Source organism: Macaca fascicularis, chromosome 4, assembly GCF_037993035.2.
Source record: "Macaca fascicularis isolate 582-1 chromosome 4, T2T-MFA8v1.1".
Classification (NCBI taxonomy): Eukaryota; Metazoa; Chordata; class Mammalia; order Primates; family Cercopithecidae; genus Macaca; species Macaca fascicularis.
Window position 1 is genome coordinate 92,935,274 of NC_088378.1, and position 144,179 is coordinate 93,079,452.

Genomic DNA, 144,179 nt, shown 5'->3' on the forward strand with positions numbered 1-144,179 from the left:
AGCAGGAGAATCTCTTGAACCCAGGAGGCGGAGGTTGCAGTGAGACAAGACAGCACCATTGCACTCCAGCCTGGGCAACAAGAGCAAAACTCCATCTAAAAAAAAAAATAATATATATATATATATATATATATATATATATATATATGGAATCACATGATCCATACCAGTGGGGAAGTGGAGGGAGTGAGACAGAAAAGGGAAGGTTCTAAGTAAGACTTTTGCAGACGGCTGAGTCTGAGTCGGGCAAGCATTACCTTCTCAGCACTTGCAGAAAGCCACAGGGGCAGGCAAACAAGACTTCAGGAGGCAAAGTCTTCAGGCAAAGAAATGCAGTTGTTGGCTGCTAAATTCAGGGTAGCATGCCCTGAAGTGGTAGGGTGACGGACTGTGGAGCTCAGGACCAACAGCTTCTCTTACACAGGCTTAAAAACAATAAACAGGCTGGGCGCAGTGGCTCACACCTGTAATCCCAGTACTTTGGGAGGCCAAGGTGGGTGGATCATGTGAGGTCAGGAGTTTGGGACCACCTTGGCAAACATGGTGAAAACCCATGTCTACTAAAAATACAAAAAATTAGCCGGGTATGGTGGTGTGTGCCTGTAATCCCAGCTACTTGGGAGGCTGAGACAGGAGAATTGCTTGAACCCAGGAGGCAGAGGTTGCAGTGAGCTGTGATGGCACTATTCCACTCCAACCTGGGCAACAGAGCAAGACTCCGTCTAAAAAAATAAAATAAAATAAAAACAATAAACAAGTAACAAGCCAGTGTTCAAATTTTCCTTAGTATGTCATACTATTTGTTTTACAGCTTCTCTGTCCAAATCATGATTCAAATAAGGTCCATCTATTGTAACTGATTTACCATCACATACTGTAAAACAACACTTTGGTCAAAGACAGCACATAATACAACAGTGGTCCCAGAATATTATAATCCAATTTTTACTGTACTTTTTCTATGTTTAGATATGTTTCCTCACACAAATACTTACCATTGGGTTACAATTGCTGACATTATCCAGTATAGTAACACACTGTACAAGTTTGTAGTCAAGGAACAATAGGCTATCCCACATGGCCTAGGTGTGTAGTAGGCTATACCATCTAGGTTTGTGTAAGGATACTCTATTATGTGGGCACAATGACAAAGTTGCCTAACAACACATTTCTCAGAATGTGTCTCCATTGTTAAGTGACGCATGTCTGTACATGTTTTTTAAGTCTCTTAAGTCTCTTTTTCTTTCCATTTTTTATGTAGAAATTTTGAAGCATAGAACAAACTTAGAAGAATATTATTGTGAACACCTATATGTCCACCGAGATTAAACCATTAACATTTTAAATATATTTGCCTTATCACATATCTACCCATTTGTTCAAGCCTTTATGCATTTTAGATTTCTTGATGCATTTCAGAGTAAATTGCAGATATTGATCATTTATCCCTAAATACTTTTACCCTGAAACACTTCAGTATAAAAATCATTACTAAGGTTTATATATATATATTTTTATTTTTTTATGTTTTTTTTTTTTTTTTTTTTTTTTTTTTTTTTTGAGATGGAGTCTCATTCTCTCACCCAGGCTGGAGTGCAGTGGCGTGATCTTGGCTCACTGCAACCTCCACCTCCTGGGTTCAAGTGATTCTCCTGCCTCAGCCTCCCGAGCAGCTGGGACTACAGGCATGTGCCACCACCCTGGCTAATTTTTTGTCCTTTTTTTGGTCTTTTCTTTTTTTTTTTTAAATTTTTTGTATTTTTAGTAGAGACAGGGTTTTACCGTGTTAGCCAGGATGGTCTCCATCTTCTGATCTCGTAATCTGCCTGCCTCGGCCTTCCAAAGTGTTGGGATTACAGGCATGAGCCACTGCGCCTGGTCCATTTTTTTCTTTTAAGGTAAAATTTGCAACAATGAAATGCACAAATTTTAAGTGTATATTTGTGGAGTTATGATAAATGCATGTACCCTATGTAACCTACCCCTCCATCACGATATGGAATATTTCTACAACCTCAGAAAATTTCCTCATTCTCCTTTTCAGTCAATCCCTATCCTCAACTTCTCAAAAGCAACTTTTTTTAACCTAATGTTGTTCACAATGTTCTCTTACTTTATTTTATTTTATTTTTTTGTTCTAATGTCTGTGGTATCTGTGGTGATAACTACTTTTTCATTCCTGATATTGGTAATTGGTACTCTTCCTGGGAACAAATTTCCTGTGGGTTCCTTCATGTTTCTGCACATTCTGTGAGTACAGGCACTGACAGCCATTGTTCTGGGTTATCTTTTAAAGATGTTTGTATTGCAAATAGCTTGGTAAATGGCCACAGTGGAGCCCTCTAGTGCAGGGGACAGGTATTTTTTTTTTGTTTTTTTGTTTGTTTGTTTTTTTACTTTCTGGTACAATAAAGATAATTTCTGCCTCAGGGGTAAAAGTCAGGCAGGTTTGCGTGCAGTCTACTGTAAAGGAATAAGTTCCTAAGCCTGGGTTTCCTTAACTGAGGTGCCAACCCACTACATTTATAACACCTACCTGGGCCACTCTGTGTCTTTCTCATAGGACTTGAGGGTCTAAAAGAACTAATGCAAATGTGAAGCTCATGCTGCTTGCTGGCTGTGAGTGGTAAAGTGCTAGTCTCTAATTTAGGAATCTCATTTAGCAGGCCAGATTCCATTAAACTCTGGCAGATTAACTCGTTAGCTTTAACAGGAGGGTACAATCTCAGACTCCTCTTGAAATTCTTGATGGTTGTCAATCTTTCTTTCTTTTCTTTTTCTTTTTTTGAGATGAAGTTTCACCCTTGTTGCCTAGTGCAATAGTGTGGTCTCGGCTCACTGCAACCTTCGCCTCCCAGGTATGAGCAATTCTCCTGCCTTAGCCTCCCGAATAGCTGGGATTACAGGCACTTCCCACCACGCCCGGCTAATTTGTTTGTATTTTTAGTAGAGACAGGGTTTCACCATGTTGGCCAGGCTAGTCTCAAACTCCTGACCTCAGGTGATCTGCCCACCTCGGCCTCTTTGTAATCCCCTGCTGGGATTACAGGCATAAGCCACCACGCCTGGCCTCTTTTTTTTTTTTTTTTTTTTAAGTAACTAATTCTAGCAAGGAGTTTATCAATTTTGCTGATCCTTTCAAGGGGCAATTTTCAGCTTTGCTAATTTTTTCTATTACTTTGCTACATTTTAGTTAATTGATTTCTGTTGTTATCTTTATTTCCTCCCACTTACTTTGGGATTTACTTTGCTCTTTTTTCCCTAGTTTATTTATGTGGAACTTTTGGTCATTGATTTTTAGACATCTCTTCTTCACTAACATAAGCATTTAAAGCTATGTATTTCTGAATAGGCATTGCTTTGGATGCATCATACAAATTTTGATATGTTGTATTTTTATTCATTCAGTGTGAAATACTATCTAACTTCCTATGTGATTTCTTCTTTAACCAATGGATTATTTTAAATATCTTGTTTATTTATACATATTTGAAGTTTTCCCAATCTTACTTTTATTGATTTCTAATGTAGTTCCATTGTGATCAGAGAACATGCTCTGTATGATTCCAATTTTAAAAAATTTATTAAGACATTTTAAGATCCACTGTATGGTCTATCTTGCTGAACATACCACATGCACTTGAAAATAAAATATATTCTGGAGTTGTTGGATGTAGTGCTCTATAAACATCAATGAGGTTGTATTAGTCAGAGATCACCAGAGAAAAAGAACCAGTAGGATGTGTAGATAAGAGAGAGGGAGGGAGAGAGAGAGAAAAAGAAAGAGAAAGGGAGAGAGGTTTATTATAAATAATTGGCTCATGTCATTGTGGAGGATGATAAGTCTGAGATCTGCAGTCAGCAGGCTGGAGATCTAGGAGAGCAAATGGCATAGTTCCAGTCCTGGTCCAAAGGCCCAAGAAGTAGAGAGCTGATGTTGTAGTATCAGAATGAAAGCCAGCAGGCTCAAGACCCAGGAAGAGCCCATGGTTAATTCTGAGCCTAAAAGCAAGAAAAAAACCTGATGTCCCAGCTCTAAAGCAGTCAAGTAGGAGGAGTTCCCTTTTGTTCTATTCAGGCCTTTCACTGATTGGATGGGGCTTATTCACCTTAAAGAAGGCAGTCTGTTTTACTCGGCCTACCAATGCAAATGTTACTTGAACCCAGAAATACCTTCACAGACACACACAGAATAATGTTTGACCAAATGTCTGGACACCTTGTGGCCTAGTCAAGTTGACACATAACATTAACCATCATAGAAGTCAAAGTGGTTTATAGTATTGTTCAAATCACCTATGAATTTCTTGATTTTTTTTTTTGTTTAACTATTCTATCTATTGCTGAGAGCAGAATGTTAAAATCTCCTGCTGTGATCATGAAATTGTCTATTTCTCCTTTTAGTTCAGTTGATTTTCACTTCATGTATTTGGAAGTTCTGTTATCAGGAATGTAAATCTTTATGATTAGGCATATACAAAGTATTTTTTTTCTTTTACTACATCTATAACAAAACTGCATACACATTACTTCTTCTGAAGAACTGAGCCGCCGCCTTCTTTTTTTTTTTTTTTCCCGAGACAGAGTCTGGCTCTGTTGCCCAGACTGGAGTGCAGTGACACAATCTCGGTTCACTGCAACCTCTGTTTCCTGGGTTCAAGCAATTCTCCTGCCTCAGCCTCCCGAGTATCTGAGACTACTGGCACATGCCACCAGGCCCAGCTCATTTTTGTGTTTTTAGTAGAGACAAGGTTTCACCATGTTGGCCAGGATGGTCTCAATCTCCTGACCTCGTGATCCACCTGCCTCAGCCTCCCAAAGTGCTGGGATTATAGGCATGAGCCACCACGCCTGGCCAAGAACTGACGCTTTTATTATTATCATCAAATAACCCTCTATCTGCGGCAACATTTTTTTTTTTTTTTTTTTTTTTTGAGATGGAGTTTTGCTCTTGTTGCCCAGGCTGGAGTGCAATGGCGTGATTTCGGCTCACCACAACCTCTGCCTCCAGCTTCAAGCAATTCTCCTGCCTCAGCCTCCTGAGAAGCTGGGATTACAGGCATGCACCACCATGCCTAGCTAATTTTGTATTTTTAGTAGAGATGGGGTTTCTCCATGTTCGTCAGGCTGGTCTCGAACTCTTGACCTCAGGTGATCCACCCGCCTTGGCCTCCCAAAGTGCTGGGATTACAGGCGTGAGCCACCGCGCCTGGCTAGTGGCAACAATTTTTGTCTCAAATCTGCTTTTCTGCTATTTTAATAGTCACTCCAGCTTTATTGTGCTTAAATCTTTTTCCATGCATTTCTTTTCTTTTATTTTTTTGAGATGGTCTTGCTCTCTTGTCTAGGCTAGAGTGCGATCTTGGCTCACTGCAACCTCCACCTACCAGGCTCAAGAAATTCTCATGCCTCAGCCTCCTAAGTAGCTGGGATTACAGGAGTGTGCCACCACACCCAGCTATTTTTTTTTGTATTTTATTTTATTATTATTATTATTTTTGAGATGGAGTGCAAAGGCTCAATCTTGGCTCACTACAACCTCTGTGGGCCTCTGCCTCCTGTGTAGCTGGAATTACAGGCACCTGCCACCATGCCAGGCTAATTTTTTGTATTGTTAGTAGCAATGGGGTTTCACCATGTTAGCTGGGCTGGTCTTGACCTCCTGACTTCAGGTGATCTACCTGGAATTACAGGCGTGAGCCACTGTGCCCTAGCTCTGCATCCTATTTTATCAGCAGGTTCTTCCTGTATCTTGTGCCAGTCTCCTATCTCATCCTGAGGCTATTCTTGCCTAACCTTCTGAGGATGCAGCCCAACAGATCTCAGCCTCATTTTACCCAGTCCCTGTTCAAGATGGAGTCACTATGGTTCAAATGCCTCTGATATCCCCCTACATCAGTCAGAAGTTCAGATCTCTGGAACTCCTGACTGATCGGCTTCAAGTTGGGGTTCCCATGACTCCCTCTTTGAGTCCTATTAATTTGCTGGAGTGGCTCACAGAACTCAGGAAATACTTATATTTACTGGTATATTATAAAGGATATTGCAAAGGATATAGATGAAGAGATGCATAGGGTGAGATATGAAAGAAGGGGCATGGAGCTTCCATGTCCTCCCTGTGTGTGCCACCCTCCAGGAATTTCCACATGTTCACCTATCTGGAAGCTCATGAACTCTGTCCTCTTGGATTTTTATGACATCAGTATTCCTTCCCGCAGGGTATAGGGTGGGACTCTCTCATGGGAGGGTCTTAAGACCCAGAGTCAGAAAGGTGGGGAAACATTAGAGTGGAAGAAGGGCAGGAGAAGGTCAGAGGCCTGTTCCTGAGGTCTAACACACCCAACTTTATAACAAATGACTGTAACAAGGGCTATGGGAATTATAAGCCAGGAGCTGTGGATGACAACCAATATGTATCATGACACCACAGGCTGTTACTTCTTCCAATCCAGCCTGTTATTCATTTTTCAAGAACTCTTCATAAGTTCTGGACCTTCAATGGCCAAGGTTCTTTTTTTACAATGCACTGATTATTTTAATTATGTTAAGTCTGTTTTCTTTTCTTTTTTTTTTTTTCTTTTTGAGACAGAGTTTCGCTCTTATGATCTTGGCTCACTGCAACTTCCATCTCCTGGGTTGAGGTGATTCTCCCACCTCAGTCTCCCGAGTAGCTGGGATTACACGTGCCTGCCACCATGCCCGGCTAATTTTTATATTTTTAGTAGAGACGGGGTTGTACCATGTTGGCCAGGCTGGTCTCAAACTCCTGACCTCAGGTGATCTGCCTGCCTTGGCCTCCCAAAATGTTAGGATTACAGGTGTGAGCCACCACGCCCAGCCTAAGTGTGTCTTTTCTATCAGTCCTAGGGATTTATGGCATGAAGAGAAGGCTCCAATCACTATGTATCAAACTCACTCTTTTTCTTTCTTCTCTCTCTCTCCGGGTCAGCGGGACTCCTTCAGGAGACCAGTCCCCTGTCCTCACTCTCACTCCATGAAGAGATTCACCTATGACCTCGGGTCCTCAGACCAACCAGCCCAAGGAACATCTCACCAATTTCAGATCGGATAAGCATTCTTTTCACTCTCTTCTCCAGCCTCTCTTGTTACCCTTCAATCTCCCTGCCCTTCCAATTTCAGTTCTTTTTGCTCTCTAGTAGAGACAAAGGAGACACATTTTACCTGTGGACCCAGAATTCCGGTGCCAGTCATGGCCTCGGGAAGACAGCCTTCCCTTGATGTTTAATTATTGCGGGGACACCTGCCTGATTATCCACCCACACTCCATTGGTTTCTGATCACCGCGGGGATGCCTGCCTTGGTCATTCACCCACATTCCCTTGGTGGCAAGTGAATCGCGGGGACACCTGCTTTGGCTGGTCACCCACATTGCAGCCCAGGGCTGCTCCCCACCCCACTTCTCTATGTCTCTACCCTTCTCTTTAAACTTGCCTCCTTCACTATGGGCAAACTCCTTCCACCCTCCATTCCTCCTTCTTCTCCTTTAGCCTGTGTTCTCAAGAACTTAAAACCTCTTCAACTCTCACCTGACCTAAAATCTAAGCGTCTTATTTTCTTCTGCAACACCGCTTGGCCCCAGTAGAAACTCAACAATGTTTCTAAATGGCCAGAAAATGGCACTTATGATTTCTCCATCCTATGAAACCTAGACAATTTTTGTCGAAAAAATGGGCAAATGGTTTGAGGTGACAGACGTCCTGGCATTCTTTTACACATTGGTCCCTCCCTAGTCTCTCTGCTCCCAATGCAACTCGTCCCACATCTTTCTTCTCTCCTGTCTGTTCCTTCAGTCTCCACCCCAAGCTCTGAGTCCTTTGGATCCTTCTTTTCTACAGACTCATCTGACTTCTCCACTTCTCCTCAGGCTACTCCTCGCCAGGCGGAGCCAGGTCTCAATTCTTCCTCAGCCTCTGCTCCCCCACCCTATAATCTTTCTATCACCTCCCCTCCTCACACCCGGTCTGGCTTACAGTTTCATTCCGCGACTAGCCCTCCCCCACCTTCCCAACAATTTCCTCTTAGAGAGGTGGCTGGAGCTGAAGGCATAGTCAGGGTACATGTGCCTTTTTCTCTATCAGACCTTTCCCATATCAGCCAGTGTTCAGGCTCTTTCTCATCAGACCCTACTAAATATATACAGGAATTCCGATATCTAACTTTGTCCTACAATTTAACCTGGAGTGACTTAAATGTCATCCTAACTTCTACCCTCTCCCCAGATGAATAGGAAAAGTTTTTCTCTAGCGCGGTCTCACGCTGATAACCACCAGCTTCATGAGCCAGACCTCCAGGAAGGCATTAGAGCAGTTCCCCGAGAGGATCCCCAATGGAACCATCAGGCAGATTCCCCAGGTATAGCTAGGCGAGATTACATGGCTTCCTGCCTAGTTGAAGGGCTTAAAAACGCAACTCACAAAGCTGTTAATTATGACAAACTTAAAGAAACTACCCAAGGTAAAGACGAAAACCCAGCCCAGTTCATGGCCCGCTTAGCAGCAACCTTTGGACACTTTACTGCCCTAGACCCAGAGGGGCCAGAAGGCCGCCTTATTCTTAATATGCATTTTATCACCCAGTCAGCTCCTGACATTAGAAAAAAGCTTCAAAAATTGGAATCCAGCCCTCAAACCCCACAACAGGACTTAACCAAGCTCATCTTCAAGGTGTACAATAATAGAGAGGAAGTAGCCAGACAGTAATGCATTTCTTAGTTATAGCTACTTGCCTCTACTGTAAGACAACCCACAACCATGTCTCCAGCATACAAAAACTTCAGAACACCCAAGCCACAGCTCCCAGGGGCTCCTTTAAAACATCCTCGTGGACCTTGCTTCAAATGCCAAAAGCCTTGCCACTGGGCCTCAGAATGCCTGCAGCCCGGCATTCCTCCTAAGCCGTGCAGGCCCCCACTGGAGGTCGGACTGTCCAACTCACATTGCTGCCGCTCCTAAAGTCCCTGGACCCCAAACCCAACGTTCCTCGGCTGACTTCTTCCCAGATCTCCTCGGCTTAGCAGCTGAAGACTGACGCTGCCCGATTGCCTTGGAGGCCCCCTGGACCATCACGGACACTGAGCTTCGGGTAACTCTTACAGTGGAGGGTAAGTCTGTCCCCTGTTTAATCAATATGGGGGCTACCCACTCCGCATTATCTTCTTTTCAAGGGCCTGTTTCCCTTGCCCCCATAACTTTTGTGGGTATTGACAGCCAAGCTTCAAAACCCCTTAAAACTCCCCAACTCTGGTGCCAATTTGGACAACATTCTTTTATGCACTCCTTTTTAGTTATCCCCACCTGCCCAGCTCCCTTATTAGGTCGAGACATTTTAACTAAATTATCTGCTTCCCTGACTATTCCTGGCCTACAGCCACACCTCACTGCCGCCCTTTCTGCCAGTTCAAAGCCTCCTTCGCATCTTCTGCTTGTATCCCCTCACCTTAATCCACAAGTATAGGGCACCTCTACTCCCTCCTTGGCGATGGATGATGTACCCCTTATCATCCCATTAAAACTTAATCACCCTTACTCCGCTCAATGCCAATATCCCAACCCACAGCAGACTTTAAAAGGATTAAAGCCTGTTATCACTCACCTGCTACAGCATGGGCTTCTAAAACCTATAAACTCTCATTACATTTCTCCCATTTTACCCGTTCAAAAACTAGACAAGTCTTACAGGTTAGTTCAGGATCTGCACCTTATCGACCAAATTGTTTTGCCTATCCACCCTGTGGTGCCCAACCTCTACACTCTTTTGTTCTCAATACCTTCCTCCACAACCCACTATTCCATTCTTGATCTTAAAGATGTTTTTTCACTATTCCCCTGCACCCCTCATCCCAGCCTCTCTTTGCTTTTACCTGAACTGACCCTGACACCCATCAGTCCCAGCAGCTTACCTGGGCTGTGCTGCTGCAAGGCTTCAGGGACAGCCCTTATTACTTCAGCCAAGCTCTTTCTCATGATTTACTTTCTTTCCATCCCTCCACTTCTCACCTTATTCAATATATTGATGACCTTCTACTTTGTAGCCCCTCCTTTGAATCTTCTCAACTAGACACCCTCCTGCTCCTTCAACATTTATTCTCCAAGGGATATTGGGTATCCCCCTCCAAAGCTCAAATTTCTTCTCCATCCGTTACCTACCTTGGCATAATTCTTTATAAAAACACACATGCTCTCCCTGCTGATTGTGTCTGACTGATCTCTAAAACCCCAACCCCTTCTACAAAACAACAACTCCTTTCCTTGCTTGGCATGGTTGGATACTTTTGCCTTTGGATACCTGGTTTTGCCATCCTAACAAAACCATTATATAAACTCACAAAAGGAAACCTAGCTGACCCCATAGATCCTAAATCCTTTCCCCACTCCTCTTTCCATTCCTTGAAGACAGCTTTAGAGACTACTCCCACACTAGCTCTCCCTGACTCATCCCAACCCTTGTCATTACACACAGCTGAAGTGCAGGACTATGTAGTCGGAATTCTTATACAAGGAACGGGACCACACCCTATAGCCTTTTTGTCCAAACAACTTGACCTTACTGTTTTAGGCTGGCCATCATGTCTGTGTGGCGGCAGCTGCCACCCTAATAATTTTAGAGACCCTCAAAATCACAAACTATGCTCAACTCACTCTCTACAGTTCTCATAACTTCCAAAATCTATTTTGTTCCTCACACTTGACACATTTACTTTCTGCTCCCAGGCTCCTTCAGCTGTACTCATTCTTTGTTGAGTCTCACAGTTATCATTGTTCTTGGCCCGGACTTCAATCCGGCCTCCGACATTATTCCTGATACCACACCTGACCCTCATGACTGTATCTCTCTGATACACCTGACATTCCCTCCATTTCACCATATTTCCTTCTTTCCTGTTCCTCACCCTGATCACACTTGGTTTATTGATGGCAGTTCCACCAGGCTTAATCGCCACACACCAGCAAAGGCAGGCTATGCTATAGTATCTTCCACATCTATCATTGAGGCTACCTCTCTGCCTTCCTCCACTACCTCTCAGCAAGCCAAACTCATTGCCTTAACTCGAGCCCTCACTCTTGCAAAGGAATTTTGTGTCAATATTTACACTGACTCTAAATATGCCTTCCATATCCTGTACCACCATGCTGTTATATGGGCTGAAGGAGGTTTCCTTACTATGCAAGGGTTCTCCATCATTAATGCCTCTTTAATAAAAGCTCTTCTCAAGGCTGCTTTACTTCCAAATGAAGCTGGACTCATATACTTCAAAGGCCACCAAAAGGCATCAGATTCCATCGTTCAGGGCAATGCTTATGCTTATAAGGTAGTTAAAGAAGCAGCTAGCATTTGTCCCTCACGGCCAGTTTTTCTCCTTCTCATTGGTCACTCCTGCCTACTCTTCCACTGAAACTTCCACCTATCAAGCTCTTCCCACACAAGGCAAATGGTTCTTAGACCAAGGAAAATATTTTCTTCCAGCCTCATAGGCCAATTCTATTCCATCGTAATTTCATAACTTCTTCTGTGTAGGTTACAAGCTGCCAGTCCGCCTCTTAGAACCTCTCATTTCCTTTCCATCATGGAAATCTATTCTTAAGGGAATCAGTTCTCAGTGTTCCATCTGCTATTCTACTACTCCTCAGGGCTTGTTCAGGCCCCCTCCCTTCCCTACACATCAAGCTGCAGGATTTGCCCCTTCCCAGGACTGACAAATTGACTTTACTCACATGCCCTGAGTCAGGAAACTAAAATACCTCTTGATCTGGGTAGACACTTTCACTGGGTGGGTAGAGGCCTTTCCCACAGGGTCTGAGAAGGCCACCTTTTGTCAGACATAATTCCTTGGTTTGGCCTTCCCACCTCTATACAGTCTGATAACGGACCGGCCTTTTTTAGTCAAATCATCCAAGCAGTTTCCCAGGCTCTTGGTATACAGTGGAACCTTCATACCTCTTACCGTCCTCAATCTTCAGGAAAGGTAGAATGGATTAATGGTCTTTTAAAGACACATCTCACTAAGCTCAGGCTCCAACTTAAAAAGGACTGGACAGTACTTTTACCTCTTGCCCTTCTCAGAATTAGAGCCTGCCCTCAAGATGCTACAGGGTACAGTCCATTTGAACTTTTATATGGATGCACTTTCTTACTCGGCAGCAACCTCATCCCAGACACCAGCCCTCTAGGCGACTATCTTCCAGTCCTCCAGCAGGCTAGACAGGAAGTTTGCCAGGCTGCTAATCTTCTCTTGCCTAGTCCAGATTCCCAGCCATATGAAGACACCCTAGCTGGACGATCAATTCTTGTTAAGAATCTGACAAATGCTCCTTCTAACAATCCCACAATATCACCCCTTACCCCAAAAATCTTTCTTCATTTGAAGCTCTCCCACTGTAGGTTCCCACGCTGCCCCTAATCCCGCTCGAAGCAGCCCTGAGAAACATTGCCCATTATCTCTCCATACCACCCCCAAAATTTTTCGACGCTCCAACACTTCACTATTTTGTTTTGCTTTTTTTATTAATATAAGAAGACAGGAATGTCAGGCCTCTGAGCCTATGCTAAGCCATCATATCCCCTGTGACCTGCACCTATACATCCAGACAGCCTGAAGCAAGTGAAGATCCACAAAAGAAGTGAAAATAGCCTTAACTGATGACATTCCACCATTGTGATTTGTTTCTTCCCTACCCTAACTGATCAAGGGTACTTTGTAATCTCCCCCACCCTTAAGAAGACTTTATAATCTCTCCCACCCTTAAGAAGGTTCTTTGTAATTCTCCCCACCCTCGAGAATGCACTTTGTGAGATCCACACCCTGCCCCAAAAACATTGCTACTAACTCCACCGCCTATCCCCAAACTTATGAGAACTAATGTTAATCCCACCACGCTTGCTGACTCTCTTTTCAGACTCAGCCTGCCTGCACCCAGGTGAAATAAACAGCCTTGTTGCTCACACAAAGCCTGTTTGGTTTTGTGTGACAACACAGATTTAATTATTATTTAGCTAAGTAGAGAAGGAATAGGAGCAATTCTCAGTAAGATAGGCTGAGAAAGGAAAATGATACATTTTTCAGTCATAGTAAAGGAAAGAGTTTTGGGAGTTCAGTGTTCTGATTATAACAGAATGCTAAACCTGCTAAGTTTATAAGTTTGATTTATCTCAAAGTTCTGCTTATTTCATTCAGGCTTTGAATTTGCCTTGAATTTCTCCAGTATTTGCCTTGAATTTCAGAGATTTTTTTGGTGGACTATGCTTTTAAACATAAGATTCTAAAGTTATATTCAAATACTGCCACCTTGTGGGTTATTCTGTTTCCCCATTCCACCCTTTAATTTGGTGGAAACAGATTCATCCAGAAGTTCATTTCAGGTTATGTCAATTAAGTTGCTAAGAGTTGTACTAAGAGCTTCATATCTATAATATATATATTGTATCTACATAATCTCATTTAAACTTCTTAGGAACTTTATGAAAGCAATACTATTAACCCTATTTCAGAGATGAGGAAACTAGGCTTAAAGGGTTTATGTAACTTGTCTGACATCTCACAGCTAGTAAGCATAGCAGTAAAATTTCATATCCGGGCAGCTTGCCTCTAGAACCCTTGTCTCCATTAGTAAAACTAACAAATCTAAAAATAAAACAGTATGATACATTATATGACTAAGTGATAGAAGCAGTATAAAGGGAATAATTGTTAGGAAAGGCCATCTGGAAAGGCTTCATAGATATGTGGGGAGGTGGCCCTCTGTAAGTAAGGATTGGAAAGATAATGATTCTATAGGAAGAATGCAGCTGGGATCATACACCTGAATCCAGAAGAACACAAACACCCTATGTGGCCTATTGTTTTGTCTGCCGCACCCTGCTTTCTTTTGGAGAATTATTCTTCACTCTGCTTTAACCGTGACTCTAATAGAGGCTGTCAATCATGGTATCCTTGATTCCTCACCTAATCCAAGCCGACATGGTGCCTAGAACTTTTGTGCTTGAGATAATAGGCTCAGTGCTATCTTCCCTAGTGGCAAACCTGAGGGGAGATATGTGATTTATGTAAGGTACTTAATTTATGTGCCAGAAAGTTGTAGTCAACCAGTGATGTCCTGTGGAAGATGGTGTGGAGTAGAAGAGAATGAGGCCAAACAATAAGGTTCCAGTCATCTCTAGGCCAGCTGCACTACTGATCATCCTCTAATAATCATTCTTGCAGACCGTAATCAGGTTTGAGTTTCTAATCAAATTCTAGTATTTTCTCTTCCGCCACCAGCACTGTCATTTCCCACTCCTATACAACTTGAAAGACAGCAAAATACACATAATGATGTTAGTACTTTTAATTATAAAGGATAGTACTACCAATTTATTTTGGAAAAATGGTATATGGGGAGTTTATTATAGATGCCATGTGGCTTAGAAACATTTCTGCAGTGCTCCACTCTTGAGGCCTGTGCTATTCTTTTTCTACTCCCTCCCCCCATCACTGCAATCTTTTAAAGCCATCTCTGGTTTTTTATTTTTTACTTTAAAAAATAAAACGACTTTAGAAACTCTAGTCAATTATTTTTCCAAACTTTGATTTTTTTAATCATTCAAGTAATATTTAAATTATTGCAATAAAAATTACAAAAGTCAAAATGATAGAAATTAAGAATCACCCATAATTCCACCACAGAAAAATCATTGTAGATATATTTTGACCTATTCTTTAATGTGTAAACACAAAATTTTTTAAAAAATCAAACAAAATAGCTCATTTTGATTTCTTCCTCCCTTAACCACATCTACAATATATTTTTCACTTAATTGTATTTCATTTTTAATATTTTCTACTTATTTTAATATTTTGTCTTGCAAATAACCAGTCAGTACTTTTGAAAGCATCTAACTTTCCTGGGAAAAGGGGAGCAATTCTATATCCCTTCGCTTGGAAGGTTATTTCTTTCCTGCTTCATCTACTTATCTCCTTGTTATCTAGTTATCTGAGTTATCTTCTACTCATTCTTTACTTCATGTGTCACATCTCTTGGAAGTCAGATTAAATCTATCACAGTATTCTTTGTAATACTTATAAATGTTGCAATTTATTATGCTTGGGAATATCTGGATATCTGGATCTACATGTATTTTTGTCCACTGTTGGATCCCAAATGCTTACCACAAATTGTCCGAGACCTGGTAAGTTTTACTTTTATTTATTATTATTTTTTGAGACAGGGTCTCACCCCAGTTGCCTAGGCTTATGCAGTGGCCTGATCTTGACTCACTGCAGCCTTGATCTCCCAGGGCTCAGGGTATTCTTCCACTTCAGCTTCCTGAGTAGCTGGGATCACAGGTGTGCACCACCATGCCTGGCTAATTTTTTTTTAATTTTAGTAAAGGCAGGGTTTCACCATGTTGTCCAGGCTGGTCTTGAACTCCTGGGCTCAAGTGATCCACCGGCCTCTGCCTCCCAAAGTGGTGGTATTACAGGTGTGACTCACTTTGCTTGGCTGTCATTTTTAAATTAATGAATGCCTGCTTGGAATAATTCAGCCACTAAGGTAATACTTCATTTATTAGCACTATTTATGAAGTATTATTGTGCGCTACTAAGGCCCTCTGCTAAGTGCTATATATTATCATTACATTTTCACAACCCCAAAATAGATTATTTCTCCCATTTTGCAAATGAGGAAACTGAGGCTTCAGAAAAGTGAATTAACTTGCCCAGATACAAGAAAGAGAGAGAAAAGTTATGAACCCAGGTCAATGCGTTTATTTACACTAGCAGCTTTATTTGCTTTTATTGGCTTCTTTGTTCATGAACATGAAAGTCATTATACGTAGCTTCTTTTTTAAAAAATATCTGGAGATACAACTTAAGCTTATTTTCAAAATCACTCAATTTTTACATTACTAACTGGTTTTTGTTTTGTAGGAAGTAGGGTATTCAGAATAAAGAGCAAAGAAACAATTATGTGCTGGGAAGGGCAGCAGGAGGGCTGGGTCCTAGTCTCCCTTTCTCTTTCGCTAAGCAGCTGTGTGGCTTTGGGCTAGTAATCTACTCTTCCACAAAAAAAGCTTCAAAACGGAGCAAGCAGAGCTCAGTGGGCATTAAGACGTGCACAACTCCTTTCTTTTAGAGATGAGATGAGGCCAACTCAATGGCTTGTAAAATTCACAACGTGGCAGAGCTGTACAGCCAACTTGTGATTCCTAGTGTCGTTTGTTCTGAGTCACACTACCCCTCCTTGAACAATCATTTACTGAGTGCTTACCATATTAGGCATTCAGCAGCAGTATGTTTCCCATTCAGTACCCTAGTATTGATTATTGGCTACTGTCCCTCCTAGTTTTTTCACTCGACCACTTTCTAAATGGCCTTTAGATTCAGAGTTCAAGTGGAAAAAGCCTAGTGTAAGCCTGGTGTCAGGCACTGAGTGGCGTGACCCGGGTCGGCAGCTAGTCCCACTGTGGTGATCTAAGAGGGCAGTGACGCCTTCTGACCAAAGGAGTGACTGCCAGATAATCCGGGTGTATAGCGATCCAGAGAGGGGTGAGGCTGGGTTTACGTAGACTACACCTTCGGCTTTGCAGTAACCCCACTGCTAAGGCCACGGGAGGAAACTCTTTTGTGCAAGACGCCTATGCACCTGGCTTCTGCTGCGTAGTGACCGGGTGTCCAAGGCATCCGGCCAGGTCTCCTTCTCCACTCGGGTTTAGCCTCCCCTCCGAGTCTCCAGCTGCCTGGAGAGACGTTTCTAACTAGGAGATGGCTGGCCTGGAAAGCGACACTCCCATCACCGCTATTGGCCTAGAGTCCCCGGCTGCGGCCTTTCTCCCTTCCCCGCCCCTGGCCTGAGTCAGCCGCCCCAAGGCCGGCGAGGTCAAGCTCCTTTGGGGCGTCAGGGAAAAAGACCATGGCAGAGGTGCTGCCACGCGAAACCTTCTGGGCAAGCACCAGCCAATCATCAAGAGACATACAGGAGCCCTAGCCAATCAGCGCCCGCCTTATTACTGAGTAACGCCCGCTCGGGCCCTTCCTCCACATCCCCCTTCCCGATTCTTGTAGTCGCGGCTGTGTTGCAGCCGCCTGCCGAACTGACCCGGCTCTGGGGACCGGCCCCTCTGGCGCCGTTCGGTTTCTCTTATTGCCTTCACTGAGGATGAGTCCCTGTGTGGCTCTGTGTGGACCCTGCGGAATCCACCGGCGCAGTTTCATCTAGCGACTGGTGAGGGAGGGCTTGGCGCTGCCCGACTGTGCGGAGCGGCTTCCCTTCAGTCCGGGGGCAGGGGGAGAGTATTCGCCTTCCGGAGGGTGCGGGTGGCTGCGGACGGCTGCGCGGGGGGACCGTAGGGAGGGGACTCTGCGGCCCTGAGGCTGCCGGGCTTCGCGCGAGGCCGCGCGGAGAGGGCCGAGTGGCCAGGGTCCCTACCGCCCCCCTTAGCTAATGAATGGCCTGTCCCGGCGATGCGCTAAGCTCCCGTCCTGCGGGACACGCCCTCCAGCGACATTGCCTTCCTAGTTGTGATAGTTGTGTAGTGTCACTTTCCTTCGAGTCTTGGATTTGAAGCCATTCCTAGGGGCGCTCATGTTCTTTATCCCCTTCCTGGAGTCACAAGTTTGAGTCCACTCCGCGGATACCGACTCTGTCGGGAAGCAGGTGGTGAACTCTGATATGTGGACATTCACTGTTATGTAAAAAGGAACTGATTCTTTTTGGAGGGTGGTGGGGGGTGGTGAGAGAGACAGAGAAGACATGCCTTTTGTTTTTGTAACAGGCAGAGCTGTCTGGCTCAAAGAGTTTTAGTTCAGCTGCGAATTAGGTAACACAGGCCGTCCTTGACTCCTATTTTCCAACGTGGTTCATAAAACTTGGCTGTGTTAGCCAGAGATTCATGTAGCACCTTTTAACTTATGCTCGAAGTAGGCCATTTGAAATTTATCAGAAATACTGAAAGGATGTGACTTTTATGAGTAGTAGTGTTTCAATGCCCATAAAGTGGTGTAAATTCACAGACTTGCCAGCCCCCTCTTGATCATTTCTCTTTTTGTATTTTGAATTCCTTAACTTTTATTTGTTTTGGAAATTGAAGGAAGGTAGATGAGGACAGAACTGATTTCTAAAAATAATTACATTTGCAAATATTTGCAGAAACTTTTAGTCAAACCGGAGTTTACTTCAAGAAATTTTTTAGGCCGGGTGCGGTGGCTCATGCCTGTAATCCCAGCTACTCGGGAGGCTGAAGCGAGAATTGCTTGAACCCGGGAGGTGGAGGTTGCAGTGAGTGGAGATCGTGCCACTGCACTCCATCCTGGGCGACAGAATGTGGCTCCGCCCCCCCTCCCCCCCAAAAAAGATACCTGTAATGCCAGCAGTCTGGGAGGCCAAGGCGGGCGGATCACTTGAGGTCAGGAGTTCGAGGCCAACATGGTGAAACCCCGTCTCCACCAAAAATACAAAAAAATTAGCCGGGCATGGTAGTGTGTACCTGTAATCCCAGCTACTTGCGAGGCTGAGGCAGAATCGCTTGAATCTTAAGCTTCGGAGTCTCCAGCTGCCCTACCAAACTGCTTTTGAATTCAATTATTTTGAATTGAATTCCATGGTACTTTTTTCTACTACATTATACTACTATCATTAAAAGTTTTCTAACTGCCTTTTGGGAGAGTAGTTTGGTAGCCTAGGATAGGTAGGATCAAGAGCACTTTTCTGTTGATATTATTTTAGGTAGGCTTTTAAAATTTTCAGGTGAATTTCCTCATCAGAAAATGAAAGTGATCACATTTACAGGGGCAATAATAAGGCTGAAATAAGGATTATATTTATGTAGAGCACTATCTATAATGTATAAAACAAAATTTCACCTATAATTTTTGTGTTTGTTCTGTTGTTTAGTTTTGTTTTGCTTTACTGACTTCCAAAGTATTGACCCCTTACTCTTCTTTCTAGTTTCTCTATCTGTTATCCAAGCAAGAAACCTGGGAATTACTACCACATCTTGTCTTTGGATTGCCTGCCTTTTTTTTTTTTTTTTTTTTTTTTTAATCTCTAAGGAAGGGCACATAAGGCTGTCCAAAATCTGGTCTATCCTTGTGTGTTGTTAGGCCTCACTTCTGTCTTCTGAATTATTTAGAAATTTTGGAATGGACCAAGGTGATTCTAGTTCTTTTATATTTACTATCCCTCTGCTTCAAATGTGCTCTCACCCAGAATTTATCAGGCCATCGCATATGGTACTCTTTTTTTTTTTTTTTTCCCAAAGAGAGTCTCGCTCAGTTGCTCAGGCTGGAGTGCAGTTGCATGATCTTGGTTCTCTGCAGGCTTGACTGACCAATTTTAAGTGATCCTCCCACCTCAGCCTCCAGAGTAGCAGGGACTACAGGGACGTGCCACCACGCCTAATTTTTGTATTTTTTTTGTAGAGACGGGTTTCACCATGTTGCCCAAGCTGATTTCAAAGTACTGGGCTCAAGTGATTTGCCTGCCTCAGCCTCCCAAAGTGTTGGGACTACAGGCATGAGCCACTGTGCCTGGCCGGTACTCATCTTTTAAGTCTTAGTTTATACATAGTTTATATATCTCCTGTAGAAAGTCTTCCCTGGACCCCTCTTCTGCACTCCTCATTCCTGTGTGTCACTTGTTTTATCTTGACCATAGGTTTATAATCATGATATGTTTTAGTTACTTGCCTAAATAAAATTACTCTCTTGAGAGCTTGTTTGGAGGTTCTAGCAGGGGAGTGCAGCTACTCGTATACCCTTGACTGAAGACTGGCCCTCCTGTAGCGGGGATGGTCGTCCTCTTCGACCGTATAAAATTGCTCTCTTATACCAAACTGTGAGCCTTTGATAATAGGAACTGTGTAATAGATCATAAGTTTTGTTCAGTTAGTACATATGTTTAACTAGCTATGCATCCACCTGAGTATTATCCATGAACCTGTATTTTATTTTATCTAAAATATTTAGGTCCTAATTATTTTCGTATTCCCAATGCCTTGTGACCTACTGTGGATGTGCTGAAGAAGACAGTGTAGCGTAGCAGAAATAACATGGACCTCATCATTAAACAGATCTGTATTTGAAGTCTGACTCCCTCTTTTCCTGGTGGTATGATTTGGGTGGTTTACTTGACTGGTCTGATGTAAAGCATTCTGTATGTATTAGGTGTTTAAATGCTTATTTCCTTTGCTTTCTTCCCCCTTCAATAAGCAGTTTTTGAATGCATAGATAAGAAGTACAATAGACATTGGAAATATGGGCCTGGAATTTAGGACAAATATGTGAGCAAGAGACAGATTTGGGGATTTATAATCATGTGTATGGTAGAGTTAAAAGCATGAAAAGGATTGAAACTATCAGGGAGCATATGAAGTAGAGGACTGAGGATCATTTGAGAGAAGCCAGTATTTGAAGGCCAGGGGAAGCGATAATGCCCTGGGAAGAAGTGGTTAAGAGAGAGAGAGAGACCATGCTTAAATGCTTCTGTGACTTCCTGCCCTTCCAGTATCTCTTTTAGACTCCTTAAGGGAAAGAGGTTTTAAAGACATAAAAGCAGGGAAAGCAAGTAAGATAAGAATTGAAAATATCCAAAAGTGTTTGGTAATTTGGAGGTCATTAGTAACTTTAGCAATAATGGTTTCTTTGGAGAAGCGTTAACAGTGATAATGAAGCTCAAACATGAATTTTGGAATTAAAATTTATTACCTTTTTGTGACTGAAGAAGCAATAGTAATGAAAACTCTCATTTGTTGAATGCATATTTAGTGCCAGGTACCATGTTAGGTAGTTTCATTTATCATTATAGTAACCCTGTGAAATGGGTGAATTGTCTCTATTTTCAGATGAAGGAACAACTTGGAGAGATTATGTAATTTTTTAGTTATATAACTGATAACAGCTGACATTGCTATATTTGAATCTATATATGTAAAACTCTAAGAAATCCTAGCTCTTAATCGTTTCCATGTTTATGTTCATAGTATTCTGTAGTTGCTGCTTTCTCTGTATGATAGTATGGAATAACTTTTTAACATTCTTGTTTTCCCTTTTAAATGTTTAAATTATATATACTAATGAATTAAGCAATTCTTTTCTGTTGCATCTTAATTCTTTAATGTAAGGTTTGAGGGATTCACCAATAAGTAGTTCCTTCCAGGTATTATGCATACACTGAAAATACAAAGATGGTGGGATTTTAGAGCTTTAAAAGAGTGAAGTTAACTGGATGAACTGTTTTGCCACATGCAATAAATAGTCACTACTTATTCAAGGACACATTCTAAAACCCCCAGTGGATGCCTGAAACTGCAGAGAGTACTGAATCCTCTATATGCTATGTTTTTACAATTTGATAACCAAGAGAGCTACTCAGTGACTATCGAGTTGGTAGCATGTACAGTATGGCAATGCTGGACAAATGGATGATTCATGTCTCAGGCGAGGTGGAGTGGTTTGGAGTGGGACACTATGAGACTTCATCATACTGCTCAGAATGTTATGCAATTTAAATCATAAATTATTTATTTCCAAAGTTTTCATTTAATATTTTTGGACTGTGGTTGATTGTGGGTAATAGAAATTGTAAAAAGCAAATAGATAATGGGAAACTACAGTATCATGCTTTCCATTTTTAACCTTTTAAACTACTTGAGAATTGGTACCTTTTTTTCCTCTTTGCTACCAAATACTTTTTTGTTTGTTTGTGTTTTTTTTTGAGATAGAAGTCTTGCTCTGTCACCCAGGCTGGAGTGCAGTGGTGTGATCTTGGCTAACTGCAAGCTCCGCCTCCTGAGTTCACATCATCCTCCTGCCTCAGCCTCCTGAGTAGCTGGGACTACAGGTGCCCGCCACCATGCCGGGCTAATTTTTTTTTTTTTTTTTTTTTTGTATTTTTAGTAGAGACGGGGTTTCACTGTGTCAGCCAGGATGGTCTCGATCTTCTGACCTCGTAATCCACCCGCCTCGGCCTCCCAAAGTGCTAGGATTACAGGCGTGAGCCACTGCGCCCGGCTCACTTTCTTTTTTTTTTTTTTTTTTTGAGACAGAGGCTTGCTTTGTCCCCCGGCTGGAGTGCAGTGGCGGGATCTCGGCTCACTGCAGTTTCCACCTCCTTGGTTCAAGCGTTTCTCCTGCCTCAGCCTCCTAAGTAGCTGGGATTAGAGGCGTGCGCCACCATGCCCAGATAATTTTTGTATTTTTAGTAGAGATGGGGTTTCACCATGTTGGCCAGGATTGTTTTGATCTCTTGCCCACCCCGGCCTCCCAAAGTGCTGGGATTACAGGCGTAAGCCACCGTGCCTGACCTCAAAACACATTTTTATTTGGTTCTGTTATTTTGTTGTTGTTCAAATCAACATTTTAAGGGGGGGATGATTTTTATGAGGACTATATCAAATTACACAATGTATAGATTAGTAGAAACAGATCTGGAGCTATTAAGTTGGTGCAAAAGTCATTGCAGGTTTTGCCATTAAAAATAATTGCCATTACTTTTAGAGGATTGGTTGTTGTGTTGGTGGTGGTGATATAGTTTTAGGGGGTATAGGTTTGGGATCGGACTCTTAAATGTAATTGCCATTAATTTTTTTTTTTTGATACAGAGTTTTGCTCTTGTTGCCCAGGTTGGAGTGCAATGGTGCGATCTTGGTTCACCACAAACTCTGCCTCCCGGGTTCAAGTGATTCTCCTGCCTCAGCCTCTTGAGTAGCTGGGATTACAGGCATGTGCCATCACGCCTGGCTAATTTTGTATTTTTAGTAGAGACAGGGTTTCTCCATGTTGGTCAGGCTGGTCTCAAACTCCCGACCTCAGGTGATCTGCCCGCCTCCGCCTCCCAAAGTTCTGGGATTACAAGCGTGAGCCACTGCGCCTGGCCATTGCCGTTATTTTTAATAGCAAAACCAGCACCTACTTTTCACCAACCTAATAGACAGGATTATAATCATCTAGTTCAATGTTTTCATTTCCAGGTGGCGAAATCAAAGTAGTTTAAGATCAGAAAACTAGTTAGATCTCAGATTTCTGACTCTTGGTGTGGTATGAAGTGGGAGTGGGAAAATACAGATTTAGAATATTTCGGGCCGGGCGCGGTGGCTCAAGCCTGTAATCCCAGCACTTTGGGAGGCCGAGACGGGCGGATCATGAGGTCAGGAGATCGAGACCATCCTGGCTAACCCGGTGAAACTCCGTCTCTACTAAAAAATACAAAAAAAAAAAAACTAGCCGGGCGAGGTGGCGGGCGCCTGTAGTCCCAGCTACTCGGGAGGCTGAGGCAGGAGAATGGCGTGAACCCGGGAGGCGGAGCTTGCAGTGAGCTGAGATCCGGCCACTGCACTCCAGCCTGGGCGACAGAGCGAGACTCCATCTCAAAAAAAAAAAAAAAAAAAAAAAAAAAAAAAAGTATTTCGTACTTCTCTCTAATACATAGAAGCTTTCCCTGTACATATAGTAAACTCATGTATGTCCTTCTGAATAGTCTTCTTATAGCTGATTTTCTCTGCTCCCAAAGACTATACATTAAGGAAGAACTAAAAAGACCATATATATTGAGGGAAAATTTTCTCCTTTTGTCTTTAAAAATTTTTATGTAATTTTTAAACTATTGAATTAATCTTTTATGACTTTTGGATTTCAGATCCTACTTAAAAAGGTGTTTTGTACTCTGTGATTATAAAAAAAGAACCTTCTGTGTTTTCATCCAGTGCTTTCGTAGTTTCGTTTTTTTGTTTGCCTTTGAACCATCTAAAATTTATATTGGTATAAGATATAAAGTAAGTACAGTATCTAAAGTTGTTTTTTTAAAGATAGCTATCCAGTTGTTTGAATACCTTTAATTATCATCTGTTCTTATGATGAAGGATCTTTCAGGCAGAAGTAACAATGTTAACACTGTGCCTGGGTACTTAGTAAAAACGGAATAACTGATGAGAGTGTTGGTTATTGTTGTGTTGGTGGTGGTGATATAGTTTTAGGGGGTATAGGTTTGGGATGGGATTCTTAGAAAGATGGTAGATTTAAGCGTATTCAAAGCTTGTGGGGACATAACTAGTAGAGTGTAAAAATACAGCGTAGAAGGAATGAAGGACTGGAAGGAAAAGATAAACTCTAGAGTACAACCAATATAGGTTAACTTTATTTTTTATTTATTTATTTATTTATTTATTTTGAGACGGAGTCTCGCTCTGTCACCCAGGCTGGAGTGCAGTGGCCAGATCTCAGCTCACTGCAAGCTCCGCCTCCCGGGTTTACGCCATTCTCCTGCCTCAGCCTCCCGAGTAGCTGGGACTACAGGCGCCTGCCACCTCGCCCGGCTAAGTTTTTTGTATTTTTAGTAGAGACGGGGTTTCACCGTGTTAGCCAGGATGGTCTCGATCTCCTGACCTCGTGATCCGCCCGTCTCGGCCTCCCAAAGTGCTGGGATTACAGGCTTGAGCCACCGCGCCCGGCCCAAGGTTAACTTTAAACATGAGAGTGGAAAAATGGAGTAAGGATGATTGATATAAATATAGGTACCATAAATATGAAAGGTCGATAGATTTAAGAAAAAAATGAATTAACCCGTTTATGCCAGAGGTTGCAGATTTTTTTGTGAAAAATGAGACCTTGGCGATGACCTTGAGCATTAGGATATAAATAACTCCCGCAACCTTAGTGTTCCAGTAATGGAACACTAAGCATAAATGGGTTAAGGGTATCTAAATATGGAGGTAGTTGTGTTCTAAAGTACTCAAGGAGAGCGAGAGACAGATTTTGAATTTTTATTTTCTCTTCTTCTCTCATAGGTCACCCTTGCAATTATGGATATTTAAAAGGATCAGATAGTGTGGAGGGGGAGTTCCCCTCCTCACTCCCCCTTGGTGCTTGACTCCAGGAATAATTTATAAACTGTGGAATTTTTTTAAATGAAGAACTTGTATTTGATATGAACTTTATAGAGCTATTTATAATTTTTTTGATTTAAGTGCCAAAAAGTTGTATAAAGATATATAGTTTTATACTATTGTCGTGAGGATTTAAATTATCCTAAAAAGGTCATTTATTCTTGGTAACTCTTCCTCAGTAGCACCTTTGTGTCCTGGCTTTTTCATTTTTTAAAATTAGTTTTCATGATTCTGAAGTAAGCGGTATAAAAACAATTAGGATGAATTCACCCATGCCTGACTGCACATCAAAGTGTCGATCCCTGAAGCATGCTTTGGATGTCCTTTCTGTGGTAACAAAGGGGAGCGAAAACCAGATTAAGGCCTTTCTCTCCAGTCATTGTTACAATGCTGCAACTATCAAGGATGTTTTTGGCCGGAATGCTCTCCACCTTGTTTCCTCCTGTGGAAAGAAAGGAGTGTTAGATTGGCTTATTCAGAAAGGAGTGGATCTGTTGGTGAAAGACAAAGAGTCTGGATGGACAGCATTGCACAGAAGCATTTTTTATGGACATATTGATTGTGTTTGGTCTCTCTTGAAGGTAAGTGTCATTTGTTTATTTTAAACATATTTAGTCTGGAATATGTTTTTCTTAATCATTTTCATACCTCCTACATGCTTTTTGGAAAAGATTTGCCTTTTTTTTTTTTTTTTTGAGACGGAGTCTCGCTCTGTCGCCCAGGCTGGAGTGCAGTGGCGCGATCTCGGCTCACTGCAAGCTCCACCTCCCGGGTTCACGCCATTCTCCCGCCTCAGCCTCCGAGTAGCTGGGACTACAGGCGCCCGCCACCACGCCCGGCTAGTTTTTTGTATTTTTAGTAGAGACGGGGTTTCACCATGTTAGCCAGGATGGTCTCGATTTCCTGACCTCGTGATCCACCCGCCTCGGCCTCCCAAAGTGCTGGGATTACAGGCTTGAGCCACCGCGCCCGGCCGATTTGCCTTTTTTCTTACTTGTTTGCTATCGCTTACTACTGTAACTGATCTTTGGAATTAAAACTCCATATATCCTTTTACTTAACTTTTTTATGATGTAAAATTTTAAACATTTATCAAAGCTTACTATATATAATGAACTGTTGGCCAATTTTATGTTATTTGTACATCTCATATCATTTTGAACTAAATTCTATACATCATTTGATGAGTATTATACATTATTAAAGGAAATGCTTTACATTAAATAAGCAAAATTTATTTGAGCAAAGAATGATTTATGAATCAGGCAGCGTTCAGAACGAGAAGAGGCTCAGAGAGCTGTGCTGCAGCCTGAGCAGTGAGCTTTCATAGGCCGATGAAGAAGAAAGACAAAGAAAATATATTTAATTGGTTAGATTGGAAAGACCTTAGTTAGAGGTTAGTTGGTAGTTTCTGATTAGTAAAGACTCTAGTTTCATTTTACTGTTTACTGGTTTTCTGTTTACTTACAGATGAACTTAAAGTGCTAGAGCTGCCCCAGTCTGATGGCATCCCATTTTATATTTTCGTAACAATATCTTTTAGTATTTTAAAATGGTTTATTCTTAAATAACTATATTATTAACTTTAAAAGGGCACTAGTTGTTGAACATTATTTAGGAATTGTATTTTTGAGTAGTATGTTTCATTTCTTGTTTAGTTAGCATATGGTGTTTGTAAGTTCTAAAGAAACTGATGAGGCCAGGTGTGGTGGCTCATGCTGTAATCCTAGCACTTTGGGAGGCTGAGGTGGGTCGATCACTTGAGGTTATGAGTTCGAGACAAGCCTGGCCAACGTAATAAAACCCTATCTCTACTAAAAATACAAAAATTAGCCAGGTGTAGTGGCGTGTGCTTGTAGTCTTAGCTACTTGGGAGGCTGAGGCATGAGAATCGGTTGAGCCCAGGAGGCAGAGGTTACCGTTTGCCAAGATTGTGTCACTGCACTCCAGCCTAGGCGACAGAGTGAGACTGTCTCAAAAAGAGAAATTGATAGCCAGGCAAGGTGACTCACACCTGTAATCCCAGCACTCTGGGAGGCCAAGGTGGGTGGATCACCTGAGGTCAAAAGTTCAAGACCATCCTGGCCAACATGGTGAAGCCCTGTCTCTTCTAAAAATACAAACATTATTAGCTGGGTGTGGTGGCACACGCCTGTAATCCTAGCTACTTGGGAGGCTGAGGCAGGAGAATCACTTGAGCCTGGGAGGTGGCGGTTGTTTTGAGCTGAGATCGCACCACTGCACTTCAGCTTGGGCATCTGAGCAAGGCTCCGTCTCAAAACAAAAAAAAAGAAAAAACACTAGTCTTTAAAATTGCTTAATTTATTTAAAATTTTCTTTATAGTAGATTAGGTGTGTTGTACTGACTAGGCAAATAATAAAGTATTTTGAGATGCACTCCAATGTCATTTCACTAATGAATGCAAATTAGAAACTCACTGTAAGAAGTCATAAGTTTTAAATTTAACAATTTTTTTTTTTTTTTTTTTTTTTGAGACGGAATCCCGCTTTGTCACCCAGGCTGGAGTGCAGTGGTGTGAGTGATCTCAGCTCACTGCAACCTCCACCTCCCAGGTTCAAGTGATTCTCTTGCCCGAGCCTTCCCAGTACCTGGGATTACAGGCACGTGCCACTATGTCCACCTTATTTTTGTATTTTTAGTAGAGACGGGGTTTCCCCATGTTGGCCAGGCTGGTCTTGAACTCCTGATCTCAAGTGATTCACCTGCCTCGGCCTCCCAAAGTGCAGGGGCGTGAGCTACCGCGTCCGGCCTTAAATTTAACAATTTTTTTGTCATGTTTGCGGAGGACCTGGAAAAGAAAAAAACATTTCTGGGCCTTAAGGAACTTCTGGTCAAATTCAGAAGCTTATCTTCAGTGTCTTCATTTAATTTTGACTTAAAAAATATTTCTATAGTGGCTTTTATGTAGTAACATTTACTGATCAGAATAATTTTTAATTATATACTAATAGTAAAATATTCTTTTTTGGAGTTAAACTCCCTACTGATCTACTACTAATACTGCTACTACTACTTCTTACTGAATCATCGTGGACGCGTTATTAAATCTTGAACTTCAGTTTTGTCTATAAAAAGAGAATAATAATAGCCCTTTCCTTATTTTTTTTTTCCCCAGGGACTCTCCATGAAGAAAAGCGTTTTTAAGTTTGTTAATGGTAGAACTGATTCCTCTTATATCTGAAACCTTGGGGTATCTGTTTAATTTCCGTATTGTCATTATAGGGAAACCTAGGTTAGTAAGAGTTAAAGCATCTGTCAGCTCCATTCTTACCCTTTTCCAACTGTAAAACCTTGGGTTTTTTTTTCAGTTTCTACTGGAAAGTTGGATGACTGCCAACCCTGTTGAGCTTGAGAAGGTCCCTGGGTTTGGTTTCGTGCCATCCTAGGGGTTGCCATTTAGGTGTTAGCATTTAGGGCTACAGTTTGAAGTAGTTATGGTATGTACTGAATTTTGGTCCTTTCCTTCCTGTGGGATTTTATTGCCCCATTGAAATCCTCAATCACGCTAACCACCTTGGCTAATAGAAGCCTGGAAATTGTGCCTTTGCCACCTTGCCCTTAGCTTGACTGTCTTGTTGGCGTCAGAGCCCTGCTGATCAGTGATAGATATGTAACAGTGGATGTATTCCACTGATGGTTTTCCCCTAAATCCTGTATTGACCCTTCAGCATTCTCATGTTGGTAGGCTGTCTGCTTTTTTGTTCAGCATATTTTTTTCCTTTGACCTTCCAACACTTCTTTAATTGGAAGGGGTGCAGTGATAGGTGTCTTCATGTCAGTTCCATCTCTGATGCCAGCTGTAGCACTTCAGGTATTATGGATTATCAGGAAGAAACCACACACATTTTAAGTGAATTTGCATTTGATAAAACTTCACAGCTATAACATTTCTAAATTGCACAGTAAATTGTCAGTTTCTTATTGCCAAAGATGTAAAACCTTAGCAGAAACTTGTTGCCTACAAAAAGCTGGAATGGAGACAGATTATCTCATGCAGGTTTTTTGGGGCTTCTTGATTCCATGACAGGATGCATGGCTGGTAAAGACTGTTTATGCTTGTGAAGTTCTGCTGTATCTGTTGTTGCTAAACCATTGCTCTTTTATACTGGTGCTTTACTTACTATGCTGAAAGAACTTGCTTTAATGTTTCCCATTGGTAAATAGAAGACTTAACAGAATCATAGGTTATATGTATTAAATAATATACCATCGGTGAGGTATTTGCAAGAAATATTTTTTGAGTGCCTGATATGTGACAGGCAGTAATCCAGGTGCTAGGGATATTGCAGTGAACAAGACAGAATCCCTTCTTTAAGTTTTTATTCTACCAGGGGGAGATAAACCAAAACCAAGCAATTAAATTAATGAACAATGGCCGGGCACAGTGGCTCACATCCGTAATTCCAGCACTTTTAGAGGCCGAGGCGGGCAGATCACCTGAGGTCAGGAGTTTGAGACCAGCCTGGGCAACATGGCAAAACCTCATCTCTACTAAAAATAATAAAAGTAGCTGGGCGTGGTGGCACATGCCTGTAATCCCAGCTACTGGGAAGGCTGAGGCAGGAGAATTGCTTGAACCCAGGAGATGGAGGTTGCAGTGAGCCGAGATCACACCACTGCACTTCAGCTTGGGCAACAGAACTAGACTCCGTCTCAAAAACAAAAAGCAAAAAAAATTAATGAACAAATAGGAAAATGCTTGATAAATATTGGTATATTCGAATTATTTTTGCATGCAGTTGGAACCAACTATGGTAACATAAACAAAAGATATTGAAGGGATATCAGATACCTCACAGAATAAACAGGTCATAAAGAATTAACTGTCAAATAATAAATAACAAAAAATTCCTCAAACTAAAATAGAGTAAGTATAAGCTAAATATAATAAACTGATTTGAAATTTTATGTCTCTCCTTCCCCAGATAGTTTTTTTTTTTTTTTTTTTTTTGAGATGAAGTTTTGCTCTTGTTGCCCACGCTGGAGTGCAATGGTGCGATCTTGGCTCACTGCAACCTCTGTGTCCTGGGTTCAAGTGATTCTCATGCCTCAGTCTCCCAAGTAGCTGGGATTATAGGCATGCACCACCACACTTGGCTAATTTTTGTATTTTTACTAGAGATGGGGTTTCACCATGTTGGCCAGGCTGATGTTGAACTCCTGATCTCAGACAATCTGCCCACCTCCCAAAGTGCTGGGGTTATAGTCATGAGCTACCGTGCCCGGGAGAGTATGGCTCCTCAAACACAAAAAGAGTTAAATGTTTATGTTCACATGTAGTCCCACACAGACACAAACCCAGAGCTAGGGACTTGTAGGGACAATGCATTTATGGGGTGTTAAAGTGGTATCAGACCTGCTTTACCATCAAAAATGTTCACATGGCCGGGAGCGGTGGCTCACACCTGTAATCCCAGCACTTTAGGAGGCTGAGGCGGGCTGATCACGAGGTCAGGAGTTTGAGGCCAGCCTGGCCAACATGGTAAAACCCCATCTCTACTAAAAATACAAAATTTAGCTGGGCGTGGTGGCGGGCACCTGTAATCCCAGCTACTTGGGAGGCTGAGTCAGAAGAATCGTTTGAACCCGGGAGGCGGAGGTTGCAGTGAGCTGAGATCGTGCCATTGCAATCCAGCCTGGGTGACAAGGCGGGACTCCGTCGCAAAAAAAAAAAAGTTCACTTGTAGTTAATTTTTATTTAAAGTGTTAATTTTGTATTTCTTCACATGTTCTGGTCCTTCCTTATTCCAGCAAGAGTTGCATATGTGATTTTTCTTAATTATTCTCTGCAGTATGTGAGAGAAAAATGTGTGTGAATATGAGAGATAAGTGATTAAATTTTTTTTTCAGTGTATTTATGGGATTGATTATCTGACTTTTTGGTATATAAGAATAGGAAGATGGCCAGGCGTGGTGGCTCACACCTGTAATCCCAGCACTCTGGGAGGCCAAGGCGGGTGGATCACCTGAGGTCAGAAGGTTGAGACCATCCTGACCAACATGGAGAAACCCCGTCTCTACTAAAAATACAAAATTAGACGGGCATGGTGGCGGATGCCTGTAATCCCAGCTACTTAGGAGGCTGAGGCAGGAGAATCGCTTGAACCTGGGAGGTGGAGGTTGCAGTGAGCCAAGATCGTGCCATTGCACCACTCCAGCCGGGGCAACAAGAGCGAAACTCTTTCTCAAAAAAAAAAGAAAGTTACTGATTATAGGTAATTGATTTTATATATATATATTTATGTATTTTTTTGTTTGTTTGTTTTAGCATGGTGTTAGTCTGTATATTCAAGATAAAGAAGGCTTGTCAGCTTTGGATCTTGTAATGAAGGATAGACCAAGTCATGTAGTATTCAAGAATACTGGTAAGAAAATTTCACAAATGGGTTGGGCGCTGTGGCTCACACCTGTAATCCTGGCAATTTGGTAGGCTGAGGTAGGCGGATCACTTGAGGTCAGGAGTTCGAGAATACTGATAAGAAAATTTCACAAATGGGCTGGGCGCTGTGGCTGACACCTGTAATCCCAGTAATTTGGTAGGCTGAGGCAGGCGAATCACTTGAGGTCAGGAGTTCGAGCCTGACCAACATGGTACAACCCCGTCTTTACTAAAAATACAAAAATTAGCCGGGCGCGGTGGCAGGTAATCCAAGCTACTTGAGAGGCTGAGAAGCAGGAAGAATCGCTTGAACCGGTGAGTTGAGATCTCACCACTGCACTCCAGCCTGGGTGATAGAGCTAGATTTCGTCTCAAAAAAAAAAAAAAAAATTCACAAATGTATTCCATTAAGGTGCAGCTTAGCTTAGAAAATTTTAATGAAATTTTATTCTTCTTAAAGTAGTTGGGAAATTTATTTGTGTGTGGTTATCTGCAAAGAAATTTTACTTTGATATATGTTGGATGTTTTTTGTTTGATATTCAGAACACATTTTGCATTTTAAAATTTGAATCCATATTTATGTCTATAAAAGTACAATCTAAAATGGGAGGACTGTTACAATCATAACTACTGTAAAGTAATTGATATATATTCAGAAAGTAACATCAGCATTGAGGTAGAAGGAAAAAGGAATGGAAATTGTTCTTCCTTTTGTTGTTGTTAAGATAGGGTCTCTGGAAATTATCATTATTTTTGTGGTTGTTGTTGAGATAGGGTCTCGCTTTGTCAGTCAGGCTGGAGTGCAGTGGCATGAACACGGCTTATTGCAGCTTCAGCCTTCTGAGCTTAAGCGATCCTCTCACTTCAGCCCTCCAAGTAGCTAGGAATACAGACCCATGCCGTCATGTTCAGTTAATTTTTTTTTTTTTTTGAGATAGAGTTTCGCTCTTGTTGCATAGGCTGGAGTGCAATGGTGCGATCTTGGCTCGCTGCAACTTCTGCCTCCCAGGTTCAAGCTGAGAGATTCTCCTCTCTCAGCCTCCCGAGTAGCTGGGATTACAGGCATGTACCACCACACCCGGCTAATTTTGTATTTTTAGTAGAGATGCAGTTTCTTCATGTTGGTCAGGTTGGTCTCGAACTCCTGACCTCAGATGATCCGCCTGCCTTGGCCTCCCAAAGTGCTGGGATTACAGGCATGAGCCACTGCATGCGGCCAATTTTTATATTTTTTTTTTATAGAGATGAGGTTTTGCCATGTTGACTGGGGTGACCTGGAACTCCTGGACTCAAGTGATCCTCCTGCCTTGGCCTCTCAAAGTGCTGGGATTACAGGCGTATGCCACCGTGCCCAGCCCCAATTATTCTTTTATTCGCACATTCTCAGATTCACTTATCCCTCCAGTTTGTTTGCACTTTTAGATTTGGAAGTGGGAATTGGCAGAAAAGAAAAGATTTAACTGGGGCAGTGTATAGTTTGCATTTAACTAGTGAGCAAGCTGAGTAAGGACACATTCTGTATTTTCATTTCTACCCTGGATGCTGTGTTGCAGGTAACAGTGATAATTCCATTCTAGGACTTTATTCATCTTCTAAAATAAAAATGAAGATTTATATCATGAACTTAGCTGTGATTTCTATTCCAGTTTAATGGGCTTTACCCTAATCACTATTTTGATTTTGTGTCTATGAAAAACAAAGTATTGAAAATTAGTGTTCCTGTACAAACAATAAAACCACATTTGCTACGTTTAGAACCTTTGTCTGCATGGATTAATAATATCTTACATTTGATATAGGTCTATATATTATTTTCATGGAAACTAAGCAGATATGACCGGTGGTATTTTACTCATTTGGCAGTTAAACTTTAGCTGCTAAAGAAACAAGGAACAGCCTGGGCAGAGTGGCTCATGCCTGTAATCCTAGCACTTTGTGGGGCCGAGGTGGAAGGATCACTTGAGCCCGGGAAGTGAAGACCAGCCTGGGCAACATAGTCAGACCTTGTCTCAATTGTTTAAAAAAAAAGAAAAGAAGCAAGGAACAAATGTTTGATTGCTTGCATTTAGACAGGCCTGTACTATGATTTGGATTTTCTATTTCTAGAATTACCTAATATTATATTAATAGATTCCTTCACAAAAGAGTGTTGGCATCTTTCAAATATTGTAGTTAAATTAGTTCTTATATTTGTTTTAAAATATAAAAAAGTATAAAAACTAATTTTTATTTTAGATCCTACAGATGTTTATACTTGGGGCGATAATACAAATTTTACCCTGGGTCATGGAAGCCAGAATAGCAAACATCATCCAGAGGTGGTGGATCTGTTCTCCAGGAGTGGGATTTATATCAAGCAGGTATTTTGAAGTACAATCTGCATACTTTTAGAGATGAGAAAGAACTTTTGTATTTGATTGTTCAGCTTTTCATGTGAATTATGTAACTTTGTTTAAGGTACGGTAACATTTTAATGTTGTAATCAATCAATAGAACTTTACTAATTTTATTTTAGATATTGTTAGCCTTAACTATATTTAGACTTTGTAAAATACCCTAAAATATAAGATATTTGTGCAATTAGTGTTAGAAATTAGAAAATGTTATACAGATAGTAGTTTAAGAGGGTAGAGCTGCTCTTGATTTTCTAGCTTTTCTATTTAACGAACATTAGAATTCTGTAAGCTGTTTCTCAAGTGAATTTGTTGTTGAAGCTCAGTGTTATTTTTGATAAGTGAACAACAGTTTTTTTTTTTGGTGGCATTAAAACAAAATAATTTCAATTTAGAAAACAACACACTTCTTTCATTTTTCTGTAACAAAATAATGTTTTTAGGTTCCAAGCTATTTATCATGAAGAGAATATGTTTAATCTGATGTGAAGTTGGATGACAGCAGTCTGGAAAGGCTATAGAGTTTTATAACTGACGGTCTGGTAAACTGCCAGTCATTCTGTTTATTTATATTCTCACTGACAAGCAATAAATAATTAAATGTCTAAGTCTCAGTTCTCAGATTGGATAGTAGATAGTAGAACTAAAATTTCATCACTTGCGGAGACAGGTAAGCAATGTTTTGGAAGTGTAGAGTTCAAAAATTTGCCCTCAGGTGCTTTAGGCAGGAGGGATGCTTTTTGTGAACCTGAGTTCTTAAATGTAAGTAATTGTAAAACTTTAATAGATACAATTGTAAAGATTTGGTCTGTGGCCTTACATCCTTATAATGCATGATATCTTCTGCTTCCCTAGATACAGCTACTGTTGACAAATCTTTCTATATAACATTGTGTATACTTGTGTATGTATGTGTATCTCTAGCCCCAGTCTTTCTCTTGAACTTTATTTGTCGTACTGTGTCTTTCAAGATATTTAAATTTAGAATATCTAAAGTGTTATTTTTGCCACTCCTAAACTACCCTATTCAATTTTTAATGCTATAAATCTCAATTTATAAATCCTGAAGATGATACCTCAGAGCATGTCTATTTAGTTCTTCTCTGTCTCATGAACCTTTTTTTGGACAGTGACAACAGTGTCCTAATTTGACTCTTTGGCTCCATTCATTTCCAACCCCGATAATGTTCTTCTCCAGAATTATTTGTCTTAAAAAAGAGGTAATTATGTCTTTATAGCTAAATCACCTTTGGATAAAGTCCAAACTCTGTGACTTGGAATGTAAGAACTTTTTCAGTCTTCCTAAATTACCGTTTCAGCTTATATTTCCTACAACTTCCTAGTTATATTCTTTCTGCATTTTGAAGTTCATAAAACTTCTTTGATCCAGAATATGAGCTTGGAGTGTTTTTATCACTATAGTACTGGCTCTTTCTAACTTTCACCTATTATTCATATATGACATATATAACAACACTTAGCTTATATCCTGAGATTGAATTCTTAGACAGTTTTTAGAGCTATTTGACAACATATCCCTAGTTTGCCCAGGACAGTTCTGATTTATGATTATTTTCCTAGTGTAATTGTTAGTATCTTCTTTCATTCTCAAAAATGTTTGCATGATAAACTATATGACCACTATATTTAGGGTTCCATAGAGCACTGTTTTTTAAACTAAAAGTCGCAACCTAATGTATCACAACCACCAATTGAACAAAAAAAGCAATAGAATTCTTAAACTCTAGAGAATATTAAATTTTGAGAGAACAGGAATAAAAGCCCATATAGGAATGAAAAGTGGCTAGAGAAGTAGGGAGTAGAATGGTATCATGAAAGCTAATATTCTAGTGGGTCATCTACATAGACCTGGAAGGAACTTAAGATAATGAAAGGACTTGTAATGGGCAAGAATCAAGCTTGGTGTCCAAGTCTTTAGTGAATGTGAGGGGGGTGAGCAAGATGGTGAGAAATCAGAGCAGGGGCAGCAAGTATACAAGCTGCTCACACCTAGTCTAGAGCTTTTTGCAGACATGCTAATCAAAAAATTTTTTTAATGCTGAGCTTGAGCGGGTCCTCAGACTCCTCCTTAAAATGGTAATCCAACCATTAGCAGCCACTAATGATTGATTGGAATTGTGGCACAAGAAAGACACCTGTTTTTCCTTTTCTGAGGCAGTACGTGATATACCTTTATTTCATGAACCGTTACGGAGCAGGAATTTTAAAGACAAAAGTGAAGGAATCATGATGGCATTAGGAAACCAGAGGGTGATTGAAATGTCTGATTCTAAGAAATATGTAGTTTGGAATATTTGAGTATATTCCATTTGCGAGGGTTGTGAGTGAACTAGTGTACTCAAAGAGAAAGCCACATTTCAGGTAAGGCAAGGCAATGGGTGTATTTTGTGAAGGTATTAAGGATCTAAGGGATTTTATTTACCGCAGAATGAGGGTGAAGCAAGCATAGTGGATAGGTTTGAGAGGAAAGAAATCAGTATAAATTTCAGTCAGGGAAGAGAAAGCAAGTATGGGAATATTAACTGAGTACCAGTTATATAGAGAGCCCCATTAGTTATTGAAAAGGGGCTGATTCTGTATTATGCAGTACCAAATGAATTAACTACTATGAGATAGAGATTATTAATGTTAGTATTATATATTCCAGATAATTAAAGTGAAAATCCATGCTCAGTTCTCATTTAAAAATTCAGGGGTATTAGACCGGGCGCGTTAGTTCACATCTGTAATCCCAGCGCTTTGGGAGGCCGAGGTGTGCAGATCACAAGGTCAGGAGATCGAGATCATCCTGGTAATACAGTGAAACCCCATCTGTATCAAAAATACAGAAAATTAGCCAGGCGTGGTGGTGGGCGCCTGTAGTCCCAGCTACTCGGGAGGCTGAGGCAGGAGAATGGCGTGAACCCGGAAGGCGGAGATCGCAGTGAGCCGAGATCGCGCCACTGTACTCCAGCCTGTGTGACAGAGTGAGACTCTGTCTCAAAAAAAAAAAAAAAAAAAAAAAATTCTGGGATTTTAAAGTTAGATGACTTAAAACTGTCTAGTATTGTAACTGTTGTTTAGTAGTAGAAGCCAGCAACTGTAGGATGGCATTCTAATATTGAATATAAAATTGAATGAAATGTATTCTTTCTCATTTCATAAAATGAATTTCACTGACAAATTGTAAATTTAAAATACAAATTTGGATTTTATTTTTAAACTTTTTAGGTATTTGTGGTACAGCTAAATCAGATAATAATCTTTGCATTACTTTTTTTTTTTTTTTTTTTTTTTTTTTGCTAGCTATACTGTGCTTACAAAATTCCGAGTGGTCTAGGATATGTGTAAATATTTAGAGCTTGTTTAGCTTATAATTTTTTTGTTTTCCAAATCACCTTGACTTTCTGGAAATGATTTTAGGGTTTCTTTATTTCTTACTCATCTTTTTATATCCTAAGTTAGAAATATTTGCAGATGTTGTAAGAAATATGAATGCAAACAATTTTCAAAAATGAGAAGATTTAAAAAATATTATTAAGGTAAAGCGAGTATAATGAATATCAGAGCTTGGAAAATAGCAAAATGTGGCCCGGGGTTAGATATGTAAATATATATATATTTAAAACTGCTGATCATTTCCTGTATTGTGTTCTGCTGAAGCAGTCCAACTGTTTCAGTGTCTTTGTCTTCTGTAGTATGTGAATGGTAAGTCTGTGTATCAGGGGCAAGGGAGGGTACTGAGATTGAGGCAGATAAGGAAAAAGGAAGTGAGAAAGGAAAGAGAAAAACTTGAAAATAAATATAAAATTATTTATTAAAATAATTATAAATGTATAATATTAAAGATGTGTTGATAAAACTAGAGATAAGGTAAAGGACATCGTGCCCCCCACACTATGTATAAATGGCATTATTGTTTTTTAAAAACACTCTGAAGATGTTTCTGTTATTTTTATTAATACCATATATCACTATTCGGTAATCTTATACTTCCTGTTGCACTCTGCTCATTTCTTTCTATTTGATATTTCATGAAATTGGAGAACAATTGGCTACTAAGTTTTGGAATTGAAGATTTAAAATTATATTTTCCTTTGAGTAATCTCTTCTGTGGGTAACATGCTTAATTCTTTCTTTGTTCTGTTTTTTCATGTTAATGTTTTCAGACATAATTTTAAAACAAAGCATATATATCTTTTATTTTTATTACAGAAAACTTAAAATGTGAAAATTTAAATCTTATGAATTCCCCTTGTATCCATTATCCTGTTTAAATAATTAACAATATTCTATTTCTTTTTCATAAAATATATTTTATTCAGAGATGTTTACTAATATTCTCTTGTTTTCCCTTAGGTGGTGCTTTGTAAATTTCACTCCGTGTTTCTCTCTCAGAAAGGGCAGGTTTATACCTGTGGTCATGGTCCTGGAGGGCGATTAGGACATGGAGATGAACAGACATGCTTGGTAATTGAAATGTCATTACACTGTTTAGGTAACTTTAGAAAAGTGCTGATAAGCTGAAAGAAACAGTTAACTAAGTTTTTTTTTTCAACTGTAAGGACGAAATAATACACCAATTGATAATAGATTTTAAAAAATCTGTTTCCTGGTATATCACGTTCAAATTAAGGGTTTACATACAATGCAAAAGGATTAAAAAAGTAATACTTTGGTTATAGCAAATACTGAGTCAGGAGTGTATATAAGCTTTAAAATGTTTCTACAGTTGAAATAAAAGAAGGCAGACTAGGCCAGGCGCAGTGGCTCATGCTTGTAATCCCAATACTTTGGGAGGCCGAGGCAGGCGGATCACCTGAGGTCGGGAGTTCGAGGCCAGCCTGACCAACATGGAGAACCCCTGTCTCTATTAAAAATACAAAATTAGCTGGACGTGGTGGCACATGCCTGTAATCCCAGCTACTCGGGAGGCTGAGGCAGGAGGATTGCTTGAACCTGGGAGGCAGAGGTTGTGGTAAGCCGAGATCCCACCATTGCACTCCAGCCTGGGCAACAAGAGCTAAACTCCATCTCAAAACAAACAAACAACAACAACAACAACAACAAAAAGAAGGCATACTAATTGTAAAACACTTTTCCTGAAGTAGTTCTGGTTTTTGTTTTTAACTTTTCATTAAGATTTCTGTGGTCTAAAAACTGAGCCAGTATTTTCATTATATAGTCACAAAATTGATATTAATGCTACTGAAACTTAGTGCTAATTAGAAGAGACCTAGTACATTACCTATCAGAAAATTGGTTCACTAGGTTATTTTAATTTTTTTTTTATGTGGGGACTTCTGGTATACTTATCTATTAAATGGTGCTTTAAAAAAGGGGAAAGCTATAATGATAATAGCTTCCATTTTTGAGGGTTTATTTTGTTCTAAGTATTGTTTGTGCTTTTCATATATAATTATTACCTAAGCCTCACAACAGCCCTGTGAGGCACAAGTATTGTCTTCATTTTATGCATGATGATGATACTAGTAATAGCAATCATTTATTGACTGATTACTGTTTTCAGATGAAGAAAATGAGGTACAGAGAGGTTAAGACATTTGGTTGAGATCAAATAGGTAGTGACAGAAGTAAGATTTGAACTCAGGACATTTAAATGACTCCAAAGGAATATGATACTATATGTTTGGTTACTCCCTGAAGGGAAGCATTGATTCTGTATTTTTGTTTTTTTCAATGTACCAGTGTATACTTTGATGAGTTCCCTTTATTCATACCAAACAAATTTGCACTTGGTGTATGGTAAAGGCTCAAAAATCATTTGTTGAATTGAATTATTTCACTGAAATGTCTTACTGGGCTTTTGTATTTTGCTGATAAACTTACAACCATATTCTTTTAACTCATCTACCCTTTGCTGAAATGTAGAATTTACCTATGATTGATACAGCCATGTATCAGTCATGTCATTTCATGTCATTTTAGATGTAGCATCATCAAATTCTACTTGCATATCTGTATAAATGGTTAATGTAGTGTACTAAAGTTCATTTTATTTTGTAGGTCCCTCGGCTTGTGGAAGGACTGAATGGTCATAGTTGTTCCCAAGTGGCAGCTGCTGAGGATCATACTGTTGTGTTAACTGAAGATGGATGTGTTTATACATTTGGTCTAAACATTTTTCATCAATTGGGAATTATTCCTCCACCTTCCAGTTGTAATGTACCCAGACAGGTAAGCTTTACTCCTTTAAATAATAAGCTTTTACATTTGCAATAAAACCTATATGGACAAAAAAATGTAGGTTATTGACAGAGCAACTTATTTTATTTCTGTTATTTAGCTTTATCTTCAGTGGTATATATTGTCTTTATTATTTATTATTATTATTATTATTTTGTTTGAGACAGAGTCTTGCTCTGTTGCCCAGGCTGGAGTATAGTGGCATGATCTTGGCTGACTGCAACCTCTGCCCCTCGGGTTCAAGCGATTGTCTTGCCTCAGCCTTCTGAGTAGCTGGGATTACAGGCACACACCACTGTGCCTGGCTAATTTTTATTTTATTTTTTTGTATTTTTAGTAGAGACAGGGTTTTGTCATGTTGACCAGGCTGGTCTCAAACTCCTGACCTCAGGTGATCTGCCCGCCTCAGCCTCCCAAAATGCTGGGATTACAGGCGTGAGCCACCGCACCAAGCCTGTTGTCTTTATTTTTAACGGGAGAAATTAAACATAGTACGTATTAGCATTTGTTTGGAGGAAGAAAGAAAGCACTTGGGAAACTCTGCATGTGGGAGATTAGCCACCAAACTGCATCTTTTAAGTATTCATAAGCAAAGGGAGGTCCAGATATTTTGGGTTTGAAACTTAAACACTTTTAGGCCCTCCTTAAGAAAAAATATGAAATTTATCAATACCAAATGGGTTCAGGCAAGTGAGGAACCCAGAGACATAAGTTTTATTTGCTTCATTAAATCTGCCTCTGCATAGATATCACATGTGACAAGTTGATGTTAGGGGACATGGGTTCAAAAACCAGTATTCTTTATTCTACTGTTTTACTCTCATGTGTACAGCCATCTCCAGAAGGTGCACAGTAGTGCACAGGACAATCTCATGACAAAAAAATCATCTAGCCCCAAATGTCAATAATGCCACTGTTGAGAGACCGTGGAAATATCTAATTTAAAAGTACTGTTTTCTATTAAGAATGAGACTGGCTGTTTTGCATATTGCTTGTTAGAAAAAGAAAAATAGCTAAAAGTTTAATAATTTGATTCTTATACCATGCCAATTTTCTGTATGTTAAAACTGCTGACTGAAAGTGGCTGCGTCACAATGTTTTGTGTTCTGAGAAGGATTCAGGTCTTAGTACGAGTGCTGAGATCTATTAGTGACAACTGCCATTTGCACTTGAGGGGTGGGCCACTAACAGCAAGTATACCATATATTTGCTGGTCTGCTAGCTCTTTAAAAAATTGTAGTAGGTCATAGATACATAGTAAATTGCAGTTTTATTTGTCTTTGAATAGATACAGGCAAAATATCTGAAAGGAAGGACAATCATTGGCGTTGCAGCAGGCAGGTTTCATACAGTCCTATGGACTAGAGAAGCTGTTTACACTATGGGACTAAATGGTGGACAACTGGGTAAGAAATCCTTGATGACAATATCTGGAAATTAAATTGGACTCTTTAAAAAATTATCTTTTCTTTTTAATTTTTATTGATTAGAATGAGATTATGAGTGACTTTTTTTGTTTGTTTGAGACAAAGTCTCACTCTGTCATCCCAGCTGGAGTTCAGGGTGCGATCGCGGCTCACTGAAGCCTTGGCCTCCTGGGTTCAAACTATCCTCCCATCTCAGCCTCCCAAGTAGCTGGGACCACAGGCCCTTACCACCATGCTGGGCTATTTTTTTGTAGAGATGGGGTTTCACCATGTTGCACAGGCTGGTCTCGAGCTCCAGGGCTCAAGCGATCTGCCTACCTTGGCCTCCCAAAGTGCTGAGATTATAGTCATGAGACACTGTGCTTGGCCAAATAGCTTAAAAGAGCTATTTTGTGATTTGCTTATTTGTATCATTTTTTAGGTTGTTTGCTAGATCCCAATGGAGAAAAGTGTGTAACTGCTCCTCGTCAGGTCTCTGCCCTTCACCATAAAGACATCGCTCTGTCTTTGGTTGCTGCAAGTGATGGAGCTACAGTCTGTGTTACCACAAGGGGAGATATTTACTTACTTGCAGACTATCAGTGTAAGAAGATGGCTTCTAAGTATGTGTATTTCTGTGAAAGAAACATAACTTTAATAATAATTCAACTCTTCCAGCAAATATCTGAGTGTCAGCTTTAGGCTATGTTCTATAAATGTCAAATGGAAAATATTGAATGAGGAGAAACATCAGGAATTTTTGTCTTTCATTTTTGTCTTTTGGCATGGATCTAGTGAATATATATAAAATTTCTGTGTAAGTTGTAAAGTGGTATTTCTGAATTATGTTTAATATGTAGTTATATATGAGATATATGTTTTTTCTTTTTTTATGCTTTCAGTGCACAGAAATATATTAATCTTAATTCTTGATTTGTGACACTCTTATCATTGGTTTCTCTGTAGCCTTTTTTACATTATACGTGTAGTTGTCTTTAAAATATAATCATATGTCATGAGCCCTCTAACCAGACTCAGTGTTTATAACTGATAAGTATATATATATTTAAAAAATGTTATAATGGAATGCAGTAAAGTAGCAGTTGGTTGACAAGTCAAAGCAGAGAATCATAAAGTGTTTTTTTTTCTTTTTAATTGAGACAGGTTCTCGCTGTGTGGCCCAGGCTAGTCTTGAACTCCTGGGTTCAAGCGTCCCTCCTGCCTTAGCCTCCCAAAGTGCTGGGATTATAGGTGTGAGCCACTGCTTCCAGCCTTATAAAGTTTTAAGTATGGGTGGGTGCACCAACTGGAATTCCCTGTCTTTTCATATAAACCATACTCATAATGTGTCATCTGTCATTTCATTTTGAATGATTTAAGGAACCAGTGCTTAAAAACAATTGTGCAGTAATGTAAGTGCAGAATTCTACATTTTTAATACATTTTGAATCTTTTATAATTGATAATTTATTGACAGTTTTTTGCTGCGCATATTTATTGTGTCATTCCAAAGTATTCAACTTTTATAGACAGGTTTCAGACTAATATTTTACCATTTATATAGTGTTTTACTATGAGAAATTCATTATAAATATATACATTATTAGTTTAAATAAATACAAGTACTGAAATAGGTCTTCGTGCAAATATAAATGATTCTTGGAAGTGGATAGCTCAACTAGTGGAAGCAGTTGTGTACAGGATTTCTAGAGAATAGCTGTCTAACTTTTAAAACAATTAGGGATTTAAATTTAAATGCAACAAAATACTTTTGATAATGTAAAACAGATACCATCCATGAAGGTACTCATGAACAGAAAATGTCTATCAGTTTGTAAAAACTTACCTTCTTTGTATAACAGTTCCTTTTTTTTTTTTTTTTGAGACATTGTCTTGCTCTGTTGCCCAGGCTGGAGTATAGTGACATGATCTCCGCTCACTGTAACCTCCACCTCTCAGGTTCAAGCGATTCTCCTGCCTCAGCCTCCCAATTAGCTGGGATTACAGGCACCTGCTGCCATGCCCAGCAAATTTTTTTGTATTTTTAGTAGAGATGGGGTTTCGCCATTTTGGCCAGGTTGGTCTCGCACTCCTGACCTTTCATGATTCGTCCACCTTGGCCTCCCAAAATGCTGAGATTACAGGTGTGAGCCACTGTACCTGGCAGAAAGTTACTTTTGACTTCAATTTTAGGTTATATTTTAGTTATATAAACATGAAAATGTGAATATGTTTCTTAAAACTGAGTAAATAGATTTTTTCCTGAGTTTGAGGTGATATGTAAGATATTAAGTTGTATTTTTAGTTAACATTTATAAAACTTGCCTATATAACATTAAATCACATAAATATGTTATATCCAAGTTTACATTAAGTAAATTATTTTGTTACAGATTAAGTTATACAATATAGTAATTTTGAAAAGTTTCTTTTTCCTTTAAAAGGGAGAACAGTCATTGGAGTAGCAGCAGGCAGAGTTCATATATTGCTATGCACATCAAATGTGCAGATATAATGAAATGTGTAGCTAATGAATGAGTTATTGAATAGCAGTACAGATGATTTTCATGGTAGCCATATCTGTTTAGGATTAGCCGTTTTTGAAATTAAGCATTTCTATTTTGAGGTTTAAAATTTGTCTTTTCTGTTAAAATACAGATGCACTTAGGAGCTTATAGCTATACTAGTTATTTGTTTATTATTTATTAATTTTTTAAGACAGAGTCTCTCTCTGTCACCCAGGCTGGAGTGCACTGGTGTGATCTCTGCTCACTGCAACCTCTGCCTCCCTGGTTCAAGTGATTCTTCTGCCTCAGCCTCCCGAGTAGCTGGGACTACAGGCGCGCATCACCATGCCCGGCTGATTTTTGTGTCTTAGTAGAGCTTGAGTTTCACCATGTTGGCCAGACTGGTCTCGAACTTCTGGCCTCAAATGATCCACTGGCCTTGGCCTCCCAAAGTGCTGGGATTATAGGCGTGAGTCACTGCACCCAGCCCATACCAGTTATTTAAACTCCAGAGTGAATGTTTGAATTAGCAAGTGGAACTTCAGGCATTTAATGTGTGTGTTTGTGTGGGTAAAGGCATTTGAGGGAAAAAGACTTGCCATAGAAAGGAACAGCCACCTTGTAGGGGAAATTTACAGAATGGAAGCCTAGAGATACCAAAGACCAAATCATTTTACTTCACCTTTCACAATAATTGCCTGTAGATTGTTTGAATAGTAACTTCCTTGAAGTTTAGGCATGTGTACTTTAGAGAACATATTAATCTAGAATTTTTTTTTTAAATCTAGACAATTGAACTTGAAGAAAGTTCTTGTGTCTGGGGGTCATATGGAATACAAGGTTGATCCTGAACATTTGAAAGAAAATGGGAGTCAAATTTGCATTCTTGCAATGGATGGAGATGGAAGGGTAAGTATATATTATGTAAAAGTATAATCTTACTCTCGGTTGATAGCTATGGCAGACCTGGTAACATGAAAATGTATTGCTATGTTAGAGACGATTCCTGTTGACTTTGATGATTACTGCTGAGTGCCAAAATAAGTATATTTGAGGCATCCATTACTAATTAGTATGGAGCTGGGATTTAGAGATAGTATGACAGACAACATTTAATCTAATGTTGCACAATACTGATTTGTTAAACTGTAATCAAAAAATTTATTTATTGTGCTTAAAATGAAAGATTTTGATGTTATTTACACTGAATACTGATAAATGATACTGAATTGCATAAATATGAGATATGTAATGTAACTATAAATTTTTTTTTTTTTTTTTTTTTTTTTTTTGAGACAGTCTCGCTCTATTGGCCAGGCTAGATTGCAGTGTCATGATCTTGGCTCGTTGCAACCTCCACCTCCTGGGTTCAGGCGATCCTCATGTCTCAGCCTCCTGAGTAGCAGGGATTACAAGCATGCGCCACCATGCCTTGCTAGTTTTTGTATTTTTAGTAGAGATGGGGTTTTGCCATGTTGGCCAGGCTGGTCTCAAACTCCTGGCCTCAAGTGATCTACCCTCCCCGGCCCCACAGATTACTGGGATTACAGGTGTGAGCCACTGTGCCTGGCCTCACATAACTATTCTTAAAAAAGCAAAGATCAGGCAATATGATACATTTGTTGCATAGTTGGAAATTTTTTTCCAGATTTAATTTTATATAAATGTATGCATTATAATATGTGTATACATTATAACTATCCATATTATATATGAAAGATTTTCAGATCACTAGTGTGTAAGGAATTTCTTATCTCTTAAATGAAAAGTTCTAATTTTAGTTCCTTATGCAAACATACCAATACATTTCTCTAATAAATTTATTAATTTGAAATATTAAAAAAATTTTCCGAAATATATACTTTAATTGATGTATTTGTATATTATATAAAATACATCTCTAAATTTTTTTTGAAGGGTGGGAGAGTGGGAGCCATCTCTAAATAATACAGATTTTAAAAATTATATTTAAAAGTATATATTATACACTAATGATACTGAAAAACACACAGTGTGGGTAGAAAAACACAGATAACTTTCTGGTTTTACTTATAAAATTAAAATAATGTTTTCCAAGGTTTATAATGTGCTGTAAAGTTTGACATTTTAGAAATTGAGGAATTAATCATAAAACTCCACCTACTGGGTCGTTACAGGCATACATTATAGGGATGGAGAATGAAGATGATTTTAATAGTAGTAACTGGGTTTAAATATTAGAGCTCTACATCAGGAAGAATAGCTGTTGGATGGAGGGCGTAATACTTGGGTGATGTGATGCTCTGTGCAGCAAACCACCATGGCACACGTTTACCTATGTAACAAACCTGCACATCCTGCTCATGTACCCCTGAACTTAAAAGTTGAAGAAAAAAAGGAATTAGAGCTCCAATTTGTACTAGTGGAAGGAAACAAATGGGGTTACGTAAAATAGTTGAGTATAAAAAGTTATATTTGATTTTGGGATGTGTATCACTTAAAATGGATATAGCTTATACTTCTGGGTGTTTACTTCCTGCAAACTAGAGTCTCACTAAGAAAACCAAGCTCTAAAAGCATCAGTGTCAATCAGTATAGTCTTTTTGTGTGAATAACTTTTTAGTGACCTTGTCAGATAACCATTTTGTGTTCTAGTTTTCTTAACTTGATTATGAGGGAATTGAACTTTTAAAAATTAGCACTTCTAATTTTTCAAATGAAATTGTGCTTGGAGTACCAGTATATGAAACAGATAAAACAATTGCTACTGTGGATTGGGAAGCCTGATACTCCATCTCTCATCATTCTCCATCCCTTAGCAAGTTCCCTGGAGCTACTTTTCAGGGACTCTGAGGTTTGCAGAACCATTTACAACCATTGAATTCTGTAATGATTTTTCTAAGATTTTGTTTTAGTTATATAATTGAGTTATGCATACATTTACTTTTTTCTTGAGAGTAAAGTTTGGATTTTCATAGGGGGATCATTCTTCTTGTAAAGAGATAGTACTACAGGAAGCCTGACTTGTAAGTTGTAGCTTTAAGATTTTGTTTTTCTTTAGCATTATAGCAGATCAGTTTGCCCCAAACAAGTAATACTGGAAATTGCTACTTCTTAAGAGGAGTGCCTTTGAAATAATTTCTAATGCTTCAGGCTTGCTTAATATACTTTTCTGAAAGATATTTCTTTAAAATCATCTTGATTTTTATTATAGTATTTGTCTTTTCTGTGGAAGAATGAACATTGAAACATACTAATGAGAGCTTTTATTTTAACAGCATTGTCTCTTGGTATCTTGATTTAAGGTTTTGGTTGTTCAAATGCTACTTGCTTTATATTTCAATATGATTTGGTTTTGTTTTAGGTGTTTTGCTGGAGATCAGTCAACAGTTCTATGAAGCAGTGTCGATGGGCCTATCCACGTCAGGTCTTCATTTCTGATATTGCTTTAAATAAAAATGAAATTCTGTTTGTTACGCAAGATGGAGAAGGATTTAGAGGGAGATGGTTTGAAGAAAAAAGAAAGAGTTCTGAAAAGAAAGGTCAGTTCATATATGTGAACGATACGTAAAAGTACCTTTCAATTATCCTTTAATTTGACAAGTATTAGGTTCAACTGACAAGTATTATTAGGTTTTACCTTTATGTATTTATCTTTGTGATTAGTTTTTTTAATGCCTGTTTCCAATTATAGTGTAAGGTTAGTAATGGCAAGGGCCATGAATATTCTTCTATATCCTTAGCCTTTGGCATATTTCCTGGCACATTGTAGTCACTCATTAAATCACCTGTTGTATGAATAACTCAGTTATCGTGTGCCAAAACCAAATCAAGAATGTTTATAATTACTCAGAAAATTATAAATGTGTTCTTCAAAATCATAAAGCCACAGAGAAATGACTTTTGTAAAGTTTAATGATTTAGTTGTATTTCTTTTATTTCTTTATAGATTATTCAAGTCTGTAAACATTTAATATATATTTACTATGTGCCAGATATAGGGGAAAATATTAAAGATGCAAAAATATATAAAATGGGCCTCTATTCTGAGGCACTCATAGGCTTGTAGGGGCAATAGACATGTATATAAATACTTGCAGTTCACTGAGACTAATGTTAATATCCACATAGTAAGTTTCTTGAGAGCATAGAAATTGGAATGACTGAGTATCAGAGGAAGATTAGTAAAGCCCCATATGACTAAAATGAATTAATTTGTGAGAGTAACTAGAACATAGGTTCAACGTATGGAAGTCTTTAGAAGTGTGTCAGACATATTTAGTGATCTGAAACTGAATTCATGATCTCATGCTCCAACTTCTGCTTCTCAGTGTTTTCTATTTCAGTAAATTATTATCTTTGACACTCAGATTTCCCTTACGCTAGAATTAATCAGTCATCAAGTTTTGTTCTCTTTCTCAAATGTTTCTTATATCTTTCCACTTTTTTACAGATTCATTGCTACAACCTAGTCTATATCATCTTTTAATTCTTTTCCTGGATTTACAGTAATTCCTTAAATGGCCTCTTTATATCTATTCTTTGTTTACCTTAAACATTCTTCACACTACAGCCAGAATCATTTCATTCATGTAAATTTCGTATCTTTGTGGAAGCACTGTATCCTTTGCCTTCATAACCTTGATTTTACTTGCAATGATATAATAATTTGTGTAATGTCTATCTTCCCTGCTAGATTGTGTACTCTATGAGAGCAGGAACATGTCTGTCTTCTTCACTACTGTATCACCAGACTGATGATACCACAGTAGCCCTGTTTGGTCACTCACATATTTTCTGAATACATGCAAGAAAGGGGGAAGAGAAAGGCAGGAAGCAAATAAACAAGCAGATTATGAAGACACTAGATTTATATATTTTTAATCCAAGTTGGAGAATTTTTTTCCCTTTGGGCAACAGGAAGTTTAAGTTGAAGAATTTTAAAAGCTATTATGACACTAGATTTGCTTTTTAGAAGGGTAACTTCGGTTGCAGTATGGAAGATGTGTTTGTTGAAAGAGATGGAATCATGGATATTTTAGAATCGATCCACCAAAAATTTCCTATATAATACAACCAATATATTCAGTGCAAAATGTGTTGAAGAGAGGATGTAGTTCTTCAAAAACACTGAATATATATGAAAAAGATTTCCATAGTTTTCTAACTGCTTTTCTATTCCATTTACTTCTCAATCATTTTAGTGGTTTCAGTAAAGCCTTGATTAATGGTAGTTTTTTTTTTTAACAGAGATTTTATCAAACCTTCACAATTCCTCATCAGATGTGTCTTATGTCTCTGATATAAATAGTGTGTATGAAAGAATTCGACTTGAGAAACTTACCTTTGCACATAGAGCTGTTAGTGTCAGCACAGATCCAAGTGGATGCAACTTTGCAATCCTGCAGTCAGATCCTAAAACAAGGTATACTTGTATATATTAAATTTCACTTTTTAGAAGGAACAATCACTGAATTTTCTTGCTTTCAGTAGCTCCTGGTGCAAATTTAATTGAAGAGCTGTTGCCAAGACCTATAGAGACCTTAGACATAATCATGTTTACAGGGTAATCCAGAGGTAGAATTTGTTATCCTCAGAGTGATGAATATTTCCTTTAGTTTGTAAACTGACATTTATTGAAAATATTGAAAATATCTATACATGCACTCACAAAGTTTATTTTTTTAGTTTTTTTAAGACGGAGTCTTGCTCTGTTGCCCAGGCTAGAGTGCAGTGGCACAATCTTGGCTCACTCTAACCTCTACCTCTCAGGTTGAAGCGATTCTCCTGCCTCAGTCTCCCAAGTAGTTGGGATTACAGTTGCCTGCCACCAAACCCAACTTAATTTTTGTATTTTTAATAGAGATGGGGTTTCGCCATGTTGGCCAGGCTGGTCTTGACCACCTGACCTCAGGTGATCTGCCAGCCTCGGCCTCCCAAAGTGCTAGGATTACAGGTATGAGCCACCGCACCCCGCCTGACTTGTCTTTCATACTTTATGATGTACCCTAGGTTCTCAGATTCTGAAAAATGTATTATAAATATTTCTTAGGCAGTTTGCAAAAATTTCTGACCCTTGAATATGATGAGAATTGGCAAAAGAAGTGTTGTGGCGCCATCTGTAAATCCCAGTGCAAATCTCCTAAGTCACATTAGCAGAGAGGTATCAGGTTAAGATAAACATCAAGGGTACTGTTGAAGAGGGAGGAAATTCTGCAAGTAGGGTGATCATCCATCCTGGTTTGCCCAGGCCTGCCCCAGTTTTAGCGTTGAAAGTCTCATCTCCTGAGAAACTTGTCAATCCAAAGCAAACCACAGGAAGGTTGGTCTTCCTACTGAGAAGGGTGAAATGTTGGTTGGGACAGTGTAATTGCATTCCCATAGTACTGTAAGAACCAGGGATACAGACAACTTAGTTCTTATCATTTTTTTTCTTTTTTTTTTTTGAGACGGAGTCTTGCTCTGTAGCCCAGGCTGGAGTGCAGTGGCCGGATCTCAGCTCACTGCAAGCTCCGCCTCCCTGGTCCACGCCATTCTCCTGCCTCAGCCTCCCAAGTAGCTGGGACTACAGGCGCCTGCCACCACGCCCGGCTAGTTTTTTTTGTATTTTTTAGTAGAGACGGGGTCTCACCGTGTTAGCCAGGATGGTCTCGATCTCTTGACCTCGTGATCCACCCGTCTCGGCCTCCAAAAGTGCTGGGATTACAGGCTTGAGCCACCGCGCCCGGCCAAGTTCTTATCATTTTAATTTGAGAGAAGAATAGAATATAAATATAAAAAGGAATAGAAAACAAATTAAAGGATGATACAGTATCTAGAGCTTTGTGCAATATTCCTGTATTTTAGGAAATGCCATATTTAAAATTTTCTAAATACTGTTTAAAAAATTGCATTTTAAAGGAAAATTGGCTAGGTATGGAAAAGGATTTCCTTCATTTTTTTTGAAGCATAATTTGTTTTTATCTTGTTTCTAGCCTTTATGAAATTCCAGCTGTGTCCTCATCATCCTTTTTTGAAGAGTTTGGCAAACTGTTGAGGGAAACAGATGAAATGGACAGCATTCATGATGTGACATTTCAAGTTGGCAATAGACTCTTCCCTGCACACAAATATATTTTGGCAGTGCGTTCTGATTTTTTTCAGAAATTGTTTCTTTCAGATGGCAGTACTTCAGAATTTACAGATATTTACCGGAAAGATGAAGATTCTGCAGGGTGCCATCTCTTTGTGGTAGAGAAGGTTCATCCTGACATGTTTGAATACCTTTTACAATTTATATACACAGATACTTGTGACTTTTTAACTCATGGCTTCAAACCAAGAATACACTTAAACAAAAACCCAGAAGAATATCAGGGAACTCTGAATTCTCATTTGAATGAAGTGAATTTCCATGAAGATGATAACCAGAAGTCTGCATTTGAAGTTTACAAAAGTAATCAAGCTCAAACAGTTAGTGAAAGGCAGAAGAGCAAACCTAAATCTTGTAAAAAAGGAAAAAATATTAGGGGAGATGATCCTGTAAGAATGTTGCAAACTGTTGCAAAGGAATTTGGCTTCAGTAATTTGAGTAGTAGGTATGATTTCTCCTTTATATCTGTTCCTGTACGTCATTCAGTCCTCCTTTAAAAAATTTCCCACCCTTTTTTCCTTGCTTTTCTTTTCTTTCCCCTCCCGCAGTCACCTCTCACTTGTTCCATCCCCTTCTCTTCTCTTTTCTCTCCTCTTCCTCTCTCTCCCTTTCTCCCTACCCCTCCTTTTTTGGGGGAGGTACATGGATGTGTCTTTCCTACATTTGCTGGCAGAGCTATCTCTGGGACTTCTTGGATTACATTAATGGATGGGAAAGCTGTTATTGGGTTTGAACTCTGGTTTGGTTGGATTACATTAATGTATGGGAAAGCTGTTGGTGGGTTTGAACTCTGGTTTGTGTATGTAACAGGGATCTGGAGTGGCAGGCAGTGCGGTATGCTGGAAAGGTCTTTCAAGTTAGACATACGTGTCTCTTAGCTTTATTATTCCTGGCTGGGACAATTTTCTTTCTTTTACCTCAGTTTCTCAATATAAGAAATGGGAAAGATAATATTTATCTCATATTGTTGGTATGGTTTTGTCATATTTAAATTGCCTAATACCATAGTATCATATTATGAATCAGATTATTTGAAATTCTCTCTCTTTTTAAGGTATTTATGTTGCTTGTGGCAGTTAAACCTTAGTTGTAGGGTGGGAACAGAGGAGGGGGGTGTATCATGTTTTCTGTTTAGAAGTAATGAAGGGGCTGGGCGCGGTGGCTCACACCTGTAATCCCAGCACTTTGGGAGGCTGAGGTGGGCAGATCACCTGAGGTCAGGAGTTTGACACCAGCCTGGCTGACATGGCAAAACCCCATCTCTACAAAAAATTACAAAAATTAGCTCCGCATGGTGGTAAATGCCTGTTGTCCCACTTACTGGGGAGGCTGAGGGAGGAGATTTACGTGAACCTGGGAGGTGGTGGTTGCAGTGAGCTGAGACCACACCACCGCACTCCAGCCTGGGTGACACAGCGAGACTTCATCTCAAAAAAAAAAAAAAAAAGGCCGGGCGCGGTGGCTCAAGCCTGTAATCCCAGCACTTTGGGAGGCCAAAACGGGTGAATCACGAGGTCAGGAGATCGAGACCATCCTGGCTAATACGGCGAAACCCCGTCTCTACTAAAAAATACAAAAAACTAGCCGGCCGAGGTGGCGGGCGCCTGTAGTTCCAGCTACTTGGGAGGCTGAGGCAGGAGAATGGCGTGAACCCGGGAGGCGGAGGTCACAGTGAGCTGAGATCCGGCCACTGCACTCCAGCCTGCGCGACAGCGCGAGACTCCTTGTCAAAAAAAAAAAAAAAAAAAAAGAAAAAGAAAAACTTTGTGCTATGGCTTTGATTGTCTTTTGTCAGTAATATTTAATCTATTTTGAATTCTAACTAAAATAGAAGAAAAAGTATGATACTTCTTTATCTCAGAGTAGGGGTTTGTTGAGATACTTTAGGATATAGTATTATATTTAGGTGTAAGCTAATTTGTTGGATTTTTTGTTGTACGTTTATTTTTGTAAGGGAATTATATATATCAATTGTTAATTTTTATCTCTCCTTGATAGGTTAGATGGAGTCAGATTTGAAAATGAAAAAATTAATGTCATTGCCAAGAAAACTGGTAATAAACTGAAGCTAAGTCAGAAAAAATGGTAAGTAAGGAAAGGAAGATTAACATTTCATCTCTAGATTTTGGCATTTAAATGTGGAAATAGATCTCTGCTTACCCACATATGAAGCAAAATGTATAGGTAGATACCCTCTTACCTTTTCTAGTATTCTGCATTTTTGGAAATGTTGGGGAGCTGTTGAAGTAAATTGATAAAATACTAACTGCTGAAGACATCAAAGGAGTTTTTTCTTTCTGATGACTTTCTAATAGAGAGAGGAACTTTTAATTTTTATTTTTTCTTGCCTGAATTTTGTGCCTTGTTATAGTTAGGAAATGTTGTGAGCCCTCAAACCAAATTAATTATATCTCTTCATCATTATGATTATTTCCTTTAGTATAAAAAATGTTTAATAATAAATATACTATTCTAAATATATTGTTAAAAAGTTTTATTTTTAGGGCCTGGCGTGGTGGCTCACGCCTGTAATCTCAGCCCTTTGAGGGGGCCGAGGTGGGTGGATCACCTGAGGTCAAGAGTTTGAGACCAGCCTGATTAACATGGTGAAACCCTCTCTCTACTAAGAAAATACAAAAATTAGCCAGGCATAGTGGCGAGTGCCTGTGATCCCGGCTACTCAGGAGGCTGAGGCAGGAAAGTCGCTTGGACTTGGGTGGCAGAGGTTGCAGTGAGCCAAGATTGCGCCATCGCACTCCAGCCTGGGTGACAGAACAAGACTCCGTCTCAAAGAAAAAAAAGTTTTGCTTTTAGCTATTCATACTTTCTGTGTAAGTGGAAAGATTTTGGAGAAGGATAAACTGTGGCGTTGTTTCAACTGTGGTTGGCCCAGATAAGCTACTACAAATAAGTGAATTACAGAGACTTAAATATGATATCACTTAGTAGTATTAACAGTTTGTCTGAAATTAGAAAAAAAGGAAAATCAGAAAAATACTTTTTGAATATTTGTATTTGACTCCCTTTTCAAATACTGTCTTTAAGGCCCTTACCTTCCCTAAGGTGGAAGAAGAGGAAGTATTTTATTGTATGTATTCCTGCAAGTTATTTATTCTCTGCCACCTTTAAGAGAAAATTGAAAGTTAAGCCAAATCCTATAATCTTTTTCATTAAATATGTAAAGAAATTGCACTTGCTTCAATTAAACATTTTCTTCCAGTTCATTTCTGTGTGACGTGACCATGAAATCAGTGGATGGAAAGGAATTTCCTTGTCATAAATGTGTTCTTTGTGCTAGACTTGGTAGGTGTACTTTTTAAAGCTGCTAATTTATTTGCTCTATTATTGTTTCACTATTCTTATTGCATTGAATTTTTTTTTTTTTCCTTTTAGAATATTTTCATAGTATGCTGAGTAGCTCATGGATTGAGGTAAGATTTAAGTAAAAAGCGCCTAGGTTGGTAACTATGTTTCTTTATATTTTGTGGAAATTATGTAGTAAAGAAATTCAAAATCAGAACTCGATATTTTAGTTCAGTTCTTCATTTATATTAAACTTTATTTATGCTTGAGGCTGCTGGAAAATAGCAACTCTTAGAATTTAAAATTATTGCCAAGAAGCTACTTAAATAAAAATTTCCCTGTTATTATTTAGAAATGTACTAGGAACACCACTGTGTTTCTTGTTTTCTGAATTTTTTGTTCCTTTTTCATGTTGTGTTTTAAAATTAAATTTAATATTATTTTAGCCATGTGTTTTGTAAATTTTATGTTCTTTTGCATTTGATGTGATTTCCTGTTCAGAGTGTTTTGTACCAATAACCCAAATTAGAATGTAATATTTTATTGTTTACAATGAATTATTTTACTTTATTTTGTCTTATTTTATTTAGGCTTCCAGTTGTGCAGCTCTGGAAATGCCAATACATTCTGATATATTAAAAGTTATTTTGGACTACCTCTATACTGATGAAGCTGTGGTGATAAAAGGTATTAATAAGAGTTAGGACATTGTAGATACTTCAGATATAATGGAATAATGGTAAAATCAACATGAATCTTAATTTCTAATGAACAAAAGCCACCAATAAAGGCTTAATTTGTTTTATTTTTAAAATATTTAATTTATTTTTTATTATTTGTGGAGACCAGGGTCTTACTATGTTGCCCAGGCTGGTCTCAAACTCGTAGGCTCAAGGGATTATTCCACCTCAGTCTTCCAAAGTGCTAGGATTATAGCATGAGCCACTATGCCTGGCCAATAAAGGCTTAATTTAGAATAAGCAATAGGAATGATTGCTAATAGTAGAGGAGCAGAAAAAGAAGGTTTTCAATACCCGTGTGAAAATGAACTCTTTGAGAATTAGTGCTCACTTCGGCAGCAAGTATACTAAAACTGGAATGATACAGAGATTACATGGCCCCTGTACAAGGATGACATGCAAATTTGTGAAGCGTTTCATTAAAAAAAAAAAAAAGGAATTGTATGTAATGGTTGAAATTAGATTTAGCAGTTCAATTTCCAACTACTTCTATGATGGAGGTGAATGAATTGACAACAGGGATAGTTTTGACAAATACTTGCGTTAAGTTCTTTCTTACTTGTTTTTCCCCTTTGTGGTTACACATCTTGAAAGAAACAGATTAAAAATTGTACCAAAATTTATGAAGAGAGGTGATTTATATACTTTGTTAGGCAAAACACTAACTTTTAGTTACAAAGTATGTTTAGTCATTGGAGTGGTACCGGATGTTCTGTCATATTCCATTAGTTTTTTTTAACCCCAGCTGTATATTGGGGATTATAAAAAAGTGAATAGACCTTTTTCTATATTCAAGAAACTCAATTTAGTGGAGAAGACAAATGTATAGAAAACAAATATAATCCAACAGAGTAATTCTCTAAAAAGCTGGTGCATTTTTAAGAAGCTAGCCTCTGAGTCTGCCTAGGAAATCTGGGTAGTCTTGTAAAGGAGATAGAGTTTAACCGAGGACAAGATTTCTGAAGATTTGTATACTTAAGAGTAAGATAACTGAGACATGGTATGTTTTTCTCTACTTCTTTCATTTCTTTTTAAGAATCGAGAAATTATTTGCATGATAAAACTTACACTTTTAAAGCATACAATAAGTAGTTTTTAGTATGTTTACAAATTTGTGCAACTATCATCACTGTATAATTCTAGAACATTTTCATCACCCCAGAAAGATACCTTGTACCCATTAGCAGACACTTTCCACTCTCTCTTATCCCCAGTCCCTAGAAAACCCCTGGTATGTTTTCTGTCTCTATGGATTTGCCTATTCTGGACATTTCATATAAATATAATCAAACAACATGCGGCCTTTTGTATTTAACTCATTTTACTTAAGTACGATGTTTTAAAATTTTTTCCGTGTTGTAGCAGGTACCAACACTTCATTCTTTTTTATTGCCAAGTAATATTTATTATGTGGATATAACACATTTATTCTTCAGTTGATGGATGTTGGGGTTGTTTTTACCCTTGTCTATTAGGAATCATGCTGCTGTGAACACTCATGCCTGTTTTTGTGTGGGCCTATGTTTTCATTTCTCTTGGGTATATACCTAGAAGCGGAAATGCTGGGTCACATGTTTAATTTTTTAGGAACTGCCAAACTGCACAGTGGCTAGCTGTACCATTTAACTTTACCACTGACAGTGTGAGGGTTCCAGTTTCTCCACATCCTTGCCAACACTTACTAATATCAACTTTTTTTATTATAGCCATCCTAATGGGTGTGAAGCTATACAACATTGTGCTTTTGATTTGTATTTCACTAATGACTCATGATGTTGAACATCTTTTCATATGCTTTTTGGTCATTTGCATGTCTTCTTTGGATACATACTCACGTCCTTTGAACACTTTTTTTTCTCAATTATTTGTTTTTTTAAGATGCTGCTAGAGTTCTTTGTATAGTCTGGATATTAGTCCCTTATGGGATATATGATTTGCGAATGTTTTCTCTCCTCTGACTTGTTTTCATTTCCTTGATAAAGTGTCCTTTAAAACACAAAAACTTTTATTTTTATTTTATTTTTGAGACAGGGTCTTACTCCATTGGCCAAGCTGGAGTGCAGTGGCATGGTCATGGCTCACTGCAGCATTGGCCTCCTGAGCTTAAGTGATCCTTCCCACCTCGGCGTCCCAAGTAACTGGGACTACAGCTGTGCACCACCATGCCTGGTTAATTTATAAACAGTTTTGTAGAGACAGAGCCTCCCTATATTGCCCAGGCTGGTCTGGAACTCCTGGCTCAAGTGATCCTCCTGCCTCAGCCTCCCAAAGTGCTGGGATTACAGGCATTTGATGATATCCAAATTATCTATGTTGACTTGTTACTCATGTTTTTGGTGTCATATCTAGGAATTCATTGTCAAATCCAAGGTCATGATGATTACCCTATATGTTTTCTCCTAAGAGTTTTATAGTTCTGTCTCTCACATGTAGGTCTTTGGTCCATTTTGAGTTAATTTCTCCCCCTAGTCTTATTAAGGTGTAATTAACAAGTAAAAATTATGTATAGTCACTGTGTATAACATGATGCTTTGAGATATATATATATAATATCTATATTTATATATAGAGAGATAATTACCACAATCAAGCTAATTAGCATATCCATCACCTCACATAGTTACCTTTTTTTTTTTTTTGTGGTGAAAGTACTTGAGATCTAGTCTTTCAGCAAATCTCAAGTATGCAGTACATTAGTATCAGTGTAGTCACCATGCTGTATATAAGGTCTAGATCCTATTCATTCATCTTATAACTGTAATTTTGTACTCTTTGACCAGTATCTCACCATTACGCTAATCCCCTGTCCTCTAGTAACCACCATTCTTATTAAGTTAATTTTTGCATTTGTTGTGAGGTATGGGTCCAAGTTTATTCTTTTACATCTGTATGTCCTATTTTTTCAGTACCATTTGTTGAAAATATGTTTGTTTTCCCATTGAATTGTTTTAGCACCTTTGTCAAAAATCAGCTGACAATAAATTTAAAGTTTTTTTTCTGTACTCTTCAATTCTATTTCAATGAACTCTGTTTATGCCAGTATAGCACTCTCTTGATTACCATTGTTGTAAGTTGTGAAATTGGGAAATGTATGTTTTCTTACTATGTTCTGCTATTTCAAGATTGTATTGGCTATTTTGGGTTTCTTGAATTTTCATGTGAATTTTAGGATTAGTTTGCCAATTTCTGCAACAAAGGCAGCTGGGATTTTAATACGAGTCACATTCAATTGGTAGATCAGCTTGGGGATTATTGCCATTTTAATATTTAAGTCTTATAATCCATTAACACTGGCTGTCTTTCCATTTATTTGTCTATTTATTTAAGTCTTTTATTTCTTTTAATGATTTATGTAGTTTTCAGTGTACAAACCTTGCTCTTTCTTAGTTAAAAATTATTAAGAATTTTTAATGCTATTTTAAATGGAACTTTTTTAAATTTTATTTTTGGATTGTCCTTTGCTGGTGTTTAGAATTACAATTGATTTTTGTATATTGATCTTATATCCTGCAACCTTGCTGAACTTGTTCACTAATTCTCTTAGTTTTTTTAGTGGATTCCTTAGGATTTTCTATATGCAATATCATGTCATCTGCAAATGGAGATGGTTTTACATATGACTTTCCAATTTGGGTGTGCTTTATTTCTTTTTCTTGTTTAATTGCCCTGATTAGATGAATCTCTAGTACTCTGTTGAATAGAAGTGGCAACAGTGGTCATCCTTGTCTTGTTTCTGATCTTAGGAAAAAGCATTCAGCCTTTTTACTTGTGGGTTTTTTGTTGTTGCCATTTATCAGGTTGAAGAAGATTATTTCTATTCCTGGTTTATTGAGTGTTTTTATCATGAAAGGATGTGGGATTTTTGTCAAATGTTTTTCTCTTTCTTAAGATGGTCATGTGTTTATTATGCTTTATTTTTGTGTATTATATTGATTGATTTTTCATATGTTGCATCATCCTTTCATTTTGGATTTATTCTGCTAGGTCATATTATATAATTCCTTTTTATATGTTACTGGATTTAGTTTTGTAGCATTTTTTGAGGATTTTCACATCTTTAATTGTAAGGGATATTGGTTTAGTTTTCCTGTGATGTCCCTGTCTGTTTTTAGTGTCAGCATAATATTGGCCTCCTTGTCTAAGTTGGAAAGTGTTCTTCATCTTCTACTTTTTGAAGAGTTTGTGGAGAATTGTATTAATTTATCTTGTAATAATGCATCAATTATATTATTCATCTTTAAATATTCAGTCAGATTAACCAATTAAGCCATCTAGTCTTGGAGTCTTCTTTGTAGAAGTTTTTTGATCACTAATTCTATATCTTTACTTTACTTACTGCTAATTGTTTGCCCCCAGATAAAAGGCTGTTGTCACTGGGCAAGCTTTGAGTCAGGTCAAATAAAGATAAGCATTCTAGTGGGATTTTCCGGGAACTAGCAGACAGGTCAAATAAGGATACTATTGCTCTACAACTGTTCTGTCTTCTTCTGTGGCTACTAGGCTGTCAATGTGATTCACTATGATTATGGAGCTGTTGGTTTTCCGTACTGCTGTGGAGGAGGGGAGAGGAAGATCTGAATAGGAAAGGCTGCAGTGTCCCAGATCCCACTGTTCTTAACAAGATTCAATTGCTTTTCTTAAGTAAACACTTCCTAGATTATTATAAGCTTTTGGCTGATTTCAGAATTCTGACAAAGTTGATTATGACAATTTTCCACAGTTGTCTTACTGTTTTTTTTTTTTTTTAGAGGAGAGAATTAGAAGTTCTTAGTCTGTCATTCCTAGTGACTTCATCTTTGCCTCGTATTTTAAAGCTCTTTTCTATTTCAGATTTTTTTCTTCTTAATCTTTTTTTCCCTTTCTTCTCTTTCTCTGTTGTTGTTATTTTTTTCTTTCAATTTATGTTATTTTGGCAGTGGCTCAGGGGTAAAAAGCCATTAGTAGTACTTAGGACCAAGAAAGTTGTTTTATTTTTTATTATTTTTTATTTTTTTGAGATGGTGTCTCACTGTGTTGCCCAGTCGAGTGCAGTGGTGTGATCTCGGCTCATTGCAACCTCTGCTTCCCATATTCAAGCAATTCTCATGCCTCAGCCTCCCCAGTAACTGGGACTACAGGCATGTGCCACCACACCTAGCTAATATTTGTATTGTTAGTAGAGATGTGTTCACCGTGTTGGCCAGCCTGGTCTCAAACTCCTGGTCTTAAGTGGTACATCTGCCTCCACCTCCCGTAGTGCTGAGTTTACAGGCATGAGCCACTGCACCTGGCCAACAAAGTTGTTTTAAATTAAGGAACTCCTATAGTTACAAAAAAGCACTCTTAGATGACAAATTTTATTTTAAATAAGAAAGCATAAGAGCATTATTTTCCCACCCTATATATATTAAGTATGATGCTGAGATTTGAGTTTTCCCTCTTTGTATTAGTTTGAGAAGTGTTTTTCTAACAACATGGGAGATTATAAACAAGTCAGGCATTCTAGTAGCCTTCTAGACTGAAATGATCAACTTAAGTTGGCCATTTTGTGGTCCTAGTGTGAGACCAAGACATTTTGGTGTAATTTTGTCAGCTTTCTACCTAAAAGGTAGAAATATATTTTGATGTATTTACTTTTTATTATAGTTGCCCTTTCAACATTTGGAAAATAATCTTAAATTTCTTTTCTAGTGTCCTCATTACTTCAAATTTTTTTTTCTAGATATAATGTATGCAAAGAAAGAGTGATGTGTGTTTTCTTCTTCTTTTTAGAATCTCAAAATGTAGATTTTATTTGTAGTGTTCTTGTGGTGGCTGATCAACTTCTCATAACCCGATTGAAAGAGATTTGTGAAGTAGCATTAACTGAAAAACGTGAGTAATTTTGAATTTGAGTATTAGTATGTTTTCAGGTTCATCAAGGATTACTTTACTTTATTGACTTTATGATTCCATGTATGGTAAAATAGACCATTTTTTTGGTACCATGAAAACCTGCCAAAATATGTAAATTACTACATGCCATCATTTGTAAGTGAACTTTTATTGTAGAAATATGTGAAAGTATATACGACTTAGAATTGAAATGTAATATTTTTATTGAAATGTCATAAAACCTTGAAGAATAAAGATGGTGTCAAGTTTATTTGCTAATTTCCAGGGTGAGAGTTTGAAAGTGAAATTTTCGTACTCTTGCCCTGATCTTGCCTTTAGGTGTTTTTAGCTACCCATTTTCTACTATTTGCAACGATTTTTAAAATTTAACTTTCCCATTATATATCTGAACAAAGCACATCTCTTTTTTTCTTGAACTCTTCTTTCTTACTCTCTTCATTATTTTAGTTAATTTCATGGCTGTCCTCCTGGACACTCTGCTTTGAAATCCAAAATTAGTTTTTCTTTGTTATTTTGGTCCTGACACTCAAATTCATTCAGCTGTCAAAACTTAATCCTCTTAACTGTGTTGGTCACATTTCGCCTACCTTTGGGTTCTTACTGTCACTATGCAGTTGAGGTCACTGTTATCTGTTCCTTCTGTGTAGTGTCACAGTAGTGTTTTAAATGCTCTTTCTCTTGTCTACTTCTGTTTCTTTAAGGAGGTAATTACGTCTTCCCCTGTTTACATATTTATAATTGCTTACTCTAGAGTAAAGGTTAACTTTGCTTAGCTTCCACATGACAGCCTTTCTGGCTTTCTAATCTTCTATCTGTTCTGCTTCATTGCTACTTCAGGAAGTGTAAAGGGAATTCCTGTCAATTTTTTTCTAGTTCATTCTTGCTAGGAGTTTGTCTTGGCTTTGGCATTTTAGTTCTCACTTTTCTTGAGCTCTATGGACTGTCTACTCCTTGGTTATTAAATAGAGAGCAACAGCCCTGATCTTTTAAGCAACAAAAGAAAAATATTTTAAAATAAAGGACACAGCATACAACAGGTATAAGACGTACATATAAGTGATATTTTACACTTGTACAGTTTTTCTTCCTCAATGTTCTTTCATGGCTCTGGCTGCACAGTTGCCTTTATTAATTCCTTGATGTTCCTAGAACCTAGGAAAAGGAGGCTACCACTTCTTTGGTCTCTGATTATTAGGAATATGTGGATACTTGTTCCCAAGTGAACAACTCTAAAGAAGTTTTTATATGATCTGACTTTATCATTCCTTCCATTTCTGTGTTCATCATTAGTTGAAAATGTAGGTTAGTCAGGAGTGAGACAGAGACCATTATTGACTGCAGCAGTTGCAACTTTTGATAGAATTACAGGGGAGAAAGAAAAAGAAATGCAAGAAGCCAAATGTAGAAAACAGCTGTGTTCCCCTATTGGCTGGTACTGATAGAGTAATTAAGAAAAATAGTGGAGGGAACAGGAAGCTGAAAGTTACCTGTTACATAGGTAGAATATTCTGGGAGAGTCTCTAGGAAAATGGGTACTTTATATATAATATTACTAGGATTGTAACTAAATCCAGAATCTTTTGCACAGTATATCAGATTTTTCACTGGCATGAAAAATATTATGGTATGATTGTGATGTACATATTTTCAAAATATGTATATATTTATATACTTCATATATATATAAAAATATACCCACATAAATTCTGATAGATAACTCAATGTTAATATATTTTATAGAATTATTTCATCAGTTTTTCTTAGTTTTATATCTTTTTTAGTTTTATGGAAGAGGGAATAACTGCTATGTAAATGAAAAGGAAAGTTGTTCATTAATGAAAGCTTTTTAATAATATTCAGAAAATGTTAGGTGGAAGATTGTCAGTTCTTATGTGTTTGCTTTTGGGTGGCACTATGCCCCTTCTGTATTTTATTTTGCTTAGAATATTCTTGTGTGTGAGCTTATTTTTCCTCATAGCCAATCTTTAGAAATTATTTTGGCATATTGGGATGGAAGAGTTACATAGCCCCAGAACTGACTTATTTTTGGCAAGAATTTTTTTTTCTTTATTCCAGATGTTCAAATCTTAGAGCTTTAGACATAAATGTATTTTATTTTGCTGTGGTAATGTGCCTTTTATCTAATTTTGCAAATCTTGTCTTTCTTTGTAGTTACCCTGAAGAATGCTGCTATGCTACTGGAATTTGCAGCAATGTATAATGCAAAACAGTTGAAACTGTCTTGTTTGCAGTTTATAGGATTGAATATGGCAGCTTTACTTGAAGCAAGGTAAGTAAGGTACATATATTGTATGATTGTTGCAAAAGGAGATATTTATATATAATAGCAGATATTATTAGTGATTTAAATGTGAACAATGATGTTTACCTGGATGGAAAGAATTTGATAAATGCTGATGATTTAGAAGTTATGTACATTTTAGAATTAGAGAGCGCTTGAAAACTTTTGAAAGTTTTTAACAGTGATCTTTTTAAAATGAAATAAATTTATACTTTTTAAAAAATATAAGGTCAGAGTATTTTACTTGCTATAAAATCATTGACGAGAACAGGAGAATACGGAAATTTGAGATTAGAGTTCCTGGTGTCGGTTTTTATTTTAAAGCTTCATTGTGTAGTTTGTTTTTATATTTTACTTTAATAGTAATGACTATTAACTGTATGCTAGACAGTGTTCTAAAAGCATTACATAGATTCATTTAGTTGATTTTTATGAAAACCTTCTCAAGTAGAGAAGATTCTTTGTACATTAATTTATAATAGTTGCTTGAGGCCGCGTGTGGTGGCTTATGCTTGTAATCCCAGCACTTTGGGAGGCTGAGGCAGGTGGATCACCTGAGGTCAGGAGTTCAAGACTGGCCTGGCCAAGATGGTGAAAACCCTATCTCTAATAAAAATACAAACATTAGCCAGGTGTGGTGGTGTGTGCCTGGTAGTCTTAGCCACTTGGGAGGCTGAGGCAGGAGAATCACTTGAACTCAGGAGGCAGCAGTTGCAGTGAGCTGAGATTGCACCACTGCACTCCAGCCTGGATGACAGAGTGAGACTTTCCCCCCGCCCCCCCAAAAAAAAAAGTTGCTTGAGTTTTATTCAAGATATTTGTGTAATATGTTTGCTTTGCTGTTTATTTGAAATACGTAATATATAACCACATCTATTTCCAAGTTTGTAGCAACTGCTATATATAATGCTTAAAAAACAACTTTGTTACTTATCTGGCAATATGAAATATCTACATATGTGAACATCTTGACGGTTATCAAGTAACTTGAATCTTAAGATAGAATTTTGTATCCTTTATTTTAGGTCTCTTGATGTTTTAAGTGATGGTGTTTTGAAGGATCTTTCTGAGTTTTACCGGAAAATGGTAAGGTTTATGTTTTAATTTTTTTGTGGCTATGATATTACCAGCTTAAGCAGTATATTAGATTAGACTTATCAATGGAATAGTTTCCTAATGACTTCAAGTACATTAAGATCTTTTAAAACTGAGGATATAGGATTCCTTTACAGATCTCACAGATAAGTTTGATAATCAAAATTCAAGATATTTAATAATAAAGTTAATATTTATTAATTTATTTATAAATGAAAGTTACTGAAAGCTTCAGAGTGAGTCTTCTGTTATTTACCAAAGGTCAGGACAGTGCAAAAAGATGAATTCATATGATCCTTAAGAAATGGATTACTCTATGTTTAATAATAAAGTGGAGCTTTTTCTAAAGTTTCTTTTTTTGGCAGGTTTATGGAATAAAGTTTTTATTGAATTGAATCAAAATTCAACCCACTCTTGTAAATTTCGGAAGTTATTGAGCATTTAAGGCTGTTCTAGTCAATGTCACCAAATATGAAAGATAGAATATCTTACATAATTTAAAAAACATCCTTAGGCTGGGTGTGGTGGCTTATGCCTGTAATCCCAGCATTTTGGAAGGCCAAGATGGGAGGTTCGCTTGGGACCAGGTGTTCCAAACCAGTCTTGCCAACGTGACAAGAGCCCTGTCTGCACAAAAAGGCAAAACAAAAACAAAAACAACTTCACAGATTTTGTATTTGAAAAGTGATATCTTCAATTCTGCAGATTCCAGCAATGGATAGAAGAGTCATTACACCATATCAAGATGGACCAGATATTAGCTATTTGGAAGTAGAAGATGGAGATATCTTCTTGAAAGAAGAAATAAATATGGAACAAAATCATTCGTAAGCTCTGTTTCCTTGTTTTTTTTTTTTTTTCTTTTCCTCCTCCTTTCTTTTCTCTACTGTGTCCCTTCACTCTCATCTTGGGCATGTGATGCTTTTGTGTTGGTATTGGAAGACGAAATTGAGAAATTCTGACATAAGAAATACATATTTATGTTCATTCTTAACTTTGGTATAATACAAAATAAATACATAATTAATATCTGTAGGTCTAACAAATTTAAAATATAAATATTTTAATAAGTAGCCTTCAGGTTAAACATGTTGGGTTAAATAAGTGCATTTATCTTAGTTACATCCCTAAACTCTGCTGAAAGTATGTTTGCTTTTTCCTAGGGAAACTATGTTCAAGAAGGCAAAAACTAAAGCTAAAAAGAAGCCACGTAAACGTTCAGATAGTTCTGGAGGTTATAACCTTTCAGATATTATTCAGAGTCCATCATCTACAGGTTCGTGGAAAGTGAGCATGTATTTCCAGTTCTAATCTTCTGTGTCTCTATTCATACATGTCATCTGCTGGGGCTACTGAAATAAACAGTCCTTATGGAGGTACCAAAAGTGATAGTTTATCATAAGTACTCCAGTTGAAGTTTGCTCTGGGAGCACAAAAAGAGGTACCCAAACCAATCTGAGATCAGGGAAGTCCTCTTAGAGGAAAGCAGTGCTGAGCTGGGTCTTGAAGAATGAAGTTATCTAAGAAAAGGAGGCAGATAGATATATTAAGCAAAGGGGGCAATGTGTTCCCAAGCTTAGTAGTGAGAGAAAGAGTTGCACATTTCTTGTGTATATAGTTCAGTATAGGAGATATGTTGGATAGGATCAGATTTTGGAGACTTATATGCCAAACTAAAGAATTTGTGTTTTAGTCTAAAGGCTATGGGTGGCCGTTGATGATTTAAAACAGGATGTGACTGGATGAGATTTGTTTTTAGAAAGACCACTCTTTCCAGTGGCATAGGGGTTTAGAGGTTGGCAAAACATGACAGAGATAACTATTATCTTGTCGATTCAATTTAAATATGTCAGTACTCCAAGTAAGATGCCATTTGTATGCATAAGGAGGTTATAATCTGGTAGTAGAATATAAAATATATTTAGGCATTATGTGAGCCTGTTTGAAAGTAAAGGTCAGGTTATGTAGTTTTTCTAAAATATTTTTCCCCAGTTTTTTATTTTGAGAATATTTAACTTACTGAAAAGATGAAAGAAAAATACCACGAACACCTATGTACATTTTATTCAGATTTATTGTTAACTTCCCATCACATTTGCATTTTCTTGCAGACTCTTTGTCGCTTACTGTCTGCTCTTTCCTCCATATGTTACACACGCACACACACACACAGACAATACAGAGACTTAAAAAAAATTATTCCACTTGGAATAAGTTGTAGGCATGATCCTTTTCCCGTAAATACTTGAATATGAATCTTTTAAGATGGGAATACTCTTATACACAACCATGATACCATTATCATACCTAAGACAATTGACATTAATTAGTGTTAACTAGTATTACACTCCATATCCACATTTTCCTAATTGTTGACAAATGTTTTTATAGTCTTTTTTTTTTTTTTTTTAACATTAACAACAAAAAAAATAGTATTCTATCAAGGTTCATATTGTCTTTGCTTATTAGTATCTCTTTAGTCTCTTTAGTATAGTACCCCTGTACTTTTTTGTTTTTTGTTTTCTGTTTTCCAAAAGGTTAGTCCAGTTGTGTTATAGATTGTCTCACATTCCAGATTCATCTGATCTAGATTAAACTATATACATTTTAGTAGTTTCTTTAGATAAAACATGAAGTGTGACTATAAAATTATGAGACTACAGTATGGCTTTCAGAAATGGTAGGTTACTCTTGTCTATAGCACTAAGACATAACCTAGTATAGTTTCTACCAACAGTACTTCATAGTCAATCAGCTGTATACAAACAACTTTGAAAAACAGAAGAGTACATTGTTTTGTGTTCCTTTGGGGAAAAAAGCTGTTAGGCAGGGCAAAGAAGAAGGATTTTTTTTTTATGCTTACTGAGATGCTTCAAATTAAGTGCTTGATATGTTCACTAAAGCTCAAAAGAATGTCAAGAATAGTTTTAGGTAACATAAATATATAAAAAGGATAGTTAATATGCCTAAAATTTATTTATGAAGCACTGAAAATAGGAATCAGGAGACCTAGTAAATGGGAAAGCTGTATCTTAGGACTTTTCTAAATTAAAAATTCTGTGATTTTGTGTTCTCTGTGTTTTATGAATTACCATTAGTGTTTAGAAGGAGGCAGGGGTGGATTGATGGAAGGATGAATAATGGATAGACAGTCTTGAAAGTAATGATTTGCCAGTCACCTAAATGACTTAGGGAAAAGCAGATATTTGCTTTGTTTTAAATAATGTTATTGTTACCATTTGTGTTAGAATCTTAGAATTTCAGAGCTAGAAGTGACATTAGTAATGAAATAATTTATGTCCCTTACTTTAAACCTAAGGAAACAAGCTCAAAAAACATAAGTGATTTGAAGTAGTGACCAAAAGAAATAAAATTTGTTCTCTTGGTTCCAGGTCCATATTTTCCTGGTGTACTGTTCTTTCTGTGGCCAAGATATCTGTAGTCAAAGATAACTAAAAGGTCAAATTTAATTGGAGGCCCAAAAAAACCTGTTAAGGAAGAAAATTTGAGTATGATGCCAATTTCATCAAAGACAGTTGCGTAATAGCTTAATGTTTGTGTCGATCTTAAAGTTAGACAAACGACATTTGGCAAAACTGTTTTTGACCAGAAGTAATTGTTGGCCACATTAATTGTCCTCTTTTTTCTGGATTTATTTCTAACTGACTTTTGAAAGTGTTCTAATATTAGATGTATTCTCTTAGTTGAAAATTTGCCAGCCTCAAAAATATTCAAAAAGAGGCAAGACGTGGTGCCTCCCGCCTGTAATCCCAGCACTTTGGGAGGCCAAGGTGGGTGGACCACAAAGTCAGGAGTTCCAGACCAGCCTGGCCAATATGGTGAAACCCCATCTCTAGTAAAAATACAAAAAAAATTAGCCGGGTGTGATGGTGCGTGCCTGTAATCCTAGCTACTTGGGAGGCTGAGGCAGGAGAATCACTTAAACCTGGAGGCAGAGATTGCAGTGAGCTGAGATCACGCCACTGCACTCCAGCCTGGGCAATAGAGTGACACTCCGTCTCAAAAAAAAAAAAAAAAAAAAAAAAAAAAAAATTCAAAAGGTTATGTGGAAAAAAATGTTTAAATGTTCTTTCCAAATTGCAGTGATAACAATGAAAGGGACATTTAGCTTGTGAAGGTGATTTACTTTAAAGAGAACAATGTATAAGAGACAGTAGGTTTTAAATCAATTATACAACTTTTAGTTACAACTGAGATAACATCTTTATTTTATAGCTTATTTTGGTGCTTCATTTAGATTCTAATAAATTTGAAATGTGCGGAAATGAACACGTGAATCTAAGCAAAAGTTTGAACCTGGATACCAGGTGTGGCATGAGGCCAGGCATTTAGCTTGCCTAAGAGAAGAAATGATACATACATTTCATAACAACCCTCTTGCTTCAAGCGAGCTGAATCGCCAGAGATTTCAGGGAAGAACACACTTCAAACAGGCCACAGTCGTCTTCTGTGGGAGCCTCTGCTATTGGGTCAGTCAGCTGGCTAAGTGAGAGGCAAAAAGGCCACAGGTTTCCTCCCAGATAGAATGAAGCTACCCTCCTCGCTTGAGTGCAGAGACCACTGTACCAAGAGACAGATGAGAAAAGGAAAAGAGGTCTGGACTTTAATTATTTTCCCTTTCTCCTTTGTCTCTTAGGCGGACAAAAATATTTTCAATCACTTTTTAAAGCAGATCCAAAGAACTATCTTCCTCAGGTTCATTACACAGTTGGTGTGTGATTGTAATGAATAAAACTATTGTTTTATAATCTCTTCCATTTCAGTTTTTCACTTAAACTGATTTCTTTCTCCAGTTAAATTATTAAGATTTTTATACCATAAATATAATTTGAATGTTATTAAGTCTGGATAAATGAAAGTTTTTAGCTGTCTGATTCACTGCATATAATGCATATATGTTTAATGCATATGTGTTTAATTTTTTTTTAATTTCATGTTTTAGGATTATTAAAGTCTGGTAAGACCAATTCTGTGGAATCTCTTCCAGAACTATTGACATCAGACTCTGAAGGAAGCTATGCAGGAGTGGGTAGTCCTAGAGATTTACAGTCCCCTGATTTCACCACAGGATTTCATTCAGATAAGATTGAGGTTTGTTTTTTGAAGCACTGACTCCTTACCTTCAGATTTTAGGTTTATAGATAGTTTATCTTTAATATTTCCTTATTTTTGCCCTAATTTTAAAACAGTCTCCAGGTTGGTATATAAGAATCACACAATATAGTGTTAGTTTTCTTAAATTTGCATAACATTTCTAGTTTTAGAGATTTTAATGGCAGTTTTAAGCCCTTTATGATGTTATTTCTAATCTTTATGCAACTAAAATATAATGTTGATGTAAAATATAATAATACTGTACAGACATACTGAAAAAATGTATTCATAGCTAAATTATTGAAATTTGTCTTGTGAAATGTCAGTTAACATCAGTTAAAAATTGTCAAGGCAAATGATTTCAAAAATAAGCCTGCTTTCAAATTTTGCAGTCTCTTTCCTCCAAGGTATTAACTGGAGCAAAACAATTTGGAAATGATTGAGTTCTTCTCCTAATCTAGCACATTAAGCTGCAGGATTCCTAGTGTGATCAACTCTGGGGAGGACAGTTCTTAGACACTCCTTAAAATTTGATTCCATAGTTGTTAACCTATTAGAGAAAAATGTGTGACTGAATAGAGATAGAGTCACTTTTCCCTAACCCCTACGCATCCACAAAACATATCAGAATTCCTAGGAATTCATGAGACAACAGAAGTTAACCCTTTCTTCTTAGAGTCTTTTAGGCCTCAAGGATTGATTTAATTTTTTTTTCTTTTTGGGGGACAGGGTCTCTCACTCTGGTTGCCCAGGCTGTAGTGCAGTGGTATAGTATCAGCTCACTGCAGCTTTGATTTCCTGGGCTTAGGTGATACTTCCATCTAAGCCTCCAGAGTAGCTAGGATTATAGGTGCGCACCATCACGTCCAGCTAATTTTTTTATATTTTTGGTAGAGATGGAGTTTTGCCATGTTGCTCAGGCTCGTCTTGAACTCCTGGACTCAAGCAATCCATCCACCTCAGCCTCCTAGAGTGCTGGCATTACAGGTGTGAGCAACCTCACCCCAGCAGGATTGATTTTTTTTTAAATATAGAATAGAAGTTTGGGGGCAATTTATATTCACACTAAGGTTGTTCTGTAAGACAACTGAGGTTTAAAGGAAGGCTCAGGGCATATTGTGAGTGATTTGCAATAACAGAAGAATCTATCCTGGAAGTAGACATACCATTTTAATAACTTCCTTGACGTATTACAATAGCAGTAGTTTTAGGGTTCCTTTCAAGGTGTCAGTATTATTTGACTTTAATTTTATTCACAGTACTTTACATCAGAGTGAGTTATATGACATTTATACAAAACTTTCATTTTGTTTCGTACTCAAGCCATGGATATTAATTTTAAAATTACTACTTCATGTCTTATTTGTACAACTATTACATGTTTACTATTTGGTTAGAGATTTAATATGCTAACTAGTTCCCCTAGAAATTATTCTCAAAGCTCATAATAATTTGGTTATAGTCAACAATGTGATTTGAGAGTAGGCTAAGGCACAAAACTGTAGAAGAACATGATTTGAAAATACTAGATGGCTTATTGTCATAAGATTTTACTCTTCATTATAATGTAACTAATATTTATTAAGTACCAGCTATGTGTTACTGTTCTAGGTGCTCATTAACTTCTTTTATTTTTTTTTTCTCTCCCCAGACGAAAGTCAAACCGTATGTTAATGGTGCATCTCCTATGTATGCTAGGGAAGATTTAAAACCATGGGAAAAGTCACCAATACTTAAAATATCTGCTCCACAGCCCATTCCCAATAACAGAATTGATACTACCAACTCTGCCAGTTGGGTTGCTGGTTCCTTCAGGTAGGGTTTTTATTTTATTCTGTAACTATTAGTTTGAGAAATATCATTCATTTTTAATGCAATTTAATTTTTTAATGATGAACATTTAAGAAATATTAATATAAATTTCTAATGTACAGAAAATTGCCTAAATGCCTACGAATTGCTAACCAACTATATAATAGACTTCCCCCCGCCACCAACCCCAGGCAAAATTTAGTTGCCTTTGTATTATCATCAGTGAATAGTAGCAAATACTATGTTTTACATATATAGAGAGAAACTTAATATCAGCAGTTATTTCTTAGATAATATATATATTGGTTAAAAATGCCACACAGGAAGACCGTTTTGTCAATCATAGACTTTATCTCTTAGAGTATGTGAAGGGGTATTTAAAATTTCACAAAATGTGTAACTATTCAGTTAATTTTCAGATGATATTAATTTAACGTTATACTATCCTTTTAACTTGCCTATATTATATATATATTTTTCTTTTATTTAGAAAAATGAAATGAAGGCTGGGCATGGTGGCTCATGCCTGTAATCCTAGCACTTTGGGAAGCCAAGGTGGGCAGATTACCTGAGCTCAGGAGTTTGACACCAGCCTGGGCAACATGGTGAAACCCCATCTCTACTAAAATACAAAAAACTAGCCAGGTGTGGTAATACACACTTGTAATCTGAGGTACTTGGGAGGTTAAGGTGGGAGAATTGTTTGAACCTGGGAGGCGGAGTTTACAGTGAATCCAGATCATGCCACTGCACTCCAACCTGGGCAACAGAGCAGACTCCATCTCAAAAAAAGAAAAAAGAAAAGTCAAATGAAGGTGCAGGTGTAATTAGAATGTAGTATTCTTTCAAAATGTTAATTGAGCTTGTGCTTCATGTTTATATGCCTACAATGATTGATAAAGTCTAAAACTGTTAGTTGACTTATGGATTATCTTATCATCTGGACTATTTAATTCTTTTGAAATAGGCTATATGTTGCAGAGTTGGAACAAAGATTATGATGTTCCATTTTATGTGCTTCATGGTTTAAAGTTTAGTTCAGAAATTAGTTTCTTTTTTTTTTTTTTTTTTGCTTAAGTATACAAATTGGTACATATTTAATATGTGGGAACATCTGGCAGCATCTTCTGATTGCTAATGTTAGGATATTTTGTTAAACATGTTTTAAAAATAGCTTGGTCCACAAGATAGATTAGGCTGTTTCAGTACTATGCTCATTGACAAAATGCTTAGCAATAGGCAATAAACATTCTCAATATTAACATATACACAAACATTTCTACATTCATTCTGAAGTATTGCCTAGTATAAATAATAAGTAGAATTTGTTTTTGATGAAAGAAAAAAAGTACAGGAAACAGGTTCCCCTTTAATATGAAATAATACGACTTTTTTTTTTGAGGCAGAGTCTTGCTCTGTTGCCCAGGCTAGAGTGCAGTGGCATGATCTCAGCTCACTGCAACCTCCACCTCCTGGGTTCAAATGATTCTCCTACCTCAGCCTCCCGAGTAGCTGGGACTACAGGCGCGTGCCACTGTGCCCGGCCAATTTTTGTATTTTTAGTAGAGATGGGGGTTCACCATGTTGGCCAGACTGGTGTCGAACTCCTGATCTCATGATCTGCCCACCTCGGCCTCCCAAAGTGCTGGGATTTCAGGCGTGAGCCACTGCGCCTGGCTGACTTATTTTTATCTGTAATGTAGATTTCATTTAGGTCAAAAATCATCTATTTCTTTTTTTTTTTCTTTTGAGGCAAAGTTTCGCCCTCATTGCCCAGGCTGTAGTGCAGTGGTATGATCTCAGCTCACTGCAACGTCTGCCTCCCAAGTTTAAGCGATTCCCCTGCCTCAGTCTCCCAAGTAGCTGGGATTACATGCACCTGCCACCACCCCTGACTAATGTTTATATTTTTAGTAGTGATGGGGTTCCACCATGTTGGCCAGGCTGGTCTTGAACTCCTGACCTCAGGTGATCCACCCACCTCGGCCTCCCAAAGTACTGGGATTACAGGCGTGAGCCACCACACCTGGCCAGAAACCATCTATTTATAATGATCGTAGAATTTTTTTCCTTATTATGGTATAACTCCCTCTGGTGGGTCTCCAATATTGTTTAGTATCCCCAAGTTTTTCTATTAAATGTTTGTTTTTGTTAATATTAAACAGTAGAATGAGTTTTGTTTGTTAAAAATAGAAAGGAAAGAGTATAATTTTCAAGCTTCATTCAACCTAAAAGTAAGAATTTAATTAGAACTTTGGTGAGGTTTTCTGCCTAATTTAGTAGAGAATCTTTCTATTGCTTGGCTTTTTAAAAAAATGTTTTTTTTTAAATATAGGAATTTCAGTTATATCACAACATTATGACTTTGGATACATATTAGTTGTTATTTGTATATGTGCTGTATCACTTAACATTATGACTTTGGATATATGTTAATATTTATATGTGTATATATAAAAGTAACTTTTACTCAAAATATCCTTTTTGAAGCTGGCTCACAGCTGATAATTCTAAATTATACTCTGACTATTAATCTCACATTTCACTTATGGTTTCAGTGAAGTTGGGGGTTGGGCTTTATAGGTAAATGAATGCCTTGCAAAGTAACCTTTTATGTCTTTTAGTCCAGTCAGCCCTCCTGTTGTGGATCTCAGAACCATCATGGAAATAGAAGAAAGTAGACAAAAATGTGGAGCTACACCAAAGTCACATTTAGGGTTGGTTAAAAAATTATAAAAGATCATTTCATGTTATATTTCTGCCCTAAGAATTGGACAGACTTATTGCATCTTTCCTATTATTTTTCTGCATTTGATGTTATAGTTAATTATACATCCTTTTCTGGTCAATTTAGCCTCCATAATATTATTTCTTAAGTATGTGCTGAAGATAGAGTTGAGCTGATAGTCCAGCTCTTGTAGAATACAGTATTACATCCCAGAAACTTGACTCTAAATTAATAATTGTGGACTATTGGCTACAAAAGCCAAAGAGTTAAGGCTTGTCATGCAAGTTCTTGAAGTTTGTAATATGTTGGAGGGCTCATATGTAGCTATTACTTGATCATTGTTAGTATAAACTGATATTTTCATTGTTGAAACTTGTGAGCATTTTGATCCAATAATGGCAAAATAACATCAAATAAATAGAAAACATTATTATTACCAGTAACCTTTATTAAGCAGAAATTAATGTTAATTGATTTAATTTCTAGCAAAATCATTTCTCATGGAATTAAACTTTGTCAGAAGAAACCACTGAAACTAATTGTTTTAATTTAATTTCTAGCAAAACAGCTTCTCATGGAGTTAAACTTTCTCAGAAGCAACGAAAAATGATTGCATTGACTACCAAGGAAAACAATTCAGGAATGAATAGCATGGAAACAGTTTTATCTACTCCTTCGAAAGCCCCCAAACCAGTGAATGCATGGTATGCTCCTATTTTTATTAAAATTAATATAGATCTGTGCATTTGCTTTTAAGGTAGTACTTGACTTTTGAGTTCCTTCCTACTTCTAGTGTTTCTAAAGTCTTTTCAAATATTTCATCTCCCCTTCTGTTTTCAAGTTAAAAATTGAAACTTGGGAAGCAAACACTTTTTTTGTTGTGTTTATTTTCTTTTAATTTGGGGTGTTTTGGCGTACACATCATGATGACGTACATCATCATACACTTCAAAATGTGGATATATTTTTCATATATAGATATAATTTCTTCTTGATATTCTAATTAGATTTTCTTGCTAAAGTGATTTAAAATTTAATTTTTTAAATTTTTTATAAGAAATTAAATATATCAGACACATATAAAAAGAAAACTTTATTTATACTACACTAATTTTTTTGTCCTTCTGCATGCTACATAAATATCTTTACATGATTATAATCATAGCTTGTTATTTTTCACTTTGTAAAACAGTGCTTCTTACTTAATGTTGTGTTTACATTTTCTCCATTGGAATTTACACATAGTGGCAGCATTGGAATAGTCTCCAAAGAGGTCAGATATAATTTTGAGATGTGTAAAATAGGTTGTACTCCAGCTTCCCTTCCATCCTTCCTTTTCTTTGTAACTTAAAATATCTGGAAACCAGTACTGGAGAAGTACATGGAGAATGTGAAGCCTTATGAAGAAATAAGTAGAACTCTCTTTCTCTCACAAGAATTGGGGAGGATCTTGGCAACTACCCATGGTTTAGGGGAATCCCTTCAATGTTTCTAAGGCCACATTATTCTGTTTGTAAGAAGGAATATTTTTCTCAATTAAAATGTTAATTATTTTGAAGAAAGTAGCAAATAATTTTATTCTAAGTGTTACCAGTGGAACTAAATCAGTGCCTGTTATGGTTACTAGTAGGTCCAAAGCATGGTTACTGAAAAAGTAAAATAAGAGGTAAGAATACCCAAGGAAAAGAGAAAAGAGTGCAAAACTGGAGAGGATGAGCTTAGCAGAATTTTAAAATTTATCAGTATTTTTTAAGCCCCTTCTAAATGTAAGGAACTGTGCTAGTTTCTGTTGATAAGGCAATGAACAAGACAGATTTGACCATTACCCTTGTAGGGTTTATGATTTGACTGCTACAACACTGAGATGTACTTTCTTTGAACAAAAGTATGGAAAATCCAAAAAGGGGGAAAAGTTATTGGAACCACTGTCATGTACTAAATTGCAGTTTGAGAGAATTAACTAAGCTCATGATGAAGCCTTGGACTTGGTAATATAGCTATAACCATGCCATCAATCACTTTCCTTAAGCAAAAAGTGAATGAGTGAAAATTGTTTCACTTATTTTTTTGGAGGCATATTCTTTAGAGTCCTGTGTTCTTCTGAGATCTGAACTGGGTCTTTTCCAGGCTTGCTGAATATCTGTCATCTTGAGATTTTCTTTAACTGTTGTCTTGCAGATCTTCCCTTCTCTCCAGTGTTTGATCCCCAGTTTTCTTGATCTTGTGGCTTTGTATTTCTTGATACACTCCTTGTTTTGATGAATCACAACCCAGTAGGTTTCTGATAAAGAATGGATAGGACATATATTTTTGGAGCTCGCATATTCATGAAAATGTTTTTATTCTAGCCTTCATTCTTCTTGACTGATAGATGGGAACGAGATTCTAAATTGGAAATCATTTGGAGAACTTATTCAATGCCATTTAATTCCTAAATCTTCTTATGTTACCTCTTGTTTTCTTCTCCACTTTTTTTTTTTCTCTGAAAGTTTATAGGGTCTTTTCTTTATCTCTAATGTTCTGATATTTTACAGTAATATAATGTAGGTCTTTTTTGATACATGCTGGATACTTGGGCTTTTTGAATTGGCAACAGCATGTCTTTAAGTTCTAGGGAAATCTTATGTAATGTTATATTACTTTGATACTTTTTCTCCTCACTGTTTTCTCTACAAATCACATTAGTCAGATATTGGTCCTCCTAGGCCTCTCTAAATTTCTTACTTTTTCTTTTTTTTTTTTTTTTTTGAGATGGAGTCTCACTCTGTTGTTAGGTTTGAGTGCAGTGGTGGGATCTCAGTTCACTGCAACCTCTGCCTCCCAGGTTCAAGTGATTCTTCTGCCTCAGCCTCCTGAATAGCTGGGATTACAGGTGCCTACCATCATACCCGACTGATTTTTATATTTTCAGTAGAAACATGGTTTCACCATGTTGGCCAGCCTGGTCTCGACCTCAAGTGATCTGCCTGCCTCAGCCTTCCAAAGTGCTGGAATTACAGGTGTGAGCCACCACACTTTTTCTTTTCTATTGTCCACATATATGCCTTCCAATTCTACTTTCTGGAATATTTGCCTGACTTTTTTCAACCATTAAAATCTTTATCAAGAGGTTTTTTTGGTTGGTTTGTTGATGATATCTTTTTCTATAGTATTCTGTTTAATATTCTAATGTTGAAGATCTCTGCACTCTGTAGACATTTTCAGTCTTCAGTATATACCCAACAGAAACATACACACATATGTACCACAAAACATGTATAAGAATGTTCATAATTTATTATTTGTAATAGCCCAAAATGAAAACAACCTAGATGTCTATCAGCAGTCAATGGATAAATTATTTTTATAGTAGAATACTACAGAGTAATGACAAAGAATAATCATGACTAAATACAACAGTGTGGATGAATCTTACCAATATGATATTGAACAAAAGAAACCACTCAACCGAAAAAAAAAAAAGAAAGCTAAGATTGATTTACACTCTTGTTTTATTCATTCTACCTTATATATATTTTATTTTACTTCATTTTGTCAATTGATTGATTGATTGATTTCTCTTAAGTTCTGATTGGAAGCTCTGTGTGCCTGTGTGCTACAAGTAGACTGATAGATGTGATTATAGGGTAACGTATCAGTTTCCTTAGGGACCCCCGAATCTCCCCATATGTTGATTATCTCCATATCTTTTCTCCTTGGTCTCTTTAGTCTGTCAGTTTTTCTAAAGAGCAGCCTTTTAATTTTTTTTTGCTGGTAAGGTGTACATTTGGTTGCTAGCATTCTGGAAACATATCTCAGTGTAGGGAGGTTAGAGCTGGGACTGAGCTTGTCACCATTTGTAATAGGTTTTCACATTTAGTATATAGACTTTGTACACAACAGTTCACTCCTGCCGTCTTCTATTACCAGTGACTTTGAATCAAATTTTCCTTCTGCCAGAGTAGAGGAGATGTAGTCATGTGACCATACAGCAATAGGGAGTACATCTGGCACTCTGAGCCCCTCCTTAAATAAACTGAAACAATTTTCCCACTTTCATCCTCATGTCAACTTCAGGATTCGATACATACTCTGTCTCCAGTATATGCCCCTTTCCAGAGTTCTCAGCTTCCCTCCTTACCATCACCCACCTGATGACTGTTAGTTTTTCTTTTTGTCCACTCAGTGACATCAGTTTTATCATTCTATCTCTTTTGCTATCCTTCAAAAATGTGTTGCTTTTTAGACTGCCATTGTCCTAATAGTTTATTATTTTTGCCCTTGTGGGTTTATACCTTTCTGATTACTTTGCTGTACACTTTAGGATTTCAGAGGAAGGTATTCAAGTGGTCATTTATCTGAAACTTCTGACTAATTTTCAAACGTAGGAAAAATTTTTCCTTGGTAATTATTAGCAACATGAGCTTAGAGTGCCACATTGAAGGGACTATCTATCCAAATTTTAAAAGGAGTCTATTATGGCATATTAAGGAGAATTCTAGGAAGATGGGAGGAAAGATGCCATAAATTTTGACCCAAAACATAGGGTATTTTTCTTTGAAAAGAATTTGATAATTATCTGGGTGGGCATGATGGCTCACGACTATAATCCGAGCACTTTGGGAGGCCGAGGCAGGCAGATCACCTGAGGTCAGGAGTTTGAGAACAGCCTGGCCAACATGGAAAAACCCCGTTTCTACTAAAAATACAAAAATTAGCTGGGCGTGGTGGTGGGCGCCTGTAATCCCAGCTACTTGGGAGGCTGAGACAGGAGAATCACTTGAACCCAGGAGGTGGAGGTTGCAGTGAGTTGAGATCATGCCACCACACTTCAGCCTGGGCAACAGAGCAAGACTCCTTCTCAAAAAAAAAAACAAAAACAGAATTTGATAATTATCAAATAAAAGTGATATTTGTTATACATTTATTTTATGAAAACGTGATTGGAAAACTTAAGTACAAACATGAGTAATGAGTTTTATGTATCTTAGGACACCAAGAAAATTTAAACTGACCAATTATAGATAATTATAGATGTTATAGGTATTCTGAATTATTATCATCAAGGTGAGAGGTGTCTGAATTGTCTACAATTAGTAGTTTATGCTCTTTTTATGGCTTCTTAAGACTATACAGGCATACTTTGGAGATACTGCAGGTTTGGTTCCAGACTACCTCAATAAAGCAAACATCGCAATAAAGCAAGTCACAAGAAATTTTTGGTTCCTGGTGCCTATAAAAGTAATGTTTATACTATACTGTAGTTTGCTAAGTGTGCAATAGCGTAATATCTACAAAAAAACTTTAATGTAAAAATATTTTATTGCTAAAAAATGCTAATGGTCATCTGAACCTTCAGTGAATCATGTTTTTATAGTGGAGGATCTTGCCTTGATGTTGATGACTGCTGAGTGATCAGGGTGGTGCTTTCATCACTAAGCTTAATCGTTTCTAGCTTTTGATTTAAAGTGAGAGACGTGACTTTTTCTTTCTCTTGAACACACAGAGGCCACTGTAGGGTTATTAGTTGGTCTAATGTCAATATTGTTGTTTCTTAGGAAATAGGGAGGCCTAAGGAGGAGAGAGAGAGAGATGGGAGAACTGCCAATTGGTGTAACAGTCAGAAAACAAACATTTATCAATGACGCTTGCCACCTTGTGTAGATGTGGTTCATGGTGCTCCAAAACAATTATAATAGTAACATCAAAGATCACCATAGATACGATAATAATGAAAAAGTTTGAAATACCAGGAGAATTACCAAAATGTGACACAGAGACACAAAGTGAGCATGTATTGTTAGAAAAATGGCAGGATATACTTGTTCCATGCAAGGTAGCCACAAACCTTCAACCTGTTTAGAAACACAGTTAACTATGAAGCACAGCAAAGCACAGCAAAGCAAAACACTTCAGTATAAATTGAAATTATTATTATTAAATTGTTGAATAATTTTCTTTCTTGAATTCTTACGAGACTACAAAGTATTTATTTATTTTTTTATTTTTTATTGCATTTTAAGTTCTAGGGTACATGTGCACAATGTTCAGGTTTGTTACATATGTATACATGTGCCATGTTGGTGTGCTGTACCCATTAACTTGTCATTTACATTAGGTATATCTCCTAATGCTATCCCTTACCCCCGCCCCACAGCAGGCCCCGGTGTGTAATGTTCACCTTCCTGTGTACAAGTGATCTCATTGTTCAGTTTGCACCTATGAGTGAGAACATGTGGTGTTTGGTTTTCTGTTCTTGCAATAGTTTGCTGAGAATGATGGTTTCCAGCCTTATCCATGTCCCTACAAAGGACATTAACTCATCCTTTTTTATGGCTGCATAGTATTCCATGGTGTATATGTGCCACATTTTCTTAATCCAGTCTGTCATTGATGGACATTTGGGTGGGTTCCAAGTCTTTGCTATTGTGAATAGTGCCGCAGTAAACATACGTGTGCATGTGTCTTTATGGCAGCATGATTTATACTCCTTTGGGTATATATCCAGTAATGGGATGGCTGGGTCAAATGGTATTTCTAGTTCTAGATCCTTGAGGAATCGCCAAACTGTCTTGCACAATGGTTGAACTAGTTTACAGTCCCACCAACAGTGTAAAAGTGTTCCTATTTGTCCACATCCTCTCCAGCACCTGTTAGAAAATTTTGGACTTTTTAACGATCACCATTCTAACTGGTGTGAGATGGTATCTCATTGTGGTTTAACTGGTTCAGCATACACAAATCAATAAACATAATCCAGCATATAAACAGAACCAAAGACAAAAACCACATGATTATCTCAATAGATGCAGAAAAGGCCTTTGACAAAATTCAACAGCCCTTCATGCTAAAAACTCTCAATAAATTCGGTATAGATGCAACATATCTCAAAATAATAAGAGCTATTTATGACAAACCCACAGCCAATATCATACTGAATGGGCAAAAACTAGAAGCATTCCCTTTGAAAACTGGCACAAGACAGGGATGCCCTCTCTCACCACTCCTATTCAACATAGTGTTGGAAGTTCTGGCTAGGGCAATCAGGCAGGAGAAAGAAATAAAGGGTATTCAATTAGGAAAAGAAGAAGTCAAATTGTCCCTGTTTGTAGATGACAAGATTGTATATTTAGAAAACCCCATTGTCTCAGTCCAAAGTCTCCTTAAGCTGATAAGCAACTTCAGCAAAGTCTCAGGATACAAAAATCAATGTGCAAAAATCACAAGCGTTCCTATACACCAATAACAGACAAACAGAGAGCCAAATCATGAATGAACTTCCATTCACAATTGCTTCAAAGAGAATAAAATACCTAGGAATCCAACTTACAAGGGATGTGAAGGACCTCTTCAAGGAGAACTACAAACCACTGCTCAGTGAAATAAAAGAGGACACAAACAAATGGAAGAACATTCCATGCTCACGGATAGGAAGAATCAATATTGTGAAAATGGCCATACTGCCCAAGGTAATTTATAGATTCAGTGCCATCCCCATCAAGCTACCAATGACTTTCTCCACAGAATTGGAAAAGACTACAAAGTATTTTAACCTGAACTCTAGATATAACATTAATCATTGAGTGAATATAATGTGATATAATTTTTCATGTCATTTTAAAATTATGAGATAACCATAATTCAGCATATCACTTGATTTTTAATCAGATACACATAGAATGTAAATACTTGTAAATATATGCTTGAAGTAAAAATGGAATAGATTGTTTTCCTGAGGACATATCTCGTATGCATTGGTTTAAAAAAAAAATTGGAACTTTTTTTTGTTTTTGAGACAGGATCTCATTCTGTTGCCCAAGCTGGAGTGCAGTGGTACAATCTTGGCTCACTGCATCCTTGACTTCCTAGGCTGAAGCAATCCTTCCACCTCAGCCTCCTTTGTAGCTGGGATCACAGGTGTGCATCACCATGCTCAGCTAATTTTTTATTTGTTGTAGAGATGGGTCTTCCTGTGTATCCCCGGCTGGTCTTGAACTCCTGGGCTCAGCAGTCCTCTTGTCTCCACCTCCGAAAGTGATGGGAATACAGGCGTGAGCCACTGTTCCTGGCTGAAGTTAACTTTTAATCAGATTTACAGATTGTTATTTACAGAATATATTCATGACTATGGTGATTTATCTTTTTTTTTTTTTTTTTCCTGAGACGGAGTTTTGCTCTGTCGTCCAGGCTGCAGTGCTGTGGCACAATCTTGGCTCACTGCAGCCTCCGCCTCCTGGGTTCAAGCACTTCTCCTGCCTCAGCCTCCCGAGTAGCTGGGATTACAGGCGCATACCACCATGCCCAGCTAATTTTGTATTTTTGGTAGAGATGGGGTTTCACCATGTTGGACAGGCTAGTCTCAAACTCCTGACCTCGTGATCCATCCACCTGGGCCTCCCAAAGTGCTGAGATTACAGGTGTGAGCCACCGTGCCCAGCCAATTTAACTGTTTTTAAAATCCTTCTTAAAGGTACATCATTACCTGAAGTATCATCTAATGAGATTTTACTTCTTCAAAAGATTTTTAAAAATATGTTTATGTTAATATTAAGGTTAATGTGCAATTCATTAGCAAATCACAAATTAGCACTCTAAATGTACTTGTGGTTGTGGTAGGATTTTCACTAGTTTGTTCACGCATTCATTCACCTAGTCTGTACAAATTCCCAGTGTATATAGTTGTACTCCTGCTGCTGGCAGTTAGGTGTGGCAATGGAAAGTATTAGAGATAACTGGGTTTTTGCATTAGATTGAAGTTCCAACCAGGCAAATTTTAAATTTAATGTGAAAACACTAAGTATGTATGGTGGGATTTGGCTACTTCTCAAAATTAAATGTTTTACTTGGAGAAATAATAGAACATTTCTCATCAGTCATCTTCAGTGGAAGAATACATGGTCTTTGTGGCCTGGCTTGATGTTTGAAAGTAAATTCTTTCAAATTCCATTTAGAGCTAACACATGCAATATAAAACAATTTCAATTATTTAACATTTTAAAGCTAAAAATATTATTTAGAGTAAAATTACAGGACTTCTTTAGCGGAGGAACAAAATTCTGGTTAATTTTTATTTAGGTTCAAATGTCTAAAATGCTTCTCCATAAATTTTCTGTGGCTGTAAAGGTAGAAAATAGCTGGAGCTTGTGAGTTAGGAAGGTAAAATTGTGGGAAATCAGACACTCTTTCAAATTATGGCATAGTCGATGGAAAGAACAATAGAACATATTTGAAGAAATCTGTTTGTCAATCCTTATGCCAGTATCACACGGTCTTAGTTCATTTTGTGCTGCTGTAACAGAGCGGGTAATTTATAATGAACAGATATTTACTGGCTCACAGTTCTAGAGGCTGGGATGTCCAATATAAAGGTGCTGGCATCTGGCGGAAGGCTTGTTGCTACTTCATAGCATAGTGGAAGGCATATGCCAGCAGGGTGAGAGAGCACAAAAAGGGTTGACCACTCTCCGTGATAATGGCATTAGTCGGTTTGTGAGGCACCCTCATAACTTAAACACCTCTTAAAGGTGTCATCTCACAATACAAGCACCATGACATTTACATTTCAACATGAGTTTTTGGAGGAAATACATTCAGGCCTAGCATATACTATCCTGATTACCGTAATTGGTTTTGTCTTCTTCCAACTTTGTATTTTTTTTTAAAGAATGCTTTGGCTAATCTGGGATTTTTTATTCTCATATAAATTTTGGAATCAGTTTGTCAATTTTTGCAGTTAAAAAACCTGGTGAGATTAATTCAATTTTTAAAATAGCTACAGTCTATATAGATTTTCTGTTATTTTCAGTAATTTGGTTTTTTAAAAATGGTATTTGTCTATTCCATGTAAATTGTCAAATTTATTTGTGTTAAGTTGTTTATAACATTTCTATCTTTTTTTTTTCTGTTTTGTTTTTCATTTTTTGAGACAGAGTCTTGCTCTATCACCCAGCCTGGAATGCAGTGGCTCAGTCTCAGTTCACTGCAACCTCTGCCTCCCAGTTCAAACGATTCTCATGCCTCAGCCTCTTGAGTAGCTGGGATTACAGGTGTGCGCCACCATGCCCAGCTAATTTTTGTAGAGACAGAGTTTCACCATTTGGCCAAGCTGGTCTCAAACTCCTGGGCTCGAGCGATCCACCTGCCTTGGCCTCCCAAAGTGTTGGGATTACAGGTGTGAGCCACTGTACCCGGCTCTATAAGATTTCTTTATTACCCTTTTAATTTCTGTAATTATTTATTGCTTCCTAACAGATTATGCTTGAACAACATCTTAAAACAACCAACATTTATTATCATAATTCCTTTGGGTCAGGAATCTCAGCTGAGTGCCTCTGACTCAGGATCTTCCACAGTGCTTCAGTCAAGGTTTGGCCAGGGCTATAGTCATTTCAAGGCATGACTTGAAGAGGACCTACTTTCAAGATTACTCACATAGATATAGAATTCTGGATTGACATTCTTTACCTCTTTCATCATATTAAAGATTCCCTTCCATCGTCTTTTGGGCTTCATTGTTTCAAATAACAAGCTACTCATTTTCATTCTGTGTTGCGTTTCTCTGGCTGCTTTCAAGATTTTCTATTTAGCTTTGGACATTTCAGCTGTTTATTTATTATGTGCCTAAGTATGGTTTTCTTTGTTTTATCTTTTTTTGGGTTTCCCAAAATTCTAGAGTCTTTAAATTTATATCTTCTACCAAATTTGGGGAAATTTTGGCCATTGTTTCTTTTTCTCTGCCATATCTCTCTTCTTTATTTCTGGGACTTCAGTTACACATATGGCAGACCTTTTGATTTTATCTTATAATTCATTATGGGATAATTTTCTTCAACTTCTCTTTTTTGTTTTTGAGATTCAAAAATTTCTTTTGGTTTATCTTCAAGTTTACCAACTCTTCAATCTATACAGTGAATTTTAAAAAATATATTTGGCCGGGCGCGGTGGCTCACGCCTGTAATCCCAGCACTTTGGGAGGCCGAGGCGGGCGGATCACAAGGTCAGGAGATCGAGACCACGGTGAAACCCCGTCTCTACTAAAAATACAAAAAATTAGCCGGGCGCGGTTGTGGGCGCCTGTAGTCCCAGCTACTCGGGAGGCTGAGGCAGGAGAATGGCGTGAACCCGGGAGGCGGAGCTTGCAGTGAGCTGAGATCCGGCCACTGCACTCCAGCCTGGGCGACAGAGCGAGACTCCGTCTCAAAAAAAAAAAAAAAAAATATATATATATATATTAAGAATTCTTGAATTTTCGTTTTGTTCTTTTTTTAATAGCTTCTTTTGCTGAGCTTACCTATTTTTAATGAACTTTTGTTGTCATTATCTGATGCATAATTATAATATCTATTTTAATATTATTGCTGATTTTAACATCTAAGTTATCTCTAGACTTGGTCTTCATTGATTGCTTTTTCTTATGGAATAGTTTTGGATATTTCACAATTGGCATCAAGAATCCAACATCACACTGAAAACTGTAATTGTATATTGTAAAATTTTTAGTATACATTCTCTTATTGTTCTCTTATGACTTCCAGCAATGCCCTTTTACAAAATGGATGTTTTAACATGATCTTTGCTTTCTTTTGCAGGGCATCTTCTCTACATTCAGTTTCATCCAAGTCATTCCGGGATTTCTTACTAGAAGAAAAAAAGTCTGTTACTAGCCATAGTTCAGGCGATCATGTCAAAAAAGTTTCTTTTAAAGGAATTGAAAATTCTCAGGCACCAAAAATTGTCAGGTAATAAAACATACTTAAAACTAATACAGTTTCTACCTTAAAATAGTCTGTGGTGGTTTTATGTTCTGAAATAATATTTAAAACTTTATGAGGCAGATTTTTTTGTACACTCTTTTACATTCAGAATTAAAATTAGCATGTGTAAATTCCTTCCCTACTTAAAAAGTAGGTGGGAACTGAACAATGAGATCACTTGGACTTGGGAAGGGGAACATCACACAACGGGGCCTATCATGGGGAGGGGGGAGGGGGGAGGGATTGCATTGGGAGTTATACCTGATGTAAATGACGAGTTGATGGGTGCAGCACACCAACATGGCACAAGTATACATATGTAACAAACCTGCACGTTATGCACATGTACTCTAGAACTTAAAGTATAATAATAATAAATAAATTAAAAAAAAAAATTTGAAACAGTTATTGAGATATAATTGACTTAAAATCAATTGCATCTATTTAAAGTACACATTCTGTAGTTTCAGCATATATATACACCTATGACACCACTACAACATTCAAAATAGTGAACATAAGCATCATTTTCAGATGTTTTGTCATGACCCTTTGTAATCCCTTCCTCTCTTCCTTCTGTTTCCCCCTCCCAAGCAGCTACTAATCTGCCAATACAGACTGGCTTGTACATTTTAGAGGTTTATATCAGCAGGGTCGTGCAGTATGTACCCGTAGTAAAAAGTCTTCTTTTACTCAGCATAATTATTTTGAGATTTATTCATGCTGTTATGGGTATCCATTGATTCTGTTTCATCACTGAATAGTATTTCATTGTAGGGGCATACCACATACAATGTGTTTATCTGTGCATCTGTTGATGAACCTTTGGGTATTTGCAATTTTTTCTCTAACTATTTTTTAATTTTAATTTTCATGAAAGTAGAGATGGGGCTCTCATTATGTTGCCCAGGCTGGTCTCGAACTTCTGGCCTCAAGCAGTTCTCCCACCTCAGCCTTCCAAAGTGCTAGGATTACAGGCATGAGCTGCCACACCTGGCCTAGCTATTTTTAATACTGCTTTAGAAAGTCCAATGTATTTTAAAGAAAAAAGTTTCATATTTTAAATGCCTACATGAAGCATCAAAATCTATAATTTAAAAGCAGTATTTTCAGTGAGCTGTGATTGAACCACTGCACTCCAGCATGGGTGACAGAGTGAGACCTGGTCTCAAACAAACAAAACAAAATAAGTAAGGTATGTTATGTCCAATTCAAGTGCATCAAACAGATAATATAAACTTTTCTGACTGAAGCACGGAATGGAGACTGGGGAGTTATACTAGTTTAATGTCACTTTACCTGCCCTAAGGAACTATCAGAGTCTTCTGACAACAGTGTTTGGAAACTCCTGATTTAGATTAAATGTTTAGGCGTATTTTCACTGTTAGTATTGTGACTGTCTTCTTTTTTACAGATATTTACTTTTAGGAGGAAAGTTCTTGAGCCTTAAAAGATCTGAAGTCATCTCCCTAACTTGTCTAATACTTCTAGCATTAAAATACTATTTTAAAATAAAAATCTTAGGCTGAGTTTGGTGGCTTAATGCCTGTAATCCTAGCACTTTGGGAGGCCGAGGTGGGCAGATCACTTCAGTCCAGGAGTTTGAGACCAGCCTAGCAACATGATGAAACCCTGTCTCTACAAAAAATAGCAAGAAAAATAAATTAGCTCGGCTTGGTGGCATGTGCCCATAGTCCCATCTATTCAGGAGGCTGGGTTGGGAGGATTGCTTGAGCCTGGGAGGTAAAGGCTGCAGTTAGCCTTGATTGTGCCACTGCACTCCAGCCTGAGCAACAGAGGGAGACCCCATCTCAAAAACAAACAAACAAACAAAACAAAACAAAACAAAACCTTAAATGGAATACTAACACATGAAGCAGATTAAATCTTTTTGCATATTAATTTATACAATTATAATTATGATAGGCTTATAAATATAAAGCTAGGTACATAGTCTTCAAATTGGCTATCAAACATTTATTGATTATGAACTTTGTATCAGACATTATGCTAAGTACTAGAGTTACAGTGGTGAACAAATTAGCCCCTGCCTATATAGAACTATGCTCCTTTCTTGTTTTGCCATAGAAAAGTTCTCTCTCTTATCTTAGGCCAATACCTGTGCTTTTATCTTAATGCTTCCCACTTCAGAAGCCTGAAAACTATTAATTATCCCTTTCCTTTCTTGTGTAAGATTCAACCTTTTCCTTTTAACTAGATTTTTCCCCTCTGGTTTTGAATGTGCTCAGATCTCTCATGTGGTCTGGGCACACTTTCTTCTATCAGTTGTCCTGTCATTACCAATTCTCCATCTCCTTCACAGCCAGATTTCTCAAAAGAGTTGTCACCTCCCACTCAGTCCGTAATTCATTCTGTCTCCCAGCCCCATTACTAATATCTCTTGCCCGTATGTATCATCTGGGCTTTAGACTTAATTATCTCTTACTGACCCTACCATTCTATCTGCATGTTCAGAAACACCGCAAACTTCATGTCCAAAACGAAACTTAATGTTTTCCTCATACCCCTCTCATAAAACCAAAATCAAACAAAAATACAGAAAAACATAGCATAGCCTATTCTTTCGGAATTTTCTTCCTCAGTAAATAGGAAGAATTTGTGTCTTTGGCACTTCCATTTTCTTCACAAGTATTCAGTCTACTGTTAGAGCATTCCAGTTTTATCTCTTAAATATTTCTCAAATCCATATACTAAATTTTATCTCCAGTGCTATCACCTCTGATTCAGTTTACTGTGATACTTCACCCGGGCCACCAGAGTTGCCCTACTGACTGGTCTTGCCTTTCTTTCCTCCAATATATTAAGCCAGTGTGTTCTTTTTTAAAATTTGGAGTTTACTGCTTTTAAGAAAAAAGCTATAGCATTCTTAATATGGCCTTCAAGGCCTACATAGTCTGGCTCCTGCCTACTGTCTTTAACTTGATTTTGTAACCTGATCTCTGTGTTCTAGTCATCTTGGCCTTCTCTTAGTTCTCAAATGCACTTTCCGTCTTTCTACCTCCTTACCCTTTGACAGACTGACTCTGACTCTTCTTTCAATATCTATTCAGTTATATTCTTTGGAGAAGTCTGACTTACTGGGGCAGTTTACTGTCGTATGTTCTCATGGCACTTTTTTATTGTACGTTTATTAGTGTGATTCTTTAATATTTGTCTACTCTAAGTATTTTCATGTCTGTATGTTTAATTATATGTTCAATGAGAGCAAGGAGGTTTGTCATTGCTCATCATTTTACTACCAGTGTTCAGACTGGCTCCTGGCATGTAGTAGGTGCTCCGTGAGTCTGGTGAATGACTGAATGAGTAAATTAATTAAAATTGTTACCCTGTTTGAAGTAACATTTGTTTCTAATGTAGTGATTTGTATTGCATGTCTTAGATATATCAATTTAAAGGTATGAAAATAAAGATAATTTTTGTATTTTTATATTTTAAATATTAATATTCATTGAAACTTTAAAAAAATGTCTTTAGATATATAACGATTTGTCATGGAACTTAAAATATGGATCTGCGGTTTCATAGTTGATCACTAGAGTGTGCTATAACATCAGGGCTCTTTATAAGTGTGCCCCCTGTTATACTGTTTTGGAAGTTTGACTTAATGGAGTTTATGACAGTATGACATATCCATAGCTTCAGTATTTTTGGTATGGGAGTTAATGTTTTAAATAACTGTGGCTATCACTGATAGTGATTCTGAGAAAGAAAACATATAGCTTTGAGTTTCAGGGTTTTTTTCTATCATAGAAAACATAATAAGTATGCTTTTTTAAAAAGGAAATATAAAACATTACAGACAAACTAAAATATTCATTAATTTGCAAATTATGGGCTACCTGGTACTGGCCTCTGTTGGGTATATATAAAAGTAAAATGCATAGGCACAGCCTTTCATGTGTCTGAAACCTAGTTGATAAATATTAATGTACATACATGGACGTTAAATGACAGAATAAGAATGAAATTACGATACAAGGTCCAGGCGCTGTAGCTCACGCCTGTAATCTCAGCACTTTGGGAGGCCGAGGCAGGTGGATCACTTGAGGTCGGGAGTTCAAGACCAGCCTGACCAACATGGAGAAACCCCATCTCTACTAAAAATACAAAATTAGCCAGGCCTGGGGTGGCACATGCCTGTAATCCCAGCTACTTGGGAGGCTGAGGCAGGAAAATTGCTCGAACCCAGGAGTCAGAGGCGGAGGTTGCGGTGACCCGAGATTGCGCCATTGCACTCCAGCCTGGGCAACAAGAGCGAAACTCCATCTCAAAATAATAATAATAATAATAATAAAAGCCAGGCATAGTGGTGCATGTCTGTAATTCTAGCTACTAGGGAGGCTGAGGCAGGAGAATTGCTTGAACTGGGAGGTGAAAGTTGCAGTGAGCCAGGATCATGCCACCATACTCCAGCCTGAGCAACAGAGTGAGACTCTGTCTCCAAAAATAACAGCAGCAACAACAAAAAAAAAAAAAAAAGAAAAAAGAAATTACGATACAATATAGAAGTATTAAAGAGATTACAAAATGATGAAGTACCAAATGAGTGGTTCTGAGAAGGAAAACCGAGCATGGGCTGGTGTCAGAAAGACTTCATTGCAGAAGAGCTTGAGCTGTGTTAGTTCATAAGCACTTTTTATATTCATTTCTAAATATTATTATATTTATAAGCATGTGAATAATATTAGAAAAAAAGAGATCACTTAATTCTTGATCCCTTTCATTGTCATAAGCTTTTGAATACAGGATGGGATTTTTAAAAGAAGAAGTAAGAGAAGATGGGGCAGTATAAACAGGAAATCGTAGGAGTTAAGAAGATAGGAATGCTTATGGTCCTTTGGGGAGTTAGGGTGCCAGGGGTTGGGGACTCATCTCAGGAAATTCCACAAATTATACATTCTTGTTTAAGTTGTAGAAAATTTTGTTTTTTCCAAGATTAGGGCAAGAATGACCATGTTATTTGAGGGTGTTAACATCTAAAAGTGAGCAATTTGTACAATTTTTATTTGTTTATTGTTGCTTAGGTATTCTTTTTCATTTCATGTGCTTTTATTTCCTATTTTTCTTTCACTGAAATGTCCCCTTACGTAATTCTGGAAAGAAAATGTAAGCTGTGTTTCTTTTTTTTTTCTCGAGACGGAGTCTTGCTCTTGTCGCCCAGGCTAGAGTGCAAGGGTGTGATCTCTACTCACTGCAACCTCTGCCTCCAGGTTCAAGTGATTCTCTTGCCTCAGCCACCCCAGTAGCTACAACTACAGGCGCCTGCCACCGCGCCCGGCTGATGTTTGTATTTTTAATAGAGATAGGGTTTCACCATGTTGGTCAGACTAGTCTCGAACTCCTGACCTCAGGTGATCTGCCCACCTCAGCCTCCCAAAGTGATGGGATTACAGGTGTGAGCCACTGCACCCAGCTGAGCTTGTTTCTAATTAGTGAGAAAAACTACTTGTAAGGCAAAAATTATTCTATGATTGTATCAGCTCTAATCTTATATAAAAATCTTTCTAATTAAGCTAGTACATTTTTTTTTAAGGCCAACTGAGCAAAGAATAATTTAGTTCCTTTAAAGTGTAAATGTGACAATATTAATGTTTTTTGGTTTGAACAAAAATCTTTTTTTTTTTGAGACGGAGTTTTGTTCTTGTTGCCCAGGCTGGAGTGCAATGGCGTGATCTCGGCTCACCGCAACCTCTGCCTTCTGGGTTCAAGCGATTCTCCTGCCTCCGCTTCCTGAGTAGCTGGGATTACAGGCACGCGCCACCAAGCCCAGCTAATTTTGTATTTTTAGTAGAGATGGAGTTTCTCCATGTTGGTCAGGCTGGTCTCAAACTCCCTACCCCAGGTGATCCTCCTGCCTTGGCCTCCCAAAGTGCTGGGATTACAGGCGTGAGCCACCGCGCCCGGCCTGAACAAAAATCTTTTAAGGAAAATGTCAGTTAACCTTTTTATGTTGCTGTTTATTTTCAGAAGGCTAAATTTTATACAGATTGTCTCTTGAGATACCTACTTTTATGTTGCTAATGTCGAAAACTCAATAATGCTATATTTATTATTTGAAAGTGTAGAATGTTTTTGATATTTGTTTAATCATAGCTCTATTTTATTTGACAAATTTGGTTCATTTTAAGACATTTAAGACACACTACACGTTGTTTGGATAAATTTGTAATTAATGAAATTATCCACTGAAAAATCAGTGGAAAAAGTTATGGAATTGTAGTCTTAGGAAACATATTTGAGATTCAGTATAACATTATACAGCTCTTTCTGAATCTGTCTGTATCTCAGTTTCATCATATGGAAATGAGAGTAGTAATACCATGCAGGTTTACTACAGGGCTTATATCAGTTTGTAATTCAGTAGCTATATCTCTAAGAAAAGTTATCAGTAATTTAAAGCAATAAAGAACCTAAAAACCTCTGCTTTTCATTATTGTATACTAAAAAAATCCTTTGAATTTCTGTTTCAGTCATTAATTTTCTAATTAATTTTTCATAAACAAGTATTTCCAAGTATTCTGCTGGACACTGAGATACAAAGATGAATGAAGCAGTCCTGCTCCTCAAGAGACTAGTCTAGCAATTAAGGTTGACATGTAAACGATAATAACAGTGTGTGATGCTTTATCATAATGATTGAAGTTTTGTAGGAGGAGAGAGAAAATGACATTTGAGCCAACAGTATAACAATGAGAAGACATTTGAAGTGGAATGTATTCCAGAATAAGGGGGATAGTAGAAATAAAGGCGGCTGTGTGATCATGGAAAAGACACTGTACTCTAAATCAAAAAGACCAGATTTTTGTTATCTCTCTGCTACTTATCTAATTTGTGAATCAGACAAATTATTTAATATTCTTTGAGTTTGTTTTTTCATCTCTATAATGGGTTAATATATGCTTTCTTCACAGGGTATTGCAAAGATTAAATGGGATAATACACATGAAGTACTTAGGCTCTTAGTAAATTTGTTTGCCCACACATCAGGGCTTAACATTTTAGCTTTCAGTGCATTTTGTACTCTGGCCCTACTGTTTCTTTTAAACTTTATTTCTCTTTAAGTTTCTTCCTTGCCCTGAATTCAGACATTCTTTGCTTATTGAAGAGAACAGCCTGCCTTTACTTAAAGCACTGAAATCTTTTATAGGTCTATGTATTTGTACAACCAAAATTCTTTTTAATTGTCCCTCTCCTCAGCTTTAATGTCATTTCCTCAGTGAAGCCATCAGTGTATACAATCTTCCATATTTTAGTTTTTCTCCTGTGCATCCATAGTACTGTATACATTGTTTTATCATTGTTTAAGTATATTTTTAAATCTTTCCCATCAGAATTTTTTGAGGGGAGAAGATTGGGTTTTAATCAGCTTGATTTTCAGCACCTACGATAATCCTGACATGCTCAATAAATGTGTGTAAATGAGTCATGAAGTCAATATTTTAGGTCCTGTTAATTTACTCTCTGACTTTGTGTTGTTAAACCTGTCTAGTCCTCAGTTTGCTCATTGCTGAAAGAGAGCATTGGAGTGATCTGGATAATCTCTAGATCTAATTTCTAACTGTAAAATTCCACAATTAGCTCGTCTGCATTATACCTTTTTAAGTTTTTCTCCTTACTGGAATGCTTCTTATTGCTTTCATCATATACCTCTTTTTTATTATCTTCTCAAGTTCATTCTTCTCCATGAGGCCCTCTCAAATGATTAAATATTGTGATTTGTATAGTTCTTATAGCCAGTATAACTCAATTTGTTATACTGTCTTAAATTCTGTTCTATTATTTTATATGTCATTTTGTATGTTGTTTCCTCAACTGGCTTGTGAATTCTTAGAAGGTAAAGATCATATTTTGTATTTCTGTCTTATCTGTAATTCTTTGCTCATAAAGTATATTAGTTCCTCACAAAATTTGGCTGTTAATTATCTGATTTAGAGATTATTGGTTTATCTGGTATATATATAATATTATTAGAAATAGGCTATTTATTACAATATCTTTCTCTATGATATTTTATACAGAAGGTTTTATAAATATATGTAGATTATTTTGTTTACTTATAATTTTAAAGGTAAGCTTGACTGCACTTATTTAATTTGCCTCTGGAGTCGGGAGTTTACAGTTTTTCCTCTGTATATATTAATAAGCAGTTTGACTAATATTACTAGAAGCTTTAATCTTTAATTTTGGCATTTGTTTTGCAGATGCTCTACCCATGGTGCCCCAGGACCAGAAGGCAACCATATTTCAGATTTACCACTTCTAGACAGTCCCAAGTAAGGTTAATTGATAAGTTATGGGCCTCCAAAGCTAAGTTGCTGCTTAGCATTGAAAACATTAAGGCCGAGTGCAGTGGCTCACACCTATAATCCCAGCACTTTAGGAGACTGAGGCGGGTGGATCATCTGAGGTCAGGAGTTCAAGACCAGCCTGGCCAACATGGTGAAACCCTGTCTCTACTAAAAATACAAAACTTAGCTGGGCATGGTGGCGCACGCCTGTGATCCCAGCTACTCATGAGGCTAGGGCAGGAGAATCGCTTGAACCTGGGAGGCAGAGGTTGCAGTGAGCCAAGATCATGCCATTGCACTCCAGCCTGGGTGACACAGTGAGACTCCGTCTCAAAAAAAAAAAAAAAAGAGAATAAGAGAATGTTAAGAAATTGGGAATAGTATGGTGTTGAGTAGAATGTATTACTTGAATCCTCTCTGTACTGTAGTTGGAGTTACCTTTCTGTTCAGTTATGTTGTTTCTGCTCCCTCCCCATTTCCTGGTACTTTCCAAAATCTTCTCTCTAACACTGGTCCAAATAAAATGTTAGTTCTCCTGTTTTTCTGTTTCTCACCTCATCATTCTGTAATCTTTGTGAAAGCTTCCAGGTTCGCTCATTGTAGGTCACTGGAAAAAATTGTAGCATTGCTAAAGAGTATTTCAGAGAAAATTTTGCAGGCAAAAATTTAGGAAGATGAGTGAAACTCATTCTGTAATCTGCGAAAGCTTCCAGGTTCGCTCATTGTAGATCACTGGAAAAAATTGTAGCATTGCTAAAGAGTATTTCAGAGAAAATTTTGCGTGCAAAAATTTAGGAAGATGAGTGAAACTCATTATTATTATTCTTTCAGTCCCTGGCTATCTTCTTCAGTGACTGCTCCATCCATGGTAGCCCCAGTCACTTTTGCATCTATTGTAGAAGAAGAACTACAACAGGAAGCAGCTCTTATTAGAAGTCGAGAAAAACCCTTGGCTCTGATTCAGGTAAATAACACACTTAGTAGGGTTTAATTGAGAGAACAACTATATTTCCTACTTAGGTTTTAAGAAAATCATGTTTGTTTGCTTTGAAAAGGTGCCTGTATCTATGAAATTAAAATGTAAATGCCAGGTAAAATTGAACTGAGGCATCTAGCAGTGTATGTATTAGTTGTAGATATTCAGGACAATTAATTTATGACTAATAAATTATGATAAAGCTTATATTTTTGCTTTGGTGATACTTTGGATTATTTGTTTTTAAAAATGACCAGTAGAGAATTTGGCAGTATTCTCTAGTGCTACACTTGGCTTCTGTATCAGTAAGAATTCTGAGATTGTAAGCAACAGAAGCCTACTCTGGCTAACTTAAGGAAAACATAATTTATTTGAGGGCTATTAAGATTCCATAGACTTAGCTGAAAGACCAGACAGCCAGGCTTGGAAACAGAAAAGACCCATAGTAGCACTGGAAAGCTCAGAAGCAAGATTTAGACGACTTGTACGATAGCAGAAAGTATCTCACAGAATAAAGCTATTGGAATGAATGAATTTCAGCAATCATTTTCAGTTTCTTTTTCCTTCTGCTCAAGATTCAAATTCAAGAGCCCATGAGTATCTCATGATTCTACCTCAGGCCCCAAGCTTTCTCCTTGCCACAGAGATAGCAGGATACTTGATTTAATTTCACTGTATTGTATCCATGGAAAGTGGTAGTACCTCAAAAGGAAATTGGAAGGCAAATACATCCTGCTTAGTTTATAATTAAAAGAGTAAAAAGTCTTCTTTCCCTTCTTCCTTTCAGATTGAGGAGCATGCCATACAAGATTTATTGGTTTTCTATGAGGCATTTGGCAACCCTGAAGAGTTTGTCATTGTTGAAAGGACACCACAGGGACCACTGGCAGTACCTATGTGGAATAAGCATGGATGCTAGTTCACCGTGGAGTTGAGATGCATTTTTCATAATTATGAGTTTGTTCATATAAAGAAAAGCTCTGGAAAAGAGTCTTAGAGATTTTATAATATCATTCTAAATAGATTAAGAAAGGATATAATTTCTTTACTGCAGTTAAATCATATAATGTTTGTATGATTAAAAATAAATTTCTGAGAATTGTGATTTTAGTAACTTTATATAAAATGTGTGAGACAAAAACTTATTAAGGTTAAGTAGAATTGTTTCTTCTGAATAATCTAACAAAGGAAAATATAAGTGATTGAATCATAAGATATAAGGGGAGTGAAGTATTAAAAATAACTTTTTTGTTTGAGAACTTGAGAATTTAGAAGATTTTGCCAAGTATGTGTTGTTGCTTGACTTTTTAAGTATGGCATTGATGAATTTAAAGTAGGAGCATCAGTTATTACTTCTGATTCATTAATGGCCAGAATTTTGTGTTTGGTCTAATAGTTGTGTCAACATTCTTGTTGCTTTTTAAAAATCAGGCTATGCCTGTGGTCCATGTCTATTCAAAGCTTGACCTGCACAAATGCCGTATTTCTGTTTGGACCACATATTCTCCATTTTGCATTAAGCAGTAGAGTACAGTGGAAGGGGAATAAGAATACTGATTATTCTGGAAAAAAAAAAAAGATTTGGAATCATTGTGGGTTATTTATTTTTAGTGGGATGGAGGATCTTAAAAACACCTAGTTGTGAGAGAATCAATTTCTGAAAGTATTAAAATTTCTGAAAATAAATGCTTAATTACACATACAGGAATTAAACAGTTTGGAAGAGGGTTGGACTGTCATTACCTTTATAATACTGTATAATCAGAAGTTCTCTGAACCTCAGTTATACATCTAGACATAAAAATTGTTTTCTTTATAGGATGTTGTTTGGTTTGTTTCTGAGTGTTTAAATTTTTGAAAAACAAATGTTAAATTTGTGCTTCAGTACCTAGATAAATTGGAAAGGTTAATGTTCTAGTTTCTGGAAGATAAGTCTGGAAGACACATAAGCAATTCACTGCTATAATTTAGTTGATGTAAAATGGCAGAAACTGACTCAATATTTCAGGTTTAGCTCTACCCAAAAGCAGCAGACATGTAAGCAGATGTGCAATAAAAAATGATCTTGATCCATTTCACTAATGTGTGCTTCACATTTTTTACCATATTGACATTTATTATGGAAAGAGTTAATATTTTTTCTGATGTGCTACACTAATAGCCAGTACATGGTTAAGTTGATGCTGCATTTATTCTAAGACAGATTTAAAAAGGCAGTTTTCTAAATATGATGTTGTGAATTTTTATGTGTGTTTGAGTAAATTGAGAAATGAATTTTATAAATGTTTTATCGTTGTTGCTGTAAAGAAGCCTTTGAAGTAATTGATTTCATTTGAAACTTTGATTCTGCTGTATATATTGACATCTTTAATATTTACAGATGCTATAAAGTGATGATTTTCTTGCTGTCTTCCATGCTGCCTGGGAAGCAGTCTTGGGGGTCTTTGTTGGATGGGGTGTGAAAGAGGGGCATGAACTGAACCGAGTCTGTGAGGCTTTAGGCCGTTACAAACCACAGCCAGAGCAGTTGCACTTCATGGTCTGTATTATGTAGTGAGGTATTATATATAATTTTATTGGGAAAAAAGGAGTCCTTTTGCTAGTAAAGTTAAAGAGAAACACTGCCATAAACTGTATTTCTTCATAAAGAATTCCATGAAGGTAGCTGTCTGACACATTGCTATCAAAAAGCCCAGGAAAGTGATAGGGGTTTTCTTTCTCCCCTAACAAAATAACATTATTCTGCTACAGTATTCATCTCTAATTCCATAACTTCAAAAATACTTGATAGAATTGAAGAAATACTGGAAATGACAAATTTAAAAGATCAGTGGGATAGAGAGATCTTTAAGATTTATGGAAACACTTACAGAACTTTTTTTTTTTTTTTTTTTTTTTTTTGTCTTGAGGCACAATCTCACTCCATCACTCAGACTGGAGTGCAGTGGCATGATTTTGGCTGACTGCAACCTTCGCCTCCTGGCAGAACTGTTCAGCCTGAAAAAGTGATGGTTCCGTAGGACATTGGGATAAGGGCATGTCAGAGGCAGAATATGCTTAAAATTTGCAAAATCAAGAAGACTGCAAAGTCAAATTTGTTGACAAGATATTGAGATTCAGGACTCTTTTTCAGGTCCTAAAGAGATGGTTTTTAAAATAAATTTAAGAAAACTTGGCTTTATATAGGAGCAATATCCAGTCATTTGAGAAAGTTATTGCTAGTTATGTCTGGGTTGATTCCCTATAGCTGTTTTGGAGGCCAGGGTGTATATATTTGTTCATGATAAGGTGTAAGTAGCTCTTTCATATAATTTTAGATCTGAAGCCTTATTGATTCATTTTATGTGTATTCTCTTCATTTTATAAATTGAAGAAAGCTGACCAGGCGTGGTGCTCATGCCTATAATTATAGCACTTTGGGAGACCAACACTGGTGGATCACTTGAGACCAGGAGTTCAAGACCAGGCTGACCAACATGGTGAAACACCATCTTTACTAAAAATACAAAAATTAGCTGAATGTGGTAGTGGGCACCTGTAATCCCAGCTACTTGGGAGGCTGAGGTGGGAGGATCACCTGAGTCTGGAAGACCGAGGTTGCAGTGAACGAACATCATGCCACTGTGCTTCAGCCTGGGTGACAGAGTGAGACCCCATCTCAAAAAAAAAAAAAAAAAAAAAATACTGTACGTATAGTGGTGGAGCCAAACTAGACCTAATGTTTCTCCCAAATATGCTTCAAGCTTTGCTCATGCAGATCTCTACCTAAATTTTTCTTTCTCTTCAGATAAAATTCTACCTATCCATAATTAAGGCAATCAAAATTCTCTTTACTTTATAGTTTTTCTGGTTTCCCTCCATACACCCTCAAACATAAAGTAACATAAAAATAGTAGCATACATGGATCACCTATGTTCTCATTTCCTTGTAACCGTATACCTTTTAGGGTACTTGTCATATTCTGCCATTACTTTTGTTTTTCTATTGATCTGGTCTTTATTACTAAATTACTTGTACTTTGAGGACATAGACTAGGCATTTTTTTTCTTTGTTGTATATGTGTATGTTTAAATCTTTTAAAATCTTGAACCATAACATAAAGAGATAAGTGCACAAGACAAAAATATTTAGCTAAGTAATTTACCAGTAAGTCAAGAAGTGGACCATGACAGCACTTCAGAAAGAGGTCCTGGATTTGATTTGCTAACATTTCAACGAAGACTTTTGCATCTGTATTTATGAGGGATATTGGTCTGTGGTTTTCTTTCTCTTTTCCTTTTTTTCCCCTATCTTTTACTCTGATATCTCTTTAATACTAGCCTTATAGAGTGAATTGGGAAGGATTCACTTTTATAGAAGTGTTCATAAATGATTGGTATTATTTCTTATTTAAATTTTGATAGAATTAACTAGTGGAATCATCCAGGTATGGGCTTTTCTTTGTGGGAAGACTTTAAATTATTATTATTATTTTCTATTCCTTTACATATTACAGGGCTGTTGAGATTTTTTATATGTTCTTTATTCAGTTTCAATAATTTATTTATTTCTAGGAATTTATCCAGTTCATCTCAGTTGTCTAGTTTGTTCATAGTAGTGCCTTACAGTCCTTTTAATTTCATAAGGTTTGGTAGTCAAGTTCCTCCCCACTTTTGTAATTTTGGTAATCCTTATTTTCTTTCTCTCTCTCTCTATTTTTTTTTTTCCTTAATCATATCACTCAACATTGAAGTTGTCAAAGAAGTTATTGAAGTCAAAGAACCAACTTGGGGTTCATTGATTTTTCTCTATTTTTCATTGGTTTTCATTGATTCTGTTCTCTTTATTATTATTTTCTGCTTCCTTTAGCTTTAATTTGCTGTTCTTTTTCTATGTGTTTAGGCTTAGAGAGTTCTCTTTTTCTCAAGTACAGGAATGTAGAACTATAGATTTCCCTCTAAGCACTGCTTTAGCTGCATCTCATAAATTTATATATGTCATGTTTTTATTTTCATTCAGTTCAAAATATTTTTAAATTTCATCTTGATTTCTTTGAATTACTTAAAAGTATATTGGTTAATTTTCAAATATTTGGGAATTCTTACCAAATATCCGTTTGTTATTGATTGCTAATTTAATTTTGTTAAATTTGGAGAACATATTTTGTATTGTTTCAGTCCTTTTAAGTTTGTTGAAATATCTTTTATAGTCTAATATATGATCTGTCTTGGAGAATGTTCTATGTGTACAGGAGAAGAATATGACTAAATTGACATCAATCTTATGAAATAGTAACTTGTAGAACTTTGTATGTTTGTATGTTTCCTGTGTTGAGGACATAAATGTGTCTACCTAAATAAAGGATAAGAATCTGAGGAACAAGAAAGATGGACCATACGGTAAGAGATATTGCTTATTTGCAGATCCATTCTTTGTTCTCCACTATATCTTGTGAGAGTAATCTCTAGGACTTTACCAACCAGCTTATTTTCCCTCTGACAGCCAGTTATTGCCCTCCAGGTGATTCTGATGGGTACTAAAGTAGGTATTTTGAGTCATAAGAGAAGGAAAGATATGCACAGGCTTGATAGCCATTTGGAGCACTAGCAGAATATTGGCATGTTGGCAGGAGAAAGAGAATGAAGCTTTTTTTTTCTGCCCTCTCTCATGATGTTGTTATGAGCCACAATCATGGGAAGGTCACAGCTCCTGTTGGGCAGCTGTCTCCATACAACAATCTCTCCAGCTTCTGGGGATGTTGCTTTCCCTCACCCTCAGGCCTAAGAATGGCAAAAGATCCCGTGTTATGTCTAGTCCAACTAACTGCAGTATCCATTGTGGTTTTCCTACATCCTACCCACACTTTTATAAAGAATTTGATAATAATTCTCCCAAGTTGAGAGTGTTGTCTGTTTCCAGCTTGGACTCTAATTGATTGAAATATGACCTAAGTAATGGAGAGAAGTAATAGAATGTGGAGATTTTGTTGATTTTTTTTTGAGACGGAGTTTCGCTCTTGTTACCCGGGCTGGAGTGCAGTGGCGCGGTCTCACCTCACTGCAACCTCTGCCTCCTGGGTTCAAGGATTCTCCTGCCTCAGCCTCCCAAGTAGTTGGGATTACAAGCATGTGCCACCACGCCTGGTTAATTTTTGGTATTATTATTCTTTTTTAGTAGAGATGGGGTTTCACCATGTTGAACAGGCTGGTCTCGAACTCCTGGCCTCAAGTGATCCACCTGCCTCAGCCTCCCAAAGCACTGGGATTACAGGTGTGAGCCACTGCACCTGGCTGAATGTAGAGGTTTTGGTTCAAGGATATTTTACCTAGAAATTTGGCAGTGAACAGATTTATGAGAGACATATAACTTTAAAATAGATGGTGCATTTGTTTTATATATATTTTTAAAAAGAGGTCTGTGCATCTAGAAGGCAGAAAGGGAGGAGTCAATGCACATAGAAAGAGACTGCGATGCTGGAAAGACAGAAATAATGGTAGAATGAGAATGAAGATAAAACCAAGAGTGCAAAGTTAAACTTGTAGGAAAGGAAAGAAGTGCTACTTAATTTTCTTAAACTGAAGGAAAGAAATTGAGGATAATTTTATTGATTCCTGGAGTAGCAACATCAACATCACTGGGAACATGTGATAAATACAAATTCATGGACTTCGCCTGTACTGAATTGGAAACAAGAAGGGATGCCTAGCAATCTGTTTTAACAAGCCCTCCAGGTGATTCGGATGCGTGCTAAAGTAGATATTTTGAGGCAAAAGAGAAGGGAAGATACGTACAGGCTTGGTAGTCTAGAAATGTTTTCTATTGCATAGTGAGGGTTGGTAACTGGAAGAAAATGGAAAACATTTGCTATACAAATTTAAAAGCCTCAATTTTGTTTATTAGGAATGGGAGGCTTTTCCTTAATTGATAGTGAAAGGGAGATGTTTGTAAGTTGCTTACTTTTAAAATCTCAAACATTTAGTACAGCTTTAAAAGATTTTGAGATTTCCTTGGGTGCCCTAGAGTTCACTGATTTTAATTATTTATAACTTCTGTGAAGAAAACAAAAGTTTTTCCAGCTACATGGTCTGTTAGAAAATGAAAATTAAATGGCTCAGACTAAGAAGATGTGGAAGAAATTATAGGGCCAGACTCATTTTCAGATACTCACACGATCAATTGCCAAGTAATGAAGTACCTTTTTTACATTCTCTCACCTCACCCATTCTTTATACATTTAATTATGTGTGTATGTGCTTTTTAGATCCCATACCTGTATAATTATCTTTAATTTTTAGTTTAATTTGGATAGGAAATGAACTGGATACATTTAAAAAATTTTGTTTTGAATATGAATTTATACTGCAGGTATTTTTCAAAATACTTACAATGTACTTTAGCTATGGTGCTCAACTTAGGATGTATTTGGAACCCCTAAACGATAAAATCTGATGAATATGCTCCCTTTAAAACAAAAGCCATATGAAATAGAACATATCCATAATACCCTTTTAAAATACTGAAAAAATAAAGGGAATTTCCAACCCCTTCATCTTCATGTGAAAAGGTGAAAGAATTGGAGACAATACACCTTTTTCCTTTTTAGTAGAGACTTTGAGGCACAATTTAATGTGCAGTAGGATTTCTTTTTTTCTTTCTTATTTTATTTTATTTTATTTTTTGAGAGAGAGCCTCACTCTTCTTCAGGCTGGAGTGCAGTGGCGCAACCTTGGCTCACTGCAGCCTCCACCTCCTGTGTTCAAGCAATTCTCCTGCCTCAGCCTCCCAAGTAGCTGGGATTACAGGTGCCCACCACCACACCCAGCTAATTTTTTGTATTTTTTTAGTAGAGACAGGGTTTCACCACGTTGGCCAGGCTGGTCTCGAACTCCTGATCCACCCACCTCAGCCTCCCAAAGTTCTAGGATTACAGGCGTGAGCCACTGCGTCCGGCCACAGAGCTCTCTATTAAGTACAAAGATAGAATAAAGGTGTTTTCAAATAAAGTCTCTAATAAACCTACCATATGCCCTTTCTTAAAGGCTACTGGAGAATGTACTCCACTAAACGAAGAAATAGATTGAGAGGAAGACATTATATCCAGGAAATAGGGTAACCAACAATGAAGAGGGGGAGATACAAGTGGAAATCTCAGGTTAATGGTGAAGGGAAAGTTTGTCAGACCCAGAGAGCAAACCATTCTGGTGAACTGGAGAGGATGGCAGGCCCTAGAAGGTGACTCGAAAAGTGACAGTTGGCTTATCTGACAGGTTTGACAGATGGAAAAATGTGGAGAGAAGCTTTACAGAACTGTCAAATGTTGGCTAAATATTTTATCCAAAGAGTTAACAAAAAGCAACATACTAAATTATCTAGAGATAGCAGAAAACAAAGCACAAAGAAGAAACCTTTAAAGAGTGGAAGTTGGTTGGTTCTGGGCTGAAGTCAGGGGACAACTGTATTGGTTTAATTTTTTTTTTTTTTTTTTTTGAGACCGAGTCTCACTCTGTCGCCCAGGCTGGAGTGCAGTAGCACGAATCTCGGCTCACTGCAAGCTCCGCCTCCCGAGTTCATGCCATTCTCCTGCCTCAGCCTCCTGAGTAGCTGGGACTATAGGTGCCCGCCACCAGACCCGGCTAAATTTTTTTTGTATTTTTAGTAGAGACGGGGTTTCACTGTGTTAGCCAGGATGGTCTCGATCTCCTGACCTCGTGATCCGCCCGCCTTGGCCTCCCAAAGCGCTGGGATTACAGGCGTGAGCCATCGCGCCCGGCCACGACTGCAGTCTTTGTTAACACAGCAGTATAAATTCATATTCAAAACAAAATTTTTTAAATGTATCCAGTTCTTCATTTCCTATGCAAATTAAACCAAAAATTAAAGATAATTATACAGGTATGGGATCTAAAAAGCACATACACATAATTAAATGTACAAAGAATGGGTGAGGTGAGAGAATGTAAAAAAGGTACTTCACTACTTGGCAACTGATCGTTTGTTTTGAGCATCTGAAAATGAGTCTGGCCCTATAATTTCTTCCACATCTTCTTAGTCTAAGTCATTTAATTTTTATTTTCTAGCAGACCATGTAGCTGGAAAAACTTTTGTTTTCTTCACAGAAGTTATAATAATACCACGCCCAGCTGGTTTAAATCTTTTAAAACAAGGTTTGACTTTTTCAAGCTCTGCAAATATATCACTTTTATAATTAAAAAAATTTAAATTATAAGCTCTAAAATGTAAATAGATGGCCTTATAGAAAAGAGAACCAGACATAACTCTTACTCTTATAAATTTTAACTTTATATTTTTAATATTTTAAAATTGGAGACTATAAAGCAATCGCCTTGAGCTTAGTTAACATGAAAGCTCTAATTATTATTATTTTTGAGATGGAGTCTCGCTCTGTCGCCCAGGCTGGAGTGCAGTGGCACGATCTCGGCTCACTGCAAGCTCCGACTTGCGGATTCATGCCATTCTCCCGCCTCAGCCTCCTGAGTAGCTGGGACTACAGGTGCCCGCCACCAGGCCCGGCTAATTTTTTTTTATATTTTTATTAGAGACGGGGTTTCACCGTGTTAGCCAGAATGGTCTCGATCTCCTGACCTCGTGATCCGCCCGCCTTGGCCTCCCAAAGTGCTGAGATTACAGGCATGAGCCACCACGCCCAGCTGAAAGCTCAAATTATTAAGCCAAATTTCCTTCATGAAATAAGCCCTAGTTTTTGAAAATGCATCTATCTTCACCCTGTCCTATAACTACCAGATATTTTAAGACAAAGTCTGTGGTGGAATATAAAGTAAGCCTTTAGGTTATTTACATATATTAACTCTTGTTTTATAGGATTTAAACTTGTTTCATATTTAAAACCTATTTAAGTTTCAAATTAAACTTATTAAAGGTAAACCTTTGAATCCATTATGATGTGTTAATGCGAAGAGTCAAGTTGTGTATTCTGATAAATGACCAATGTAGGCCATATAGTTATAGCACATTTGAAGAAATCCAATCCTAATACACATTAATTGCTGAGTTGTCTTAGCAGCTGGACTTATTAACTGGCAACTTAGCAATTAGTAACTTAGCAACTTACTAACTGGACTACCAGGTAAATAAATTGATTTGAAGGAGGATAACAAAATTAGTTAAGATTTATGAATGCTTGTGCCAATTTCTATTAAAGTTTAATACTTTTAAAATTTGTTTTAATTTTGTGCTTCACTGGACCTCAAATTCTTTGGAATCACAAGAACATATGAATCCTAAACGTATTCTGAAAGTAGAAATTAGAGCTTTTTTACAAGTTACTGGTTGTTCAGAAATCCAAATTTTCATGCTTTAATGTAATAAAAGTTTCCAAATATGGCAACATTTTTAGATTCATAGCAACAGATGGCATGTTAGTTTAGAATTTTAAGTTGTGAATTGTATTACAATTATTAGCTTAAGATTGGAAAGGTAATGGCATTTTTGTATTCTGTATGAAAACCTCTAGAGTTTCTAGGTGGACAAGTGTTTAAACAGAATTAACACAAAGTACATTTGTCAATTGTCTTTCATTTTCATTGTATCATGACCTGAATAAGCTTTAAAATGTTACAAAGTTAGAAGGCAAAGTAAACTTTGGGTTATTTTTAAACCAAATCATGAACTCCAGATTAAACTAAATTTTGTTCCACTCTAGTGTGTAGCATATTCTAATGACTCAGTCTTAAAGTTTTGGGAAATGGTAAGTTCTAGTATATTATAAAAGTATATTTTATGTACTTTAAGTCGTTTAGGACACAGAAAAAGTAGTATTCACCCATTGAAAAAAATTAGTAATAAAATAGCAAATAAAAACCTCTTAATTTTGTTTGTTTGATTAGTAACAATTTGTGCCTGACAAATGTCTTAGTTTAGAACATTTAAAAGTATTCTATAGGTAGAAAATATAGATGGTTCTATTAAAGATAAGTGTTGTCTTAGTTATTATAGCTCAGTTTTGCATTTCTTATATTTAGATAAAATAATTTTAATTAATTTTTGGAGAAAATGAGTTTTAGCCATTGCGTCTCTAACGTGCTGTTTGTTACATAGCTTACTGACCTCAGATCATTTAAAGGATTTAAAAATATCTTTAAACAAAGTACTAATTACACTTATCACTAGAAAGAGAAAAACATTCAAGTTTTTTAACTCTAGTATTCGTTTTATTTATAGCCTAGTGAAATGGAAATACCAGGTAAGCTGGAATGGAAAGATGAATTTTCTTTTTCCTTATAAGAATAACATAGCAGTGACCAGCCTAGGTTTGCTCATTACTCTATGCTGTGACTATAAAATAGAACAGTGTATTTGACTCATTTTGCAATTGGATTAAAAATGAAAAACTGATATGATTAGGCTTTGTGTCTTTACCCAGATCTCATCTTGAATTATAAACTCCGTAATCCGCACGTGAGGGAAAGACCAGGTTGAAGTAATTGGATCATGGAGGCGGTTTCCCCCATGCTGTCCTCGTGATAGTGAGTTCGTACTCATGAGATATGATGGTTTTACAGGGGACTCTTCCCGCTTTGCTCGGCACTTCTCCTTCTTGCCACCTTGTGAAGAAGGTGCCTTGTTTCCCCTTTGGTTTCCACCATAATTGTAAGTCTCCTGAGGCCTCCCCAGCCATGCTGAACTGTGAGTCAATGAAACCTCTTTCCTTTACAAATTACCCAGTCTCGGGCAGTTGTTTATAGCAATATGAAAGGGGACTAATACCAATACAAAGACATTTAGAAAAAAAAGGCACTTAGTATGACATTATGTTAGGTGTATGTCCATAACTTTGCATCTAAAACTATCGTTGTCATTATCATCACACCCATTACCAAGCATTTGTTTAAATATCTAGTTGACAGAGGGTAGAGTTCAAGGACAGGGAATAGAAAGTGTAGGCTCTGTCTAGAAACTGACTTTTGAGCTGAGAGTGGTAGGTAATAACATAATGTAGTATGTTACATGAACCGTGTACAGACACAGGTAATAAGTACCAAAATTAAAACCAGCAACTGAGATTTAAAGAAAGTAAATTCTTTAGTATATGTTAAATCCTATTTTGCACTAGTTAAATAGACACCCCCCAACCAATGACCTTGTTTTCTTAAACTTTTCACAATAGTATGCTATTCAAGGTGAAAATCAAGCTCATTAAGGAGATGTTTGGTTTTTTTAACAGCACTTGCCTTCAGACTTGGTGTAAACTTTCTACTTCTCTAGGGTTATCTTCAGAAACCAAAGGAACACACACACACACCCCCCACACCCACGCACCCACCCACACACACACACACACACACACACATTTTACTACTTTTGCCATAGGGATTATTATCTCTATTGGTAAGATGCTATAATGCCATATAAATGAACTAACTGTTCATTGAGTTCTTGTAACATAGTAGCACTTTGGTGCCTTTCTTACAGGATTATATAGTTTATAGAAATATCAGGTATCTTAAAACAGGGCAGAATGTATGTTCAGAACAGAGTTCCCTAAAACATATGCTGTGGAATTATGGAATGCTGGCTATGAGGAGTGCTGATTGTGTTTTTCTAAAAAGCCCTATGGCTAAATTAATTTGCAAAATGCTGGGTTAAACGATGGATGACTTCGCTTAGCAGGACTTCTTGGAGGCTTTAGTATGCTAATATGCATTGAAAACTGTCAAGAAGGGACTTCTACAACATACTTTATTTTAAAATGTATACTAAATTCACTTAACCAATGAAGGCTTTTGTCAAGCAATTTATCTAGGGACTGAAATTCTATGGCAATTATTCTGGATCATAGAGGCATCAGCATTAGATATAAAAACTCTGGAATTAGACATACTAGAAAGTTATTTTACGTTTTTGAGTCCCAGGTTCTTATCTGTACATTAGGAATAATAATTTCTACCTAATGAGAGTATTACAGATTGCTAATTCATTAAAGATTGCTAGAACATAGCTTATAATAAACACTAAAAGATGCTTACTTATCAAAACAGCATTAGTTGCTGAAGCAGAGATCGCAGCCAATATAATTCCTTGACACAATGTAACAAGCCTAGATAAGCTGAGCAGTATGTCACCAAAGACAACTGTGATGTAATAGAAAAACTTGATCCATTTTATATTAAAATATAAATTTTTCTTTGGTTTATGATTCATATTTTTGTGATATATAATAGACGTACTTTTTTGGGGGTACATGATGTTTTCATACATTCATGTAATGTATGAAATAGGATAAATGGAATATTTATCACCTTAAAATTTTTTCTTTATGCTGGGAACATTTGGATTATTCTCTACTAGCTGTTTTGAAATATACAATAGATTATTGTTTACGATAGTCACTCTACTGATTTATTGAACACTAGGTCTCAATTTATCTATTTAACTGTATATTTGTAACCATTACCGACCTTTCTCTTCATCTTTCCTCATCCACACACACACCTTGGCCAGTCTCTGGTAGTTATTATTCTACTCTCTACACCCATATTAACTTTGTTAGTTCTCACCTATGGATGAGAATGTGCAATATTTGTCTTTCTGTGCTTAGTTTATATCACTTATCATAATGACCTCCAGTTTCATCCATGTTGCTACAAATTATAGGATTTCATTTTTTTTAATTTCCAGATTTTTTTTCAATAGTTTTTGGGGAACAGGAGCAGTGTGCACTGTACCCAATGTATAGATTTTTATCCCTAAACCCCCTCCCACCTGTCTCCCCGAGTCCCCAAAGTCCATTGTATCATTCTTACACATTTGTGTTCTCATAGATGAGCTCCCACTTATAAGAACGATGTTTGGTTTTACATTCCTGAGTTACTTCAGTTAGAATGATGGTCTCCAACTCCATTCAGGTTGCTGCGAATGTCCTTATTTCATTCTTTTCTATGGCTGAGTAGTATTCCATGGTGTGTGTGTGTGTGTGTGTGTGTGTGTATAACATATATATATATAAAACCACATATAATCACATATATATCATATATAAAATATATCACATATTTATCATATATAAGATATGATATATATATCACATTTTTTAACTACTTGATTGATGGGCATTTGGGCTGGTTTCATATTTTTGCAATTGTGAATTGTGTTGCTATAAATGTGTGTACAAGTGTCTTTTTCATATAATGACTTCTTTTCCTCTGGGTAGATACCCAGTAGTGGGACTGCTGGATCAAATGGTAGTTCTACTTTTAGTTATTTAAGGAGTCTCTACATTGTTTTCCATAGTGGTTGTATTATATTCCCACCAGCAGGGTAAAAGTGTTCCCTTTTCACCACATCAACACCAATATCTAGTATTTTTTAAAAAATTATGGCCATTCTTATAGGAGTAAAGTGGTATTACATTGTAGTTTTGATTTGCATTTCCCTGATAATCAGTGATGTTGGGCACTTTTTCATGTTTGTTGGTCATTTTTATATCTTCTTTTGATAATTGTCTATTCATGTCCTTATTCCCACTTTTTGGTGGGATTATATATTTATTTTTTTTTGCTGATGTGTTTGAGTTCCTTGTAGATTCTGGATATTAGTCCTTTGTCAGATGCATAGTTGTGAAAATTTTCTCCCACTCTGTGTGTGGGTTGTCTGATTATTTCTTTTGCTATGCAGAAGCTTTTTAGTTTAATTAAGTCCCATATATTTATTTTTGTTTTTGTTGCATTTGTAACCATTAACCAACCTCTCTCTTCATCTTTCCCCATCCACACACACACCCTGGCCAGTCTCTGGTAGTTATTATTCTACTCTCTACCTCCATATTAACTTTTTTAGTTCCCACCTAAGAATGGGTTCTTGGTCATAAACTTTTTGCCTAAGCCAATGTCGAGAAGAATTTTCCCGATGTTGTCTTCTAGAATTGTTATGGTTTCAGATGTTAGATTTATTATTATTATTATTATTATACTTTAAGTTCTAGGGTATGTGTGCACAACATGCATGTTTGATATATAGGTATACATGTGTCATGGTGGTTTGCTGCACCCATCACCTCGTCATTTACATTAGGTATTTCTCCTAATGCTATCTCTCCCCCAGGCTCCCACCCCCCAACACGCCCCGGTGTGTGATGTTCCCTGCCCTGTGTCCAGGTGTTCTCGTTGTTCAATTCCCACCCATAGGTGAGAACATGTGGTGTTTGGTTTTCTCTTGTGATAGTTTGCTGAGAATGATGGTTTCCAGCTTCATCCATGTCCCTGCAAGGGACGAACTCATCCTTTTTTATGGCTGCATAGTATTCCATGGTTTATATGTGCCACATTTTCTTTATCCAGTCTATCATTGATGGACATATGGGTTGGTTCCAAGTTTTTGCTATTGTGAATAGTGCTGCAGTAAACATATGTATGCATGTATCTTTATAGTAGCATGATTTATGATCCTTTGGGTATATATCCAGTAATGGGATTGTTGGGTCAAATGGTATTTCTAGTTCTAGATCCTTGAGGAATTGCCACATCATCTTCCACAATGGATGAACTAATTTACACTCCCAACAACAGTGTAAAAGCATTCCTATTTCTCCACATCCTCTCTAGCATCTGTTGTTTCCTGACTTTTTAATAATCGCCGTTCTAAATGACGTGAGATGGTATCTCATTGTGGTTTTAATTTGCATTTCTCTGATGACCAGTGATGATGAGCATTTTTTCATGTGTCTGTTGGCTGCATAGATGTCTTCTTTTGAGAAGTGTCTTTTCCTGTGCTTTGCCCACTTTTTGATGGGGTTTTTTGTTTTTTTCTTGTAACTTTGTTTAAGTTCTTTGTAGATTCTGGATATTAGCCCTTTGTCAGATGGGTAGATTGCAAAAATTTTCTCCCATTCTGTAGGTTGCCTGTTCACTCTGATGGTAGTTTCTTTTGCCGTGCAGAAGCTCTTTAGTCTAATTAAATTTTGTTAATTTAAAACAAAATTTGTTAATTTTGTTAAATTTGTCAATTTTGGCTTTTGTTGCCATTGCTTTTGGTGTTTTAGTCATGAAGTCCTCGCCCATGCCTATGTCCTGAATGGTATTGCCTAGGTTTTCTTTGAGGGATTTTATGGTTTAGGTCTAACATTTAAGTCTTTAATCCATCTTGAATTAATTTTTATATAATGTGTAAGGACGGGATCCAGTTTCAGCTTTCTACATGTGGCTAGCCAGTTTTTCCAGCACCACTTATTAAATAGGGAATCCTTTCCCCATTTCTTGTTTTTGTCAGGTTTGTCAAAGATTAGATGGTTATAGATGTGTAGTGTTATTTCTGAGGCCTCTGTTCTGTTCCATTGGCCTGTCTCTCTGTTTTGCTACCAGAACCATGCTGTTTCATTTACTGTAGCCTTGTAGTATAGTTTGAAGTCAGGTTGCGTGATGCCTCCAGCTTTGTTCTTTTTGCTTAGGATTGTCTTGGAAATACGGGCCATTTTTTTGTTCCATACGAACTTTAAAGTAGTTTTTTCCAATTCTGTGAAGAAAGTCATTGGTAGCTTGATGGGGTTGGCGTTGAACCTATAAATTACCTTGGGCAGTATGGCCATTTTCATGATATTGATTATTCCTATCCATGAGCATCGTATGTTCTTCCATTTGTTTGTGTCCTCTTTTATTTCATTGAGCAGTGGTTTGTAGTTCTCTTTGAAGAGGTCCTTCACATCCCTTGTAAGTTGGATTCCTAGGTATTTTATTCTCTTTATAGCAATTGTGAATGGGAGTTGGAGTTCACTCATGATTTGGCTCTCTGTTTATCTGTTATTGGTGTATAGGGATTCTTGTGATTTTGGCACATTGATGTTGTATCCTGAAACTTTGCTGAAGTTGCTTATCGGCTTAAGGAGAATTTGGTCTGAGATGATGGGTTTTTTTCTAAATATACAATCATGTCATCTGCAATAAGGGACAATTTGACTTCCTCATTTCCTAATTGAATACCCTTTATTTCTTTCTCTTGCCTGATTGCCCTGTTCAGAACTTCCAGCCGTATGTTGAATCAGAGAGGACATCCTTGTCTTCTGCTGGTTTTCAAAGGAAATGCTTCCAGTTTTTGCCTGTTCAATATTATATTGTCTATGGGTTTATCATAAATAACTCTTATTATTTTGAGATACGTTCCATCAATACCTAGTTTATTGAGAGTTTTTAGCATGAAGGGCTGTTGAATTTTGTCGAAGGCCTTTTCTGCATCAAGAGATACTCATGTGATTTTTGTCACTGGTTCTGTTTATGTGATGGATTACATTTATTGATTTTTGTATGTTGAACCAGCCTTGCATCCCAGGGATGAAGCTGACTTGATCATGGTGGATAAGCTTTTTGATGTGCTGCTGGATTCAGTTTGCCAGTATTTTACTGAGGATTTCCGCATTGATGTTCATCAGGGATATTGGTTTAAAATTCTCTTTTTTTGTTGTGTCTCTGCCGGTCTTTGGTATCAGGATGATGCTGGCCTCGTAAAATGAGTTAGGGAGGATTCCCTTTTTTTCTATTGATTGGAATAGTTTCAGAAGCAATGTACCAGCTCCTCTTTGTACCTCTGGTAGAATTCGGCTGTGAATCCCTCTTGTCCTGTACTTTTTTTGGTTGGTAGGCTATTAATTATTGCCTCAATTTCAGAGCCTGTTATTGGTCTATTCAGAGATTCAGCTTCTTCCTAGTTTAGTCTTGGGAGGGTGTATGTGTCCAGGAAATTATCCATTTCTTCTAGATTTTCTAATTTATTTGCATAGAGGTGTTTATAGTATTCTCTGATGGTAGTTTACATTTCTGTGGGATCAGTGGTGATATCCCCTTTATCACGTTTTATTGTGTCTATTTGATTCTTCTCTCTTTTCTTCTTTATTAGTCTTGCTAGTGGTATATCAATTTTGCTGATCTTTTCAAAAAACCAGCTCCTGGATTCATTGACTTTTTGAAGGATTTTTTGTGTCTCTATCTCCTTCAGTTCTGCTCTGATCTTAGTTATTTCTTGCCTTCTGCTAGCTTTTGAATTTGTTTGCCCTTGTTTCTTTGGTTCTTTTAATTGTGGTGCTAGGGTGTTGATTTTAGATCTTTCCTGCTTTCTCTTGTGGGCATTTAGTGCTATACATTTTCCTCTACACACTGCTTTAAATGTGTCCCAGAGATTCTGGTATGTTGTGTCTTTGTTCTCATTGGTTTCAAAGAATATCTTTATTTCTACCTTAATTTCATTATTTACCCAGTAGTCATTTAGAGTAGGTTGTTCAGTTTCCATGCAGTTGTGTGGTTTTGAGTGAGTTTCTTAATCCTGAGTTCTAATGTGACTGCACTGTGGTCTGAGAGACAGTTTGTTGTGATTTCTGTTCTTTTACATTTGCTGAGGAGTGCTTTACTTCCAATTATGTGGTCAGTTTTAGAATACGTGTGATGTGGTGCTGAGAAGAATGTATATTCTGTTGATTTGGGGTGGAGAGTTCTGTAGATGTCTATTGGGTCTGCTTGGTGCAGAACTGAGTTCAAATCCTGGATATCCTTGTTAATCTTCTGTCTCGTTGATCTAATATTGACAGTGGGGTGTTAAAGTCTCCCATTATTATATATGGGAGTCTAAGTCTCTTTGTAAGTCTCTAAGGACTTGCTTTATGAATCTGGGTGCTCCTCTATTGTGTGTATATATATTTAGGATAGTTAGCTCTTCTTGTTGAATTGATCCCTTTTCCATTATGTAATGGCCTTCTTTGTCTCCTTTGATCTTCGTTGGTTTAAAGTCTGTTTTATCAGAGACTAGAATTGCGACCCCTGCCTTTTTTTTTGCTTTCCATTTGCTTGGTAGATCTTCCTCCATTACTTTATTTTGAGCCTATGTGAGTCTCTGCATGAGAGATGGGTCTCCTGAGTACAGCACACTGATGGGTCATGACTCTTTATCCAATCTGCAAGTCTGTATCTTTCAACTGGGGCATTTAGCCCATTTACATTTAAGGTTAATATTGTTATGTGTGAATTTGATCATATCATTATTATGTTAGCTGGTTATGCTGCCCATTAATTGATGCAGTTTTTTCATAGTATCAATGATCTTTACAATTTGGCATGTTTTTGCAGTGGCTAGTACCGTTTGTTCCTTTCCATGTTTAGTGCTTCCTTCAGGAGCTCTTGTAAGGCAGGTCTGGTGGTGGCAAAATCTCTCAGCATTTGTTTGTCTGTAAAGGATTTTATTTCTCCTTTACTTAGGAAGCTTAATTTGGCTGGATATGAAGTTTTGGGTTGAAAATTCTTTTCTTTAAGAATGTTGAATATTGGCCCCCACTCTCTTCTGGCTTCTAGGGTTTCTGCCAAGAGACCCGCTGTTAGTCTGATGGGCTTCCCTTCGTGGGTAACCTGACCTTTCTCTCTGGCTGCCCTTAACATTTTTCCTTCATTCCAACCTTGGTGAATCTGACAATTATGTGTCTTGGGGTTGCTCTTCTTGAGGAGTATCTTTGTGGTGTTCTCTGTATTTCCTGAATTTGAATGTTGGCCTGCCTTGCTAGGTTGGGGAAGTTCTCCTGGATAATATCCTGCAGAGTGTTTTCCAACTTGGTTCCATTCTCCCTGTCACTTTCAGGTACACCAATCTTGGGCTTTTCACATAGTTCCATTTTTCTTGGAGGCTTTGTTTGTTTCTTTTTACTCTTTTTTCTCTAAACTTCTCTTCTCGCTTCATTTCATTAATTTGATCTTCAATCACTAATACCTTTTCTTTCACTTGATCAAACTGGCTATTGAAGCTTGTGCATGTGTCACGAAGTTCTCGTGCCATGGTTTCAGCTCCATTAGGTCATTTAAGGTCTTCTCTACACTGTTTATTCTAGTTAACCATTCGTCTAACCTTTTTTCAAGGTTTTTAGCTTCCTTGTGATGGGTTAGAACATGCTCCTTCAGCTGGGAAAAGTTTGTAATTACCAACCTTTTGAAGCCTGTTCAGCTTTGTTCTGTTGCTGGCAAGGAGCTGCAACCCTTTGGGGGAGAAGAGGCACTCTGGTTTTTAGAATTTTCAGCTTTTCTGCTCTGGTTTCTCCCCATCTTTCTGGTTTTATCTACCTTTGGTCTTTGATGTTGGTGACCTACAGATGGGGTTTTGTTTTAAATGACCTTTTTGTTGATGTTGATGGAAACATCTAACAAACAGAAAGACTGTTTGTTAGTTTTCTTTCTAATAGTCGGATCCCTCAGCTGCAGGTCTGTTGGAGTTTGCTGGAGGTCCACTCCAGACCCTGTTTGCCTGAGTATCACCAATGGAGGCTGCAGAACAGCCAATATTGTAGAATGGCAAATATTGCTGCCTCATCTTTCCTCTGGAAGCTTCATCCCAGAGGGGCACCTGCCTATATGAGATGTCTGTCGGCCCCTACTGAGAGGTGTCTCCCAGTTAGGCTACAGAGGGATCAGAGACTCACTTGAGGAGGCAGTCTTTTCATTCTCAGAGCTGAAACGCCATGCTGGGAGAACTACTGCTCTCTTCAGAGCTGTCAGACAGGGACATTTAAGTCTGTAGAAATTGTCTGCTGCCTTTTGTTCAGCTATGCTCTGCTAACAGAGGTGGAGTCTATAGAGGTAGTAGGCCTTGCTGAGTTGCTGTGGGCTCTGCCCAGTTCGAGCTTCCCGGCTGCTTTGTTTACCTACTCAAGTCTCAGCAATGGCAGCTGCCCCTCCCCGAGCCAGGCTGCCGCCTCGCAGTTCGATCTGAGACTGCAGCGCTAGCAGTGAGCAAGGCTCCGTGGGTGTGGGACCCGCTGAGCCAGGCACGGGAGAGAATCTGCTTGTCTGCCAGTTGCTAAGACTTTGAGAAAAGCACAGTATTTGTGCAGGAGTGTCTCGTTTTTCCAGGCACAGTCTGTCATGGCTTCCCTGAGCTAGGAAAGGGAAATCCCCTGACCCCTTACACTTCCTGCGTGAGGCAACACCCTGCCCTGCTTGCCTCACTGTGGGCTGCACCCACTGCCCAACCAGTCCCAATGAGATGAACCAGGTATCTCAGTTGGAAATGCAGAAATCACCTGTCTTCTGCATCAGTCATGCTGGGAGCTGCACACTGGAGTTGTTCCTATTCAGCCATCTTGGAATGGCTATCTTCAGGTCTTAGATTTTAATCCATTTTAATTTGACTTTTGTATATTATGAGAGACAGGGATCTATCTTTTGCATATGGTTATCCAATCATTCTTCTGCATGTGATTATCCAATTTTCCCAACACCATTTTTTGGATAGATTGTACTTTCCCTAATGTATATTCTTGGTATCTTTCTCAAAAATGAGTCAGCTATAAATGGAAGGATTTATTTATAGGCTCTCTATTCAGTTCTATTGGTCTATATGTCAGTTTTTATATCAGTACCATGCTATTTTGGTTACTACAGCTTTATAGTATCTTTTGAAGTCAGGTGTTGTGATATCTCCAGCTTTGTTCTCTTTGTTCAGGATTGCTTTGGCTATTCAGGGTCTTTTGTTGCTCAGTACTTATTTTAATATTTTTTTTTATTTCTATGAAAAATGTCATTGGCATTTTGATAGGGATAGCATTGAATCTGTACATTGATTTGGGTAGTACTGACATTTTAATAATATTAATTCTTCCAATTCATGTTCATGGAATATCTTTTTATTTTTTTTCTGTCCTCTTCAATTTCTTTTACCAGAGGTTTTACTTTTCCTTGTAGAGATCTTTCACTTTTTTGTTTACATTTATTTTTAGGTATTTTATATTTTTTCTAGACATTTTAAATGGCATTGCTTTCTTGATTTTTTTTAGATTGTTCACTCCTAGTGTATGTAAATGCTACTGATTTTTTGTACATTTTTTTAATCCTATAGCTTTACTGAGTTTGTTTTTTAGTCCTAACAGTTTTTTTGATGGAGTCTTTAGGGTTTTCTAAATACAAGGTTATGGCTTCTGTGAACAAGGATAATTTGACTTCTTTATTTTCAATTTGGTTGCCTTTTCCTTCTTCTCTTGTCTGATTGCTGTGGCTTCAACTTCCAGTATTATGTTGAATAAAACTGGTGAAAGTGGGCATCCTTGTCTTATTTCATACATTAGAGGAAAGTCTTTGGATTTTTTCCTGTTAAGTATGCTGTTAGCTCTGGGCTTTTCATATAGGTCTTTATTGTCTGGACCTGTGTTCCTTTTAGATCCATTTTCTTTTTTGGTGGGGAGAGTGGGGGGTTGTTTACAATAAAGGGACGTCGAACTTTATTGAATGTTTTTTCAGCATCTATTGAAATGGTCTTTCGTTCTTAGATCTATTAATCCAATGTATCACATTGATTTATTTGTATATGTTGAGCTATCCTTGCATCCTTAGGATAAACCCCACATAATCATGATAAATAGTCTTTTTAATATGTTGTTGAATTTGGTTTGCTGATATTTTGTTGAGGACTTTTGCAACTATCTTCATCAGGAATATTGGCCTGTAATTTTTTTTGTTGTGTCCTTGCCTGATTTTGGTATCAGGGTAATGCTGACCTAATAGAATGGGTTTGGAAGTATTCCCTCCTCTTCAACGTGTTTGAAGAGTTTGAGTAGAATTGATATTAGTTCTTTAAATGTTTGATAGGATTTATCAGTGAAGTCATCAGTTCCTGAGCTTTTCTTTGGTGGAAGATTTTTTTTTCTAATTGTTGCTTTACTGTCATTACTTACTGGTTTATTCAGGATTTTTATTTCTTCTAGATTCAGTCTCGGACAGTTATGTGTGTCTGGAAAGTTATTCGTTTCTCCTAGATTTTCCAGTTTATTGGCATATAATTGTTCATAATAGTTTTTAATAATTCTTTGTATTTCTGTGATATTGATTGTTATGTCTTCTTTTTAGTTTCTGATTTTATTTATTTGAGTCTTCTCACTTACTTTCTTAGTCCAGCTAAAGATTTGTTGATTCCGTTTATCTTTTCAAAAACTGACTTTTTGTTTTGTTGGTTGTTTGTGTTTGTTTTTTGGTTTCAATTTCATTTGTTTCTGCTCTGATCTTTATTATGTCCTCTACTAAATTTGGGTTTGGTTTTGTTCTTACTTTTCTAGTTTCTTGAGATGCGTTATTAGGTTGATGATTTGAAGACTTTCTACATTTTTGATGTAAACATATACTGCTATAAACTTCCCTTTCAGCATTGTTTTTGCAGCTGGATATGAAATACCCATGTAATTTGATATTATTTCTATTGGTTGTATAATCTGGTTGTATTTCTATTTTCATTTGTTTCAAGAAAATCTTAAATGTTTTTTCTTAATTTCTTCAATGATGTATTTATTATTCAGGAGCATGTTGTTTAATTTCCATGTGTTTGTTTAGGTTCCAAGGTTCCTCCTATAATAATAACTAGAAATATCTAATTTCTAGTTTTACTCCATTATAGTAAAAAAAAATACTTTATATGATTTCAACTTTTTTTGAATTGAGATTTGCTTTATGGCCTAACATATGGTATATTCTGGAGAATGTTCAATTTGCTGATGAGAAAAATGTGTATTTTGTAGCAATTGGGTGAAATGTTCTGTAATTGTCAGGCCCATTTGGTCTAGTGTGTAAATTAACTCTGATTAACATTTGCTTTTATACTTGTGTGCTCCTGTGTTGGATGTATATATATTTATAATTATTATGTCCTCTTGCTGGATTGACCCTTTTATCCTTATATAGTGACCTTCTTTGTCCCTTTTTACAGTCTTTAGCTTACAGTCTATTTTATCTAATATAAGTATAGCTACTCCTGTTCTTTTTTGGTTTCCATTTGCATGGAATATCACTTTTCATTTCTTCATTTTTACACAGTGTGTGTCTTTATAGGTGAAGTGGATTATTGTAGGCAGCATATATTTCTTATTCTTTATCTGTTCAGCCTATGTCTTATTTCTTTTTCTGTTCAGCCTATGTCTTTTAATTGGTAAATTTAGTCCATTTACATTCAATGTTACTATTTATAGATAGAGACTTACTACTGCCATTTTAAATTTAATTTTTGGTTGTTTTGTAGATTCTCTATTTCGTTCTTCCTTTCTTACTGTCTTCCTTTGTGATTAAATGATTTTCTCTGGTAGTATGCTTCAGTTTATTGCTCTTTAGTTTTAGTGTATTTATTTTAGCTTTTGGTTTTGTGGTTACTTTGAGGCTTACAAAAAACATCTTAGAGATGTAACAAATTATTTTAAACAGATTACAACTTATATTTGATCACAAAGAAAAGAACAGAAATAGGTCAGACATGGTGGCTCATGCCTGTATTCCCAGCACTTTGGGAGGCTGAGGTGGACAGATCACTTGGGGCTAGGAGTTTGAGACCAGCCTGGCCAACATGGTGATAAACCGTCTCTACTAAAAGTACAAAAATTAGCTAGGCTTGGTGACACATGCCTGTAATCCCAGCTACTCAGGAGCCTGAGGCATGAGAATCACTTGAATCCAGGATACAGAGGTTGCAGTGAACCACAATCATGCCATTGCACTTCAGGTTGGGTGATAAGTGAGACTCTGTCCAAAAAATAAATAAATAAATAAATAAATAAATAAATAAATAAATAAAATAAGAAGAAGAGAAATAGAAAAACTACAAAAACTCTATAATTTCACCCCCCCTCACATTTTGACTTTTTGTTACTTCTCTTTAGTTTTTAGAGACTTTTTGTTATCTCAGTATAAGTATTTTATATTGCCTATCTCTTGATAGATTGCTATTGCTATGGTTTTTGACATATTTATCCTTTAGTTTTCATATGAAAGTTAAGAGTTGATGTTACAGTATTAGAGTATTCTGATTTTGTGTCCTTAATTTTACCACTGGGTTTTCTACCTTCAGCTGTTTACTTTTTAAACATTAGTGGTCTCTTCTTTCAGGTAGAAAAACAACTTTTTATCATTTCTTGTAAGACAAATCTGGTGGTGGTAATTCTCTTAGCTTTTATTTGGAAAGATTTCATCTCTCCTTTATAATTGAAGAATAGCATTGCGGGAAACAGTATTCTTGAATGGCAGGTTTTTTCTTTTAGCACTTTGAAAATGTTGTCCCACTCCCTCCTAGCTTGTATAGTTATGGTTTCAATTGAGAATTCTGTTGCCTGATGAATTAGAACTCCTTTATATGTTATTATCTTTTCTCTTGTTGCTTTTAGGATCCTTTCTTTTTCCTTGAGAATTTGATTATTAAATGCTTTGGGAAAGGTTTATTTGGATTTAATCTGTTTGGTGATCTCTGACCTTCTTGTCCCTAGAATTTATATCTTTCTCAAGTTTTGGAAAGTTTTTCAAATAACTGCTTTTGTTGTTGTTTTGAGGTGGAGTCTCACTATGATGCCCAGGCTGGAGTTCAGTGGTGCTAACTTGGCTCACTGCAACCTTCAGCTCCTGGGTTTGAGCAGTTCTCCTCCCTCAGCCTCCCAAGCAGCTGGGATTACAGGTGCCCGCCACCACGCTTGGCAATTTTTTTTTCTATTCTTAGTAGAGTTGGGGTTTCACCATGTTGGCCAGGTTGGTCTCAAACTCCTGACCTCAAGTGATCCACCTTCCTCAACCTCCTAAAGTGCTAGAGTTACAAACGTGAGCCACTGTGTCCTGCCAAGGTTTTTTTGGAGACATGGTCTGGCTGTGTCGCAGGATAGAGTGCAGTGGCACGATCTTGGCTCACTACAGCCTCTACCTCCTGGGCTCAAGCTATCCTCCGACTTCAGCTTCCCAAGTAGCTGGGACTACAGGTGCATGCTACCACACCTGGTTAATTTTTATATTTTTTGTTAGAGATGGGGTTTTACTATGTTGCCCAGGCTGATCTTGAACTCCTGGCCTCAAGCCATCTACCCACTTTGGCATCTCAAAGTACTGGGATTATAGGCATGGGCCACCACACCTGGCCAAAACTGATATTTATTTATTAATTATTATTATTATTATTTTAAATTAAAAGAAAGAGAGGTGGGGGTCTCACTATGTTGCCCACGCTGGTCTCAAACTGAGCTCAAGTGATTCACTTGCCTCGGCCTCATAAAATGCTGGGATTGTAGGCATGAGCCACCGTGCATGGCCCAAAACTGATTTTTTGTAATTCTTGTTCAGAGAGGTTGCCTATTGCCATCTTGTTATGGTCAGTCACTGCTTCCTTGCATTGATTCTTTGAGGAAGTCATGCTTTTCTGTTTGCTATTGTTATGGATGTACGTGAATGCCTTTACAGTGAAGAATGGGCTATTTATTCTAGTTTTCTTTTGTTTTCTTATTGCATGTGTTTCCTTAGAGATTTTTTTTTTTTTTTTTTGAGACAGAATCTCGTTGTGTTGCCCAGGCTAAAGTGCAATGGTGTAATCTCAGCTTGCTGCAGCCTCTGCCTCCTGAATTCAAGAGGTTCTGCCTCAGCCTCTAGAGTAGCTGGGATTACAGGTGTGCACCACCATGCCTGGCCAATTTTTGTATTTTTAGTAGAGACAGAGTTTCGCCATGTTGGCCAGGCTGGTCTGAAACTCTTGACCTCAAGTGATCCACCCGCCTCAGCCTCCCAAAGTGCTGGAATTATAGGCATGGACCACTGCACTTGGCCTGGCCTGCTTGGAGATTTTTTAAATAATATACCTGTTGAACTTTTCTTCACACTATGTTGCTGCCTCCTTTTCAGCACTAGATGGCACCTTAAGCCCAGGTTTGCCTCAGCTATTGCCAACTTTGGAGCATTGTCCATCCTGACACACAGGAGGTCCCCAGGGGGATATCCTGACAGTGTGGGAAGGCTGTTCTTGCCCAGGGTACCTGTGGAATGTACCTCCTAATGCATGGTGCCCAAGACACAGAGCAGAGTTTCCTGGTCTGGGGATGCTTGTCCCACCTGCCTACTCTTTGTCTCTGGCTCTCCTCAGGAATTTTTCTCCCTTCAGGCATCCTTGATGTGTTCCCTGGGTTGAGGCAGAGACAGTTCTTCTGCCAAGGAACCCAAGGTGATGGGGAAACTGGTTGGCTACCTTGATCTCACTTTTTTCCAGTTTAATAACTGTAAGTTGAGAAATTTATGCTTAGTAAAAAAAAGTCAATCTTAAAATATTACATACTATATAATTCCATTGATATACCATTCTCAAAATAACAAAAGTATAGAGATAGAGTACAAATTACTGGCTTACAGGGGAAAGAGACTGAAGGTGGGGAGGGGGTCATTGGGAGAAGGGGGCACAATACAAAGAAGTAGCACAAAGGAATTCTTTTCTGGTGATGGAACAGTTCTCATCTTGATTGTGATGGTTGTTACATGAATCTACATATGGTATAAAATTGCATAGAATTATATGCACATACACACACATAAATGAATTTAGGTTAAAAAATCAAAACAGTAAGGTCTGTATTCTAGTTAACAGTAATACACTGAGGTCAACTTCTTGGTTTTCAGATTGTACTATATCACTATATATTGTACTGTAATTGTGATATTGTACTACAGCTATAATTTTTTTTTTTTTTTTTGAGACGGAGTCTTGCTCTGTTGCCCAGGCTGGAGTGCAGTGGTGCGATCTCAGCTCACTGCAACCTCCGCCTCTTGGTTTCAAGCGATTCTCAGGCCTCAGCCTCCTGAGTACCTGGGATTACAGATGCATGCCACCATGCCTGGCTAATTTTTATATTTTTAGTAGAGACAGGGTTTCATCATGTTGGTCAGGCTGGTCTTTAACTCCTGACCTCATGATGCGCCCACCTTGGCCTCCCAAAGTGCTGAGATTACAGGTGTGAGCTACTGTGCCCGGCCCCATAGCTATACTTTTTATATTAACAGTTAGGGAAGTTGATTGAAGACTACATGGGACTCTTACAACCTTCTGTGAGACTATAATTATTTCAAAATAAAAAGTTTTTTAAAACTGTGCATGTGAGATGGGAGAGATTATTGCTACCACCTCAGAGACAAGTTGCACACACCTCCAGCTAAATGAATAAATAGTAGTAGGGAGACTTAGAACTTGGGCCTCTGGAGCCAGGAAACTCAGATCATGATCCCAAATGATATGCCTTTATTTCGTTGAGAGTACAAGGACAGAAGTCGTATGTAGCTCTAGATATTTGTTGGCGAAAACCATTAGGGCTCTTTCTCCATTAACTCAGGCTCAGGATCTAGCACCTGTCTTTGAGGGTAAAGAGTATACTAAATAGGGCAACTAACTGGCAAAAATTAAAGGGGGAACCTAGGCAGAGACCCAATCCCGTAAACAAGACCAAATTGGGGAAAAGAATGGACAACGTGGGGATTAGGCAGAGCCAAGGAGTTTTTGCAGCAAGTAACCTGAGCAGGGATAATCTGAACTAGTGAATCCTGTGTTGGTCAGTGGAACTTCTCACCAAATCCTACATTGTGGGCCTCAGAGGCAGATGAAATGTACAGACTCTTGAAAGATCTCTGAAATTAGGACAGACCTGAGCCCACAGAAGATGTCATGGTAAAGGGTTAGTGAATGCCCACAGTGGAAACCAAGCAAGGGTCAAAGCACAATGAGAAAATAGGCACTTCCCTTTCCCCAAGGAATCCTAAGTTTCATGTCTTTTTTTAAAAATTTTTGTTTTAACCATTGCATCTTTTGCACATGTTTTCAATTTAGAAATGACTATGTGCCAGCTGCTTGGGAGGCTGAGGAGGGAGGATCACCTTAGCCTGGGGAGGTCAAGCCTATAGTGAGCCACGATTGTGTCACTGGACTCCAACCTGGATGACAGAGTGAGATCCTGTCTCAAAAACTAAAAACAAAACTACAAAGTACTATACAGATTGTCCCAGACTTATGACTGTATGTCAATGGATTTACAATTTGTTGACTTTGTGATGGTATAAAAGTAATACACATTCAGTCGAAACTGTAGTTAAAATTTTGAAGTTTGATCTTTTCTGGGGCTAGCCGTGTGCTCCATGATCTTTCTTGTGATGCTGGGCAGCAGTGAGTTGCAGCTCCAAGTCAGCCATTATATCACGAGGGTAAATAACCAGTACTCTACAGTGTAAAGTGTACTCTGTACCAGATGATTTTGTCCAACTGTAGGCTAATGTAAGTTCTGAACACCTTTAAGTTATGCTAGGTTAAGCTAGGATGTTCAGTAGATTAGGTGTATTAAATACATTTTTGACTTATGATATTTATCAAGACATAACCCCATTGTAAGTTGCGCAGCTGTACTTTTTACAAAACAAGGGTACTAATTTACTAGAAACGTTAAGTTTATACTTAGATGGACTCAAACCACATATGGTGACTGAAATCACCTAATTTCTTTGAGGAAGGAGCTTTACTGCGTGGCAATGTGCTTTATAAACACTGTTTTTGCTTTTTCTTTGAAGAAAGAAGAGCATTTAAAATAATCACAATGTAATCCCCCCAAAAGCTATGCCAATAAATTTAAGCATTTGGGCTTAAAATTTTTCCTAAGTAGTAGCTCTCTTGTTCACTGTCTAAGATAGTAAAATGGTGAATTTAAAAAATTTTTTATTTTCAGTCCCTCCTTGCACCTCAGGATACTATAGATCAGTAGGTTAAGTTACTGTTTTCAGTAATTGTGAATGGTCAAGTGAATAAATGCTGACTGTCTTATTTTGAGTCCTTTCCTTTCCACCCCATCCTTGAGAAGAATGTTTTCTACAAAACTAGCTCCATAGTCCTGCAGTTGCCCAACTCTATGCTCTTTATACCCCCATAGAACTGCCACTCAAACCCCTATTCCCTCGTGAATGTTAGAAATGTCAGGTACTTGGCATATACTCTCTGCACTCGAAAAATGTCAATAAGAAGTATGTCCACAGAAGGAAATGTGTCTAAACACTTACCATGTGCATCCTCCTTACTATATTCTTTGGAGAGGAGGGAGTGGAAGGAGAAACTTCATAAGCAGGACCAGGAGGAGAATGGAAGCAGTGTTGTTCTGTTATAGCTACCAGAGCTGACAAATGGTTAAGACAATTCATTCTGCTCCCCACAACTGCCCTGATGTCATCCTGTTATTCTCAGGCTGTTTCTTATCCCTACTCGCAAAACAAATCTATAAGGTAAATCTACCTCACCTAAGAAAAGTTAATTGTGTTATTCCTGTGTTACTGGAAAGTTCTTCTCACACACACACAAAACATCTGTTGGGATGTCATGTAAACATATGCAGAGCAGCCAGATGATTTCTAGAGGTAAAAATCAATTTGTCCATTTTTCTACACAGAGGAGAGGCCTGTTTTCATTGACTACTGAGTACACAGTGCTTTGAAATCGTGATTTAGTTTGGAACACTATTTAAATGTATACTCTTAGTTAAACTAAACACTTGGAATAACAAAGCCCAAAGCAATTGTGAATAATACTTTCAGTGAGGAATGCACTTGCTCAACTGAACATAATATGACTTTTAAATTTGACATTTATTTTATACAAGTATATCCATTGGAACATGATTCTATGGTACCAACTCTCACAATAGCTGTGTTTTAACAGTGACAATAGAGGCTCTAAAGGCTGGGGTTTCAACTAGCAAAAGTTTTATACACTAATTTAACAGGAAGATGATTCTGAATTTAGTTTCACATATTGAATAAGTGTGTTGCCTGAAAGCATGAAGTGATGCTTCAGCAGGAAGCCAGGCTTTTGGCACATGGACTGGAAATTAGGACTAATTATTGTTCAATTGTACTGCAGTATGCTTGTTGGCATACCGCGGCCTTCCCTGCCTAGTATTGCAATCTTCCAATAAGAATCTTGTTAACACCTTTTCCTTATTTCAGTGGGTTGCCATCAAAGTTAGTTGTTTTTTCTTTAATACAAAGCTCTTTGAACCTCTTTGACATAAGTGGGACTTATTTTTTATTTTCTATTTGAAAATAAGCCTAGGAAAGGAAGACACAGATCTGGGCCCAGGCCATAGGGAATAAACAGCTAACAGTCCCCTTCACACATTGTGCAGAAAGCACAGACTTGGCCAGACCCTAGCACTAGAAACCTCAGGAGGGAGCCAGTATGATAAACTGCTGTCAGAACAACCAAAACTATTTTCTATTTTGATAGAAGAGATCTGAAAATACTTTTTATTAGAAAAGGAATATACTTAAGAGCTGTGCCTGTTTTATATTTGACCCTGAAATCTTGGTTTCATGACTCTTGCCTACAAAGTATCTTTAAGTAGCTTCTAAAGAGATTTGAATGACTGGCTCTGCTATTGCCAGGCTCTGCTAATCACTGCATATTTTAATGGAAGAGAAAATATGGATACCGTTTGCATTCTGAAAGTCAGTGAAGAATTAATCAGACTTTGTTCTGAGCATTGAGTAAAGGTGTTAGTAACCAGGCAGGGAGTGGAGTGGACTTCATTAACACACCTTCACTGGGGCAACTTTTACTTGGGCTAAAACCACCAGGAAGAGATTTGGAATTGGCAGCAAAATGTGTAGGATAGCACCAATGTAGGATATTTTGATGAGGTAATATAACAATGTCTTCTTTGTCATTATAGATATGTTTACATTCTGTAGATGACTCTGCAGTTGATCTTGTGATAAGTTTGCAGGTCTTTTATTGCAAGATAATATGGTAAGTAATGCAAAACAGTAATTTGTCTCTGCCAGAATACACTGACATACACTAGGTGGTCAAAAACTGCTTGATATTTCTGAAAACATCCTTTAGATGGCAAGCCTGACACGAAGAAACGAGTGAAGGGATTAGTTGTTTCTGCAATAATTAATATGGATAAGAAACAAGGTAGAACCTCGGGAAGACTAAAGCTCTTAGTTTTGGTAGTGAGGACTGCAGGTGGTTTTACTTGTGTTAATGAAAGCCAGAAACATTGATGATGTGGCTCAAGAAGATGTTTTGACACCTGAAGTGATTTATGGTGTAGGGCTTTAGGACTTCCTATGAAGAACCAGTTTCTTCTCCAGTGGCTTTGTGTCACCTCCTGTAAAATGTCAAGTGGAAGCTTTCAGCCACGTTAACTGTTTGAACACTGTAATCTCAATGCATGGTGACCACAGCAGTTTTGGCCAAAGGCCTGGATAGAGAACCCTGGCAACTCAAGAGATCAAGTAACCTGAATGGTTTGGACTCTCTAGGAAAGTATTCAGAGGGTCTGCTTCTTTGGACATAAAACAACCAAACTCTTCTAATTTCCCACTGAACCATCATTGTTAAGGGCTCCTGGTGTCCTCTCTGTCTGTTCACCTTAAGAGAGGGGCACGGAAGCCTGCACTTAGCTGCTGTTTCTGAGCCACATTGTGCGGAGGAAGGAGGGTACTCAGGCAGACAAGGCTCACTAACCAGTTTTTGCGCTGTTACAAATTGGGACGAGCCCCAGGCATCTTTCCTAGCACCCTTGAAATAGCATCCAATTTTTGGCTAATTCCAGGTGAGGTGAAGAACCATGGTAAGCAGTAGCATCATCACCATGCAAAACCAAGGCATATGGGAAAAGTTAAAGATGTGGTGTTCTTGTAACTGTGGCTTATAATCAATGTAAGTAAGGCCCCTATTTACCAATAGTAAAGAGCATTTGTGTTTAGACTTCAAACTGCAGCCCTTCCTGAGTTCTGCTTAAACTTGATTTTTAGAATCTTGAAGTGGTTTTGGAATTATAGTTGAGATAAAGATAGTAATATCACAATATAGATTTAGCTTTTAAATTGCATTAAGTAATATTGGAAGGTTTTAAAACTTACTTTAATACTCAAGCATAGAACGGGATAGACTCAGACTATTTATACTTTCCCTTTGGAGCTTGAATTGCGTACATTTATGTAGGTGAGTGTTTTGAATGTTTTCTACTAGGTTTTTAGCTACGATAGCGCACATCGACTTATTTACACTCCAGCATAGTGAGCAGCAGCATAAGCCTTGGATCTGATAAAGTCGTGATTCTGTGGGAACATTTCTATCACGTTTTTTGTCTCTCCTAAAGGGCGACTGAGGGAACCGATCCCTCTGGGACTTTTGCGTGAGTCATTCAGCAGTCAGCATCGCTGCTTGTGAGCTACTGACAGGCACTAACCGCCCCCCCCGCCATCATTCCCTGTTCTGAGAATCACACCTTTATCACTTCCATGCATTTCTTCTGTTCTGAATTTTTTTTAACAGAAGATATGTGTGTGTGTGTGTGTGTGTGTGTGTGTTTGTGTGTGTGTGTATGTGTGTGTGTGTGTAGGGTGAGAGAGGAAGAACAGGTGATTTATATGTTATAAATTCCTTTTCATTTTGCAAGGAGATCACATGCCATTTCTAAGACAGAGACATCCCGTGAGAAACAGATTTCATTAGAGAGTCTGAAATGACAGGAATGGTTTAAATTTAGCATCGAGGAAGGGAATGCTGCCTCTAGGTAATGCACAGCTAAAGTGGTTCCAAATGTTTTATCTGATGCCAGCTGTGCAGCCTTCTGGATAAATCATTTCATATCATACACTTCAGAGCATCCAGTACAGATGTATCCCCCTGCCACAGAGATCCTTAGTGGAAACAAGCGGCTACTGCACTGCTACAGCCCCAAAAGGAGCTGCTTCTTCATCCCCATCCGTTTCAGCATTTCCAGCACCATCACCTCATCCCAACAGCTCCGTGACGGAACTCAGAGTAATGCAGACCAATAAACTCTGTCCATTGGGACTGAGTTTCCCTGAGTACACTAGCCATTCACTTCTATTTATTTTCCTTTAGACCTGGTGAATCATCTTTTGTGCCGTCTTACATTGTGTGACTCATTGCAGTCTATTTTCTGCCCAGGCTCAGCCCAGTGGCTCATTTCTGGAGAGGCCCCTTCCTTGTCTTAAATGTCATGGATCACAACATTGCACTTTGTAGGAATCTCAAGCTCGCCTCACTGGAGATTAGTGTAGTTAAACAGTAAGAGGATGATAAAGAAATTGCCTTTGTATGGGTGAAACTACCCAGGCCTCTCAGACCCTTATTTTAAGGCCATAATTTGCATATTGCTTTGTGGTGATGACAGTGTTGGACTTTGAAATTTCATTCCTTTTGCTTTCATCAGGAGACACATGTGTATCAAATGCAGCACGTGAAATCAACATCTGCTTAAAGAAGTTTACAGCGCAAACCTTAGCTGGTGGTGGTGGCCTTTCCTAATGGCCTCCCTTCCCCTCCCCTCTGCTCTTCCACTTACCTTTTCTCCATGTACATGCTGGAGCAACATAATTTTTATTTCTTCTTGATGCCCTTTCTAATTTATGACAAAATAGCTTTTCCAGATGACACATTACTAGTTAAATCAGAAAAAAAAGAGTTTGTCCAGTATACTTAGAAATGATAAACTTCACATTTTCTGGAGATTTGAGGAGATTTTGGTGTCTGTCTTTGATAGTAAAGAAACCAATAGTAGTCTCTGCTTCTCCTAAAGGGCCAGGAGGAGAGGCAGCAATGTCTGGTGTCTGTCAGGTGTGAAGGGATGAGCTTGGCTGCCTGCATACCTTGGCCATGATTCCTGATGGCTAGGCTGGCTGTGGCCATTGGGCAAATGTTGAATCTTCTCAGCAGAACAAAGCAAATCTTTTCCCAATTGTTTTGTTTAATCACATTTGTTTTTCAGGGCAAATTTTGGGTTTATTCAAGGGTAAGATTCAGCTTTTCCTGGATTAGGAAACGGATTGTAAAATATTTTGCTGGGTCAGTACACAAAATACCTCACCCTGAGATGAGCTCAGGCTCTTGCTCAAGGCCCAAATGCCTCGAAAGTTTAGGTTCTGAAGAAAACGTGACAGGAAACAATTGCATCTCCATGCTAGACAGTTACCTAATGAACAAAAGAGGTCCTATGTAATCCATGCAACAGTCCTGGTGAATGGAGCGTGTTGCTTTTAATAAAGCGCTCTTGACAGAGCCATCATGTGGGCTTAGAGATATGCAGCCACTCCCACAGCTGCAGCCCAGAGAACGTAAGGCATGCCATGCTTTTGCTGTGTGTTTTAAATTAGCTTAGTCAAGCTATAAATATTTTTGGTAATTTCTAAAAAACGAAATGTTTCTATCTAAGCCAGAAGACTGGGTTGTGCAATACAAATTAACTTCTTATGGAATTGAGGTCTGGAAAAGAGAATGGAAGCGTGTTTCTGACCCTGGCTGGTCCAATAGGATTAATTATAATTGGTCAAATTTGCTCTAACAATTTCTCAGTTACTTCAGGAATGAAATTCATATTTCTGCCCATGAACTCTAATGACCTCCATGGAATGCCCACGCCAGCTTCATATAAGTGTCTTCATCTCTTGATGCACACCTTCATGAGCTGCTTCTGATTGGTTTTGCCTCATCTCAATGTACTTTGTCTAACTAGGGTAATTTCTGTCTTCCTTTCTGCCATGTCCTGGGTCTTCATTTCACTTGTCAGCACCAGTTGAGACTGTATTTATTTATTTATTTATTTTCTGTGGGGACAGGGTCTCACTCTGTCACAAAGGCTGGAGTGCAGTGGGGCGATCTTGGCTCACTGCAACCTCTATCTCCCCGGTTCAAGCAATTCTCGTGTCTCAGCCTTCCGAGTAGCTGGGACTACAGGTGTGCACTACCACGCTTGGCTACTTTTTGCATTTTTAGTACAGATGAGGTTTCACCACGTTGCCCAGGCTGGTCTTGAATACATGTGTTTAAGTGGTTTGCCCTCCTTGGCATCCTCAAGTGCCAGGATTACAGGTGTGAGCCACCACACCTGGCCCCAGTAGAGACTTATTGTAAGAACCTATTCTGAAGAAATTTGAACAATTTCTAATCATTTATGCTTACTCCTGTCTTTTCATTCTGTAATGATTATATAGACAGTAGACCGTTGGTGTTAACTAGAGATCCATTCTGATGGCCATTGGAACAGGAAAATGCACCCATACCATATGATATTAGAATGATGATGATTGAGAGCGTGGAAATGAAATGACATATACATAGCATTTATTCTCTTTCCACTCTCCTATTGCCTCATGGCATGAAAGAGATAAGGAATCATCAAAGGTGAAGTACTTGATCTGGACACACCTGCGCTGGAAACATTGGGCTAACTGAGTGATGCTGAGATTTTTCTAGACTTTGGAACTAGTTTTGATGCCTTAACTGGAGCTCTGGTTAACTAGACTTCTACTGGGGCTGTGGCAGCATTACCTGTGGGTATTGTTGGAAGTACCCACATTAGGGTTGTGTGGGAAGGATACAAAAAATAAAAGAAACATAAAATTCTACCATATTCAGATCATCTTTTTTGTTTTTTTTTTTGAGACAGGGTCTCACTCTCACCCATGCTGGAGTGCAGTGACATGATCACAGCTTACTGAAGCTCGACCTCTTGGGCTCAAGCCATCTTCCTGCCTCAGCTTCCCAAGTAGCTGGAACTACAGGCATATGCCACCATGGCCATCTCATTTACATTTTTTTTGTAGAGATGAGTTCTCATTATATTGCCCAGGCGTATCTTAAACTGCTGGGCTTGAGCAGTCCTTCCACCTCGGCTTCCCAAAGTGTTGGGATTACAGATGTGAGCCACCATGCCCAGCAGATTATCAAATCTTTATCATCTGTTGGGTTGTGTCCTGTGCTGTGATGGATACCATCCAGTAGCAGTTATACAACTACACGTTTTTGGTCCTAATGATTGAAAGGGGCACAATGTTATAGGAATTGGATTGAAGAAGTCAGTTGGGTATGAGAATTTAGATGTAATAACAGGATGATGAAATGTAGACAGCTTGAACTGATTGCAGGTGAATGGCTGGCAGGAAGGGGAAGGCTGGTCTGGGCTGCCATTTACGCTTTCCTCCTGGGAGACAGAGTGGATGCTGGTGTCATTCAACTGAGGAGAATACATCAGCCTAAATACAGCACTGGAGCCTTCCAAGTCTGCATTTACTGGGACTACTAAAGACATTGCAAACTTAATATGGCCAAACCAAAGCTCTTAATTTCTATTCCTCACCCCTAAACCTATTTCTTGATCATTTTTCTCTATCTCAGACAATAGCATCCACCCTATCAAAACCTCAGGGTAATTCTTGGTTCTGTTTTTATTTGCTTTTCCTTCAACAATAACATAAGTTGGTCCACTTCAAAAATATATCCCAAAGACATGCCTTTCTCTCTATCTCCATTGCTACCATGTGTCTACCTATCATAGAAGGTTAAACCAATAGTGTTTTAATGGCATAATCTTAATTCTCTTTTCTTTGAACAAAAACAGAAAACTACCATCAGAATGTGGGGCTATGAAGTCTGGGGGCTCAGGTACATTACAATGTCTAATACCCTCTTCTTTTCCAACTCTACATCCTTGAAGAGTCACCAATGGACAGTATTATGTATGCGAAATCTCACCTTGACCGGGGAAAAAGAAGACACAAGAGGACATTGTGTAACTTTGGGGAAGGCACAACTTTTTTCCCATGTATTGTGGTAGGGTTTATGAGGTTATGTCTGTATTTTTGTGAGCTTCTAGAGGAATGCCCTCTTTTTCTCCTTCCCTTTTTCCTTTCCCATCCCTTCCTATCCCAAAATCTTCCCATGAGTCCGTCTCCTACCCTTAACAAGGGAATCTCAGAGTGCAAATCTTACGGTAGGTCCCTTTGCCATTGTAAGCTATTCATCTGGGATAGTTCTGTCAGAAAGAAGAGAAAATTGAATAATTCCTTCTCAATCTCAGGGAAATTCAGGGTAGAGACAAGATGAGTCAAATTTTTTTTATATATATATTTCTTTGGAGTACTAGATTGTAATGAAATTTTGTTAAGATTTTATTTCAAAGTACCTGCAATTTTAAAAACTCTCTTGATAAAAGCACATTTGATCTATTTAATTTTAACTTCAGCTCTAATAGGCATGGAGACTATTTTCTAAGACAGCCCTGCCTCCGGTAAAGTAAGTCAAAATGGTAACCAGTCATGCTATTCACTTTTACCAAGTAGATTAGGAGTTGAGAATTTTTTGAACAACATTGACTGTTAAATTATCCTATTTCTGAGAAATTCAAAATATTTCAAAGGATTCCTAAAGGCATTTTAAAGAAAAAAGTCAAAAATGTGAAGTCTAAAGAAGAAAAACAAATTGATGCAGCTTTACAAAATTGACATAGCTTCCACAAAAATGCCCAGGATTCAGTGCTTTTTCTTTATTCATTCCATCAATACATGCATCTTCCATTCTTTCTGAGTTCCAAATAATTTTAACACACTTTTTTTTTCCTTTTAGTTAGGGCTGAATTTAATAACTATATAATTTTTGATGTGTACTTTGTGAGAAAAATTGTATAAAAAGTCTATTCATTACCTTATAGGCAATTATCTTTTTGTGTTATTATAAATGTTTATGCACAAAAGACTCGGATTACAGTTAGAAAACTTGTCCTGAAATTCTTTTTAGGACATAAAGAGAAAGAGAAAAGTCTACATGACAGAAACATAAACTCACCCAAACCCATTTGTGAACTTTTTTGGTGACATTATTTACTATTAAATAGCAACAGAAACTGGAAAATTTAAGCTCCAGACCTATTTGTGATAGCCATCTGGACCAATCTTACCCCCACATCTCAAGCAAGACATAATCAAATTCAATCAATAATTTTTTTTTTCTAAACCTGCTCTACAATTGATGCCTTATTACAAAACTCAGCATACAGTAAGAGAGAACCTGTAGTCCCTTCAGGATCACAGTCCAAAAACCTAAAATATGAAAATTTTGTATTAGAAAGTTGCAGGGGAACATAAAGGATTAAAAATAAAAGACACACATTCTAATGTAGCTGTCCTAAGTTTGACCTAGAGGAGAGGGAATGAGTCAATTAGCTTCTAGAAGTCTCTATTATATGTTTTATTATCAAAATGTATGTTTTTATATGCTGTTCATTGTACACATAATGCCCATTATCAATAGACCATGTTACTTATCAATAGTTTATTTTTTGAACAGTACAGTAGACACATTTATACCCATCTTACTATATTGTTGGCAAAAAGTTGGTGGCTGACTTGCTATGAGACAAGTAGAGTTATTTGATCTTTATGAGATGGGCATCCTTGATCTGAGACTCATAGCAGTGCTTTGTTAAACCAGTTTCTGTTGTCTTTACAACAGCACCAATTATTATTCTAGCAATTCAATATTAATATGTTCATTCATTTTGTTATTCAATAAGCATTTATTTAAACACTTAACTGCATGCCTGACACTATTCTGGGCACAAAGGGTATAGTGATGAAGCTGTTCTTGTCCTCGAAGAGTTTAAAAATCAAGAATTATAATACAGTGAGAAATTTATTTTATGAAGATATGTGCAAAGTACAGTCAATATAGAAGCCCCTATTTTCTCTGAGATATTTAGAGAGGACTTTACACTGACAAAGATGCTTATTGAGACTTCAAGGATGAAGAGTTTTCTTGTTACATAAGAAAGGAAAGTCCACATGAAAGACAGACACAATGTGCAAAGGAGTGGAAGCATAAGAGAGCATGATGTGTTCTGTACAAATAGTTTAATATAGTGAGAAGGCAAAATTAGAGTGACGAGAGATGAAAGACAGAAGATGAGAGTGAACATGTTGTTAGAGTTCAGATAATGAAGGTCCACGTGTAAATTAAAGGAATTCAGTTTCACCCTTTGGACAATTAGAGCCAGTAAAGAATTTTGAGCCAGCGTGTATAATAGAAAGGTCGCTCCACAAAACCCGGGGAAGATAGATTAAAGGTGTGTAGGAGGATCTAGAGACAAAGAGAACATTCAGGGTTACTGAATGTACAGAAAAGGATGATGGTTCTTGAATGAGTGAGTAAGGATTTGGAGATATTTAGGAAGGAGACTCACAATACTGAGCTTTTATTAGAGAGGGTAGAGGCAATGGAAGAATGTAATATGACTCGCAGCAATCTAGTCTGGATTTATCAGTCGTGGACAATGACAGTATAGGTGCAGTAGCTTGGGGGAAAGATAATGAATTATAGTTTGGAGATGCTTGGAAGTCATTAATGTGTAAATTTATAAAAGACAAGTGTATATATAGGTCTGGAACTAAAAATAAGTCTTGGCTGGAGATAAATAATTGAGGATTATTTGCATTTTCATGGAGAGCAGACCATGAAATATTTACCAGTCCACACTGCATGACCCTGGGAACAGTCGTCTGCATGGTTTCTCCTGGAGGGGGGTGGGTGTTCCCTTTGATAAGAGATACAAGAAGAGATCCTACTACCAGTCTTTCTGCCTTTGAACTACATTGAATGAGGAAGTGACGCCTTGGGATGAAGGCTAACATGGTGAGGATGGCAGAGTGGAATGATGGGAAGAAGTTGGGACCTTGATGCCATCAGTTACTGCATTGACCTTTAGACTTCGTGCTTCTTGTTCTATGAGTTTATATATTCTTGCTATTTAAACCACATTCATTTTAGTATTGTGGTACTTACAGCAGAACTTATCCAAACTAAAAGGCTTCTCTTTGTGAGATATTGTGGAAAAAATTAAAAATGGATGGACAAGCACCTTATTTTGTGCTAGATGGGCAGTAGACTGAGAGAGCATTCTTTTTTTTTTTTTTTCCTGTGGTTTCAGAAGCTAAATGATGAGAGAGGAGATGACATTGAGGATTGATGACAATGATGAAGGCAATGGGAGGGGATCTGTCTGGAGACATGCAGTAAGGTTGTTGTTTGTTTGTGACAGGGTCTCGCTTTGTCACCCAGGCTGGAGTGCAGTGGCGTGATCACAGCTCACTGCAGCCATAACTTCCTGGGCTCCAGTGATCCTTCCACCTCAGCCTCCTGAGTAGCTGGGACCACAGGCATGCTCCACTATGCCTGGCCAATTTTTTATATTTTTTTATAGAGATGGGGTTTCGCCATGTTGCCCAGGCTGGCCTTGAATTCCTGAGCTCAAGCGATCCACCCGCCTCAGTCTCCCAACGTGCTGGGATTACAGGTGTGAGCCACCGTGCCCAGCCAAGATTGTCAAACAGTATGTTGGGCGTAGACAAGTCCAAAGATCACATGAGACAATGGCACTAATTTGTATAATTGCATAATTTTCTCCATGTTGTCTAGGGTGGATGGGAAGGAAGTATGGGTGGAAGAACTGATATACTTTTGAATCATGTAGTCAAGGGCCTGGAGAACATAATGAACAAGTGATCCAGTGAAGGGACTACAGGGATAAGAAATTATGGCCACAGAATGGGCTGTTGGGGCCTATAAACATTCAACAGTGAAAATAGGTCCAAGCTGCCCATGTATAGGATGTGGTTAAAAAAATAAAATCTGTATGTCTGAAATGTAGAGAATAAAGGGGAAGTGAAATGAGGTAATAATGGAGAAGTGGACATAAGCCAGATGTTGGTGGGCCTCCATCTAACATCTAAAGTTGAGGTTTCTTTTTTTTAATCTAAAGGAGCTAGGAAGCCAATGAAGGGAGTTAGGCAGGTCAATGACATGATCTGATATTTTTAAAAGATCACTCTAGAGGTTTGTAAAGAATGAATTATAGTAAGGCAAAAAAGAAATCAGGATGACAGTTGGTGATTGCAGTAGTTTAGGCAAGAGATAATGATGGCTTGGACGTAAGGGTGATAATGGAGGCAGACAGAGAAATGAATAGCTTTAGAATGTAATTGGAAGATGGAACCAATAGAACTCACTGACGGATTAGATTACTGGGTAAGGAAAAGCAAAAAGTCAAAGGTAATCTCCAAATTTTGGTCTTAGCAAAGTAATATATAGTGATGCCAATTACTGATAAGGGAATATTAGAGGAGAAACCAGATTCAGTGAGGGCATATGGTAGCAAGAGAGGGTTAGCTTGGTCATGTCACATGGAGATGTTAAATATAGTCATGCATCACTTCATGAGAAGATATTCTGAGAAAAGTATCATTAGGTGATTTTTTTAATGGTGTGAACATCATAGAGTGTACTTACACAAAAATAGTTGGTATAGCCTACTAAACATCTAGGCTGTATGGCATAGTCTAGTCTACACACCTGTACAGCATGTTACTGTGCTGAATACTGTAGGCAATTGTGACACAGTCCTAAGTAAGTATTTGTGTATCTAAACATGTCTAAACATAGAGAAGGTACAGTAAAAATATAGTATTATAATGTTATGGTACCACCATTGAATATGCAGTGTGTTGTAGACTGAAATGTCATTATATGGCACTTGACTATTAACAGTTGGATACTTAAGTCTGGAGCTCAGAGGAGAGAAAAAAATAAAGCATCATTTTGGAATATTATGTATGGTTATAGTGGTTACTTCCCCACCATCCCCTTTTTCCTACCACTATTGTGTGACACCCATATTATTTGGAGGGAATTGACTCCTCACCTGGAGTCTGGTGTAGATATTGATTGTGAATACTCCTTCTGCTTCCACATTATGGTTATTTATTTTTGAGACAGAGTCTCACTCTGTCGCCCAGGCTGGAGTGCGGTGGCGCGATCTCGGCTCACTGCAACATTTGCCTCCCAGGTTCAAGCAATTCTCAGCCTCCTGAGTAGCTAGGATAACAGGCATGTGCCACCATGCCCAGCCTATTTTTTTTTTCTGTATTTTTAGTAAAGATGGGGTTTCACTATGTTGGCCAGGCTGGTCTCAAACTCTTGGCTTCAAGTGATCTGCCTGCTTTGACCTCCCAAAGTGTTGGAACTACTGGTGTGAGCCACTGTACCCGGCCCACATTACATTTATTGTTTAAAGTAAACTAGGTTTAAGTCATTCTGCACATGGCATTAATCTTTCCAAAGAAACTGGATTAGGAGTAGGTCTGTAAAACATTTGGGCAAATAGGACATGTAGAATCTCATTTTCTGGGATCTTCTAAAAAATAATATTTTATTTCCTTCGGAGAACGCTGAAAAATCTACCGTAAATCAAATATCCCTCTCATTATGGATGATATGATTTGTGGATGTGAAGCCTGGAACTGTTGCAGCCACTTTGTCAACATAAGGGACATTGCTATGAGGATGAAACTAATAAAATAAAAGGCAGGACAGAGAGCCAAAAAAAAAATTGATCCTCGGATGACACCATTGGGCCTTCAGGATTATCTTGCTTGAGGAATTTTCAGTTATGTGAGCCAAAAAACCTTTATTATTTAGGACAGAGTTTGATTTTTGGTTATTTGCAGTATGAGAGTCCTACTTGATGACTCCTTAGTCATTGGAACATAAATAGCATTAAAAGCCATGAGATTTGATGAGATAACCCAAGGAGAAAACATATAGTAGGAAGATTGAATCTTGAGCCCTTCTAATCTTAGAGATTGGGCCAAGGATGAGTAGCACATAAAGAAAGAAAATAAATGGCAGAGACATAGATGGAGAGTAAGGAAATTATGGACTCATTGATTCCCTAAGGAAAGTGCTTCAAGAAGAAGGGAATGGTCACCTGTTTGAGAGCTACTGAGAGTTTATATAACATGGTGGCAGATAGACCCTTGGAAGTGCAACATACTATGGTGACCCTGGACAAAGCAGTCAGTGGTGTGTAAGATGAAAGACTGATAGGAGTGGACTGAAGGTTAAAGGGGGTTAGGAAGTGAAGACTGTGAATGGATGGATACAAGTTCGAGAAGTTTTTCTGTGAAGAGGAGCAGGGCAGTAGGTCAGGTATCGAGGGTTCTGTGGGATCTAAGGGAGTTTGCTTTCATTGCTATTGCTATGTGTTTTTTGAGAGTGGACAACAGGAATATGTCCATGTGCCAGTGTGGGATCTAAGGGAGTTTGCTTTCATTGCTATTGCTATGTGTTTTTTGAGAGTGGACAACAGGAATATGTCCATGTGCCAGTGGAGTGATCCAGAGGAAAAAAAGTGAGTAGAGGATGCTGGAAAGAAGAAACAATTGCAAAAGTAATGTCCTTGTAAAGGTAAAAGGGGATGAACTCATTCTTTTTTATGGCTGCATAGTATTCCATGGTGTCTATGTGCCACATTTTCTCTATCCAGTCTGTCATTGATGGGCATTTGGGTTGGTTCCAAGTCAACATACTAGAATCTTTGGGACACAGCTAAAGGAGTGTTAAGAGGGAAATTTACAGCTCTAAATGCCCACATGGGAAAGCGGGAAAGATCTGAAATTGACACCCTAACACCACAATCAAAAGAACTAGAGAAGCAAGAACAAATTCAAAAGCTAGCAGAAGACAAGAAATAACTAAGATCAGAGCAGAACTGAAGAAGAAAGAGACACAAAAAACCCTTCAAAAAAAAAAAAAAAAGAATGAATCCAGGAGCTGGTTTTTTTTAAAAAAGATTAACAATATAGATAGACCAGTACCCAGTTATTTTCTTTCTTACATGAAATTCCTATTTGTCTCAGCAAGTTTGCTTACGACTGTGGTCTTTGTTTGTTTGTTTGTTTGTTTGTTTGTTTGTTGAGACGGAGTCTTGCTCTGTGGCCCAGGCTGGAGAGCAGTGGCGCGATCTCAGCTCACTGCAAGCTCCGCCTCCTGGGTCCACGCCATTCTCCCGCCTCAGCCTCCCTAGTAGCTGGGACTACAGGGGCCCGCCACCTCGCCCGGCTAATTTTTTGTATTTTTTTTTTTTTTTAGTAGAGAAGGGATTTCACCGTGCTAGCCAGTATCAATCTCCTGACCTCGTGATCCACCCGCCTTGGCCTCCCAAAGTGCTGGGATTACAGGCCTGAGCCACCGCGCACAGCCACGACTGAGGTCTTTGTTAACACAGACTTAGCCTTTTCTTCTTTCTTTACATTTCCTCCAGTTCTTTGGTTGGAAGAATTTTGTTAAAAGTCAGAAAAATAATTTATAACACTTATCCAAAGCTATAACTAAAATGTATCTTCTTAATAGCCTAGATAAATACTAAAATATCATATTCCATTTTTCTGGACAGTTTCATAATAAATATCAAGTGGTGAAACTGCATGATGTTTCAAGATGATTGACTGTGACTTCTAAGTTGTAAGTTAGTAGGAAGTTTTCATTATATTGCAATGATAGGTTTTAGCTAACAAAATAATTTAATTAGACTACTATGAAGACCATCTAGAGGAGGAAAGAGTGTGAGTTACGGTTTTGTGAACACTGCTGGGTTTGTGCCTATTTTAGGCAGTATGAAATAACTTGTGTTGCACAAAGCTACTTAAGGGACTTGAAATACTTCTTTTGTATCCCGCCTCTCTAGCCATTCATTTCTGAAGAGCCAGCGAATCCATCATATCTACCTAAAGAATTGGTTTTAAATCCTGATGACACATGGCTCAGAACAAGGACTAGTTTCATTCAGGTAAAGTCAAATCTAGGTCAAACCCATTGTTCATGAATCAAATAACCTTTTTGGCAGAGATGAAAATGCAAGACTTATTAGTTGTGTTGTTTAAAACATGTGGCCCAGGAGAGAATAAAATAAGACATTCATAAAACACAATCACTGGGCCAGTCCCTGGCTCTTTAAAGGGCACCAGTTAAAGCTACCTTAAAGATGCTTTATTTAAATAGAAGATTTCAATCATAGTCTCTAGCTATCAACGTGTAGCTATTATATAAAATTATATATATACATAAAACGTGTTATGTTAAATTCTATGACATATAATTTTAAGTTCAAATTTGAGTTTTAAGTTATATAACAGCAAGTGTCTATATATATTAAATATGTATGTGTATATGTATACACACATACACATATATACATATATATATACATGTATACACACATATATACACACACATATATCAACATATATATACACACACACACATATATATACAACACATGGAGCTCAATCCTCAAAGTAGCATAAAGAAACCAAACACTGTATGTGTGTGTGTATGTGTGTGTGTGCGTGTACAGTGTAATGTAACTTTTAATGAAGGGACTTTCTTTTTTTTGAAACAGAGCATTACTCTGTCACCCAGGCTGGAGTGCAGTGGCACAATCTCAGTTCAATGCAACCTTTGCACCCTGGGTTCAAGTGATTCTCATGCCACAGCCTCCTTAGTAGCTGGGATTACAGGTGTGTGTCACCACACCCAGCTAAACTTTTTTGTATTTTTAGTAGAATCAGGATTTCACCATGACTCTACTGCATGGCCAGGCTGATCTCAAACTCCTGGCCTCAAGTAATCTGCCCACCTCAGCCTCCCAAAGTGCTGGGATTACAGGCGTGAGCCACCACACCCAGCTCTAATGAAGGGACTTTTAATGGTGGGGGAGTGAGAGATAAGATAGAGTCCAAATAACTGTGATGTTTTCAAAACTGATTTTGAAAGTCTTTTTCTTATTGCACGGAATGGGTCAACAGTCTTAAGTTACGAGTATAAAGATATTCCTTAAAGAAGAGGAACCTGATGAGTGATCCTTATTCCTGAAATGTTTCATATGTATTTGTTGGGATGGAGTTGTTCTAGGGATTGTTAGTAAAAAATTTAATGTGCTTTGAACTTTTAGTCAGGAGAGTTAAGTTTAGGATCAGTAATTAGCCAATTAGTAATTAACATACCTACTATTTTTATTTTTCTTAATTGGGACAAGCTACCTCTGTCCCCTGCCTGGTACACAGAAGTGAAAAAGCCAAGGGCAAGAAGAGGGAAAAGAAAATAAAGTCTCAGTCATTAACCTTGGATTTGTGCCTTTTCACTTGAATCTTCTTTTTTTTCAATAACTGAATGCCATGTTCTATCATTGGGATTTTGAAGCCTTTGACCAGCTTTGTTATTGGTTCAGATATAGCCCATAGTCAAGTAGTTATTTGGACAAAATGGTTTGCTTTTCATCAAGTCATTCAGATCTATCTGCAGTGGCATATTGGCAGGGCCAAGTGGGGACGTGTACATAGCCCTGTCAGAAAAGATGAGCCAAGTGCTGTGAAGAAGGCAGGGCATTGGTGATCTGCGTTCACTTACAATGCATGGAGCTCAATCCCCAAAATAGCATAAAGAAGAAAACCAAACCAACAGTGTTCTCTTCTTCCAGATGCAGGCAGATTTCTATTTTCTCTTGAGTAAGTCTGACAATCAGAATTTTCAGGCAGAAGATAATGGAAGATTTAATGTTTCTCTTCTTTTAAAAATATTTAGGCACATTAAGCTAGAGAAGTGAAATTTTGGACAATTCTATAATCCTTATTTTATTTACTGTTTTTCCCAAATTGAAAGAAAAGTCTAAATTATAAGTGTAACAGATTTGGGATAAAATCCAAGATTTGTTTGTGGTATAATTTTGCACTGCCCTGTGGTTCTGGTTCCTTCTTCTACCATGGGAAACGCAGGGTGCCCTAGACCCAGAGAGATTTTCATCTTCTGTGTCCCTAGTGTGGGGTTTCTCAAAGTGTGTTTCTAGAACCAGCTGTGCTGAATGCTCCCTGTGGCGGGTTATATATCTTCATGATTTGCTTGATCCACATGACTTGCTTCAGTCAATGAAATGGCATACAAGGTGCTAGTTGCTACCTCCAGCAAAAGCCTTAAACCATCACATGGTTCTAGCATTTTCTGTTTCCTCCTCCATGAGACTGGCAATAACCAGATGGGAAACTTGGTTGTTTAAGCTTGATCCAAGAGTGAAGAAAATGCTGAATAGAGCTTCAGCCAACTAACAGTTGCCATGTAAAGTGAACAAGAAATAAAGCATTGTTGTTAGAAACTACTGAGATTTGTGTGTGTGTATGTGTGTGTGTGTGAGATTTTGTTACTGCAGCATTACCCAACTCATGCATCCTTACGGGTACTTTCTTAGAGAAACGGGATTACAGGCACATTCCTTGAAAAAAGGGATTCTTTGTGTCAAGTAAATTTTGGAAAAGTTGCATATGTTATACCACTCAAAGGAAATAATGTACATTGGCGTCTTAAAGGATGTTAAAAATCCTGCAGAAAAGAACTTTTTACCACTGTGAATCTAGCATTTTCCCAACTATCTTGTTTAAAAAGTTTTAAAATGACTTTTTGTTGAACACACTTATTGAGAACAGCCTTAATGCATGTTTTTTTCTTTTATCTGAAAGATAGATTTAAGAAGCTGGTGGCTTTTGTGAACTTTTGCCAACTAGTGATTACTAGCTTCATTTCTTTGTTATTTCATTCATTCATTCATTCACTCATTCATTCAATAATAAAGAAATATACGAGGTACTACAGTTGGTAATGGTAATACAAAGGTCTCCCACTACTGTCTTATGGGATGTGCAAGAAATATCACTGTCATTAATTTCCCTAACTCAATTTCTGACTGCGTTTCTAAGCTTTCACATAGTATGATGTTTCAGGAGTGTGATTACTGCTGGTTACTGCTCAGATGTCCCCATTGGTCAATGCTCAGATGTTTATTGCTCAGTTCCACTTCAGTACTTGGGGCTTTGACATTGGCATGCTAGTTTCATGCAAACTGGGGCCATGTGGGAATCTTCGCTTGACTCCTTAAGATCCTTTGTTCTTGGGTACATCACCCAGCCATTGCCTCCATAACCCCGATGGTGCTGCCAAGAAGCAGGGCTCAGTTCCTTGCTTTGGTACTGTAGTAGACAGAATTCTGTGATGGCCTTCAAGATCCCTGTTGCCAGGGGTCCACCTACTTTTCTCCTAATTATTCAACAAGCAATAACCTAAGTACTGCTGTAAAGGAATTTTGCAGATGTAATTGAAGTCCCCAAATCAGAAGACCTTAAATCAGGGAGATTATTCAGATGAACTGGCCTAATTACATAAGCCCTTTAAAAGTCGAGTGTTTTTTCCTATTGGTTGCAGAAGAGCAAGTCAAAGATTCAAAACATGAAAAGGATTCGATATATCATTGCTGGCTTGAAGATGGAATGAGCCATATGGCAAGGAATTCAGCTGGCCTCCTGGAGCTGAGAGAAGCCCTTCCTGACAGCAAGCAAGGAAATATGGACCTTAGACCCACAACCTCAAGAAACTGAGTTCAGCCAACCTGAAAAGCTTCGAAGCCGATTTCTCCCCAGTGTCTCCACACAAGAACTCAGCCTGGCTAACACCTTGATTTCAGCCTTGTGATACTCTGCACAGAGAACCCAGCCACACTGTGCTGTACTTACAGAGCTGGGCCCATAGAACTGTGAACCAGAGAGCTATAGAGCATGCTGCATCTATAGTACTGAGAGCTAAGAAATGGTATTTTAAGTTGCTATGTTTGTGGTGATTTGTTATACAGCAATGGAGAACTAATTCCTGTATAGGCACCAAAGGCTTTGCTCGCTCTTTCTCCTCTTCTGCCTGAGCTTTCTGTTTCCAATTTGGAGAAGTCAGAAAGGGGATCCTTTGTTTCTCTCAGGCTTTATACCCTCTTCCTTTCACTTTCTTCAAAACCCCTGTATGTTTTCTTAAAAGTTTAGACTTTTAGAATGCAAAATCCAGAGATACTTGCAGGCT

The 144,179-nt window shown here is 37.7% G+C and overlaps 1 protein-coding gene and 1 non-coding gene across 4 annotated transcripts; both read left to right on the forward strand.

The window, feature by feature from the left end:
* Nucleotides 1-17,036: 17,036 nt before the first annotated feature.
* IBTK (inhibitor of Bruton tyrosine kinase) lies at nt 17,037-96,963 on the forward strand. Of its 3 annotated transcripts, XM_005552484.4 has the most exons (29): nt 17,037-17,219; nt 24,775-25,454; nt 31,164-31,260; nt 33,511-33,635; nt 38,028-38,138; nt 39,696-39,866; nt 41,164-41,281; nt 41,724-41,904; nt 44,577-44,697; nt 47,132-47,309; nt 49,018-49,192; nt 50,742-51,344; nt 52,898-52,984; nt 54,120-54,202; nt 54,293-54,330; nt 54,793-54,889; nt 60,694-60,795; nt 62,989-63,106; nt 64,144-64,204; nt 64,919-65,040; nt 65,377-65,489; nt 69,177-69,325; nt 70,980-71,143; nt 73,765-73,857; nt 74,429-74,572; nt 85,436-85,585; nt 93,823-93,894; nt 94,741-94,873; nt 95,673-96,963. In XM_005552484.4, the coding sequence occupies exons 2-29, from the start codon at nt 25,134-25,136 to the stop codon at nt 95,802-95,804; spliced, it is 4,059 nt and encodes a 1,352-aa protein (XP_005552541.2). In that variant the 5' UTR covers nt 17,037-17,219; nt 24,775-25,133; the 3' UTR covers nt 95,805-96,963. The 3 variants fall into 3 exon arrangements, 2 of the variants coding, with proteins under 2 accessions (XP_005552541.2, XP_073893695.1); XR_012433650.1 differs by lacking the exon at nt 69,177-69,325; XM_074037594.1 differs by lacking the exon at nt 31,164-31,260.
* LOC123573180 (U6 spliceosomal RNA) lies at nt 55,266-55,368 on the forward strand. The gene has a single exon (XR_006697921.1). It is a non-coding gene; the product is annotated as a U6 spliceosomal RNA (small nuclear RNA).
* Nucleotides 96,964-144,179: the final 47,216 nt, after the last annotated feature.

Coding starts and splice junctions, on each gene's coding strand:
- IBTK (XM_005552484.4), top strand. CDS start 25,134: ATGAATTCACCCATGCCTGACTGCACATCAAAGTGTCGATCCCTGAAG. Junction 54,331..54,792: donor TGAGTAGCTCATGGATTGAG/GTAAGATTTAAG, acceptor TATTTTATTTAG/GCTTCCAGTTGTGCAGCTCT. Junction 60,796..62,988: donor AGTAGCATTAACTGAAAAAC/GTGAGTAATTTT, acceptor CTTTCTTTGTAG/TTACCCTGAAGAATGCTGCT.